Source organism: Haliotis cracherodii, unplaced genomic scaffold (genome assembly GCF_022045235.1).
Source record: "Haliotis cracherodii isolate W230 unplaced genomic scaffold, xgHalCrac1.p SCAF_18, whole genome shotgun sequence".
Taxonomy (NCBI): Eukaryota; Metazoa; Mollusca; class Gastropoda; order Lepetellida; family Haliotidae; genus Haliotis; species Haliotis cracherodii.
In genome coordinates this window covers 8,906,446-9,045,000 of record NW_027266273.1, presented here as the reverse complement: position 1 = coordinate 9,045,000, position 138,555 = coordinate 8,906,446, and the positions used below count along the sequence as shown (strand labels likewise).

The window sequence follows — 138,555 nt, the reverse complement described above, 5'->3', positions numbered from 1 at the left end:
TTGTGTCTGTGTCTGTGGTGGTTAGGGGAAATGTACGCTCACTATACCCAAATCACAAAGTTAAATAAATTGTTTAACACATGTACGACATATGAGAAAGGATAAAGGAGATCATCTTTTGGGAAATAACAAAAATAATATTCAAAGTTTGTTTCTACTCAATATATTATATCATAACTTCTATTATGCTTCTATCTCAATAGCACATCATATCTTTTGAACAACAGAGAACTATTTTGGTGCATGTGATCAAGGGTAACTAGGGTGTAAGGGAGATAACTCTCATCAAGGAACACAAGGATTTTATGTGTCTGTGATTGGTTAGCAACATGATGTTCAAGAGCTTAAATTCTTTCTGATATAAGTTGGTAGCTTGTGAACGTGATGGCCTGAAATGAATTACGCAGTCCTTTGATATCAGCTTGTGTAAAACTGTAGTGTGTGAAACTGTATGTAGTAAGCTCTCTGTTGTAGGTACTTCACAATACAATATTGCAATATAAGGGTACAACATTTGATTTTCTGTGGGGTGGGAGACATGGTCAGGGATTTACAAAAATAATAATAATAGGCGAGGTGAGATGAAATTATTACACTTAAATGGCGACGTGCATACACATGCGTGTGTGTAGCTGCCGATTTTATGGTGATTGAGATATCAATCCACAGTTCAACATGAATATTGTAATAATAATCAAACCTTTTAATGCTCGTAGAAATAATTATTTTTCATCATGGTTTACTCCCAAGCATATAGCGTTCACTAGACATACTGTATTTTCTGTAAAATGGACAAAAAGAGGATTTCCGGCTCCTCCTTTTTGTCAGAAGAAAATGTTTTGTTTGAAGCATTGACTATAAACATAATCAGTCTAAAAAAAATTCACCCCACCCACCCCCACCTTCCCGTCTAAGCGAAGATACCAAGAATCATAACTGTGAATTTATCAAATCGAGGCATTATATACCACTCAAAAGAAGTTAAAGAATATTCTTTCAATATTGGCATGAAATAGCTTCTGATGTCTTTATCTACCCCTTAACACTTCAAGCTGTGGGCATACTTTGGACTATTTTATGCACTATCACACTAAACCTGATATACTTTTTCATTATCTGTGCTCTCGATTGTTTAATTTCAGGAATAGTTTAGCGGGGTCGGCTGTGTGTGTGTATAACATGTCCGCGTTCCAGAAGACGTTCATTGGGCCGTTCAAGTACCAGGAGAACGCCAAGTCTGCCTGGATGAAGCATGAAAACCCCACTCCATTAGAGAGGGTAGGTGTGGAACGAGCAGACGTACTTCCAGACTTATGGATCAGTGTTTGCTCTTTTCATTGCACCAAATATCATTGCTCCATAGTTTTATCGTTCAGCGCCTAAAGAGGATATTTCTTACCTCAAGCATATACACCTGCTGCACCCAATTATGATTTGATTTATAAACTCCACAAAAAAAAAATCGCAGGCATTAAGACACCTTAGACCACGTTAGGGTTAGATAAGATGACACAAACGTTTCATGTTTTATCATAAACTATTTCCTGGCAGTTTGCGTCAGGAAACATATATCATACCTGAGTAGCACCATCTAGCTGCTGTGTGGTGGGCCCCGTTCCACAAAGCAATCAGGGCCCCGTTCTTCAATGCGATCTTAGCGCTACGATGATCGTAACCCTATGTTAAAGTATGGGACTTATGATCACCTTAGTGCTAAGATTGCTTTGAGGAACAGACCCTGAGTCCTAAGGTGATCGTAACTCCCAAACTTTAACATTGGTTTACAACAGTCGTAGCATTAATTCCCATTCATAATTCCCATACTTTAACATAGTCAAAGCACTTAGATTGGTTTGTAGAACAGGGCCCTGGTCCAGGGTTTGAATCCTTGGAATTTGCCTTCATTATGACCCATTGGTTTGTCAGCACCATACAAACACTCATAGGTGGTAGATGTCTACGACCTGCTCCACGCTAGGCTTTCAGGTCATGTGTATGTGGCATGACCTGATATAACAGAAATACGACCTAAGCGTAAAACTCACCACCCTTCATGGAGACAGTCATGTTTGTTCCCGCAATGCTTCTATATCACTTCCATCTTGAATTGCTTATGGCAGAACTTGTTGTGTCCCTTAGGCAAGCCAAAAACCTGTGTTCATATGTTCGAATTTCCATTTTTACGGAAGTGTCAAAGGTCTAAGAATGTATTACTTTGGGGTTTCCTTCCATGTCAAGCTGTGATTGTGTTTCAGTAATACTGTTTAAAGCACCATTAAACCCAACTCACTCACTCACTCACTCACTCTCACAATGTGCTCTGTCGTGCCCCAGCCAAGGCAGTGGAAGGAAGGGACTTTATGTCAGCTATTAAGATAGCACATTGTCATATTGCCAAAATACTTTTCAAAGCAGCATTAAACCCAACTCACTCACTCACTCACACAATGTGCTCTGTCGTGCCCCAGCCAAGGCAGTGGAAGTAAGGGGCTTTATATCAGCTATTAAGATAGCACACTGTCATATTACCATGTCATAAAGCAGCATTAAACCCAACTCACTCACTCTCTTATCGCCAATACAATATTTTGTCCATCTGTGTGCAGTGCCCCAGCCAAGGCAGTGGAAGTAAACGGTCAACAGATACCTCAGCCAGCAAACTAGAGGCAGCCAACATGTACCAGCTGATGGACGATGCCATACAACCCAATACCATTTCCCCACTGTTCCTCGGGGAGAACGAGAGGTAACTGCCAATGTTGGAGTTTTAATCAGGGATCATAATTGTCTACTTTAGGACTTAAAGGAAGTCATCAAGCAATACTCAAAGGCCGGAAGATCTAAAGTATCACATGATCTAAATGCATCACCATGGAATTTCCCTTCTGCTCATGTTGTCAGTGTAGTATGCCTTACAAACACCTTGATTAAGTACTTATAAAACAAGGGCTTATGGATAGGAAAAACCTGCGATGCTTAAAATATGTAAGCCTCGAATTGTTATCATTTAGCATTTGTAATGAGTGCTCGATGACTACCCTGGGGTACCTATAATTGAGGATAAAAGAGTTTGTTTGATGTTTAAATACATGAAGACATGGCTGACAAAGGAAGACCACACATTCTTTTTACTTTCTGATGTACTGATCAGCTGATCAGAGATAAGCATTTCCGACTTACTTTTAAATTAATTGAGATAATCCAATATTGTTCTTATTTTCCCCATATTTCTCTTTTAAAGCAATATAAAAAAATAAAACTATAAAAAATAGACAACTGATTCAGTGCATAATGATCATAGTCTCTAACTAAGATGGACAATAAACTCAGCTTTGATAGAAATGGATGCAGGTACTTGGTGCTTATTAATAGTAAATAATTTCATAGTCTATTTTTTGTTGCTATACACGGCAACAACTTTATACTTGTCAATTTGAGAAATAATAATTGCAAATGCTTCAATTATTTGACGTTTTCACCCAGACAAGCTGGTTTTTAGCAAATAAATGCCTTAACTAGAAATGCAGTTGAATTGTTTGAATTTGGTCATAACAGGTGGACTCATATTGCGGTGGACTTTGTGTACGGCAAGATGGACCTGTATGAGGTGGTGTTTCTGGCTACAGCCGATGGAAAGATCCGGAAGATGTTCAAGGTTCCTCGCTCCAACAAAACCTGTCTTATTGAGGAGATCAAGATTGTCCCCAATGGGGAACCTAAGCCAGTAAAAGCCATGAAAATCTCTCCAGAATCGGTAAATTGCATTTTAAAAAGTCCTTAGTTTTAGAATTCATTGAATTATAACTTGGTCATTGTGTATGGTTAACCATAGTTTTCTGTAAACTTTGTCTGATCCCATGATTCAGTCTTGAAATGTTCATTCGTTGTTGTCACACTCTTGCACAATGGTAACAAATGTTTCAGTCGTCTGAGATCAGACACATATTTACGAAAATAAAATTGAATTGCCTTGAGATTTAACATACCAGTAACATAAAAAAGTTCTCATGAAAATATTACTTTCCTTTCTGTTATGACAAATCCAGCACTATATTCACTCTAGACTAACGCTTAGTCTCCCAAAATACTACGAAATTTAAAATGAAAAGGAGCCCAGTTAGATGGGCGATTCAGAGCCTGTGTATAATCTAGACTTGCTTCATTAAGGGTTATAACATTACAGTCAGAGCTGGGTGGAAGGGTTAATAATATGGTTCATGGACTGTGAGACAGACTTGATTCAATCCAGTGTTTGACATTATTATTGAAAATATTTTCTTGTTTAATGTTATTATGAAAATATTTTCATGGTGAATGTTACAACTGAAAATATTTTCATTTTGAATGTCATTGAAAATATTTGCTTGTTGAATGTTATTATTGAAGATATTTTCATGTTGAATGTTATTATTGAAAACATACTATGTTAAATGTCATTTTTTAAAATCTTTTCATGGTGAATGTTATTATTGAAAATCTTTTCATTGTGAATGTTATTATTGAAAATATTTTCATGGTAAATGTTATTATTGAAAATGTTTTCACGGTGAATGTTATTATCGAAAATATTTTCGTGGTGACTGCTATTATTGAAAAAAAATTAATGGTGAATGTTATTATTAAAAATATTTTCATGGTGAATGTTATTGTATTGAAAATATTTTCATGGTGAATGTTATTATTGAAAGTATGTTCCTGTTGAATGTTATTATTGAAAATATTTTCATGTTGAATATTATAATTTAAAATATATTTATGGAAGCCATATTTGTTCCCAGGGTGCAATCTTCATCTCCACCCAAGGGAGGGTGATTAAGATCCCTGTTGAAAGATGCAGCCGCTTCACAGACAGCGAGTAAGTCAAAAGTCACGCCACACTACGTATTCTTCAACCAGAGGTCATATATTCAAGTGACTGCATGTTCAATTTCTGTTAGCGGGCAGTCGGGTAGCCTAGTGGTTAAAGCGTTCGCTCGTCACGCCGAAGACTCGGGTTCGATTCCCGACATGGGTACAATGTGTGAAGCCCATCTCTGGTGTCCCCGCCATGATATTGCTGGAATATTGCTAAAAACGGCGTAAAACCAAACTCACTCACTCACTCAATTTCTGTTATGGAGTGGTGTTGAGCTGGAGTTGATTTGTGCAATCAGGAATTATAGCACTCTCTTTCTTTAATATTTCCCTAGTCATCAGTAAATCTTTAATTGTTGCAATTTTTTTCGTCAAAATGTTTTAGATTTTGTATGCTTGTAAGTATAAATAACTTTTAAATTGAAGGAGTGAGTGAGTATGGTTTTATGCCACTTTTGCAATATTCCAGTTATGTCACGGTGGGGAACACCAGAAATGGGCTTCACACATTGTGCCCATGTAGGGATTCAAACCCAGGTTTTCAGCATGACAAGCAAATGCTTGCACCACTAGGCTACCCACAGCCCCTTAGATGAAGGAAGGTCAGTGGTAGCCTAGAGGTTAAATATCTGCTCAACATGCCAAAGGCCAGGTTTGAATGCCAAGATGGGTACAATGTGTACAAAAATATTTCTGGTAAGGAAGAGAATTTATGGAGAATTAAGTTTCTTTATTATGAAGAACACAACATTTCGGAGTATATACTTACTCCTTCATCAGGTGAATAAATGATATGAGACAGAGGACATATATATGTACTGGTAGGAACAACAAAAGGAATAAGATAACAAAGGTGGAAACTTAACAAGGGAAGCCAACAGTTTATTGGCCATTTGTCCATTTGTCCATTGCTAATCACATATCAGCACCTATTATCTGATGACTTCCCTTTTTCACCTTTTGTTAACTTATTACTTATGTTGTTCTTACATGAACATATATATGCTCGCTGTCTCATAGCATTCATTTACCTGATGAAGGAGTTAGTATATATACTCTGAAACGTTGTATTCCTCATAATAAAGAAGTTGACATCCATAAATTCTCTTCCTTATGTGTGTCACTTCTAATTGCCTTTCAAAGACTTAATATTTCTGGTCTTCTGTATTCAGATATTGCTGGAATATCGCTAAAAGTTTTGTAAAACCATACTCACTTAAGATTGAAGGTCTTTATAACCGATTTTGGGGCAATTTCAGTTTGTGTGTGAATTCCATGGATCCTTACTGCGGCTGGGACTCTGTGAACAACACCTGCTCCCGCGCCCCTCACGGAAACCCTCACGAGGTCACCTGGGACCAACACATCGTCTCCTGTCCTATTGTCCAGTATCCAGGTAGGAACACACAGTTGTACTGGAAGTGTCCACAAGGAAACATCAGCCATTAATTGTTGGAGGAGCAGGCCAGACACTGTCCCAATCTCATTAAAATCAGATCTTAGTTCCAGCTGCCGCTAAACAAATATCTGAGGACATCCCATTATGGGTCACGTCAGACCGACCTTGCGCAAACTTTGACTGACCAATGGAATGACCAATCAGAAGGCAGCTTTCTTGTGCATGGCACTAATTTCAAATTGGCGTCTAGGCTTCGCAACATATTTTGACAAATTCTCGATTACAAATTTGAAACCTAAACAAAAGAACATTCTGGAATGGCTAATAGATGGTCTAGATTGTATGGATTCAGTCGTTAAACCCGTAACTATCGGAATACACCGTGTTAAAGTTTTTGAGGTTGTATGATTAGAAATCACATTCAGACTGTCACTTTCATGATCTGGTAAGTGATGCTCTGATTGGTCGGATGAAATGTCATTCTGACGTGACCCCTAATGGGATGTCTTCAGATCTTTGTTTAGCGGTAGCAAGAACTAAGATCTGATTTTAATGAGATTGGACACTGTCCCATCACATGCCATGACTGAGCAGACGGTTGATATAGAGATTGTTACATAAGTATGTATGTCACTCTTATGACACCTGAATTCTGGCACAATTATTATTTATTTTTTTTAAAACATGAATACGTACATACACCTGAAATATAAGTGTCAAAATGTCTGGTGTCACCCTGGGCAAGTGACTTAGTTCAAATGTGCCTCTGTTCACCCAGTAGGGAATGGGTACCTGATTGTGACGTGGATGTAAAAACCCTCTAGCGCCCATAGGCAGGTTGGGTTGTATACTCCCCAAGGAGTTGAGAATGATAACTGGAATGCAAATGGATCCACTGGTTAGGGAACTAATCAACCGCATTTGAGCAGATACTGTACCAGGATACCTGCGGTATATAAATGTATAATAAAAATAAGATTGTTTGATACCCACAGCAAAATACTGATCTCACTTTCTTGGTAACAATATTGATAAACATCCTTTTTCCCTGTTAACAGCACCTGACCGATATCTAGATCTTAATGAAATATTTGTTAAACATTTATCCTTTCCTGTGTCCCCATTAAAGAGTAACTGACCAATCAGATATTGATATCTTGTAGGAGTATTGATAAACGTTTATTGCCGTGTCCTCAGTAAACACCATCTGGCCAATCACATATCTCTAATTCTTATGGACAGTATTGCTAATGTCACCATCTGTGTCCTCAGTGAATGGTAAATGGCCAATAAGAATTAGAAGCTATGGACAGCTTTGCTAATGTTGCCTCCTGTGTCCCCAGTAGACAGCACCTGGCCAATCAGAATTAGAAGCTGTGGACAGCTTTGCTAATGTTGCCTTCTGTGTCCCCAGTAAACAGCACCTGGCCAATCAGAATTAGAAGCTGTGGACAGTATTGCTTATGTTGCCTTCTGTGTCCGTAGTGAACAGTACCTGGCCAATCAGAATTAGAAGCTGTGGACAGTATTGCTTATGTTGCCTTCTGTGTCCCCAGTAAACAGCACCTGGCCAATCAGAATTAGAAGCTGTGGACAGTATTGCTTATGTTGCCTTCTGTGTCCCCAGTAAACAGCACCTGGCCAATCAGAATTAGAAGCTGTGGACAGTATTGCTTATGTTGCCTTCTGTGTCCGTAGTGAACGGCAACTGGTCAGACTGGTCAGACTGGAGTCCGTGTGAGCAGGTTGGGGCTGACCAGGCCGGGGAGGACTGTCTGTGTCGCCATAGGAACTGTGATAGCCCCAAACCCTACTATGGTGGGCGTCCATGCTCTGGAGCCTCCATTGAAGTCACCAACTGTTCAGGTGAGATGTTCGATCTTAGCTTTGTTTTACTGTTTGAATCCCAAAACTTTTCTATCCGAAAAGTGACATATTTCTGTCCTTTCAGTACCTTTCTGAATGAAATCATCTGGACTACCAAATTCACAGATTAATGCATTATTTATTGTATTGTAAATAATGTATTATATGTGGGTATTCTGGATAAGAATATAGGTTCATGTATATATTGTTGTAAGAGGCGACTAATGGGATCGGGTGACCAGGTTCTTTGATGCATGTTATCGTATTCAAATTGTGGGCTCAAAGCTCATGATGTCAATCACTTGATTGTCAGATCCACCTCGATTATTTACTGACTGCTGGAATACTGCTGAGTGCAGGATTAAACAACAACAATCAAACAAACAAACAAACAAACAAAACCTAATAATGTTCACATGTAGATACTCGAAACCGAATTATTCAGAAAGCTGTACTTCTGGACTAGTCATGTCGTGAGTGAGTAAGTTGGGTTTAACGCCGCTTTTAACAGTATTCCAGTTATATCTCGGCGTGTCAGCTTAATGTGGGAGAAAAGCCCAAAGTGGTGCAGGTCTCTTACCTCTTACCCACAAGCACGGGTATGGTGCTGAAAAACCTAGAAATATAATCGGGGCAAACGGGATTCGAACCCACAATCACAGGTTTCTGGTATGCCCGAAGGGACGCAACTCTGCACAGCGAATCGCAGCGCCTTAGACGACTGGGCCACTCGTGCCCCCCACTAGTCATGTCGAATCTGATTGGTCTCACTATATTTTGATTTCCCAATCAATGCTCTGGGGTTCAGTAAGGATAAGAATGCTGACAGTGTCCCCCTGTGTTTCCAGTTCATGGAGCCTGGACGCCATGGACCCCTTGGTCCAGCTGCTCCAAGACGTGCGGCTACTCCATCAAGAAACGCGAGAGATACTGCAGCAACCCCACCCCTCGACATGGTGGGTTCGGTTGTGAGGGCCGCCATGTTGACAGCCAGCTGTGTTCAGGTCTCCCAGCGTGTAAATGTACGTACTTCATGTGGTGTGGGTCACCCCAGCGGGGCCCCATTCCACAAAGCAACATCAATGTTATGTCAGTCCTAGGTCAATGTTAAGATGGGGTCTTGATGGGATATACTGTTTAGAAACAAACAACTGAAAAAAAAAGTAAGATGAGTCAAATTTTTCTATAAAAAAATAAAGGAAAATGTCCAAAAAGTCTGTTTCGAGTAAATTAAGACTTTACTCTTGTTGTAATAATGATAATATCTCATAAAAGTTGCATGTAACTAGATCTAATGGCATTAGAAATGTGGTCAGTGTGGGTATGTGCAAAACATGAATTACACTAATGAAGCGAAACCAGAACCAGCTGTTCCCATGTTTTCCTACAAAAGATCCGCTTTCGCATAGGAATGATTTCGCAATTTAGATTCAACTTGACAGCTTGTCAGGTGCTTTTTCATTGGACCAGCCACACGTCACTATGTTTTTACTGACTAAGCCGTAAAAATTTGACAACTGACTATAGTCCCCAAATTTGACTGACCACTGACTATAGTCCCCAAATTTGACTGACTACTGTCTATAGTCCCCAAATTTGACTGACCACTGACTTGTGACGTATATTAGATGTCGTAGAAGTGTTTGACAAGTGCTGATTTGTATCTGCTGTTGTCAGTGCCCCCTATTGATGGCAAGTGGTCCAAGTGGTCCGGGTGGAGTACATGCACGGCCAAGTGTCAGGGCGGCATCCAGACGCGGCGGCGGACATGTGACCAGCCCAAGCTGAGTCGCGGCGGCATCCCCTGCATCGGCAACAAGGAGGAGATGAGGATGTGCAACACCCAGAACTGTGATAGTAAGTGTGCCTGCTGATGCAGTAGTGGCCAGGGCCTCGTTCCACAAAGGGTTCGTAGCGCTACGACTGTCGTAAGCCTATGCTAAAGTATGTGATTTACGATCATCTCAGCGCTACGATTGCTTTGTGGAACGGGGCCCATGGCAGCAGCAGCAAATATTCTCATGGCAGACGGCGGAAGGATTACCAAAAATGGAAACAAAGACATAGTAAATGACGTCCCAATTTCTCGAAACAAACTTAAGTTTGTACTCAAATCTCAAACTTTACCAAAGCAAACTCAGCAGTTGAGATCGATCACAGTTCTTTTCTTTTTTTTTCATGATAATACAGTTTCGAGTCTTTAATAGGCATTTAGAAGTTGGGAGAACATGAAACTTTTTGTATGGACAGCAACTTCTTATATTCTTTATACAACTTATTGCTCCTTTATCAGGTGAATGAATATTCTACCATTTCTTATGAATAAGTTTGTTTCAAGAAATGCATTTTGCTGATTTTTCCAAATTCGGAGTAAAAACTCAGCCATAAATGAAAACTCAGTTAAGATTGTCTGGAGAAATCGGGGCCATATTCATTTAAAACTGAGGTGATATATTCATGCTATTAATGTTTGACAGTGTAACAAAAACATTTCTGTTGTCAGGTACTTGGACAATAGAATCTGCAGCTTACCATGTTCAGCATAGAAATGACTACCGGCAATATAACATTGCCATCATCAGTATTTGATTAAACTGTTGAAATTTTCCTTGCAGAAGTGGTCAAGCTGACGCCATGGAGCCCCTGGGTGAAGACAAATGAAACTAAGGGAGGATATTTCCAGCAGAGATTTAGGTTTACATGCCAGGCGGAGGTACCAGATCGCAAGATGATTAAATCCAAGTACTCTAAGAGCCAGGCCCGTTTTTGTTTCAACAACGACCGCGGCTGCTACACGCCAGGTGAGCTGAAGAATACGATTACATCCGTAGATACGTTTTCCTCCGTAGATAGAGTGCTCAAAAAGTTCTGTAGAATTAGGAGAAAACTGTTCAAAAAGTACTGCAATTGTCGGACATTGGGTGTGTTCCTGGTGTGTCAGAAGTGCGGCTACGGATGACTAGAGGGGTCCGCTGACGAGATCATGCTAATTCTGCTGTCACTGAGAAGATACCGGAGGAGACCGTCGTACTAACACCACCATTCAACTTTGATTGGCTACAAGATTCATCACAGAGATTCATGGCTTTATTTTGTTAGATTTTAATTTCCATTTTTTTTAATTTTGCTGGACGTTAACATCAGAATGGAAGGGGAGACCCTTTTTGGGATCATGACAGGAATCGCGGAACACCACCACCATCAAAGCAATGTGTCGCCAAATGCTCAAATCTGAAGAATTCCGAAAAACAGTCTAATCATGTCATGTGATCAACAGATACACCATTGTCCAAATGTTATCAGTGCTATATTCCTTCCAACTGATTACAACAAAGGGACATTTTGTTAAGCAAAGAAAATTATTTCAGTATTTCACTTGTTAATGCATGTTTTTCACAATGCACAATATCTCACAATCATATTGATATAGTGTCAGTGTACAAATATGTATAAATGTGAAAAAATCCCTTTTAATATATTCCATCTATATTAGCTACAGCATAATCTCTAGAAGTAAGAAATAAATACAAGAAATCCTCGCGAGAGTGAAATATTATCATGTAAACTGTCCAGCAGATGATTCAAAAATATATAAAGTTGTAAAAGTTGTACAAAATGTAGAAATAGTTGGAAAAATATAGACCAATCACATGTAGTCAAGAAAATAGTGTCAGAAAAACGACAACGGCGGATATGACAGCAATTTTAGTTAAAGTCTCGATCAGCGATATTATTCAGTCATAACTTAGGCATCATGGGATATCAACCCCGTTATCACAATATTACAACCAAATTCTCAGGTCAAGTTTATCAACGACTTTATTCAAAATTCAAACATTTTATTTTAATACACCTAGTACAACCTTTGTATGCATGAAGGGTAAAACACATAAAATAAACTGAACAAAAGAAGTTAGGGATCATAAATATTTGGGGGGATATTTATATGAAATTGTGTGCACAGTCTTCACAATGAATAAATATCCCCCAAATATATGTCCCCCAACTTTTTTGTTAAGTATATTTTTTTGAGTATACAGCAGGTTTGTGTCAATGGACAAGATTATAAACTTCAATTTGCAGATTAAAAAACAATTATGGAAAAGAAAGAAAATTTTGTAACCAGAATACAATTGTGGAAATAGGCCCTTTTTCGGTTGGTTTTATACAAAACTCATAGAAATGTAAATAGATTAGGGTTGATGAAATGTTGCCAAGCTGTGACTGCCTCGGAACTATGTGCAATATTCAAGTTGCATTTGTGTATGTCTCGATATTGCCATGCCGCATGCCGAACTAGCGACTTTTTGTGAGGGCATGTACATGTTTGAGTGCATGGTGACATATACCACGCTTTCCAGGACGTAAGCTCACAGATGATCACGGAATCACAGACTTGTGTGTTGCATGTGTAGAGCTGTATGTTTCATACTCAGTGACTATTGGTTGGAGTAGAAGTCACATGGTTCATTCATTGTGTTTGTGAAGTTGTGAGGACGTGTGTGACTTCTTCACAGTGCAATCCTAAAGCACCAGTTATGGCGTTAATTCGTGTGTCATTTCATTTTTACTTGTGCACCATCACGGACATGTTTGTTTGCGATTTTCACCTTTTCTTTCTTGATATTTTACAAAATAAGCTACGAAATCTACAACTGTAAAATGTGTTCAGAAATGTTGAAAGAACGAGATCTGAGTTGTGGGGAGACACTCCGAGTTGTAGATTTTACATGACAGTATTGAGGTGTGTGAGCTCCAGTTACTATCACACCTATATACAACATTGACAACCCAGTGATTTCGATGAAACTTGGTATGGAACCAAAATATTCCATTGGAGTTAAGTGTGGATACAATATTTTACCCATGCATGGAACGGAATACTTTTCAAGAGGAAGGTGTAGAAGACTATTCCTGTCACCGTGGCAACATTCTGCATACTGGGAATTTCATTGTAAATATCTTCTTACCTAATGGAAGAAATTCAGCGAGTATGTATTTATTATTGAAGTTTGAAACTTACGAACATGTAAATATCTCAAGGTTTCTATGACGGAGTGTAATGAATGCCACTTTTCTCATGATGTACATGGTTGATATTTATTGTAAACTTGATAATTGAAATGTTGCTATGGTAGTATGATGTGCTGTCGCCATGGTTACCTTGAATCGTGGTGCTCTGGTATCCGGATCAGCTGATGATCAGCTGTTACAACACAGTTGTACATAATGTAGCTGCTTTTTGTATAAATGACATCATTTGTGTACATTTACATAAATCTGACGTCACCATGTGGAGGGAGCGAGCAGACCAGGGACAAAGTTTCAGTATTTTGTAGACATGTATCCAACGGAGGTACGATATACTGATTTTGGAATTTTCCAAAACCTCTTCTCTTACATGAATATTTTTATGACTCTGAAGGCCGACGATGAGGCTTGTGTGCATGATATTATTGTAGATTATGTAGAAAATTCTTGCCGAGGACATAACAAATTGATTGCTTGTTCCTGTTAGTTATGGCGTTAATTCGTGTGTCATTTCATTATATTCTTGTGTACCATCATCGATATTTACTTTCTCAATACTTGACAAAATAAGCTATGAAATCTACAACTGTAAAATGTGTTCAGAAATGTTGAAAGAACGAGATCTGAGTTGTGGGGAGACACTCTGAGTTGTAGATTTTACATGACAGTATTGAGGTGTGTGAGCTCCAGTTACTATCACACCTATATACAACATTGACAACCCAGTGATTTCGATGAAACTTGGTATGGAGCCAAAATATTCCATTGGAGTTAAGACTCTTAAAATAGATTTACAAATTGACAGACTAATGTCGAAGGCCACGGAACACCATGGTACACACCCTCAATCAAGATCCTGAATAAGACAAGTTCTCTCTACGAATCCTTGCATGGTTTGTTTGAATAGAGCCTTAATTCTAAAACTAACCCTTTGGGTTTCATCAAAGTGTCACGTGTCAAATGATCAAATTAACGGTCATGTTGTGATGAACTGAATACTGGTCCAAGAATCTTTGGAACGTACTCACTCACCAAAGAGTCTATATTTCCATGTTTCATCTTTCGAGAGATCTTTAAAAGCTTTGAGAAAGTATTTATTGTTTTTTGTGGACACAAACATCAGAGGAACAAACGATTGATTTGGTGTGGCCTTGTCAATAAACAAATGTTGTCGTCTCCTTTATGCGGAATCTATTTTTCAAGGCACAGTTGGAGACTTGTTGAAGCATGTTTCTGGAACTATGAACTACAGGAATGGCAGGATGATTATGGTGATTTTTGTCCGGAACTATTTTCAGATCTTCTTTAGGCCAGTAACTGATGAAAAAATGCAATATTTTCATACTTTGTCTTTAGTCATGTATTGCAATTGCAATTATACACAGTTTCAGAATGCTCAAACTTTTGTGCACTTTTCAAAGATTTCCTCAAGTCTTCCATGTATTTCTATAAAACAAATCACTGTTTGAAGTCATGTGAATGTTTCATCCTATTTAGTTTCATGTATACTACCCAAAATAAGTTAAGAACACCCGATTTTTTTTCATGTGACTATAATTAATCTGTCATGGCTGGTGGGCATTGCAACACAGCCTTCCAATTGTGGATGATCCTTAACTTGTTTTGAGTAGTATACCTCCATGTTCATGTGAGCCAATCAAAAGCATTAACTGCCGTTTTTCAGGTAGCAGCATATTTGTCAAATATCATAATTTGTCTTTTGAATAATTTTGAAATGTTATGCTTACGTTCATGTGAAATCATGTGTCAAATTTTTACAAACACTAAAATCACTGCTTTTCATTCATTTTCAGTTACTTATGTTTTTCTTGATGAAAATTCTTTAAAAGGGCATGATCAATAATCTTTAAAACCCCAACATTTCAACGTAAGAAGATTTCAAAGTGTAGGGTTATCATTATATAATGAAACTGATTTGACTTGACCAATACATATCAAATCAATATTTTTTAAAATTAAAATAAAAAAAATATGTAAATATTGCTGTGTAAATTATATCATAAAGTGTCAGAACCCAGATTTTTTTGGTTTAAGATTAATTAAATATTTTTTTGTATTCTTATCTTTCCAGTGTTTTGTTGTTGTGTTTTCTTTTGTAAATTTGTGTTTTTGTTATGTTTTTATGTGTACAAATTGTTAAAAGGAAAAAGAAACATGGAAAATATGACTTGAAAAACTGGTTATAGTATCGATATTCAAAAGAAATAATTACTGTTATTTTCTCTATTTTGAATTAAGACATAAATTGTATATACTTTTGATTATTAATGGATTTTACAGTTATGCAAACTGTAAACATTTACAGATTTATATTACACTTAACTTTGAATACCTCAACTTGATAGTATTTCAATTTGACAAGGGTAAGAAAAATGTTGCTGTCATAATAATTGTATGCATAATAGATTCGTCATTTCAATTGTAATATTTGCAAACTTCGTCCTGTGTGTTATATGTGCAGAGGATAAGATTTGTATGATATAAAGAACCACACCTACTTCAGTGTGTGAAACATTGTCTTTATACTACATTCTATAGAGTATACATGTTGTTAAACAACAAATGAAAATATGCAAAAAAGCTCAAAATTTGTGAATGATAGGGCACAAAACAAAGTCTTATTTTCATATTTTGAATAAAATGCAACACTATTCATTAACAAAGTTTATCATATATACTCTATATCCCAATCTGAATTACCTCTCAGTGTATTTTCAATTCAATGCTATACAAATTATTCTATAAGAAAATATTTCATAATACGATTATATTTTTTTTATCATTTTTGACACATTTCCCCCCAATCTGCACTTTTCATCAATGAATATTCTATTTCTCAGTTATAGCAAACAGTCCTCATCTCTTATAGAAAACATTTATTTATTGTCCTTTATTTATTGTCAATTATGTTTTTTATGTCACACAATAGTCCCTGTTTGTAAATAACCATTATTGTTACGCCTACAATAAACATTTTCTGAAAATATTATGTGTTGTTTTTGTTTCTGCATGGAACGTGTGATGCACTGGCTTGTAGATAGTCAATGTGTCTTCAGGGAAATAGCACATCATGAACTATCAACACAAAACTGATAGGCCAACCAAACAAGGTAACAAAGTATTTCACAGTATTCATGTCACGTCTACTACCATGGATGTAGTATGGAATCACTAACAGCAGAAATATGAAGTCTGGACCAAGCAAACCATTACTGCTTGAGCATAACCAGAATAGAACCCAGTACCAACACACACAGTGATTTCATTTAAATGCTGCTCATGTATAAGACTTCGGAAATATTTAGGACCCATTACATCATTTCACAGTTAATGAGAACAGGACATAGTACTGACAGAAACACAACAAGTCACAGACAGGTGGGATATTTGAGAGAGAGAGAGAGAGAGAGAGAGAGAGAGAGAGAGAGACAGAGAGAGAGAGAGAGAGAGAGAGAGAGAGGTGAAATGGGATTTAACATCGCATCCAAGATTATTACACTTATATAGCGACGTGCATGTACGTGTGTCTGTGTTTGTGTGGCGACAGAGAGAGAGAGAGAGAGAGAGAGTCTACTTGACAATATACATGACAGTGGGGGAATGGGGGTTTGTAATGTTGGGGTGAGCTCAGAGCTCCAGGAACTTCATGTTACCATAGTTACCACATAGGGATAAGAAACACAAAACATTTCAGACACATCCGAACTGTTTAGAAAATGATAGTTTCTGTATATTTCTATCAAAGAAGCAATCATAATATCAGCAACATGAATACTGTATTTATGTCATTAACAGAGACTAACAGCCTTTGTCTTCTATCTCTATTGAATGTTCACTATTGACATATCGATGTATACTTAACCTACATATAGACTAGTTTGACTCTATGTATTCATAATGTGTGACACATCATTCACAAAACTTTGTTAGTTTGTTTGTATAGAAATACTCCTCAATGGATTATTCTAGTACACACAAAACATGAAAATGACTACGCCGAGTTCTAAAATCTCCATTTTCAAAGTTTCAAATAATTGAAAGACTTTGATTCATGAATTCAAGATGCTCTGAGAAGTTTTTCAGGAAGTTGTAAGGATATGCATGGACCTGTAAAGTCGTATGTAACACAGGTAAGACCAACAAATAGACCGTTTTGTTTCAATAACATATTAACTCTATTTACTAAACTAACTCAGGAAAACCCACCACATCATGACGAGAGACTATATCATATTAATAGCTAACTCCAGGACCAAAGACATTAATTCCTGGTCATGCAAAGACTGTTTAAATGAAAGGACATGACATGCTCTTCTATTGCTGAAGTATTCATAAATCCTGTTGATGATTAGTTTAAGGGAACGGTTAAAAAGTTTTATGTCGGATTATAATTTTTAGAGACATTCCCCTACTAACTCCCAAAGGGTTAAAGTTGAATCCTCAAAGATTTTAAGAAAGAAAAGTTTGACTTAAGAGTACAAGAAGACGTGAAACTGTTATGGATAATAGCTTGTTTATTGTTTGTGACAATGTTTTAGGCCTTCTTCTTGCCCCTTGTCAGGTAAATGTTTATTTGGTCAGATGGTAACCCTGCACACCTGTTTAACTGATGTCATTTGATTGTGTCATCATGTAGCCAATGACATCACAATGGCCTTCAAAGCATTGTGATGCAATTTCCTTATAGCAATAACTCATAGGATAATATCGATTGATCTCTCCCAAGCAATATCTCTTATGAAAGCCAATCTGGATGATAAAATCTTTTATCCGACATCAAACTGTTCAACAGCGCCTGACCATTATGTATGTGTCATTTTGCTTCATGTGTGTGGTGAGTTTTCCTGTAGTCCCTCATCTATCAGGGCCTGTGCATGCTCCCTTGGGTCAACCGTTGTTCCCATCAGTGAAAATGGCCCAGTTGTCTTAGGCACTAGAGTCTGGCCATCACAAGTTGTGTCCCTCAGGTATGCAAGGATCCAATCCTCATGACCTTGAATTCTAGGTTTGTGAGCACAGTGTTTCCGTGGGTTTCACCTGGGCAACATTGAGACCTTCAGGCTTTACTGCCACATCAAGCTAACATGCCCTGAGATTAAACCCACAATCAATCACTTCAATTTGATTACTGGGGGGTTTAGGGGTTATATGCTTTGAATTCTTTAGGAAATCTATTTCTTCTCTGAGGCATATCTAAAATGTTCTGGCAAATCTCTCCAAATTTTACTGAGCATGAGAACTAGATATCTCACGACCAGAGTCTTAGATGCAGGATGACTTTCAACTATGGATTATTCAATAAAAATGTCTCACATCATCGTTCCTTATAATCCTTTGTTTCTACTAACCATTGCATCGTTCTTGAATAATATGTAATGACATTGGAATGTTTGCGCATGATATTGCTAATTAACAACAAAAATTACAAAGTTACAAATTTTCTTGTTGCAGCTTACCACCATCCTTGATTATCTAGTGCAGTATATCTCCATTGTGTTACGATAAATGACCTAGACTCATTCACTACCATAGCTTCATTTTGAACCATGTTCATCTCTCATGTTGCCATTAAAAGCCATCCAATCAAATTACACTCAAGGGGATAGTCTGTCTTACAGACCCTGATACAAATATATCAAATACAGCCCATGCAAGACTATAATGTTTGGCAAGTCTAGTTCACTGCAGTATCTGAAAATGAAGAGAGTCACTGGGCTCCTTTTACTATATTTTTATTAAGATAACTGAACAACTGTTTTTTTCTGTACAATATGTTCATTTCAGAGACTAGATGTTAGTCTATCAAGGGGAGAGAACCCTTTGTTAAGATAGCGATATGAGAGATGGAACTGTGACATCATTTCCAAAATGAGGGCTGGTGGGGTAGCCTAGTGGTTCAAGTGTTTGCTCATCATGCCTTTGACCAGGGTTCAATTCCCACATGGGTGCAATGTGTAAATCCCATTTCTGGTGGCTGGAATATTGCGGAAAGCAGCGTAAAAACAAACTCCCTCACGCCCAAAACGAAGCTTTGGTGGCAATGAGTCCAGATTATTTGATGGAAATGGAATGGCGATAACTACCCTGAATAATTGAGGATGGTTCGCCACTTAGTGAAACACTTCAATAAGAAGTAACAGTTAAAAGTATACACAGCTCTCGTGTACAAGTTGTCCTCATCTTATACGCCTCATCCCATCTCCCCAGCCAACCTAATAGCTTCAACACCCCCAACCCCTCCCCCAGCTTATACTGTTTAATATTGACCACTAATTGTTGTTGTGACTAGTACTGAACTGTTTGTTTCTGGGGAAAGGATATGACATATATTTCATGACGGTTGAATGTTAACATTAACTTTTTCCAAATTATTTTAAAAATAGTAAGTCTTTGAAAGGCAGTTAGAAGTGATACACATAAGGAAGAGAATTTATGGATGTCAACTGTTATGTTAAATGTTATCTGGTTAAATCTAGTATTATTTATGTAAAAACAATCAATAAAACAATGATTGATTATTAATCATATTTTTAAAATGATCATGTTTATGACGATGCAATGTGATGGAATTGATGCCCCAAAATGATTTTGTTGGTATTGATATTAATATACTGAAAAAATAAGTTAGGTATCATTTATATTTTGAGGATATGTTTTTATGAAATTTTGTGTTTATTCAACACTACAAAAAATATCCCCTAAAATATTCATGTTTCCCAACTTTTTTTGTTTTTGAAAGTATATATTATTACTCGTGAATATATGAGAATATTTCATTGAAAACATCTGTATCAGTTCCGGTAAAAAATTACCAAGAATATTCATTTTAGTTTTTCTTTAAGATGTAAATTCAAATTTGTCTATCAAACATTAATCCTCAAATCAGATTTGATGAAGCAGTTGATAAAGTTCATTTGTTTTAGGTTTCCATGGTAACAGAATACTTTGAAATAAAACATTTGCTTAAAATGAAAAGCATAATAATAAACACCTCCTCAAAATCATTTTTTTAATATTATTGCGTCAGTCATCAATATTGCTATTATGATGAAATAACATTGTCATGTTTCAGATTCGCCCCACTTGGTACATCAGGACGGTGGGTGGTCCGAGTGGGCGGACTGGTCCCTGTGTGATCAGGACTGTGAGGGCGGAATGCAGTGGCGACGTAGGTCATGTGACAGCCCTCCACCAATCGGGCGAGGGAAGGACTGTGCTGGGCACGGGATGGAGGGGAGACAATGCAACACACATTCTTGTTACGGTGAGGATCTTGATGTAGCTGGAGTAGGGCATGGAGTCATCCCAGAGATGATGTCATTATCTTATGGGCCGTGCTATGTGAGATTGAACCCCCTGACTTCAGTGGGAAAACAGTGGGTTGATTTTGCTGTTTATACGTCGCACTCAGCAATATTCCAGCTATATGACGGCGGTCTGTAAATAATCAAGTCTGGACCAGACAATCCAGTGATTGATATCATGAGCATCAATCCACGCAATTGGGATCGATGACATGCATCAACCAAGTCAGCGAGCCTGCCCCCCCCCCCCCCCCCCCCCGATCCCGTTAGTCGCCTTTTATGGCAAGCATGGGTTGCTGAAGACCAATTCTTCCCCAGAATCTTCACGGGTCAGAAAACAGTGGGATGCAATACTGAACATGATATCTGAGGTTGTAAGTTTGATTGACGTCATGGAAGTTTCATGTGAAACCTGTCAAAAATCAACATTAGATGCATATTAGGATGTGTTTATACAGTTCAACTGTAAAACCTAGGTCTCTACGATTCAAATGTAAAACCTCCAAGCAGGTTTTACACTTCAAACGGACATCCTCCATGTAGAGCCTCCACACAGAAAGTGGAAGGTCGGGGGTTAGATCCCTGACCGTGTCATACCAAAAGTCATTAAAACGTGGTACTTGTTGTTACCCTGCCTGGCGCTCAGCATTAAAGGGCTTAAACAAGAATTGGTCGGCTCAGTATACTGTGTCTGAGTAGGGTATCCATGTTATACTGTGGCCTGGTATCTCAGTGAGCTAGTACTATAAAATCGGCATTAGTCTGGACTAGTACAAGCAGCCACACACACGTGCATGCACATTGCTATGTAAGTGATCTCACCTCACCACAATTCAAATGTAAAACCTCACAGCAGGTCTCCTCTCTCCGGGCAAACACTCTGTCCACTAGCCCTTCACCCAAGTGGTAAATGTATGTAAATTGCATCACTTCAAACTTTCCCCCATGTCTATATAGAATAACTGAAATACTGTGGTATTAAACCCAACTCACTCACTCATGCAACCTGTGATTGCTCCCCAGGTGAGTGGTCCTGCTGGTCTAGCTTCGGCCCGTGTTCGGTGACCTGTGGTACTGGCATTAAGGCCCGCACCAGGACCTGCTTGTCCCCAGGCCTGGACAGGAAGACTCCCCTCGGATGTGTTGGCAGTGCCAAGGACATGCAGATGTGTGAGATGGAGCCGTGTGAAGGTGAGGGACTGTGGGTAATTACTTGGATGTGTGTGAGATGGAGCCGTGTGAAGGTGAGGGACTGTGGGTAATTACTGGGATGTGTGTGAGATGGAGCCGTGTGAAGGTGAGGGACTGTGGGTAATTACTGGGATGTGTGTGAGATGGAGCCGTGTGAAGGTGAGAGACTGTGGGTAATTACTGGGATGTGTGTGAGATGGAGCCGTGTGAAGGTGAGGGACTGTGGGTAATTACTGGAGACGTGTGAAGGTGAGGGACTGTGGGTAATTACTGGAGACGTGTGAATGTGAGGGACTGTGGGTAATTACTGGGATGTGTGTGAGATGGAGCCGTGTGAAGGTGAGGGACTGTGGGTAATTACTGGGATGTGTGTGAGATGGAGCCGTGTGAAGGTGAGGGACTGTGGGTAATTACTGGAGACGTGTAAAGGCGAGGGACACTGGGTAATTACTGGGATGTGTGTGAGATGGAGCCGTGTGAAGATGAGGGACTGTGGGTAATTACTGGGATGTGTGTGAGATGGAGCCGTGTGAAGGTGAGGGACTGTGGGTAATTACTGGAGACGTGTAAAGGCGAGGGACACTGGGTAATTACTGGGACGTGTGTGAGATGGAGCCGTGTGAAGGTGAGGGACTGTGGGTAATTACTGGAGACGTGTAAAGGCGAGGGACTGTGGGTAATTACTGGAGACCTGTAAAGGTGAGGGACTGTGGGTAATTACGGGGATGTGTGAAGGTGAGGGACTGTGGGTAATTACTGGAGACGTGTGAAGGCGAGGGACTGTGGGTAATTACTGGAGACCTGTAAAGGTGAGGGACTGTGGGTAATTATGGGGATGTGTGAAGGTGAGGGACTGTGGGTAATTACTGGAGATGTGTGAAGGTGAGGGACTGTGGGTAATTACTGGGATGTGTGTGAGATGGAGCCGTGTGAAGGTGAGGGACTGTGGGTAATTACTGGAGACGTGTAAAGGCGAGGGACACTGGGTAATTACTGGGATGTGTGTGAGATGGAGCCGTGTGAAGATGAGGGACTGTGGGTAATTACTGGGATGTGTGTGAGATGGAGCCGTGTGAAGGTGAGGGACTGTGGGTAATTACTGGAGACGTGTAAAGGCGAGGGACACTGGGTAATTACTGGGACGTGTGTGAGATGGAGCCGTGTGAAGGTGAGGGACTGTGGGTAATTACTGGAGACGTGTAAAGGCGAGGGACTGTGGGTAATTACTGGAGACCTGTAAAGGTGAGGGACTGTGGGTAATTACGGGGATGTGTGAAGGTGAGGGACTGTGGGTAATTACTGGAGACGTGTGAAGGCGAGGGACTGTGGGTAATTACTGGAGACCTGTAAAGGTGAGGGACTGTGGGTAATTATGGGGATGTGTGAAGGTGAGGGACTGTGGGTAATTACTGGAGACGTGTGAAGGCGAGGGACTGTGGGTAATTACTGGAGACGTGTGAAGGTGAGGGACTGTGGGTAATTACTGGAGACGTGTGAAGGTGAGGGACTGTGGGTAATTACTGGAGTCGTGTGAAGGTGAGGGACTCTAGGTATTTATGGGGATGTGTAATGGCGAGGGACTGTGGGTAATTACTGGAGTCGTGTGAAGGTGAGGGACTCTGGGTATTTATGGGGATGTGTGAAGGTGAGGGACTCTGGGTAATTACTGGAGACTTGTGAAGGTGAGGGACTTTGGGTAATTACTGGAGACGTGTGAAGGTGAGGGACTTTGGGTAATTACTGGAGACGTGGAAAGGTGAGGGACTTTGGGTAATTACTGGAGACGTGGAAAGGTGAGGGACTTTGGGTAATTACTGGAGACGTGTGAAGGTGAGGGACTTTGGGTAATTACTGGAGACGTGTGAAGGCGAGGGACTTTGGGTAATTACTGGAGACGTGGAAAGGTGAGGAACTTTGGGTAATTACTGGAGATGTGTGAAGGTGAGGGACTGTGGGTAATTACTGGAGACGTGTAAAGGTGAGGGACTTTGGGTAATTACTGGAGACGTGTGAAGGCGAGGGACTGTGGGTAATTACTGGAGACGTGTGAAGGTGAGGGACTTTGGGTAATTACTGGAGATGTGTGAAGGTGAGGGACTGTTGGTAATTACTGGAGACGTGTAAAGGTGAGGGACTTTGGGTAATTACTGGAGACGTGTGAAGGTGAGGGACTGTGGGTAATTACTGGCGACGTGTGAAGGTGAGGGACTTTGGGTAATTACTGGAGACGTGTGAAGGTGAGGGACTGTGGGTAATTACTGGAGACGTGTGAAGGTGAGGGACTCTGGGTAATTACTGGGATGTGTGTGAGATGGAGCCGTGTGAAGGTGAGGGACTGTGGGTAATTACTGGAGACGTGTAAAGGTGAGGGACTCTGGGTAATTACTGGAGACGTGTGAAGGTGAGGGACTCTGGGTAATTACTGGAGACGTGTAAAGGTGAGGGACACTGGGTAATTACTGGGATGTGTGTGAGATGGAGCCGTGTGAAGGTGAGGGACTGTGGGTAATTACTGGAGACGTGTGAAGGTGAGGGACTGTGGGTAATTACTGGGATGTGTGTGAGATGGAGCCGTGTGAAGGTGAGGGACTGTGGGTAATTACTGGAGACGTGTAAAGGCGAGGGACTGTGGGTAATTACGGGGATTTGTGAAGGTGAGGGGACTGGGGTAATTACTGGAGATGTGTGAAGGTGAGGGACTGTGGGTAATTACTGGAGACGTGTAAAGGCGAGGGACTGGGTAATTACTGGAGACGTGTAAAGGTGAGGGACTCTGGGTAATTACTGGAGACGTGTGAAGGTGAGGGACTCTGGGTAATTACTGGAGACGTGTAAAGGTGAGGGACACTGGGTAATTACTGGGATGTGTGTGAGATGGAGCCGTGTGAAGGTGAGGGACTGTGGGTAATTACTGGAGACGTGTGAAGGTGAGGGACTGTGGGTAATTACTGGGATGTGTGTGAGATGGAGCCGTGTGAAGGTGAGGGACTGTGGGTAATTACTGGAGACGTGTAAAGGCGAGGGACTGTGGGTAATTACGGGGATTTGTGAAGGTGAGGGGACTGGGGTAATTACTGGAGATGTGTGAAGGTGAGGGACTGTGGGTAATTACTGGAGACGTGTAAAGGCGAGGGACTGGGTAATTACTGGAGACGTGTGAAGGTGAAGGACTGTGGGTAATTACTGGAGACCTGTGAAGGTGAGGGACTGTGGGTAATTACTGGAGACGTGTAAAGGTGAAGGACTGTGGGTAATTACTGGAGACCTGTGAAGGTGAGGGACTGTGGGTTATTACTGGAGACGTGTAAAGGTGAGGGACTTTGGGTAATTACTGGAGACGTGTAAAGGTGAGGGACTGTGGGTAATTACGGGGACGTGTGAAGGTGAGGGTCTCGGGGTAATTACTGGAGACGTGTGAAGGTGAGGGACTGTGGGTAATTACTGGAGACGTGTGAAGTTGAGGGACTGTGGGTAATTACTGGAGCCGTGTGAAGGTGAGGGACTGTGGGTAATTACTGGAGACGTGTAAAGGTGAGGGACTCTGGGTAATTACTGGAGCCGTGTGAAGGTGAGGGACTGTGGGTAATTACTGGAGACGTGTAAAGGCGAGGGACTGTGGGTAATTACGGGGATTTGTGAAGGTGAGGGGACTGGGGTAATTACTGGAGATGTGTGAAGGTGAGGGACTGTGGGTAATTACTGGAGACGTGTAAAGGCGAGGGACTGGGTAATTACTGGAGACGTGTAAAGGTGAGGGACTCTGGGTAATTACTGGAGACGTGTGAAGGTGAGGGACTCTGGGTAATTACTGGAGACGTGTAAAGGTGAGGGACACTGGGTAATTACTGGGATGTGTGTGAGATGGAGCCGTGTGAAGGTGAGGGACTGTGGGTAATTACTGGAGACGTGTGAAGGTGAGGGACTGTGGGTAATTACTGGGATGTGTGTGAGATGGAGCCGTGTGAAGGTGAGGGACTGTGGGTAATTACTGGAGACGTGTAAAGGCGAGGGACTGTGGGTAATTACGGGGATTTGTGAAGGTGAGGGGACTGGGGTAATTACTGGAGATGTGTGAAGGTGAGGGACTGTGGGTAATTACTGGAGACGTGTAAAGGCGAGGGACTGGGTAATTACTGGAGACGTGTGAAGGTGAAGGACTGTGGGTAATTACTGGAGACCTGTGAAGGTGAGGGACTGTGGGTAATTACTGGAGACGTGTAAAGGTGAAGGACTGTGGGTAATTACTGGAGACCTGTGAAGGTGAGGGACTGTGGGTTATTACTGGAGACGTGTAAAGGTGAGGGACTTTGGGTAATTACTGGAGACGTGTAAAGGTGAGGGACTGTGGGTAATTACGGGGACGTGTGAAGGTGAGGGTCTCGGGGTAATTACTGGAGACGTGTGAAGGTGAGGGACTGTGGGTAATTACTGGAGACGTGTGAAGTTGAGGGACTGTGGGTAATTACTGGAGCCGTGTGAAGGTGAGGGACTGTGGGTAATTACTGGAGACGTGTAAAGGTGAGGGACTCTGGGTAATTACTGGAGACGTGTGAAGGTGAGGGACTCTGGGTAATTACTGGAGACGTGTAAAGGTGAGGGACACTGGGTAATTACTGGGATGTGTGTGAGATGGAGCCGTGTGAAGGTGAGGGACTGTGGGTAATTACTGGAGACGTGTGAAGGTGAGGGACTGTGGGTAATTACTGGGATGTGTGTGAGATGGAGCCGTGTGAAGGTGAGGGACTGTGGGTAATTACTGGAGACGTGTAATGGCGAGGGACTGTGGGTAATTACGGGGATTTGTGAAGGTGAGGGGACTGTGGGTAATTACTGGAGATGTGTGAAGGTGAGGGACTGTGGGTAATTACTGGAGACGTGTAAAGGCGAGGGACTGGGTAATTACTGGAGACGTGTGAAGGTGAGGGACTGTGGGTAATTACTGGAGACGTGTAAAGGTGAGGGACTTTGGGTAATTACTGGAGACGTGTAAAGGTGAGGGACTTTGGGTAATTACTGGAGACGTGTAAAGGTGAGGGACTGTGGGTAATTACTGGAGACGTGTAATGGCGAGGGACTGTGGGTAATTACGGGGATTTGTGAAGGTGAGGGGACTGTGGGTAATTACTGGAGATGTGTGAAGGTGAGGGACTGTGGGTAATTACTGGAGACGTGTAAAGGCGAGGGACTGGGTAATTACTGGAGACGTGTGAAGGTGAGGGACTGTGGGTAATTACTGCGATGTGTGTGAGATGAAGCCGTGTGAAGGTGAGGGACTGTGGGTAATTACTGGAGACGTGTAAAGGCGAGGGACTCTGGGTAATTGAGATTGAGGGGTTTCTGGGTATGAGATGTAGAAGGAAGAATGTGTGAGATGGAGCCCTGTGAGGAGTTTGTGTTACAGCCATCAGTGATGTGAGCTACAACTTGATACAGTGTGTGATCCTTGGTACAATGTAGCCTTGCTTCATGGCCTGAATGTTTTGTCAGATACACACCCCATGAGAGGAGACTGGTCAGCTTGGACAGAGTGTTCCCCCAGCAATGTCCAGTACCGACATCACATCTGTGACCAGCACCAGCTGGGGCCAGACTGCAGCAAGGATATCATACAGCTCCAGCACTGTACACACAAGATACATGGTTAGTGGAGTTGGTGGGCAACATACACAGTTAGTAGTAACAAACGTTGTAATGATGCAGGGTTTTTACGTGGCGTGCAAATGTTGAGAAGGATGCAAAAAAAGAATACACTGTGTCCCGAGGGACACAATAATATTCCTTGTATCAAGAGCAGTTATGGGTGTCTGTCATTTCATCCATGAAAACAGACCTTGAATCACCCACTGGTCACTCTTAGGTCTTCTTGAATGATCTAGCCTCCATGGTCATGTATAAATCAAGGGCAGATAACTCTAATTATAGACCAATTTTTTTTACGTGTATGGTCACATTGATCAACAAAATGAAAAATACTTTTGGAAATAATAAGGAAATGTAGGTGTCTTTGAGGGTAGAATCGGTAATGGTAACAAAATTTTGATAAGTCACATGCTTGGTAATTGTGAGATTTTCGTTTACAACGCAAAGTAAATATTTCACCTGAGCATTGCTTATTTTATTGTCAAAACGCGCAAAATTCTTCATAGATCACGGGCAAACAAATCAATGTTAAAAAATGTGTAAAACAAATATTGCCTCCATGTTTATTTAGCTATTCTTGCAGACGGTAACCCAGTCTCTTGACACGCTCAGTTGCGTTAGCGAGTAAATCGACCCACGGCAGCTAGTGAGCCAGTGTCAGACAGGCGAGAAGCCAGAGATGAGTGCCCCTTTAAAACAAAAAAAGGGATGACCGTTCTTATACATGCTGGTATTCAATTTGATGTCAACATTTTCTTTGTGTTCCAGTGATGGAGGCGAGTGTCGGTGCTAGTGTTGCTGCCAACCATCAGTTCTCTCGGCGCGTGGGTGGGGTATACCTTGTGATCGTGGCTGTGATTGCGTTCATCATCGGTGGCCTGGCATCGGTCGGCCTCTTCATGTACATCCAGCGGTACCGAGACCAGAAACACCAGGATGAGGCCGAACTATGGGTCTCCAAGAATGAGATCAACATGAAACCAATCAACACTGCAGAATCCTCACAAATTAGCCTGGATTTCCAGAACTTGCCGCCATTGGTGTCACCTAATAATCGGTTAAGTCTGAATACTTTTGGGTCCTTGAAAAAGGAAAAGATGACTGTGAATGAGGCAAGTACCCTGAAACGGAATTCCATGTGGACCAACTTGTCTCTGAATGAATTATAGACACAACTGTATGTGATGTCAGCAAGTAAACCAGGCGTATTTTTTAAATGTCATCAATACTCATGTTTTTTGTACACTACGTTCTTCTATTGTACATTAGACCAATATGCATTTTAGGGTTGACATGTGTATAATTTAGGTCAGTGTTTTAATCACAGAAGTCAAAAGTCCATACTCTACATAGAAATTTAACCTTTTGGAAACCCTACAAATGCCTGACACTGGCTATGGCTGTACATCTGCCTGGAGTGGGGGCGCCAGGTAGCCGAAGACCCGGGTTCGATTCCCGAAATGGGTATGACGTGTGAAGCCCATTTCTGGTGTCCCCTGCTGTTATATTGCTGGAATATACTCACTCACTCTGCCTTTAGTGTGGAAGGTCGGGATTGATACCTGGCCGTGTGATACCAAAAGACATTAAAAGACGGTACTTTTATCCTGCCTGGCACTCGGCATTATGGGGATAAAACATGGACTGGTCGGCTCTGAATCAGTATACTGTGTCTGGAGTATCCATGATAAACTGCGGTGTCGTTTCAAAGTGGGCTAGCACAATAAAACCGGCATGAGTCCGGACTAGTACAAGAGCCACACACAAGTGTGCATGTCGCTATATAAGTGCAATAAGCCCCATTTCACCTCACCACAAATGCTGCACATGATTTAAAGCAAGAATCATTTGCCGTTTGTACAATGTAAAGTTTGTAATCTGATCTCTCATTGGTCTGAGCACTCACTATATTCCCTTTCACTTGAACAGGCTGTGACTTGATTGGTTAAAAAAATAGCAACTCCAACGCATATTGCCCTAATGTATTCACGAGTGTTGGAGGAATGTGGTGTATAGGAACCTGTGATGTATTGACAATGTTTGCTAATATTTTATGCAAGTCGCTACAACCATTTGTTTCTGTGAATGTGACGACGACATGTGTGATCAGTGTTTTGTATTAAGAAGTCTTTAAGTCCTTGTGCTTGTCAATAAATAAACTGTTTACTAATTTGAATGTGTTTACAGTGAAGCTGCATACCTCACACTGATGAGATGCTAGTTGCTTATATTTTCAAAACTAATATTAATACATTTTTGAATACCAATAACCAATCATGTTTAATTAACAGAAATAAATATATGCTGCTTTATGTGTGGGGGTGTTTTTCACACATTAACAATAAGATGCTGAAATGTTATGTATGGCTGGGAAATGTAAATGTTTAAAGTATTGATATAATTTTGTGTTGTTATCAGACTATCGTGTTTTTCTGATATGTTTTACAGGAGTGATGTCAACATGCGCCATAGCAACTGAAGCTAATTTATACTATATGATTCATACGTTTATAACTTGCGTAACACCCAATGACTGTTAGCTGATGAGCGATACTCTGGGTTCCTAGTGTATTTTAAGTGTGTATTTACTGTACGTTGTATTTATTGATTTCTATTTATATCCTTCATGTTCTGTACTATACATTAAGTGTCCATAGATATGATTGGTCGAATTGGTTGCTGCTCAGCTATGTATACCACTCAAAAGAAGTTAAAGAACACTTGATTTTTTTAAACATGACAAAAGTTGATAGTCATGGCTGGTGGGTATTGCAACACCGCCTTCCAATTGTGGGTGTTCCTTTACTTGTTTTGAGTAGTATATTTAGCTTCATTCACCATGTATCATGTGATCACCCCATTAATATCCCATATATGTATACATGTTTTGTAAGGTCCCACCATGTAATATTCTTGGGGGCCTGTAATTTGTTTTGGAATTATTTTTTGACTGCATCAAGACGTACAATTTATTTCTGTGATTATTTTTTAACAACTCATTTTTTCTCAGGACATGTCCAGCTATCAAATATATTTATAAAACCTGAAGCAAATTATATTTTTTTCAGTATTAACTGCAAAATATAACAAATTCAAAACTCTCCCAGAATATAAAGTGGTTCCCCTTAATGTGTAAGACATGAACTCATACACGTTCTTGTGCCGTTTCTTGACTTACTGATATTCAAAGCTACGGTTTAAGACACTGGAGCAAGTTCATTATAAGTGCATGTACCTGCATACAGATTAAGGAATACAGGCTCTACACCCAAGAATGTTAAATGGTCCCCCTTAATGTGTAAAACATGAACCACAGGACCATGTAGCAATAAAAATAAATAAAGTCGCAAAAAAATCAAAGGCCTCGTCTATGATTTTTTTGCGACTTTTTTTATTTTTATTGTTACATGGTCCTGTGCATGAACTCATACACATTCTTGTGCCATTTCTTGACTTAATGGTTTAAGATACTGGAGCAAGATCATCATAATTACATGTACCAGCAAACAGATTAAGGAATACTGTTACACTACTTGGTTGCAATTTGAAATACCTGTATGTACAAATCATGAATTGCAGATACATTGATATTTGAGATTCAATTTGATAACTGTTGGTTCCTCTGTTGTACATGAATGCATGTGCTCACTGGACTCTAAGACTTGAGATTCGCCCCCCCCCCCCCAACTAATCTGACTGTTGTGATATACTGAAATACTATTCAAGGCCACATAAAATTCAACTCACAGACTCCATTGATTTACAAATTATTCTCACAAGTCCTGAGATCAAAACACATCTATAATGTCAGTTTATCAACATGGGACAGCCCAGTAGTGTAAGCCAGTTGTGTCAGGATCTGTTTTAAGTGGGTTCGAATCCAAGGTTCCCCTGATTACAATCCTTAGTTTGCAGCACCGTACCTGTGCTAGTGGCTAGTAACAAATATGGACGACCTTCGAGCTTTCAGACTTCCCTAATTGTACATCTTACAAACCATATGACTGAAATACTGTTTAAATCAGTGTTAACACACCTCACCCAGTTGCTATCCCGATGTGACAAAAAGATAACACTCTTTGCTAAAAATGTTTGATGTGACGATTTCAAACGCTTGGTGCAAAATGTCATGTTCAATGTGTCGTCCTCTCAAGGACATTTTAAGGTGAGTTGAAAGCTTTTTGGATGCCAGTGGTTTGTGTGTTTTTAGTTAAAAGTAGAACGAAGTGCTCTGCCTTATTTAACAATGTGGCTTGTTGGGTAAGATAATGTGACTGGATTTGACATGAACTTCATCAGGGATGCCTCATTGAAGTATAGGTGAATCTGTGCAATGATACATCAGACATTGTCCAGGGTATTTTGTCGCCATTCTAATGTCCTGGTTGTCGTTGTACAAAACAACCTTAGCGCTACGACTATCGTAGGTCAATGTTAAAGTATGGGAGTTATGATCATCTTAGCGCTAAGATCGCTTTGTACAACGGCACCCAAGACCCTTTAATCACCATAGCTTCGTTTCAGAAGTGACACCACTACCTTCTCCATCTCTCGAATCCTAATCAGAATTTTTCTCACTCATGCACTGAAATCAACATCCAATGAGAAACCATGCTTCTGAACGCAAAGTGCCATCATAATTTTATGTAATAATGGCAGCATTTACATATAATGTCAGATTAATTGAACGTAGACATGTATGCTGAAAAATTTTGAAATAAAAATGTTATTACATTACGAACTAATGGGGGAAAAAATTAAGATATGTTTTACAGTATGCACACAGGGCGATTTTTTAACGGGAGTAAGTCGGCTTTCTTTATGACGTCACAGGACAAAAGTATCCTAGCACCAATAAGGTCCCTTTTCTCCTGGTGGGTCAAATGTATTATAACAAAATGGAGACATGATCCCCTGGACACAGACTCCAGGGCCCACATGCACAAAGCGATCTTAGCGCTAAGATGATCGTAACTCCAATGCTTTACCATAGGCTTACAATAGTTGTAGCGCTAAGATCGCTTTGTGCAAGAAGGCCCAGGACTGATACAATGTGGTTGTGTATCAATATTAAAAGGAATTTATGAAGCATGTTTAAATGAAGACTTGTTACACTATCATGAAAATGAAATATATAAAAGTTATTTTCTGATTGTAGGTACAAGAGATCCAAAGCCATAGTTTGGGCTCAAATATCTTTGGGGTTGCAAAAAATGTTGGGGTTCTTGTCAGCCTGTGTGGTAAAGGAAAGGGCTTCCTTAACATGTGTAACTTTCATATTGTAACTGGAGATGTATTCCTACAAAGTGTATTGTTATAGCTAGGGCTGGGACGGGCAACTCGAGTGCTCGGGTCGGGTGGGTGATGAGTTGGACTCAGGTACCCACAGGACTACCCAGACCCATAGTTAGTCACGTGATATATTGTTTAATGACAAAACTCTATGGTTACACTACAAGTCACTAATGTTCCCATTTCTTTCTGAAAATGCACCCATTCCTTCAGACTTTTATATGTTTGAATAAAGATAAAACTCCATGCAGGAAACTTCAGTGTTTACATGACCAGATTGTTTTACACATGTATCTAAATATATTTTACCAGGGCTATAGTCCAAATCGGACAGTCTGTACCTATCTCTAAATATCTACAACGGGTCCCTGGGTAGGGTCAGGTAATAGGGTGAATATTCCAAATCTGACAGTTTGTACCTATCTCTAAATATCTACAGCCGGTACCTGGGTAGGGTCAGGTAATAGGGTGAATATTCCAAATCTGACAGCCGGTACCTGGGTAGGGTCAGGTAATAGGGTGAATATTCCAAATCTGACAGCCGGTACCTGGGTAGGGTCAGGTAATAGGATGAAGGGTACCCAGGTAGCAAATTTGGATTCGTCCCAGCCCTAGTTTTAGCACTCAAACTCGTTGGAGTGATCAGACAGATGTGTGTGCTAATGTTGGATGTACATGACCGCTTTTATGTTGAGCAAATTATTGAAGATCTATTTTTCCACAGTTGACTCTCAGGACATTGTATCATACACACATTCATTGGTTAGTCTTCACAATGGTTTCTATACTGTTTATCAACACAAAGAAGAGCACGTAGTGAGATCATGGATATTGTTTAGTCAGCAATATCCCAACTGTATGATAGAGCCCTGTAACTAATCAAGTGTACTACAGCTAAACATTTTGAATAGTTTCATGAGTATGCATATTTTTTTAGGTCACTGGTGCCCTGATTTACAAAGCGATTGTGTCTGTTTGACTGTCGTAACTACAAGAATATAGACAATAGTAGCGCTACAATTGCTTTGTACTAAAGGCCCTGAATCAAAGATATATCAATCCATCATAATCTTTTACATTTTCAACTTTCTGAAACCAACGGCTAAAGCTGAAATTTGACTGAATAGTACACACACAATTTGTATGTTGAGTACTGCAGCCATATTGAAAACGTCATCTTTGTAAATATTTTGCTCTAAGATCAATTGTTTTGTCAATTAATGATAAATGGTAGTCTCTCTTTGAAGCAGTATATATCTTTGTCAGTGCATTATTGCCCAAGATGGGTGTTCGTGATGGTCATGTGCGTTTGTTCATGACACAGCTGCATCTCATCTTAACAAACATCCTGGGGTGGATCTCCGGAACAGGTTTTGTACAAATGGCAGCTAGAACAGGAAAATGTGTCCTGGTTTTTGCAAAAATTACTCATTTGTTGTGCACGCATAATTAAATCTTAGCTACTGTCTGCCATGATGTACATCTAATCTTTGTAATTATTGAATGTGATACAAGTCGTGTATTTTCTACAATAAATCTATGTGAACATGTTTGTTTTGTACCCTATTATAACATGTATGATGACAGACCCATGAAGATCGGGGATTGGATTGGTCTTCAACCCATGCTTATCATAAGAGGCGACTAGCAGGATAGGGTGGTCAGGCTCACTGACTTGGTTGATGGATGTCATCGTATCAGAGTTGCGTAGATTGACGCTTTAGATGACAATCACCGGATTGTCTGGTCCTTATTCAATTATTTACAGACTGCTGTCATATTGGGTAGACTGCAGTATTTGGCTCCCCACTTCGGACCAAACGTTTTTACGTGTTTACGGAAGTTGTCGAATGAAAAACGTTCCAAGCATGCGCGTTCACATTCGTTATTAATGGTCGAAGCGAGAGGATTTGTAGGCTCATATTTGGGGTCGTTTTTGCTAAAAAATGCCTCCTAACGGATTTCGGCACACTTGCGCGTGCGCGCTTATATGTAAGCAAAGCTGCCTTCGGCACCTTCCATACAGAAACCCCTGAAGTGGGGATCCAAATACTGCAGTTGACCCGTCATATTTGCCAAAATATGTCACTCACCTGTACTTGTTTACTGCCTTATCTCAACTCACCATGTAACATACTCTGTCTCAATCCATGAACCATATTAATGGACCGATGACCATCCAGGAATTTGTCTTCAGCAACCCAGCTTGCCATAAGAGGCGATTATGCTTGTCGTAAAAGGCGACAATGCTAGTCGTAAGAGGCGACTAACAGGATCTGATAGTCAGGCTCAGTAACTTGGTTGATGCATGTCATCATTTCCCAACTGTGTAGATTGATGCTCATGACGCTAATCACTGGATTGTCTGGTCCAGACTCTTATTTACAGACCGTCATATAGTTGGAATATTGCTGAGTGCAGCTTTAAACAACAACAAAAACATATTATTGTCCCTTCCACCCAGCCCTTACTGTAATGCTGTAGCCCTAAATGAAGCAAGTCTAGATTGTCCACAGGTTTTGACACTGTAACAAGCTTGGGAAACAGGGGACTTGTTTGGACCCGGCGAGTGAGTGAGTGGTTTTACGCCGCTTTTAGCAATATTCCAGCAATATCACGGCGGGGGCCACCTGAAATGGGCTTCACACATTGCACCCATGTCAAGAATCGAACCCGGGTCTTTGGCATGACGAGGGAACGCTTTAACCACTAGGCTACTGCCCAATAGTGAGCAAAGGACGAGGACCACTTTCAGCATAACAGCCTTCGAAATTCATGTTAGACTGCGAGCATGACATTACTAAACTGTGCTGGGGACAGGCAAACATGCAGTGATTGTAGTCCTCATTGACTGGAAGCATTCGAAGACCATAATTCTGAACTAGTTCTCAATGCTTCAATTTTGCTACAAAATGGAACCGAATAAAACTGAAAAAACATATCAACATAAACATTTTGGTCTTGTTCAGGACTACTGTAGTTACAAACTCTGAGCACTTGTGAAATATAAGGTTTACACTAAAGGTTAAAATTTCTGAGGCTGTATTGGCAAGATTCCAGCAATAGTACAGTAGCAGGACACCAAAAATGGTACAGAATCAAGCACAGGCCTTCGGGGCAATGATCCAACGCCTTCACCTCTGGGCTACCCAACCGCCCTGGGATAACCTCAGGCATCAACATAAAGTGTTGACACAGCACCTCCCTGTATATCTGAGGTGAGGTGAGGTGAGGTGAGGTGAGGTGAGGTGAGGTGAGGTGAGGTGAGGTGAGGTGAGGTGAGGTGAAAAGGGGTTTAACGTCACGTCCAAGATTATTGCACTCATATAGCGATGTGCATGCATGCGTGTGTGCGTGCGTGTGTCTGCTTGTACTAGTCGGGACAGATGCCGATTTATAGTGCTAGCACACTGAGATACCATGCCGCAGTTTAACATGAATACCCCACTCAGATACATATTGACTCTGAGCCAACCAGTGCTTGTTTTAGCCCCTAATGCCGAGCACCAGACAGGGTAACAACAAGTACCATCTTTAAACGACTTTTGGTAGGAAGACGGGGATCGAACCACGGACCTTCCGCTCTCACTAGACCACGGAGGCGGTTGGATATCTGAGAAAAAACAAAACACTCTCTGTTATCCACTTTGTTGTATTGTTTATTTGTACATCAGCCCCTGGTTGTATAAAATATCTACACAAGTTGACGTCCACAGTCCAACATGTAGAAAGCTTTCAGATGACGTCAACTGTTTTTCGGTCAAAGCATTGTGGGTACAGGCGACGGACTGTTGAAGATGTGACCCCGCCCCAGTAGCGAAATCTCACAGGAATACAAGTCTTTGTACATGCTTCTAAAATCAGCTGATAAAACATCAAAGAGCTTGGAGGATAGAGATAAAGAATTGTATGTATGTTAATAATGTCTTCAGAAGATGTACAATGTCAGGACCTTAAGTACAACACACATGGCAAATGTACAACTTTGTTCAATTCAGAAAGGATGCAGTCTAAAATAAGAACTTTACAAATAGAATATGAACTGTAAAATATTTAAATAATAAAAGACAAAAAAAAAAACCATGCCCTTTCCTCAATGTATGTAAGTTAGTTGATCAAAATAAACTTTAAACAATATCAAATATCAACCTAAGCAGTGCATGGTTAATTCTTGAAAATGGGATATCAAAATCGATTATTACATCGATCCTTTCATGCAGCCTGGGGGAAAAACAACTGTCGTGATAATAATCATAATCATAATAATAATAATAATAAAACAAGATAGGTAAAATATTGATAAACATTTAAAAAAGTACAGACTTTACTGAGAAAGTTTTAAAATCAAGTAAGTTTTGCAAAGGTATGCATAGAAATACAATGAACGACGACTGATATGATTTATTGTGAGCAAGGCTATAGGAGTTATTTCAAGCATCTAAAGATTGGGAACCTACTTCACAGGTCATAAATATCAACGAATACTGAAAGCTTCAAATTTTAACAATACACATTATTAGTAGTAGTTAGAAATTATAGCAATTTCATTTCTATTCGACGGTGAAAAAACTATCTTGTCAGCACAATCTTCCACATCAGAGCACAGACCACACTTTCTATTGTTTTCTATGTAGTGATTAAGCATGATTCCTTAATTTGAAACACATAAGGCCACAACATATCGAATATCTGTTTATAATAATCACCTCATTTTCCCCAAATACAGATTTGTATTCAGGCAAATAATTTGGCGTGGCCTGACCTATCAGTTCATTCTTATTTCCAGCTTTCATGGCACTTATCATGCTTAGTAGAAACTGCAGGTTTAATTTAATGTTTGGTACACATACTGCAGTGTAAGTAAAACACAATTCACAGTTCATTGTCACATGGAGATAAGTTTACAAAAAAACATTTGCTTCTAAATGCCATTTTTTCAAAATGGCACCAAATTGCGGCATAGTAATAGCTTTCAGTGGGAGCAACTGAGATCTAAGAAGTAGCCAGTTCCTAATTTCTTTAATATAAAAAAAGAAGAAAAAAATAGAAAGTAGTCTAAAATTATAGCCATACTAAGATCTATGTACATCTAGGATTGCTGTATAATCTAAGAACAGCTCATGTTATGTACATATGGACGAACAAAATATTTTAGCATTTTAACAACAATTGCACTGCGAATTTTGCCAGTCTCCATAAATGGCACACAAATAAATAGGACTTCTTATGGATCTACTATACACTAGCATGAATGAAATAAATGTTGTTGATAACCTGGATATAACTTAATTAGAATAAATGATAACAAATGTATGATGATGGTGAATAATAAAGTTATACATTAGGGTTTACACATTATCAAAGGGAAACAACTCTAGCTATATGCTTGCAAGGGAGATAATTTCGGTGGTTCACTTTTGTTACATAGCTGTGTTAAAACAATTTGCCCAGAATCTGGGCAATGATTTAAGGCATTAACCACATCTATTCAGTGATATCCTCCAAACCATTAAATAAGGAGAAAAGATTATTTCCAATTTGAATACACACTCCTTTCTCAGAATATTTCAGTGACGTAATAGTCTGTGAAATGTATGTTTTGAGATCAAGTTTATCATAGAGATACTGTGTTTCACTATTTGCATAAAGTCATAATGGCCATAAGAGGAGGTAGAACATACAGGAAATTGTGAAAGCAACTCCACACTTATACAAATACTTTGTAGGACTGGCGATATATCGAAGTCATGAAGTAGCATGCAAGATATTGAAACTTAACTTGAACAGTCATATTAAATCAGAATCATTTGTGAATATTTTGTGCTTCAAGACTCATTCGATGTGTTGAAGTGAAATGTATTTAATTATTGTGAGTGCCTTACAATAGCCTTAACTGCATCTGAAGATTACAAAAGATTAAAGCTACTTTTGCTTGAGTTATTTTTGTATAAGTAGGAAGCAGGGTGATGAAATGGTAACTTGGGGTCAGTTCGTGATTTTTAAACTATAGATGCATGTGTTGACATGGAGGACTGGAGTAGTGTGATTATCTACTACTATCGTGCTCTATAGACTGGCTGGTGTACATCTGGAATACTTCTCAGTGTTGTGTGAGCAACTAGACCCGATGTGACAGGTTAGTGAACTTTCCCCAGTAGACTATTGATGCTGAATGACAATGTGTGATTAAAGAAACACATGATGGGAGGGATTATACATTTAATCATGCAGTGGCTGGTTTGACAATGTGTGGTAGAAATGTGCACCTTACCCTTTTTTGTTCATTGTTGGTCTTACAAAATATAACTGTGCCATAAAACTATTGTGATTTTGTTTCAATCACATTTTTTTAGCAGTAATTTCCTTCTCACAAAACTTTCCAGATTTACAGTAATAAGAAATCATGAAAATGAAGACTGTCGGGAAGGAGAATATTTTCTAAGCAGGCCCACAATCTAAAAGTATCAATAATCACTAAGAAGTACACAATTAACTTAAGAAAAAGTTCTGATTCCTACCTAACGTGAATAGTTCCTCTTACCAAAGAAATTTCCTTTGAATCAGCTTCCTGAGAAATGGGATTTTGCATAGCCATATCTATCTAAGAAGAACCACAAAATAAGTGCTTAAGCCATATATACTACTCAACATTTGCTAAGGATCAACATAAGACATCTTTACATGGATGGGAATTAACCAAGACAGTGATAACATATAAGAACATCCCCAAAATATTCGAAATTCTACCAGCCCTGAGGATACCTTTAACATTAGCGAAAGTGGCTCAGGCTAGCAGGCTAGCGCTTATTTCTATCCCTGCTCTAATCAAAGGTGTGGTCCTCAGCAAATGTCGAGAAGTATATTACAGTGACTGAAACTTAACAACATAACCCGTTTCACTTGTATTTCCACAAAATTGTTGAAAATGAAAATGTTTGAGATTTCTTGACAATTTTGAAAGTAATCAAAATCTTTAGTTGAGATCATTCGTGTCAAAGAAAACATCTAACTTAACATTCAACTTGCAAACTACATGTGTAGATGCTGTGGGATGACCTAGTTGTGGGTGTAGGTTCTAGAAAGTGTCACAGTTGGATGCAAATTGTACCTTAATACCCTACCTTACCGTATCAGAGACTCCAGAATAAACCTGTTGGAATATCATGGTTTTCACTGATACTGCAAACAGTTAAACAGTCCTATATTCAATAAATCAGCAATTTCTTCTGCTTAATAATGACAATTCCTCGGCATTAACTGTAATATGAAAGAATCGGGTCCTTAACTTCTTTTGAGTAGCATATACTGTACCTGTAACAACCTATCTTTCTTCTATATAACACACTTCTCAAATTTGAATTGTGGTTTGAACGCACCATAAATAAACAATTAAGTTGTTGTTGGCTAAGGATTCTAGAACTCCTTAACACATACACATTTTTGTAACTTACTTCTCCAAAAGAAACATCTAGCTACTAAAACAACTCATTTTCAAAGTTCTAGTTCTCCTCGATGGAGCTACTTCAGAAAAACCTCAAACAGCAGAGAAGCAGACATTACCCTGCTACATGATTCCTTCATAAAGCATGTGAAAATATGCCTTTCTTGATCAACTTAGGTCGCCATACTGGACTGACTGTTAGGTCCTAAGCTGTTCTTAGCCATTTTCCAGCCATATCACAGCACATAACACCAAAAATATATTTCATTGTACCAATGTGCAGAATCAAACCTGTACTTTTTGTGTGGCTATGAATGCTTTAACCACTAGGCTACACAACACCCCTACAGCATCAGAATAGAATGGTCTATGCAAAAATCATGACCAAAATGAAGATTCTGGTTTTCTGAAGTTTAGAACCGCCAATAGCTGACGTCACTAGTAACCGAATGACACAAAAGACAGCTACTTCAGACACATGGAAGGATGACTGGAGGGGATGACAAACTATCCACTGAATTAATCAATCCAGGCAAAACGTGATGTTGCAGCTTAGCAGTGCAGGAAGATCAGGTCAAAAAGCAGACACTTGGCACATGGGAAATCAAGTCGTCAAAGATAAAGCCATTCAAAAATAATTTGATTTACAATTCACAAAGCTATTGTCTACCTATTAGAATTCATGCTTAGAGGACATCAGCTCTCAGGAATGGGGTTATTGTCCCATTTATAAACACAACCCTTCAGTTCTGATCTTGAAAGGTCCATTGGCCCAATAATTGTTATTCCCTAGTAAATCCTATCCTATTTTTCTATCAATATGTCACCATGCTCTTAAACAAGGAGACTTCTATTCAAGTTTTCTGAACTAATCAAAATTACTCAATCATTAATGCATGAACAAGGGAACGGTATGAAAATAAGTATCTAATGAATGCATACATTCAATTCCAACTTGCTTGATTTCTCACTATCTAGAGGAAATACTAAGCAACTCCCATGGCGTTTCCTGAGCAAGCACTGACAACTACTGCATGTGTTCTTTAAATCTATCAATATGCTGCAAACAAACAACTGCCTTACTTTCAACAACTTACAGTGAGTGAACAAATATCTAAAAATATGCTCTATTGGAAAAGTTCAGTGAAAAAAAATATTCCTAGAAATGTTTTTCTACTATGTTCAGCTTTTGTTTGCCATTGTGGTAATATGTGCGCTACGCCTGACCAAAGTACAACTGTTCATTCTATACATGTTCTATTTCAATTTCCGTATTCCCTACACCATAACTTACAGGTAGTCATTTAGGTGCTTTAAAGAGCTGGTCCAAAATACCTTACCATCACTAGGTCTATCTGTTTGGTTACAAGGTTATTTAATATTCCTCCTTGGTAACTGAAGCATTTTTCCTAAGACCGTTTAACCTTTCTATTTGACTACAATTGAAATATTCACCTACTCTGAAACTGTATAATGGAATATAAAAGATATATTGGATTACAAAGTAATATGAACACTGATACTGTTTCAAGAAAAAGGTCAACACATTATTCTGATGTACATTTGCGCTAACTTCACACATCGGACCCTGTGTAGTTTCTACACTAAATGCCCTGATCGCCCTGATCATGACTAAATCTAATGCTTCAACCATATTTAAATAACATTTTAACTGTAACAGTCACAAAATGAGACACTGCTACAAGCCTAACATACGACAACCTTGTGAAGAGGTGTGTTTAACACCTGAGCAAATAGTTAATTAGTCATGTTTATAAACCTGCTTAAAGTAACGGCTGTTAGTGGACATCGAGTGACTAGCTTCACAGATACATCCTGATTGGTTAAAGTCAACATGAAATGCAGCAGTGATCAACTATTTCAACAACAACTACAAAACAGGGTGTTTCATACTTTGCACAGATTAGCTCAAATAACAAACTTTTAACACAATGCTGAAACGGGAAGAGATCAATCTATCTATTGATTAACGTGATTGAATAGAGAATGAATTCGGACAGGTTCATATGACGATGGGATTTCATGATAGGACAACAAAATGTAAATGTCGAATGCCGACAAGGGGTATAGGATTCAAGATCAACAAAGTAACAAAAGCAAGAGCCTGCTGCCTAGACCAACAGGTCAATACTGTGACAACTAGTTGTAGGAAGATACTATCTATATCAGCCAGCACTTATATTGCAGAAACAGTTGTCAGACAATTAGTACCAAGGTGAAGATGACTCTCAACAGTTTGGGAAACACAGACACAGAGATCAACTCCTTCACAAGACAAAACAATATACTATTCAAAAGATATAAAGGACACCTGATTTTCACTTCAAGGCCATGAGAAATTAACTGTAGCCATATGAAAAACAATTGGGTGTTCTTTAACATCTTGTGAGTAGTATATATTGACACTGCATTTGCTAAAGAATTGCTTATGTTGATATGATATAATGATTTTACCACAAAGAATAATGAATTCCATTTAAGATTAAATTTGACAGAACGTATCATAATGTTATTCAAGGATATTAATAAAAATCGAGCTATTTTAAGGTAAGCTGGTTCTTCATAAGATGGCACTATTGAGAGTTCTCCACACCACAGTTGAGATAAAACCTCAGAAAATGAGCACACTTCAAGAATACCTAAATGAAACAAGAGTTGTCTACCCTGGTCTCCACTCAAAATCAATATTGCACTCTCAACTAACAGCATAGTTTCATAAACTATTTCAACATTTCACATGAAAATGCATTCATATGATTAGTGTCACATATTGACTTAAATGCTTGTGCCTTTACACAACTGTCCATTAGTAGGAAAAACTTTTCACCAAAAAAATGCCAACAATCAAAACATCATTTAAACCAGATTAACACAACTCATTGGTTCTGTAACCTAACACAACTGAAAACACTACTATTCATGCCACAGTGATAAGACGATTTCACAGCATATTAAATGGAAGAGATGAAAAATAAAAAAAATCCTTTTAAAAAATCCAGTTCTTGTGACATGAGCATGATAACCTAACTAAAACGATACACAGTGATGATGATAGCAAGATTCACACTGACTCCTACTGTTGATAAACCAGCATGCATTGCTATCTTCTGGTGACCAGGGCAGACACGTGAGGGAATCCCTACAGAAAGTCACAAGATATGATTGCATATCTCCATACAGAATAATTTACACGGTCTCTTTATCACAACATTATAACGCTTGTAGTCGGTAACTTCCCTCAGTTACCTTGGATTGTCCCATCCTAAGCCACCATTTTGCCTCAGGGGTTCTGGGAAGGCATAGGTGATCCCACTGAATGAGGATGTCACATGACCTCAAGCGTGACCTCGATCATGGAGATCACTGCTCAGTTGGCAGTAGTGTTCAATCCATCATCTTTCCTCTGTTGCACTTAACGCCGAGGTCAGCTAAAGGCAGTGAGACTGTTTAGCACTGGTCACACTCTACTAGTGTGCAACTGAAACAGGGCTAAGCAGCGAAACATTAACACACATGCGTTATGGGCTGGTACGTCAAACTAAGGCAATCTAGCTAATCACCTTCGACACTTAGGTACGTACATATGCCATCACCGCTGTCAAAGTCATATCGAAACCTGACATACCCTCTGGTGGCTGAACCCGATTGACAACACCAAGTCGCACTGGGACTGCAATGGGACTGATATTTGTGTGTGGTTTCCAGGAATAATCAATGCTTGTGCCCTTCACACTGGTGTCTTTTCTGTCTGTGGTAACTGCTCAAATAACACTTGCAGGCAATTTGTCAAATACATCATTTTTGCCCGAGGGCTGAGCACTGCCTCTCCTCCGTGGCAATGTTGGATGCTCAGGACAGCCATTGTTAATTAGGAGCTCTACACATTCTGTGGATCCGGAACTCTTGGCATACCACAGAGCATTCCGGCCTTCATGGTCCACCACCTTCACGCTGGCATTATTCTGGAAATGAAACAAAATTGCTTTTCATTTTTAATGAGTGAGTGAGTGAGTAAGTATGGTTTAACGCCGCTTTTAGCAATATTCCAGCAAAATCACAGTGGGGACACCAGAAATGGGCTTCACACATTGTACCCATGTCGGGAATCGAACCCGGGTCTTCGGCATGACGAGCGAACGCTTTAACCACTTGGCTACCCGACCGCCCCTTTTTCATTTCTAAACTAGCTCAAATGTATTTATCTTTGTAAACAGCTTCCACAGAAGATATCGCTAAAGAAATTGCATCACAATGCTTTGCTTCAGTTACCATGACATCACAACCAAATGACATACTAATCTCTTTGCCACTGAAGCTGGTTAGCTGTACTGCTTGCACTCAACACACTGGTTACTTCCATTTACAAAAAGTTGAAAGTATGATTCTGGATGATAATCGAGTCTCACCCTCATGTCTTTTGATATCAAATATATCAACTTGTGTTATCATTGCAATATATTGATATATCGTGTTGCTTTTGAGTTGCTATATCAATATGGAAATCTCCAATCAATGACCCCTGTACATAATTCCCTATTTAATCCATCATGTCCTCCGACTCACCCATAGCAACAACTGCACAAAGACTACATTTCCCAGTGCTGCAGCTATATGAAGTGCTGTTCGGCCATCATCTTTACTGTACGGGGCATTGATGTCCTCAGGCTGACCATGACCCAGGATTATGACAATATTTCGGATATCCTCACGGACCAGAGCATCAATCAGTTGCTGTGAAAAACAGAAGCCGCAGAGTGAGGTGAGGTGAGGTGAGGTGAGGTGAGGTGAGGTGAGGTGAGGTGAAAATGGGGTTTAACGTAGCGTCCAAGATTATTGCACTTATATAGCGAAATGCATTCACACATACGTGTGTACCACTTGACAACAGACGTGGTCTGCAGAGTAAGGTTTCCGCAGTGGTAAAAAGGTGTATTTGCTGTTTAAAGCAGATAGACTGCATCGAATAACATTTCTTTCTTAGTTGTTTTATGCCGAAGTTAGCAATATGCTAGCTTTATCATGGCTGCCCATACGTAATCAAGTCACCAAGCTTGACCACCTGATCCAACTGAGTTGCCTCTTCTGACCAGCAACTGCAGGCCAGGGAACAGTTTCCAGAGGTAGTTATTGGCACAATATAGTAAAATCACCACAATTATATTATGTAGAAAACTGTGTTCGCATGAAAAATGTTTTATGAAATTTTGTTTTATTCGTTTGTTCTTTAACGACGCCCTCAGCAATATTCCAGCTATAATACTTCGGCCTGTAAATAATTGGTCTGGATCACACAATCCAGTGATTCATATATCCACTCTACGATAACATGCCAAAAAAACCAAGTCACCAAGCCTGACCACCCAATCAATTACATCGCCTATTATGAGTGAGTGAGTGAGTATGGTTATACGCCGCTTTTAGCAATATTCCAGCAATATCACGGCGCAGAACACCCGAATGAGCTTCGCACATTGTACCCATGTTGGGAATCGAACCCAGGTCTTCCGCGTGACGAGCGAACGCTTTAACCACTAGGCTACCCAACCGCCCCTCATCTATTATGGCCAGCATAGGTTGCTGGGGACCTATCGTAACTGTATGAAACTTTCAGTTCCAATGACAAACTATAATGACAAAGTAATACTTGGCTACGTTGTGCACAAATGAACACGTTCAGTCCTGGTTTGAGGTGTGCATATTCCTGTTCTGTTGCTGCTGCGGTATCCCTAGATGCAGCTGGCCTACTTACCTGGTTAACTGGGATATCCACATAGGGAAGTGGTGGTAATAGTTCCTTAAGTTCATACTTGGACTTAACCCATCTCTCCTTCTCATCTCTGAAACAGTCATCAGTAATTGTGCTTTACATCAATGTGAATGTATTTTCACTTTTGTATATAATTTATAAACTGTTTGTTGATTTACGCTACAGTAAGACAAACGTATTGTCAAAAATCCTGTATCAAAGTACAAGCATGACAATGATTTTGTTTTTTGTTTGTTTGTTGTATAATGCTGCACATAGCAATATTTCAGCTAAATAATGGTAGTCTGTAAATAATCAAGTCTGGACCAGACAATCCAGTGATTGACATCATGAGCATCAATCTACACAATTGGGATATGATGACATTAACAAACCAAATCAGCTAGCCTGACCACGCAATACCGTTAGTCACCTCTTACAACAAGCATAGTTGCCACTTATGGCAAGAATATGTTTGCCAAAGACCCTGTCTCTACCCCGAATCTTCATGGGTCAATTTTGATACCGAGAATGTTTTGATTGTTTACATCTGGACACACAGGAAAGAAGTGACGTTTCCTGCCTCGTGCATGCTTAGTTGTATTAGTGCGGAGGATAGGGTTTGCCTCACAACTTTTAGATATTTGGGCAGTCATCTGTTGAAAAATGTAAACATTTTATTGTGCGAGTAAGGCCCATAACAGGAAATTATGGCTATGATGTCACAGAGGTAAGGTTTTCAAAGAAATTATATATTTTCACATATCTTTCAGCATATGTTGTTAAAGAGCAGTAAGCCAAACATATTGTCAAAAATCCTGTATCAAAGTACAAGTATGACTATAATTTTTGTTTTGTTTGTTTGTTGTTTAACGCTTCACTCAGCAATATTCCAGCTATATGACGGCATCTGTAAATAATCAAGTGATTGATATCATGAGCATCGATCCACGCAATTGGAATCAATGACATGCATCAAACAAGTCAGCGAGCCTGACCACCCAATCTCATTAGTCACCTTTTATGACAAGCATAGTCGCCTTTTACAGCAAGCATGGGTTGCTGAAAACCTATTCTACCCCGGATCTTCACACGTCAGCATGAATATAAACAAAACTTACATTGAAAGCAAGTATGTATTATAGTATGATAAATGGGTAAATAATTCTGAGTCAGGCATCAAGTGGTTGATAGCAAGAGCAGGAATCTATGCCAAGAACACCCTATCAACAAGGTCTCACAGTGAAACCACCTGAAGCCCATTTGTCCGCCCTTACACTTGTTTGTTTCTTGTTAAACGCCACACTCAGCAATATTTCAGCTATATGAATGTGGCTGCAAATAATAGCACCTGGACTAGACAATCCAGTGATTGATATTGTGAGCAACGATTCACACCATTGATGTCAATGTCACGCAATTAACCAAGCCACTGATCACCCGATCCATTTGATCACCTCATAAGACCAGCATAGGATGCTGGGGACCAGTTCTAGCCTGGAATCCCCACAGGGTCGTTCTTATGACATGCAATGAGAACAATGGACCTGCCCAGGGATCCCCAGGGGTGTTAACAATGCTAGAAGCCCCTGGGCGTTACCCGGGATCCCCAGGGGTGTTAACAATGCTAGAAGCCCCTGGGTGTTACCCGGGATCCCCAGGGGTGTTAACAATGCTAGAAGCCCCTGGGCGTTCCCTGGGATCCCCAGGGGTGTTAACAATGCTAGAAGCCCCTGGGTGTTACCCAGGATCCCCAGGGGCGTTAACGATGCTAGAAGCCCCTGGGCGTTACCCGGGACCCCCAGGGGTGTTAACGATGCTAGAAGCCCCTGGGCGTCCCCGGGACCCCCAGGGGCGTTAACGATGCTAGAAGCCCCTGGGCGTTACCCGGGATCCCCAGGGTAGTTAACAATGCTAGAAGCCCTTGGGCGTTCCCCGGGATCCCCAGGTGTGTTAACAATGCTAGAAGCCCCTGGGTGTTACCCGGGATCCCCAGGGGTGTTAACAATGCTAGAAGCCCCTGGGTGTTACCCGGGATCCCCAGGGGTGTTAACGATGCTAGAAGCCCCTCAGCATTACCCGGGATCCCCAGGGACGTTAACAATGCTAGAAGCCCCTGGGCGTTACCCGGGATCCCCAGGGTAGTTAACGATGCTAGAAGCCCCTCGGCGTTCCCCGGGATCCCCAGGGGTGTTAACGATGCTAAAAGCCTGTGGGTGTTACCTGGGGGAGGACTGGGTAGGCTTGGTCCTCTCCTTAGCACCAGCACTAGCTTCCCACACAGAGTTGACCGTACTATTGCCAATAGCTGTCATCACCTTCGTCACCTCCGGACTAATCAACAAATGAAACGTACTTGAGAGGATAAAATAATAAAGATATGGACATAATATATTCTAAATAATGTCCAGGGATGCCAAACTGATTCCTGAAGGCTGCAATAACACTTCACATCTTTACGAATTTGCAGTTAAAAGTACATGTACATTTAATTTCCAAACTTCAGTATTTTTCATGCAAAATATTAAAATGTTATCTTTTTACGCTGTCAACTGTATTACAATACATTTATTACACAATTACAAATATGAATTATTCAGTGAATCATCAGTATGCTGGATTTCAAATTTTAGTATTTTTCATTCAAAATTGAAAATGTTTTATTCTATTAACCTTATTATAATATTACATTTGTTGCCCAGTTACAAATTATCTGTACTTACGGCCATTCATCCAAGTCCAGTGACCTAACTTTGGAGATGTGAGTTCCTAGGTTGCGGTGGATGCCTGAACACTCTATACAGATCAGAGCTCCCATGTTAATACTAGCCCAGTCAGGGTCTGAAACAGAGCCAGTCACGTACAAACATCAGTGCCACACCATCAGTGACACCACCATCAGTGACACCACTAGTCCATCAGTTTAGCCATAGATGCACTCACAGATCCAGCAGGAATTACTAACACTGAACAGGCATGGTTTGACAATAGGATCAATCATCAGTTCGTCTCAAATATTGATAAGTCAATCTGGACTTCTCAAGACCCATCTAATTTGACTACCTGCATTGTCCGTCACAATATCATACCAATCAAGGTTATAACATAACAAGACTAAACGCATGCAGGAATATCGTCAACCAATCATTTGCCTTAACCATAATGGTCATGATTTCAAAACAGAAAATATCAGTAGTTTGAATTATTTTATCAGGTCACAAGATTCATTCATTTCTAATAGTTATAATAGTAGTTCATATTCTGGTTTGAGAGAGCACTCAGGATTCTAACTCATGAGAATCTCTTGACACAGGACATGTTACCCTTACTAAATATCCTCTATCTGTTGCAGACGCGAGAAGACCCGGCCAAGGGCATCGTAACCAATCGGCACACGACTTAACTCCATTCTGTTCATAACAAGCTGGCAATCTAGCGATGTAGACTTTGCATACTTTTCGAGATGTTATCAAGATATAAATGACAGTTGCCATTTTGTTCTTAGAGTGTCCTTTGTCACATGATCCCCGAAAGAAGTGGAAAACCCAGTATCAACAGATTGGTGACATGTGTCCGCGACTCTAGCGTTGTGTCTTACTTGGAGAGCCACAGTCTGCACAGGCATTGTTTCCCCTCACACTTCGGATCGCTTGCATCCCTGCTACGTCTGTCAAGGCCTGGAAAACAAACTTCTATACTGCATTTCTAATCACCATTTAGTCTCAGTCCAATAAACTGTCAACATCATCCCACGGGTTGAGGGAGTGAGTTTGGGTTAACGCTGCCTTGCCCAGTATTTAAGATTTCAGAAATATCATGGCGTGTCAGCTTGATGTTGAGGAATTCCCCAAGTGATGCATGTCTGAGATGTTGACCACCTTGGTTAAACCCACAAGTACTGTCGTGGAGTTGATACACATAGAAAGATAGAACTAGGGCAAAACCGGGATTTGAACCCATGATCATAGGTTTCTGGCAAGCCTACGGGATGCAACTCTGCACAGCAAATTGCAGTGCCATAGACCACTAGGTGCCACTGTACAAGTTGTTGATGTTGATTGTTGTTTAACGACACACTCAACAATATTCCAGATACATGACAGCAGTCTGTAAATAATTAAGTTGGGACCAGACAATCCAGAGATTGACATCATGAGCATCGATCCACGCAACTGGGATACGATGACATGCATCAACCAAGTCAGCGAGCCTGACAACCAGATCCCATTAGTTGCCTTTTACGGCAAGCATGGGTTGCCATTGTACAAAATAACCTCAGTGCCACGACTGTCGCAAGTCAATGTTAAGGTATGGGAGTTACGAACACCTTGGCACTAAGATCACATTGTACAATGGCTCCCTGGGCCACTTGGTACCCTCCCAGACAAGGAGTGAAAGCTATTGATCATTACAGCCTATTCAATTCTACTTGAATGTATTTGATATCCGGCAACTACATGAAATCCAAGATGTCACTCATTGTGTTATAGTAAATAGGGGGCAAGGGAGGCAACTTAGTTGTTTATTATTCTGTACTACTGAGAACACTGTAAGACCTGTTGTCTGGAAGAGTGAGTGAGTATGGTTTTACGCCGCTTTTAGCAATATTCCAGCAATATCATGACAGGGGACACCAGAAATGGGCTTCACACATTGTACCCATGTCGGAATCGAACCCGGGTCTTCGGCGTGAAGAGTAAACGCTTTAACCATTAGGCTACCCGACCGTCCCTGTTGTCTGGAAGAAACCTACATAAACTTAAAGTTATATTCCACTTTCCTAAAGAGGAATTCATCTTACGACAAGAACAATTATGGTTTAATAATAAGCTAATCCTCAATCTCTTGTACTCATCTAATATATGGTCACAGTACTGTAAAATAAGGCTTTTCTTCTTACAACAGCAACATGAGTTGGTACAACTATAAAATTAATCCACTTACCTTTGACTTTGAGCTATCATTGCCTTGAAGACTAGTAAGAATTTGTTGCTCGATGGCACACACCCACTCATCCCTCTCCTGAAAAAGGTTGGAAGAAACTTTAACAATAGCCTTGATTCTTACAAAGAAATCAACTTGTCATTACATTGAAATAAAGAATTTAAAACAGATTTTCTTTGAAACAGACATGTCAAACTAAAAAATGTCAGGGATTTTAGGCGCATGACTATTTGTTTGGCTGTTGTTGAACGTCACACTCAACAATATTCCGGGTATTCCTTATAATAATGTTAACATTATTAGGCTAGTAAATGTTTCAGGTAAAGTTATGCCCCTTGATAATGTTAGGTGTCCCTGCTAACCACTGGATAAAGATTAACCAAATGCCCCCCACATAACTTAAGTTCAGAAACTTGATACTTAGATCTTTCACATACTGAGAAAACCTGTACATGCATACATACCTCCCCATTTCCAGCTTCAAAGTGCCATTGTTTATTTTCTAAAGAAACTATAACAAACTCGTAACCATCAGAATCTGGAAAAAAAACATGTAATGTGAAGTCAGTCTATAATCATAGCCAATCATTAAAGTGACATGTCACATTTTGTCTTTGAAAAACATTTAGAAGTGATACACAAAAGGAAGAGAATTTACGTATGTCAACTTCTGTATTATGAGGAAGGATCATAATACAGAAGTTGACATCCATGAATTCTCTTCCTTATTTCGTATTTTGTGTTTCCATTTTATTTGCCATTCCATCTTGGCATGTAGGCCTAGGAAATCTGTAAACAAGAAATATACTACTCAATTGATGGAGGTACTGGAATTTGTTATCCTGTTATAAAACTAGTAGACAACATATTACCAAGACAACATATTACTAGTCCTCTTGTTCAATGAACTTGAAGCCATACATTCCACTGCGATATCAGATACTGTATGTATGACATCACTTCTAAACTTCTAGTTTCATTATGGACACTCAGAATATCCTTATCAAACATTGAGCAGCATATAAATATTCAGCCCTGATGTAGGAGCATCTACGTAGGTATGGACTGATAACCATTCTACAATCCCATAGCTAGAATAAATTCATTTAGTTCAATACACAGAAAATGGAGAGCAACAAACACAGCTGTCATCTGCTGAAACGTTCTCAGGATGTTCTTGTGCATATGTAGACATAAATTGATCATCTATACCCCCCAGACACTTCCTATTTCCTTTGTATTTCCACAATTAAATCCTAGAAGAGATCTTATTTTGTAGTGTCTGGAAAAGACAAACCAGTGACCGATAGTATGAGCAACGATCCACATCATCGGGGTATGTTGTTGACATGCTATCAACCAAGTCACCAAGCCTGCCCATTCAACCCATTATGTCACATTTGCGTCAAGGAAAGGTTGTTGGGGACCAGTTCTAATCCAGATCCCTAAACTGTGCCCAAACTGCAAGATTTCACCAACTGAATTCAACTACATTAAGGCCATAAATTCAATAAATCTCCATCAGCAAACTCACCATCTCCTTGACTAGGATCAATATTTTTAATCCCTCCACTTTTCGCTCTCCGATGCCTCTTTTTGACATTGGGAGTCTCTGCTTTGGAGCTCAGTGCTGAGTTGTTGATACCCAACCGTGGTACTCCTGAAGTTTTCGGTCGAGGAGGTGGGCGTGGCGAGGGGCGTGGCGAATCAGAACCATCAAAACCAGCTGTAACCAAAAAACACAATCACCATAAACTCTTTATCTTTGATGAGAAGTAAGGGATTTATCTAGGATTCCAAACTAAGTGAACTTATCAGGCAAACTGGGAGAAAAATCTAAATATTATTCAAAATTGGACATTTTTAATCTTCTCACTTACAAATTCTGAGGAATTAGGAAATCTTACGGTCAACACTGCATCACCAATTAACAGGATAAATTAAGACTCCATCATCTACTTGGTCAATAGATCATCGATTATGTATGAAAAAATATAACTAGCACGTATTTAATGCAAAATTATTCACCTTGTTGGGGAGTTAATTATTGAACTCATTAATTAAAAAATTATGACTGTTATTATTCTAAATGAGATCAGATGAAAACTAAACACAAGGAAATAATAAAATTATCAAAAATGCAGTGACTTATAAGAAACCCAGAAAAGGGAATAATGCAAAATGGGAATAACAAACACACCATCACTAAGACTGAATGTAAGTTGAATGTCAGTTGAATATTGTTAACAAATGCATGTTCCCATCACCAGCAGCACTGTACACGTATCAATGATACCTTTGTACAAGGTAGTCTCACCGAGTGTATATCTATTTCTGTACATGTACTATGGTAATTAGTACTTTACAAGAATTATTTCAACATCTTTTTTCCATATATTTTTTAAACGACTTATACTCAGATCATTTATCCAGAATGTTTGATTGTTTGTTTGTTTGTTGTTTAACGCCTCACTCAGCAATATTCCAGCTATATGACAGGGGTCTGTAACTAATCGGTCTGGACCAGACAATCCAGTGATCATCGACCTACGCAATTGGGATACCAAGTCAGCGAGTCTGACCACCCGATCCTGTTAGTCGCCTCTTACGGCAAGCATAGTTGCCTTTCATGGCAAGCATCGGTTATTGAATCCCAATTCTACCCTGGATCTTCGTGGGTCTATGAGTAGATATCTCACACATTGTTATCGGTCTTGACTGCCATAGATATACCCTCGAATTGGAGGTGAAACGTGAGCATGTTTTAAAGAAGTAAGTCACTACTACAGCTGAAAAGTCTTATACCCAATTCATTTATCCAGAATGTATAGAAATCTCAAACATTCTTATAGGTCCTGGCTACCATCCATAAACCCTCGATTATGAGGTGAAGTCAAATATGAGCTCTAACTGTCAGTCTAATGCATATGTAGAAATGGTTATTAAATAAAATACAAAGCTGTATGAGCAGAGATCCCGTCACCTTGCCTGCATAAAGTGATGTAAGAAGCGAAACTTGGCCGCAGCTGGACACATTCATTCACACTTCCCTTCACTCAACATTCAAACAAAACACACCTTGAAAACATGTTACGATTTATCATTAGTCACCAACATTAATAAGAGTTCAGTTCATGTGAAAATCTCACCTGTGTCTTTTGATATTAAGTATATCAACATGAGTAGATAAAGTCTAAAACTCGAGGTTTGCCAATGAGTGTTGATATATATTTTTCCAAAATCCATGAGAGAGATTCTATTTATCATTTTTCCAACTTTTTCAGTTTGTAAACAGTAATAGACAGTTAACAAGTATAGCAAACGACCTAGAGATTCCTGATGTCATACAGCTGTGACGTCATGGTAACTGATGATGTCACAATGGTCTGCAAGGCATTGTGATGCAAGTTATTGCAGCGATATCTCCAAGAGTGAAAGCCTGTATTGGATGATAACTGTTATTCTCCTACAGTCAACTTAAATTGTTGAAGGTAGTTGAGAGTCATGCCTCCCTTTAATGTCCTGTTGTCAGACAGATCTACAGTTCTCAGTAATGATAAATCTATTACAAGTATTGGTCACTTGTGAGGAACTTCTCCACAAAATTTCTGAAAAATCCTAAATCCATGTTGCCAGCATACATTAAATATAACTCAAATATCCAATCAGTTTACCATGTTAGAAAGGAGAACATTTTGTCTTGACTGTCTTGCCCTTTCAAATGTAGAGCCTGTGCATCACCTTATCGTTTAGTTAATTTGCAAAGCAGTGTTCAAATTAAAGGTCCTGGCACATTTTTCTAAATATTTTGTTCCAGGGCTTCGTAGGAGGAGGTCGGGTAGCCGGTATAAAATTTGGCCTCGTCCCATGTCTATGAAATTAAACTTTTAGATTACGGTTATGACAAAGATCCCTTGAGTTACATGCTTAATTTCAAACACTGGAATAGAGAGAGACAAGCGAAATGCCATTGCAAGTAGCACAAATGCCTGAGGAAGCTGTCAGTGTTACTACATGACAATACAACCTTGGACTGTGCGATAACCGTGTTCATAGTGACCAATACCTGCAACTCTCATCACAAGGCACAGGGAAAGCAAAGATGAAGAAGAAGGAGTATTATAGCAAAAGCAGTTATGGTGAGGGGTGAGTGTGTGGTGGGCGGCTTACCGCAACATCGACGTATGTGCGCCAAATACGTAGAGACGATAGAGACACGATGTAGTAAACAAGGAAGGAAAAAAACAAAACATTAGCTTGGGATTCACACTTTCTGGATTCGTAATTCAAGGTCACATATACTGAACCAAAAAAGTTAAGGACCATGAATATTTTGGGGGATACTGTTATAAAATTGTGTTCAGTTTTCACAACAAAATATCCCAAAAAAATATTCATGATCCGTAACTTCTTTAGCTTCAGTATATAAACCAAATACTGTGGTAATGGGAAAGTGGTTCAATTCTTTTACCTTTTTCTAATTTCCTTTTATTATATTTTGTTAAAGATATAACTAAGACTCCATACTTAAGGCAAAAATTTAAAATCAGTCACATAGGATCCAGAATTTCACCCCTTTGCGTAATATACAGTCGTGCCCCGCTTATACGGACTTCAGATATCCGGAAACCTCGGTTCCCGGACGATTTTCATTCAAAACGAAATAATTACTATATAAATTTACCCGTATATACGGAAATTCAGTTTCCGGAACCGGACGGTCATTTTCATACACAAAACACTGAAATGCACACAAAATTGTCTCACTTATCCAGACAATACACTTCCACTGGTGGTAATCCTTCCGCTGGTGGTAATCCTTTGATTCATGAGAAGTCAATTAACCAAGTGACACATTATTGTTTAAAATTCAAACCTCAAAATGTGGTAAAGTTCAAACTTCCATGACAGACTTTTTGAAACGTGTATTAATAAAGATTGAGTGGATGTATCTGTTTGTTCTATCATCTGTCATGAGTTGCATAATTGAAGGGAAGTAACTCTTCCAGTAAGAAGCTGGTTTCAGTTATACGGAAATTCGTTTATACGGACGAATTGTGAAATGACGCAAGTGTGCGTATAAACGAGGCACGACTGTATATACAAAATATGCTACACTTGAATTTTTCTGGTCTCACTGTCATTAACTCTTATCTGAAATTAGCTTCTGAAAACCTGGGACATAGGCAGGGTACTTACGTGGGGTTATTGATGAGTTAGGTATAACCAGAGAGTTATCTATCGTAGGAACACCATCTTGCGTAGCTTCTGAAACTGAAAAACAAGACGTTCATGAGTTTTTATTTTACGTAAGAACTATTTGGTACAATGTATGTTCTTGTTGTTTTGATGAAATATTCATTTAATGGAAACTATATCCTCCCCATGGCAGATGCTTAACACATACAGATCAAATAAATATATTAATAAAAAGGGAATTGATAAAGGGCAAAGGGGAGTGTTGTTAGAGTTACCTGCCCTTGCAACTGACCACTTTCTATGAGAAAAGAAACGTGGCATATTCATGATTGAAAGGATGTGTGAAACAGTCTTGGGTTTCCACATCAATTCATTACTTTATATCAAGTGATTTCAAAGTGATGATGAGGCATTTAACAGTTTCCACATTTTTTTAATAGGATCAGATAATATATATAAAAAAAATTTAAAAAGTGTAAAGAGATTTCTGTACCTGAGAGACTGCTGATATCTCCATTGACTGGTGGTGGTGGTGGGTGATGGGTGGTGGTCGTAGTGGTGGTTGTTCGAGAGCCGCGAGGTCGCAATCCTGGTATCTTCACCGTCGTGTGTACTAGCGGGATCTCCTTCCCGTGTACATCATCCATGTAGTCCTGGCAACACAGGTGTCAGATACTCAGCTGGACCAATTACTGAAGGATTATCGTCACGCTTACAGCTCTTTATTTGACGCTCTTTATGGTGTGACCTAATGATGTCATACCATTCGATAGCAGACGTATTCATAATAATGACCTTCTCTTTATGGGTGTCTATGAGAGTTTAGTCCTTGTGAATGTTGACAGCTATGCTTTTACCATTACATAGATGGCAACTATAAGATTGGTTGGTTGGTTGGTTGTTTAACGCCGCACTCAGCAATATTCCAGCTATATGACGGCGGTCTGTAAATAATCGAGTCTGGACCAGACAATCCAGTGATTAATATCATGAGCATCGATCCACGCAATAGGGATCAATGATTTGCATCCACCAAGTCAGTGAGCCTGACCACCCGATCCCGTTAGTCGCCTTTTACAACAAGCATAGTCACCTTTTATGGCAAGCATGGGTTGCTGAAGACTTATTCTACCCCGGTATAGTAGGGTTATGACAAGGACCTCATGACTTTCATGTGTAATTTTTATTGCTGCTCCCCTACACAACTCATGAAGGATGGTATACTTACATGCAAACTTGGATGGTACGTGAGCTTGCCTTGGTCTTGCAGACACACATATTTCTTCTTCCATTCCTTGTTTAGCCCATGACTCTTCTTGTACAAGTAACCCTGAAATTTCATGGATCAATTCGTCTCAAAACAATTCTATTGTCAAATTATCTATACCAATACATTTGATATTTATATACTTATCCTGCATTACATATAATGCAAGAGATTACATTACCTATGTAATGCAGGATAAGTTAAACATTATACAATAATCTTTGTACATATATTGGTGAGTTTGAAATGTATTTCAGACATATTACGTCAAGCCAACTGGATATGAAAGGTGAGGTGAAATTGGGTTTAGCGTCGCGTCATTATGATATTTTAATTATGATATGTCAGAATAAGTCAGAGGTGAGCATTTCTTTGCTTTTTTGTTGTTTTTAACTCCATACTTGGATGGTGGCCTGTAAATAATCAAGTCTAAAATAAAACAATCCAGTGATTGATATTGTGAACAACAATTCACACCGTCCGGGCACAATGATATGCAATGAACACAGTCTCCTAGCCTGATCACCCAATCCATTTGGTTACCTCTCATCTATTCTAACCCAGAATCTCCACGAGGTGGTAGGCGAGTGAGTTGGCAATTATTGCTTAATCAGCAATCTTGCACTTATTTGCAGTGAATAAGTGGGTGGAAGCCTAAAGTGAAACAATTGGGTTCAATATCAGCATGGTTATGATGCACGAGCACAACCCACGACCACAGCTAAATGATCCGAAAAATGAAAGTTTGCCAGACTGAACACTGACCTGTTTTAGCGGTATTGCCCGTCCGCTGCCCAGCTTCTCCCCCTCCGACTTCTTCTCATCCTCCTTCTTAGGCTGCAACACCACAAGTTCATCTCTACACCTCTCTTTCTCTCCCCACGCAAGAAAATCATACACGATATTGATATTCTACTAGATCTAAGTTTCCAAGAATTTTGTCTTTTCACAATTTAGTACCTTTAGTATATCATCAAATCAACATCCCAAAGTGCCAAAATAAATAATGAAAATATTGCATAAAATTATTCAATCATTTCTGTCTTCAAGTAAGGTGAAACATGTTGAGAACATGCTATAATTTTTAAGCCAGTTATCAAGTGAGATCAAACTTACTGATTCTTTTTCATTGTATGATAATTAGGAACAAGAACGTACAGACACACAGACAGACAGAAGAGAGTAGAACACAGACTTACGTATAATAAAACATATTTCATACGCCATGAAATGATTTTCATTCTGGGATGACAAATTAGGCCATTACCATCAACATATATATTGTCTGCCCTAATCTACAGTTCTATATACATTTAATGATAGTATACCACACCGTTTCTCATGCGTGTTAATTTCATGACAGCAACAAAATATGTTCGTTTAAATGGCAGAAAAGTTAAACCTGCTATATCTTTATTGTTTGTTATTAATTAATCTTACTATACAAATGCATTCATGCACTAACTGAAATAAGGCGGTCACGTATCAAAATCAGCTTACACTGTAAGCACTGAAAGCATATTCATTCAACTTAACAAACACTGCTTGGCTGTACGGAACTTTGAAAGCTAACACTGTTAAAACTGCAGCATTCATTTTTCGCATAATCAGCTTCATGCCAATGTTAATAAATTGTATTATCTGTGTACAATACAACCGTCTAATGGCTAATCATTTGACCATATTAACCTACCACTGCTTATAAATATTGAAAACACTTTAATGGCCTTTTGTTTACTCAAATTATCAACTCAAAAAAGCACACTTAACCTTTATTTAACCTAAATGTTTATATTACCATAGTTTATTGCAGATACTACTGAGTCCCGTAGTTCAAAGTGAGTGAGTGAGTGAGTGAGTATGGTTTTACGCCACTTTTAGCAATATTCCAGCAATATCATCGCGGGGGGACACCAGAAATGGGCTTCACACATTGTACCCATGTCGGGAATAGAACCAGGGTCTTCAGTGTGACTAGCGAACGCTCTAACCACTAGGCTACCCGACCGCCCCTTGTAAGTTCTGATCCCTTAACTGGAGTAATTCTAGGAGGGGCAATGGATTTGATTGGATGCTTAGTTCAGGCCACCAGACGGGCAATTTAAATATGACATTATAGTCCTTAATTGGGTCAACAAAGATACATTATCTATAAATTTCTATTGATTTAGGTAATAGCCTACCAAAGTCCTAGGCACCATTCCACAAAGCGATCATACTGCTATGTTGACTGTTACTCCCACACCTTAACAGAGCCTAATATTAATAATATTGTAGAGCTAAGATCATTTGGGAACAAGGCCCTGTTCCACAAAACAATCATAGCACAAGCTGATCAAAATTCCCTTAATTTAGTATTGACTCATAACGGTTGTGGCGCCAAGATCACCCTGTGGAATGGGGACCTGCAGGATAAGACATATCCTTGGATTCATCCAAGAATTGCATTCACATAAAACCTACGTAAATATAACAGTTGGTGTGCCATTCTCTTTCTGCAAATCTCATTAAAATCAGATCTTACAAACTATTTCAGGTGAGAGCAGAACGACCTTCTATCCATACTGATCAGAGAATCACCTACAAGATCGTGAAGGTGAAAGTCTGAATGTGTTTACTAATCATGCAACCCTGAAAAGGTCTACATGGAGCATTTTGAACAAAGCATCGTCCATCTCTTGCTTCAAATGGGATAAACGGAAGAGACTTTCTATAGCCCATGGGGAGTACTGCCAAACAATCTCGGCCATCTATAAGACATTCCAGAAATATCTTTCACAGGTTTTCAAATTTAGAATGGAGAATATATTTTCAAAGGGCAGCCTAGAATGGAAGTCACCATTTTGAAAAAAGTGCCAAAAAGCTCAAGAAATTTGCTTTTGGATTGGCTAATGTCAATTTCCAATTAGTCATTTCATTGTTCAGTCACAGTTCGCAAAATGTTGTTTTGACATGACCTGTAATGGGATGTCCTCAGATCAAAGAAGTAGCGAGCACCAAGATCTGATTTTAGTGAGATTGTCTTTCAGCAAATGAACAATGTCCAACATATTTTCATGTAGATTTTCCTTCAGGCGTTAGAATTCCTTCAGAATTTTTAATGTTACTTCTGACAGAACTGGAGCAAACAGGTGAGTACAAACATGTCATTCCTGAACAAGGGTAGAGTAGACTGGTAGTGTGTCTACCAAGGAACTCCATGCCAACATAGTGCAGGAGACTCCCAACTAGTCAACAATGGTGTGTGGAGTGGTGCGGCGGTGACATCAACATCTAGGTCTACAACAACACAGACTCCCTCTTTACCTTCTAGAACAACTCCACTACTCTACAGAACACATTTGGCGTAGATCCACCCCTATGTTTAGTGGTCAGTGTAGACAAACAGTCTGGTGATCCCACTTCCACAATAATCTTCCCCTCTCTAATGAAAACAACTCTCTCTTATACCAAAAACAACACTTACCACCTCTATCGGAAATAAACACATATTTACCCACCCCTCAAGTTAACATGTGATTTTCCCACCCTTGTATTTTACATCAATACACACTTCTACATCTTTTTCACTCTCAAATCAACACAGCGTTTACCCATCCCTCTCAGGTGAACATGACTTTCCCGAACCCTTTTTTATAAATCAATACAACACAATCCAACACCTCTTTCACTCTCAACACAATAACCATCTTCTCAAGGCAAGAGTTAACTCACTATAACAGTCCAGTTTCCACCCATTATAGAGTTACATTTTGGCTGGACTAATAAGTCTATGCATAGTCCAATCAAAATCGCGCAACGAAATTGAAATCCGGTCCGTAAACTGTCATGCAGATTTTGATCGATTGCAGGATTTGCAAAGCATGTGCACCGCAAACTCATTGTAAACAGATATGATCCAAGTCTTTTCATGTTCTTAATCACAGTGCTCACGTGATTTGATGTACTTCGCGATGCAAGACCCGTTTTATCACAATATAGATCTTGATTATCGATTAGATCGTCTTGAGTGGGGCCGCCATTTTGTTTGAAACAAATGCAAGTGATACGAGAGATGGAATCTGATTGGTCCATATAGGCGAGGCTTAAGGGACAAAGCTTGTTATAACCACTGGTGGCACTGCAATCGAGCACAGGAATTCCAGCCTTGTTCCGCAAGGGTCGAAACTGGAGTTTTAAAGTCAGTTCACTCCCTTGCCTCGGGAAGATGCACAATAACTTACCCACCCTCACTCCAATATCAACACAACACTTTCCCAACCTTCACATATACACTATACAAACATGACATACTGGCTTCATTCATTATTTATCCAATTTATTATCCTAATTCCAACTATGAACATCTGAAATGAATCTCACACTGCCTATTAAATATTCACATATGGAATAAATGCATAACGACCGGCCCCTTCGGTGGATCTACAGCTACTAAAGATATGAACACCATTCAAACACACTGAGAGTTGTCACCGCTACACATGTCGGCTTACATTGAAGAGATTCGACCTCCGTCTGTTTTTTCTAGACTGCGTTGGAGTGCTTGTTGGAGTAGGCAAGTCTTTCCCTTCAGGTTTATCCTGTAAGAAGGTATATATTGCAGACATCGTTAGTCCTTTATCTATATGCTATAGCCAATCCCATGCTCTAATTCATCACCTACCGTAATCATTGCAAACTGGGAATTGTGAGATAAATACCAAACGATTTATATCAATAAGCAAAAGAAATTTAATTGAATTTCAATTTTGACTTTTTAAACTCCCAGTTTACAGCATCCATGAGCTTCATGCCGTTTCCTGATTGGCCACCTGTTATATTACCCATCATCCTGTAGTGCTATCCAATAATAGGCAGACAAAAAAGCCACCAATTATATGAAAGCCATGCACACAGTAGCCCATGCATTCAAATCATAATACCCAAAGAACAAAATATACGAGTTACAAAAATCAACACAAGAAACATTATTTAAGAAATCAAATCAAAAGAGGCAGTGACAACCTGAAATGGCAGAATCAGTTTTACGTAGCAATGAATTGATGATGAGAAAGAAATTATTCAAGATATGAGATATGAATTCACAGCAAAATTCTAGGTTCGAAACCTACTCCACACCCTAAATCATAATTCACACTACAAGTGCAAAAGTCAGTGTGTGAGCAATCAGCCAAATTCAAGCTGCAAAAAGGTGATAGGTTAATCCTTCCATGCTGTGTAAAAGTTAATGGCTAGTTGCTATGGCGTTGTGAGGGAGAAAAGTTCCGTCCAATCAGCTGTAGGCACTTACTAGTATGAGGCTGGACCTGACACGGGTCATTCTAGTCAGGAGAGGGGTGAAAGGACTATTGTCGTGAATTTGTAATTCCATCATGTAAGAATCCATTTTTTCCTACAAAAGGAGTTAGAGAATCGCATAATAAAAATAAATGTTATTTAAGTCTCAGAATTAACTAGACACAGTCCATATAGCAACGTCTATCCATTGAAAAATGTGAACATCAATGCACCATCATCTGATGAAGGTTAATCCTTAGCTGACAGCGGATGTGTTTTATGGAACATTATATTTGCACTTACACAGAATTTGTCTCATTAACAAATATTTTCCTCTCATAAGGGAATTCACAGTACATATTTCAAGGGCTTATCAATAAGAGATGTAAGTTTCAATTTGAAAATGACTGAACGATTTTAGTAAGTCTTAATCTGTATTAGTGGACAAAACATACAAGGGGCTATGCTAGACCATTATGACAAGTACACACAGAGGAGAGAGCTGAATAACTGAACTAGACGATCACATATATAGGATCAGAGCTTAAATCAATACAAGGACCTGCAAAGGCATAGGGCTAGGAATACATTGCGGGGTCAGTATTGATATGGTAGGCACTAGAAGATTTATCAAGAAAATTCATAAATTTGTAACAAGCTTAAACAAAAGTGATTTAAGATCTCTCTTGACAGGAAAGTCCAAATTCCTTTCCAACCATCATTTGGACTGATAGACTGTTTGAGATCTCCATGTTCACTATGAAACCATAACCGTCGGCTACAAAGAATTTTCAGAAGTAATTCTTTTGCGATTGAATTCATAACTTGGTCTCATGGAAGGAAACATCATGAATCTATCTGCAGGATTGTAAAGTATGTCACAAAGTACTATCTGAGCTTGATAAATTTAAGCCATCAAGTTAAGCTAAAAATGAAGGAATAACCTATTTCGTTTTATAGGCTGTGCGATTTCATAAATCAATCATCAAATTAACCCCAAATGGCACCCATTAAAAGCTGATGGCGTGTTACTTCTAAGATCAAATAGTCTATCATTAGGTTAAAATCTTGCTAAAAGACTACCTATATATATTGCCTAAAAAGCTAAGCAAAACTTACGTTATTAAACTAGTATTACTCTACAACTGATATACCAATGAGATATTATTATCTCAAACATAAATATATACAGCAGAGTATATGAAAGTTAGTTTACTTGGCATGTGTTTAGTTTTACAGTTAATTAGTTTTTACAGATACCAGCTAATACATGTTGATTTTCATCACAAGGTTCTTGGCCCTCAACCACACATCTCTCTAGGACCCAATATGTTCTTTCATGTTTAATGCACTCAGCAATATTTCAGCCAAAGGATGACAGACTGAAAATAATGAAAACTGGACAGACAATCCAGTGATTGATATTATGAGCAACCATCCATGCCGTACTGTCACAATATCACCAAGTCTGACCAGGCAATGAATTAAGATGCTCTTATTACCAGGATAGGTTGCTGAGACCTATTCTAACCAGGAATCTCCACAGGTTGCAAGAACTCTATAGTAGTCTGGTCCTTGAGGTAGGTAAGCCAGATTGTCATCAGAGACGCAGACTTTGACCATGTATGTAGGGACAAGATATACATCATTCGCCACCAGCAGAATACTACTTATCACGGTTGTACCAGATTGTGACCTGCATCTTTAAAGACCAACCGGATATCCAAGGAAAAAATTTGAAAAAAGGTATAGTCTCCAATTCATCTGAATCTTGTAAGTATCCAGACAATGACATGGAATCTTAACTTAGCATGGTTCGATCCATTTTGTTATACACAGATGATCCAATACATTAATTGAAAGTAGAGAAATCAGACTACATCAGAATCCATCTGTTCTGGGGTACCAATACAAGAAGTGTTTGAATGCTTGTTCAACTGCGGTCTTCCATGAGTATTGAATACAGTGTAGGCTTTGTTGATGTCACAACATTCCACCATCATCAGATAAGAAATAACAAATTTTGCATCTTGCTGTATAACTTTGTTTCCTGTTGTTTGTTTTATTTTCAGGTTAAACAGACGAAATCACTGGTATGTGACACTTTGTTCCTGGATACACAGGGTGAATAAATACCATATCATCACACGATGGAATCCATCTTCATATACACCAGTGCCCGAATTCTCAAAGCGACTGCAGCTACGGCCAGGGTAAAACTATGTTAAGCTATAGGAGTTACGGAAGTCGTAGCGCTACAATCGCTTTGTGAATATGAGCACAGATGCCAGTGGTTCATGACTTGATGAGACTGATTTCTAAGATATGTATATACTAAAAGAAACACTGACAGAGACACAGACAAGACAAATACACTACAGAACATACAAGAGAAGCAGATATGATGTTAGTAGATACACGCAGTTATGATGGAAGGCATGCGCACGTCTCTGACCAGACGAGCTTCCACAGACTTACACTCATGAAAGTAGGCTTCAGAGATTGTTTGTTTTTCCGAGCCAAAAAATTGGCCGTGGAATGGTGGGCATGTTGGCGAAGATCAGTAGCTCCCTGTCAAAACAAAGGTCCACTCACATGCATTTTGCAAAGCTAAGCCATGGCTGGGAGGTAGGGGACAACGTTTTCCAAAAATCAACAAATATGGTCCCAAATAATGTTCCATTATGGGAAGGTCCTTTCCATACTGACCCAAACAATGATTTGAAACATTAAATTTGTCTTCCAAAAATATTCCAATTTTGAACAGTTCAAGTTTAAATTAAACTAGATGGTCAAATTACTAATGGCGAGAAGACTTTCCGAAGACTTAAACCCTTAAGTTTGGAATTTCTGCATTTCAAACGACACATTCTATGTATAAACAGATGATAAATTTAGTAATGAGGGAGACAAAGTAGTCTTAAAAAACTTAAATTTTTAATTTGGAGAAGTCTTCTTAATCACTCTATGTTTGAAATTCAGCTTTTTGTTTAAACTATAGTTAACCCTCTTTTCTGATTGAGACTGAACAACAATCAGGCCAAATAGTAACCCTGATTTGTGAGCATCATTGCAACGTGACAGAAAGTTAATTTGCCAGTAGTCCCCTCCTCCCTCACCTCGGAGGGCACATCCTGCTCTTGGTTGACACAAAGCTCCATGTACTAATGCAACAGAAGTCCTGAGCAATTTGCCCACATAGCCCTAGCAAGAAGCTCGGTTCACCTAAAGCACCAATTGCACAAACATACATCTACATACCGCCTGCATGTTCAAGAACTGCAGATCAATAATCTAATATTATTGCCAAGTCAAAATTTTACAAACAATGTTTGGTTTTTCGGAGCAAGAATTGAGTAGATCTACCTTATCCTCGTATCAAATCACAATTTTACAAATTATGTTCGTTATCTGGTTTTGACAAATCTTTTGACAATCTTAACAATGAAATAAGTAGCTTAACCTCGCATAAACAAAAAGGTCAAATTTTGAAACCATTTATGAATGCAATGATTGGACAGTCATTGATGACTGCTTATGAGATATGATTCCTTCACCTTCAGTACTTGTTGTGCAACAATGCTAAAGGCAGAATGTAACAAAGAAAGAGATGCACTGCTCTCAGGAGTACAATGACGTTGGTTTGTCAGCTTATTTAATCAAATCCCCATTTTTCCAGGGCTCTTATCATGATTCCTGTAAATGATGCTATTGTCCTAAAGAGCAATACAAGAACAAGATGCCAACACAAATGAATACAACATTGAAATTAACCAGCATGAAGGATGACAAAACAGAGTAAATGAAACTTAAAATCAATTAAAACTGAAACAAAATTACAAGATGCAAATAGGCTTGCCCTGTTTACTACTTGGATCACTGAACTGCCTACACACTATTTTTGTATGTGCCTCCCTTTTCTTCAGACACCTCCCATCTCTCTAACATGTTTGAAATTTTGTTTTTTTGTTTGTTGTTGAACACTGCTCTCAGCAATATTCCAGCTATATGATAGCAGCCTTTAAATAATCAAGTCTGGACCAGACAATAATGACATTGGTAGTTGCGCCCCTCTTTTAAAAATATGGATCCAACTCCATGTAGGTCTTTTCAAAATGTTACATAGAGTCCAAAGACTAAACAGAGAAGGGGGTCTGAATGGGTGGGTGGGTGAATGTTGTTTAACGCTGCAGGATATTTTCAAGTTACACTTCAAAGCAATAATCAAAGAACTTTAACACGCAATCAGCCATGTTTCACAGTGTAACCACACAATGCCCATGAGAGTCAGATCTCAAAATAAGCATCGAGCCAGTTGACCCCAGAAGGCGTACAAGGCTCTGTGTTAAGGTGAGAGAATGAATGAGTATGGTTTTATGCTGCTTTTAGCAATATTCCAGCAATATCACGGCAGGGGACACCAGAAACGGGCTTCACATATTGTACCCATGTAAGAAATCAAACCCAGGCCTTCGGCATGACAAGCGAATGCTTTAACCACTAGGCTACCCGACCGCCCCTCTATGTTAAGGAGTGCCGTTAATGTTTGTTCATAATATCCTTTTCTATTTCCACCTCCTGCAGACATGCATCTATGATCCAAGTAATAAATTATAGTGGGCTGAGCACGAGACATGCATGATATAGAATGATGCTCTCTTCACTAGCAGGATTCATTCATGAAATATGACAGTGATGGTTACGTTCATAAACTGGATAGCATGAAATGAACATAGGTGATTAATGAGGAGGATACAGCAAACTCATAAAGAAGCAAAAGCTAAGGTAACGGAAGATAAATGAGGAGCTATGATAAATGAACTACCACGCTGACAGTCAAAAAACATGAGTGAGTGAGTGAGTGAATGTTGTTCAACTCCAGTCAGAAATATACCAAAAAATTAAGGACCACCCGATTCATATTACTATACTAATCTGTCATGCCATGACAGATAAACTATAGTAATGTTAAAGAATTGGGTGATTCTTAACTTTTTTTTAGTAGTATATTTCAGCAATATTATGGCTGCATTAAATAACCAAGTCTGGCACAGACCAACCAGTGACTGAAAACATGAACAATGAGGTCATATTGACTTGCAAATCACCATGCCTGATCGCCTGAATGATTTGAGTTGTATCTTAAAATCAGGGAGTGATTGAATGTTTTTTTGTGCCACAGGCTCAGTGGTAGTCTGGTTCAGACAAACCGGCTGTGTCAACAGTTGAGGCAACTGACCACACCCCCATGTTACATGGACACAGTGAGCAGGTCACAGCTGGATGTTAGTTTACCAAGGTGGACACACACAAGGAAAATATAGCTTTTTCTTTCAAATATATTTTTAATGTTTTCTGACTGTCAGGTGCTAAAAATATGAACGACATGCATGATATACTTCTCAACCATTGCCAAAATGGTCATTAGTGAAAGGTGTAGACCTTAGCAAATGTTGAGTAGTATATTGGAACACTTCACTAACCAATGTCATGGAGGCGAAGGGGTCTTTTTTTAAAGTGTTTTACTTGTTGACAGATACTCCTGTGTTTTCAAGTGTTTAATTAACACGTTATTACACCATTCTGTCTTGAGTTCACGTCCATGATTTGTACGTACATTTGTCTAGTGAGAGATTGAAATGCACATGCTGTATATTAGTTTCTACGGAAAATACACAAGTAGAACATTCACATGGGTTCTGTCTTCACCAACAATGTGGGCAGTTTCACATCAGTGAACTGAGCATTATTTTCATAATCACCGTGTTAAGACATCGAACATTTCTCTCTCTTTATAAATATATTTTATTTGACCGAACACATCTTCAAGGATAAGTAATCTCTGAAGAAAGTTACAAAAAATCCTTATGTGCAGAGTACTAAGATGCAAAAAACCAAAAAAGTTCTTCATGTATAGAACTGTGCTTGTTTAGGTGCATGTTATTGTGCAAGTGAACAATCTGCCTCCCCAGTGAGGCTAGTGAGTTATCTGCCCTTGCTAGAGAGGGATCTATTGGGTGATGAGCTACCTTACACCAAAGCCCTTCACCAAACTGAATAGAACAGAAGATGTGACAGGTAGAGGCCTGCTCTCTTGATCAAAAACACTGCTATTCCCCAAAGAAATATTATAGAATTACTTTTATCTGAAATTTATTTAAAAAAAAATACATTTCTAAACCAATTTCCACAATTTTGAATATTCCTTTTAACCATAGTTTTCTAAATTTTCACCTTATCAACATACTCATATACACTTTTCAGAATCTTCAACCTTTTCTTTCAAACCTTGTTTTATGAATTTTCATTTCGCTAAATTTCTTAACATTGGGCATACCCGTATCCACTGTTTATTACTACAAGGTCCAGAAAGAGCTATTATATTGATATCGAAATATCAGTTTCCCTGAAGCAAATTCCCGATGATGACAAGCAGTCAGTGTTTAAGATGTTGAGACAATGAGTCAAGTGAGAAAGGGCAGAGTGCAGAATAAACAGAAACTTACACTAAAGGAGTTGGATTTCTGAACAGAAGCGGTGGGTTTTTTATTTTTCCGAACAGCCAGAGGTGTCGATGCTGTTACTTCTCTAAAATCAACTCTATCATCCTACAACAAATATGACCCTTCTGCATGAAAACACTTCATAATTGTGGCGATACAATAAACAACATCAGCTATCAACCACATGGTAATACTCCCGATGTTGGCCCGAGGACGAACATCGACCATCTGCCTAAAACAGATACAAACAAGCTGGGGCTTGCATCACAAACTAAAACAGTAGCAGCCCATTCCAGGGGCACTGCAGTATCTGCAATCATACAAAGAAATTAGTGAAAAGTTGGGTTTTTAGAACAGTTTTCCTGTTATATCACAGCTTGTCAGCTTAATGCTGGGGGTAATCCCTTAGCGATGTAGGTCTGTATCTACACCCCTTTGTTTAATTTAAACCCATGAGAAATGTTATAAGGCTGACAGACCAAGGATCAAAATAAAGATGAATCTGGGATTTAACCCACAATCAGCAGATCCTGGCATCAGAAAGGGACACAACTCTGCACAATGAATTGCGGCTCTTGGATGATTCGTAAGTCTTGTCATACAAGAGATAACAGAAAATGAAGACTACAGACTACCAAATAACGCCTGGTACAACACAGGCTTTCAAGGGTGAAGATCAGTAGCCTTCTTGAATGCTTTGGTTCATGTTGAATTTTGATTCAAGTATGATGAGGTGCAACATGGGATCATTCATCAGTGATCTTTTCATCAATAGGCTGAACCATACGATTTCTATGTTTGTTTTCTGTTTAACGCATCACTCAGTAATATTCCAGCTATTTGAAAGCAGCCTGCAAATAATAGAGTCTGGGCTAGACCACCCAGTGATTGACATCATGAGCATCGATCTTAGAAACAGGTACGATGACATGCATCAACCAAGTCAGTGAGCCTGACCACCCAATCCTGTCAGTCCCCTCTTATGACAAGCACGGGTTGCTGAAGACCAATTCTGACGCAGATCTTCACAGGTGTATGATGTCTTTGAATTCAGAATTTTCTCCATGTTATAATGTATACACCATTGAAGATACACAAGAATATAAACAAGGACTAACTGACTATCAGACAACACAGTATAAGATGGGTCAGGTCAACGAGACAACATGTAGTCATGCAGACTTAGTTGGTCATAGGTTAGTGCTTAAGTGGATCAAATTTGTAGTTAAGTTAAAAGTGAATATATTGAGTACAGGTGTTGTTTTCAAATTCATAAAAGGGAAGAAAAAGTTTGGATAAAATAAGAAAAAGAAAAGATACTTGAATACCAAGCAACTTAAACCACCAAGAAATTCATTGGATGATGGGTACAAATTTTCATATATATTTATATATTTCCTGTAAGAAAAGGCTTAATGATTAGACATCTGAAAAGCATTTCAAAAATCATTTAAAAAGAAATAGCATATAGACATCTAAGCACTGAGTTCAAAGAGAAATGAAACTTTTTTTCCTAACATATGAAACATCATAAGCATAAACAGTTTCTATCATAATCACTTCAAATTAACTTCGTAGAAACATGTGAAGCAGGCCATTGCAGGGGCGCTGCAGTATCTGCTATCAACGCACTTGAACTTTAAAGTAAATCACAGAATTAAGAAAGTACTTAAATCATTCAAAGTAAAGACTTGTGATATTCTGTTCCCCCAGGGTCTACAACCTTCTGTACTTATACTGGCCTAGAACAGTGCACCTACCAACACGGGAGACCTGTGATATTCTGACGGTCACCCCCAGGGTCTACAACCTTCTGTACTTATACTGGCCTAGAACAGTGCACCTACCAACATAGGAGACCTGTGATATTCTGACGGTCACCCCCAGGGTCTACAACCTTCTGTACTTATACTGGCCTAGAACAGTGCACCTACCAACATAGGAGACCTGTGATATTCTGACGGTCACCCCCAGGTTCTACAATCCTGTTGTACCTATACTGGCCTAGAACAGTGCACCTACCAACATAGGAGACCTGTGATATTCTGACGGTCACCCCCAGGGTCTACAACCTTCTGTACTTATACTGGCCTAGAACAGTGCACCTACCAACATAGGAGACCTGTAATATTCTGACGGTCACCCCCAGGGTCTACAATCCTGTTGTACCTATACTGGCCTAGAACAGTGCACCTACCAACATAGGAGACCTGTGATATTCTGACAGTCACCCCCAGGGTCTACAATCCTGTTGTACCTATACTGGCCTAGAACAGTGCACGTACCAACATGGGAGACCTGTGATATTCTGACAGTCACCCCCAGGATCTACAATCCTGTGGTACCTATACTGGCCTAGAACAGTGCACGTACCAACATGGGAGACCTGTGATATTCTGACAGTCACCCCCAGGATCTACAATCCTGTGGTACCTATACTGGCCTAGAACAGTGCACGTACCAACATGGGAGACCTGTGATATTCTGACAGTCACCCCCAGGATCTACAATCCTGTGGTACCTATACTGGCCTAGAACAGTGCACGTACCAACATGGGAGACCTGTGATATTCTGATGGGTCACCCCCAGGGACAATCCTGTGCTACCTATCCTGGCCTAGAACTGCACCTACCAACACGGGAGACCTGTGATATTCTGAAAGTCACCCCCAGGGACATGTGTGCTACCTATACTGGCCTGCCATGGGGCACCTACTAACCTGTGAGTCGGGCTCAGGGAGAGGAGGGGGGAGCTGCTGGGGTGGAGGGAGATGCTGATGCTCCTTCTTCTTTCTATCTGACTTCTCCTTTGTGGATTCTCGCATCTCTTTCTCTTTGGTAGTACTCCCTGACTGCTGGCCCTGTGAAGAGTGAGTGAGTGAGTGAGTGAGTGAGTGAGTGAGTGAGTGAGTGAGTGAGTGAGTGAGTGAGTAAATGAATGAGAATCTGGACCAGACAAAGTAAGAAAAGCCCTTATGAAATCACATGTTAAAGTTTGTTAATGCTGGATTCAGCAATGTTCCAGTAGAATGACAGCGGCCTGTATATCAAATCTGGACCAGACAAACCAGTGAGTAACTGTCCACGTCTTCGGATTATCTGCCAAGTCACTGATCCTGACCACCTGATACTAGCCTAAACAACTCACCTGGCTCCCCCATTGACTAGCGCTGTTTTGTGTCCACTACTAGCCCCAACAACTCAGCTGGCTCCCCCTTGACTAGCGCTGTTCTCTGTCCACTACTAGCCCCAACAACTGATCTGGCTCCCCCCTTGACTAGCGCTGTTTTGTGTCCACAACTAGCCCCAACAACTGATCTGGCTCCCCCTTGACTAGCGCTGTTCTCTGTCCACTACTAGCCCCAACAACTCGCTGGCTCCCCCCTTGACTAGCGCTGTTTTGTGTCCACAACTAGCCTAAACAACTCACCTGGCTCCCCCCTTGACTAGCGCTGTTCTGTGTCCAATACTAGCCTCAACAACTCACCTGGCTCCCCCCTTGACTAACGCTGTTCTGTGTCCATTACAAGCCCAAACAACTCACCTGGTTCCCCCCTTGACTAGTGTTGTTCTGGATACTCGTCCCGGTTACCAGTGTTCCGGAGCTAGATGTTGACTGACTGCTGGTGCTATGACTATCATAGGGCTTGCTGGACTGTGTGCCATAGTAGGATCGTTGTGAGTGGTTTGGGGTACTTGGGACAGGGGTCACAGTAGATGGCAAAGATGGGTACCGGGTCTGCACTATCCTTTGGCATGCTGTAAAAGAGACAAGTACAGAATGAAAGTGACAAAAAACATTTCCATAATCATAAAACATTTCTGCAAAAATCAGAGTCCAATGTATAATTCCAACTATACCATAATCATGTGTTTATGAATCACTATCAAATAGTGATAGTACCAGATGTTCCCAAACATCTCAACAAATCCAGCACCACTGGTAGCACCTGTCACAAACACATGCAAAGACAAGTCAACTGTTCACCTGAAACAACACAGCATATGGTTCAAGTCAAAATAGGGAATTGTAACGGACATCATATTTATCACTGATGCTTTAAATTATGAAATATCCTCCACATGGCTACCATAAAACTTTTTAAAAGTTTCACTGAGACCTTGAATGTTGTAACGCTGATCAAACAACAGGAGTAAAATTCAGTAACTGAGTCGAACAATAACTTACACTTGACATAGAGGAAATCTACATACATGTGACCTTTACAGGACAAAATCTGAGTTCTACATATATCAATATATATTAATTTACTATTACAGTAAGTACAGTAAGGCAAATAGCTCAGCGACACAGTCACCATTATTCAGGCTGTGCAAATTGGTCTCTAAATAATCACATCTGGACAAGGCAAACCAGTGACTGAATATATTACTAATGATCATGGTGACACATATTCAGCCATGCCAGAGCTCAAGACCACTGACATGAATTTAGTCACTCTTACAGTGAGTGAGTGAGATGGGTTTAACGCCACTTTCAACAGTATTCCAGTTACATCGCGGCGTTAGTCACTCTTACAACCAACAATGGAGCGTTGATGTGATGCACAGCATGGTGACACATTCAGCCATGCCAGAGCTCAAGACCACTCAGATGAATTAAGTCACTCTTACAACCAACAATGGAGTGTTGATAACCACTTCTCATCTATATCCACATGGAGTGGATTATTTCAGTACATGGCTGAGTGACTGAACAGATCAAAACATCGTTAAACCCATGGGTATTATTCCATGCTTTATATTGCACTGTCAAACAATCATAGATTAGAATTGACTAGCCTGTCTCAAAGTCCCTGAACTACATAATTTTCCCTTCTGCCCACCCCTTACGGTAATGCAATGGCTCTGAATGAAGCAAGTCTAGATTTCCACACCTCATAAGGCTCCTGTTCAATCTAAATAGAGTTGCTTGTTTCTATCAAAACTAAATATTTTCAGTGACTAAGCGTTAGTGTAAGAATTTACCAATGTCAGTGTTCAAGATTATGGGGTCCTTGTCATATCCCTAATGTTGAAGCTGAAGATTTAGAGGTCCCCAGATTCAAATGCTATTGCAGCAAACTGTGGAATTTGCTTTAAGTTGTTGCTAATTGTTTATCAAAATGTATGAGACAGCCAGACAGGGGATCTGTCATCTAGCGATAAGGGCGGGAGGACTAGGAAGGCTGGACTGACCTATTTGTTTTTGTGCACAGTGCAGGGTTAGAAATTGGCACTAGTCCTCTAGTCTTTGCCAAACTGCCCAATAGTAAAGGTATCCTAAGGACTAGTAGAATTTCGACATTTTAAAGGTTTTGCTATATGCTATCATTACAAGGACTAGTCGACTGAAACTGTTAGTTTCCACCGCTGCAGTGGGATCTTGGATTCTTTAATTTCAAACACTGAAGACAATTCAGTGTTACATTTCAATAGAAACAATCCATGCAATTGGGAAACAAGATGGCCTTCAATCCACCATGGTCACCGAGCCTCACCACCCAATCCATTTAGTCACCTCTTGCAACAAGTAGAAATTGTCATACCTATATTCATACCCAAAATACACAGGTATGCCATCTCTTCAAAGCTACAAATTTAGTCATAATACAGACTAACCTGGAAAATTCTTAATTCCAATTAGGGATTTTTTTTCTGACATTTCCTGCAGACATGGGCCGAATATCAGACTCTGAGCAGGTCTAAACAACCCCCTGAACTTTCCATGTGTCATAATATCAAGCATAAACAAAACCACCCTCCATGTTGGACAACAACAGTATCTTTTTCGATTCCTGACACGGCAAAAAGCATCACAATCTGCACTGGAAAAACATCAAAACATGAACTGTCGTGCAAAATAAATAAAACTGTGGAATCAAGATGTTTCAGAATTCAAATAAGATAACCTACCGAATCAAATTTCATATTACAAACATCATAATATAGAAAATAATTAAATAAAACAATAATACTTGCCTAGAAGAAGAGACAAAACAGACATCACTGTGTATCCTTTGTGAACAGGCCTAAATATTTTCTTTGTCAACATGCGAAAGCATCCCTAGGACTTAACACACTGCTGCATTTCTAGCTAATGTTAAAAAAATCTTCCCTCTGTACTGTCTTACCATCCTGAAAGACTCTCTCGACATTTAAACCATATGTGGCACACGTTTCATAGTAGGAGCATCTCTTCAAATCCGAGGCTAGTTTTCTCGCCCTCATGTCGTCAATTAGGCGAGGATTACTTTCGCTTATGGCATCTGAAAAGAGAAATGTAAACTTAAACGGAATTTCCGCACATGAAGCTGGAGATAGTTTATCAAGAATTTTAAGCCTCAGAATAAATAAACAAGGCTTTGATTCACACTAATAGAAGATGCTTTCTTTATGATATTTTTATGTGATTTATGAGAAGATAATAATCAAAGTTTACACATCTCAACATCATGTAGATATGGAATTTCTAAGTTTGCTGACATTCTCTCAAATGTCAGCACAAAGAGGTGTGTGTATTATTCCAAAATATTTCACAGAGATTTGATCTTCTTAAACTTTCTTAATTTCAACAAAAAATGGCATTTGTTTGGTGATTTTGAGAAAGTGTAAACTACAAAAAGAGTATTTTTTTATATAGTTTATCTTTTTCCTACACATATTAATACCAGGGATACAACATTGGTCTTAATTTGGTATTAAATCTTATGCAGACTTTGAGAAAGTTTGAAATACATAGGTGTTTTTCAATGTAGGTATTTATTTTTTCTACAGTGACTCAATAATACCCGGGATGCAATATGGTCTTTTGTTTGGGTTCAGCTTTTTTGCAGATCTCGAGAAGTGTAAAATACAAAAGGTTTTTTTTAATGTAGTTTATAATTTTCCTACAGTCATAAACAAGATGCTTCTGGAAGGTTTGGAAGCCTAGGAATAATATCGGCACGGTATCCCACTGATTGTTTAGAATTGCAACAAAACGTTCAGACTTTAGGCATATCATGCTGCACAGCTGATCTAAGTTTAATGCAGGAGCTTCCGGTATTCAGGGGGACGATTTTGTGGTAATTAAGCATGTGATAGATGTACACAGATGTCACATCTCTGCCGCATGTGGTCTCGGAAATCCAACTCAGTTCAATAAAGGAAAAAGAGCCTTGTGTGTATATTTCACATCTGGTGCTCATTCATAAAAAGTATTCATTCGTTGTTTTTTCCTCAAAATATTTTCCAATTCTCTCCTCACATGGAATGCGGAAATACGTGGTAGAGAATCAGTGCAACAATCACTGTATATTGTGTAAACCTGGAAACTACATCTGAGTGGAACCACATTGTCAAACACAGCTCTGTCTTTCTAAAGGGCAACACATTTTCCAAATTCTCTGATTTCAAGTGTAATCTGTTAATGAATGAAATCTGGTTTTTTTCTGGTTCCGAAGTAGGAAAGAACATTCATTTTTCTCAGTTAATAATTCAAGTGATATTTAGTACATGCAATTATGCACTAATTTCAAGTAATTTGAACCTCCGTTCCTGTTCTTGGAGGAAACGAGAGCCTGGTAGACTGATTTATTGATGAAGCAGCATGGTAAGAAGTAATTACTGCTGAACATACATGTAATAAGGCTGCAAGTGTAACTTCCTCATCAGCTTACATAATTACATTATCTCCTCACTGTATTGCTTTAGATATTACAGCCAAAGACCTTTCTTCAGCAAAGCTGCATAAAACCGTCCACTTTCTATTCAAATTCACATTTTCAGACTGTTCTTCAAAGTGGACTGGAATTTAAATTTTGTTAATGGATCTATATTGCATCTTAAGAAGTCAACAAATCTCCTCTAGGCCTTCTTACAAATTCCTCACTTGATGAGGGTTAAACTGTGTCATAATTAATGTCTTATCAATGAATCTCAACTTGGATTAAGCTCTACACTTCCCATCTGCTTTTCGGTGGTTACATTTTCTGATGTTTGAGGTATGTTCTGGATCTGTTGCTATTCGGGATGGTGTTCACATAGAATGACTTCAAGCATAACAGTTGCCATGGTTTCAAAGACAGTTTTGGTGCTTAGTAGCACCTTGGAACACTCATCAAGGTTTGAATATCATAAAATTACCTTTCATATGTAATGAAAGATTCTCGAAAACATTCATAATAATTCAGTAACAGAAAATGTATTCCATCAAATATGAGTTACTGTACACACATTTCAAGATGAAATTCAGAAAAGACATCCATAAAATGTATTTTGAGTTGCGTGTGGCAATGGTTATCAAACAATCTCTGAGTTAAGACATAAACTAAAAATATTCTCAGGAATGAACTTTGGAAAGTTAGCAGCAGGTGGACAATCTTTTTCATCTTGTCCAAGAAAAAAGAGGTGCCATTCAGCTGCCAGAATTTTCAAGTTCTGTTTTATTTGCAGAACAAAAAGCTGTCATCATGGTCATGCAGGCTTATTTTATTAATGCAGACAGTGCCTTAAAATCAAAGTCACTCGGGAAGAACTACCCACATCACAAACCCATCTGGCCCATCCATCCATCCATCCAGCGAGCGAGCAAGCAAGCAACCACTCACCCCACCCCAACCCACCCTACCTTCACACACACAAACAGTTCCATATTTTCAAGTTTTTCTACATTTTATTATTCAGGTGAGTTCAAAGGAAATCAAAACTTTTTTGCTGTGCTGCAAAATAATGTATGTCGTAAAGATAGGCATTTTCTTACTGTGGAGAGAAATGCCACACATGTCAGGTCCTGAAATAATTAGTACTTCCTGTGTTTTGTTTATTGTTTAATGCTGCAATATTTCACCTACATGACAGCCACCATGTTAATCGAGTCAGGACCAGGCAAACATTGATTGATATAAGCAAAGATCCACATTAGGATGGCATGCTTTCAACCAAGTCACTGATTCTCTGACACCCAATTAAGTTCAACAAGCATAGGTTGCTGAGGATGGGGGGGGGGGGGTGCAATTCTAATCTTGAATACCCATGGAGGTCCTTCCTATGTGGTCTACCCTCAGCAGTAGGAGGAATTAAGGGGGGCATTTAGGTGAGTATGTAGTGAGTATGGTTTTTATGCTTTTAGCAATAATCCAGCATATCAGGATGGGGAACACCAGAAATAGTAGGAATAGGGGAATAGTACCCGGGACTTTGACATGATGAGTGAAGGCCCTAGGCCCTTTCTTCATACCCCACCTCCTCTTTCATCTATGGAACATAAACCTGTAGACATAAACTAACGTTTCAACTTAACATAAGTGTTGCAACAAGGACAACTGGATGTTCACACCTATTTTGAAAAACTGAATCAGTGCACAATAAATCCAGGCTCCAGATAATGTTTTGAGCCATTGAATATAAACTTACATGATATGATTCACATTGGGTATTGAATACATTGTACTTCCTTGGATTGAGTCTGCCAGGAACTTTTAAACCAATAAGTAAACATTGTTTTCAATAATTCTACTTAAAGTGCTGTTTTGGTAATTTTTAATTTTCTCCTGTTCATGTGCCGCCCCAAATGTGCCAGATGTAGCAAGGGCTCACGAAAGCAATAAGTCTATACAAGAGTAGTTATTGTGCTATCAAAACAACACCATGGAATTGGGATTCGGAACTTTGTATTTCTATGTTAGGTACACACCAATATGAACAGTCAAAATCAAAGTTGTTGCCATGGAAACAGTTTTGTTTTTTTCTAAACACCCCTAAGTAGCAAAAGGCAAACAGGTTTTTGTGTGTGCCAAGTGTCATGAAAGAATACCTATCAGTTTTAGAGATATGGTCTGGACAAACACACCACAATGAACAGAATCCAAGTTAAACTTGTTGCCATGGAAACAGGAATTTATTGTTTTTTCTAAAATTCCTAAATAACAAAAAACACCACTTCAGCCCTTCATTAATACATGTAATAGGTTAGGATGAAAAGTATTTCACAGTTTTCAAGTTGTGCTCCAGAAATGACACCTACCCCTACCTTTTGAGACTGAGTCCAAATTGTTTCCATGGAAATCAATAAAAATTAAAATGCCCAAAATCCGCAAATAACAAAAGGCACCACATCAGGATCTGTTTAATATATCTGCCAAGTTTTGTTGAAAAATATAGAACCGTTGTCGAGTTACGCTCCAGAAACGAAAAACAAGTCGCTCAAAATTATCCGTGAAACTAGCAACATGTCCTTGTCCAAGTTTGATAAAATATATTGAATGGTTTTTGAATTCTGCCCCGGAAACGAACCCCATCCCCAATGGAGTCTATGTCCAACTTCTTTCCATAAAATTTTAAAAAAATAAAAGTTCGAAAAATCCCAAAATTACAAAAGGCACCACTTCAGTGTGTGACTGATAGATTTTCAATCAAATACACTGAATGGTTTTTGAGTTCTGCCCCAGATAAGGAAATGATTACGGACAGACGGACGGACAGACTGGCTGATCGCTATATATCCCCCCACATTATATTCCGGGGGGATAAAAAGCAAGCAACGATATATACTTGCACATGTCTCTAAGGCAATAATGTTTAGTTTAAATCATAAGGTCTCGATTATGTAAATAATAAGAACAAGTTGTCCCTGTAAGAGACTGGAGTCCTCAGACTGTCCACATACTTATACTTGCCTATTAGGAGGATAGAATTACTACACATCCATGGATGTTTCTTTCAGTACAGACTTGGGGCAAAGCTAACAACTATATTGACATGTACGCAAGCACCTAACAACAAATGGGGTTATGGTGATTTGACTCGAGTATAATACGCACATACAGCTTATCTGAAGCTCTGATACATGCTTAATGACCTTGTTTGTCAAGTGATACTGATAAGGTCTATATCCCCTTGATGAATAGTCACAGAAATAAAGCTGAAAAAATACTATCATACAATCCAACCGTTGGAATCAATTCATAGTAAATCACTAAGCCCTACAATTATGTACATGGGGAAAACTTTCAAAAGTTTGTAATAGGGCTGGGACAGGTAACTCGGGTACTCGGGAAGGGTGGTTCCTGAGTAGGCCCCAGATACCCACAGGACTACCCGGACTTGTGGTGATTGTTTAATGGCAAAAATTATCTAGACCTTCCACGGTTACACAATAGTGACTCTGACTTTATAAGTTTGAATAGAGATAAAACTTAAGTCAACTTCAGTGTATGCATGACCAGATCGTTTTATATGAGTATCTAAATACATTTTGCCAGGGCGACGGTCAAACTATTCCCTAAATTTGGAGACCTACAGCAGGTACCCGGGAAGGGTCCCGTAATAGGGGAATGGGTATCCTGATAGTACATTTGGACTCGCCCAAGCTCTAGTTTGTAATTCATACAAGTCTTTTAGGTGTCTTAATTATACAGCATTTTGAGTCCCAGGCTAGGAGCGATTTCTAGGCCTGCAATCTCTTCAGCTCACTGTCAGCATTCACAGACAGCGCTCCTACAAGTCTGCATCAGAGATCAAACATGTGCATGTTGTCTTTGTAAGTCTTATCTAGATCTGAGAAGGGAGAAGTGATATAGGCATCCAGGGAAAACATGCAAGATGGATTGAAAAAGATAACATCTGTTGCATGCAAGAAGGATATTGAATTTCATGATAGTAATTGAAACCGTATTTTCAGCAACATGAGGCCAACCTTCCCTTATCAGTTGGTTGACAAAAAAACATATTTCTAATGTCTGTCTACATTCCCAGCAAATGGATAAAAATACATGCTTTCAAGTATTTTATCTTATCAAATTGCAGTGATAAAAATATCATAATTTAATGAGGTTATAGTAGTTATATATTATAGGTGATAGTAGAGCAACACCATGGTTCAAGAAGGTCGTAATGCAAGTCTTATTCCCCAATGCTGCAAGTAATAACAATCCGTCCTGAAATGGGATGTAATTTGTCAATATGAGTGAGTGAGTGAATATGGTTTTACACCGCTTTTAGCAATATTCCAGCAATATCTAGGCGGGGGACACCAGAAATGGGCTTCACACATTGTACCCATGTCGGGAATCGAACCCGGGTCTTCGGCGTGACGAGCGAACGCGTTAACCACTAGGCTACCCGACCGCCCCTTGTCAATATGACTTGAAGTCTGTTTCTGAGATGTAACATTTTATACCGGTGATGGACTCACTGATATTATGTAGGGCTGAGAAAAACCATTTTAAAAAAAACATATTGAAAGTTAGATGGTGGTCTGGGGGACTATATGATTTATGTGTATGCGGTAATCGCATGTATCACAAAAGTCACAGTTGATGTCACGAAAATCAAGGGCAATTTTCAACCCTATAATATGTAAGAAGGGCACATAAAACCTTTGAGAACTCTAAGCGAAATCAGCAGACCTACACTGAAGTAACATGTCATGCAGGGGTATATTATTGATGTGGGCAGCATTGAGAGGGATATATCATTGATCAATATATTAGCTTTCAACTCGGCCATATCTAAACATTTAAATATCTTAGAAAATCAATATACAAACATAAACCATGCTAGAACACATGCTTCCGAAGAAATCTATCGTAATAATTGACTTATCTGGTGAAAAAAGTTTTGAAAGTTTGCATCTCATAGTGTGTGTGTGTGTGTGTATGTGGGCTTGTTGTTTAAAACTGCACTGAGCAATATTGCAGCTGTATGACGGCAGCTTGTAAATAATCCAAGTCTGGGCCAGACAATCTAGTGATTGATATTGTGAGCTGAGTGAGCTGAGCTGAGCTGAGCGAGTGAGTTTTAACACCACTCAACAGTATTCCAGTTATATCACGGCATGTCAGATTAATGTTGGAGGTAAGCCTGAAGTTGCGCAGGTTTTAGACATTTACCATTTTGGTCAAACCCATGAGTACACCTAGCAACCTATGTCCAACCTTATGTTAAAGTGGAGGATTTGGAGTTCCCTAGATTCAAATACTTCAGCAGGAAATCTTGAGGATCCCAGGGCCTGTTCCACAAAGCAATCTAAGGTGATCTAACTCCCATACTTTAGGCATAAGACAGTCGGAACGCTAATATCGCTTTGTGGAACTGGACCCAAGATCCTCTGCTTGAAATCATGTACTATCACAAGGTTCATACAGAAATGAACCACTAAACTTCAAGGCCTTTTCCAAGCCTGTATGAACCTTGTAATAGTAGTCTTATGACTAACTAATACAAAAGTATTGCCAACCATAATAATTTGCATAATCGCTCACTGTTTTACTTACCCTGCGTTCCTACCAATATGAGTGGTATTTCAGCAGCGTTGCGGTAGTGCGCCATCTTGGCATAGTAGCTGTACACAGCTTGGAAGCTGAGCTCGTTCTCTAGACTGAAGACGAAGATGATGGCATCAACCCAGTGTGTGAACTGAAACACAAGGCCAAACACAAGGGTCAAAATCCACTCCTGTTCAACACTGCCATTTCCTCGTCTTGTCACTGCTCTATCTCAGTGCACAGGAAACTACTGAAGTAGATCACAAAGCTATTGTTTTTATGTTCACTCTGATTACTTGGTATTGTTCCATTTCAGTTATGGTGCAGTTGAGTAAAAAAGGTAGAGGTGAGATAAAAAAGGATTTAACATCTATGCTGGCGATTCCTTGTTTAACCCCTTAAAGCTGAGCGCCAGGCAGGGTAACAGCAAGTACCATCTTTTAACGTCTTTTGGTATGACAAAGCCAGGATCAAACCACCGGGTAGGCGCATTATCCACTAGACCACCGAGGCAGAGTAAAAAGCCGACTTCAGCTTGCTTTATATGAATAATCAATAGCTGGAAATGTCGACAAAGACGACACTTAAAAAAGACTGCTTATAGTTTCAAAGGTCAATCTTTCTGTACAATATATTGTGGTTGTGGATGTTTGTTGATTAACACTGCGCTCAGTAATATTCCTGCTACATGACGGCAGTCTGTAAATAATTGAGACTGGACCTAACAATCCTGTGACTGACATCATGAGCATCAATCTATGCAATTCGGATACAATGCATCAATCAAGTCAGTGAGCCTGGCCACCTGATCCTGTTGGTCACCTCTTATGAAATCTAATCTAAATCTAATATCTTCTAATATATTATGGACAAATAGAAAACTTGCAGTTTTAAGTCAGCTGAACAAAACAATGGAATCCAGTAATAAATTTGTTGAAAACATGATTTTTGAGATTAGAAATGGCTCTTCTGGAAATAGTATTGCACTCATTTGATAAGTGGAAGATGAAGTTTGTTGCTAAACTAAACAATATTTCAGTTACATAATGCTGGCCAGTAAATAATGAAGTCAGGACCAGACAATCCAGTGATTGACATCATGAGCAATGACCCATGCTGTTGGGGAAATGACATTCTTTGAATCAAGTCACCGAGTGTGACCATCCATTGAATGAAGTCGCCCTCCTGGGGAATTATATCAACATGGAATCCCCACAGTGAGGAAGAGAAATGAGAGATAAAAAGTAAAATATGAGATTTGCAACTACATTAAGTACACACCTGCATTTCAGGAGCACCTCCTTCATCTCGTATAAGGAGAAGATAACTCTGCCCATCCAAGATCACTTCTTTCTTAAATCGCCCACCTGAAAGATTCAGAAAAACAAAATACAAACCTTATAGAGTGTTGGAAGGGAACTAACTCTTACTTTGTTTTGTTGAAGACCATTCAGAAAGATTACTGAAGCTACCATAAAATCTCCATACATTCTCACTTTGTCATGCATAAATGGCTAAACCTAAAGCACCTACTAGGATTGTTGCACAGTGAATTAACTTCTTTTGGAATAAGATTAAGCCTGGCTTTTTATTGGGTAAGCTGATATATGAGCCTTGGTATTTACATGGTGATAGTTACACATCAACAGGCTGACCTATTTAGATAATGATCCTGATCACATCCTACATCTCTACTCCACAGATGTTCCTTCATACTGAAATCACCTTTGAAAAACTCACCCTAGCCTGGCCCATATTAAAACCCCATATAATATACATAGTCCACACATTCTCAGACATCTCTCAACACTACTGTCATCCACCTCATGCCTTATTGTTGGTAACGAATTTAACAAGAGATATACATGTATGTATGTATATGTACGTATATGTGTATATGTATGCATGTGTATGTGGCAAAATGTCTGAGACCTGCATCATTCCAGGCTTTCCTCCCACATGAAGCTAACATGTCACCCATCACAATCCATGTCTCGCATTCACAAACAGACCCCCACAGTACACAAGACACCCCAAACTGCTACACATACTAAACACCACTGTCACCCCCATGATACACAAAACAGACACACAAGCACCTGACAATACACAGTCCACACCCTACTCCACTCTCACCCCTTCAAATACAGTCCACACCCTACTCCACTCTCACCCCCAACAACACAGTCCACACCCTACTCTACTGTCACCCCTACAACACAGTCCATACCCTACTCCACTCTCACCCCCAACAACACAGACCACACCCTACTCCACTCTCACCCCTACAACACAGTCCACACCCTACTCAACTGTCACCCCAAAACAAAGCCCACACCCCCACAACACAGTCCATACCCTACTCCACTCTCATCCCTACAACACAGTCCATACCCTACTCACCTTTCACCCCGACAACACAGTCCATACCCTACTCCACTCTCACCCCTACAACACAGTCCACACCCTACTCAACTGTCACCCCACAACAAAGCCCACACCCCCACAACACAGTCCATACCCTACTCCACTCTCACCCTCACAACAAAGCCCACACCCCCACAACACAGTCCATACCCTACTCCACTCTCACCCCTACAATACAGTCCACACCCTGCTCCACTGTCACCCCCACAACACAGGCCACACCCTTACCTTCTGGTGATTCCTCCTGCATGTAGGAGCCTGTAAGGTAGCGGTGTACCAGAGCCGACTTTCCGCTTTGTACGCTTCCAAGAATACCCTGCAATAAACATGCATACCTTCTATGTATGAGGAAAATTCAGGTAACATGAGTCACTAATAAAATGTATAAAAATACAACAAATATTGCACTATAAAAACTTTTCAAAGTCAACAATGAATGAAATAGTTGTGTACTAGTTCATTGTGGTACTGATTCCCCACACAATGTTTCATACAACATAGTAAATAAATCTTAAAGTACATCAACATATACAATAATGACAACTATTGTATCGATGCTGCCACAGATATGTTGGTCCATGCATTTCCTAATCTGAATAATGATAACAAATCATGACACACCCTTTGAGAAGCCTGAAGTTCTACTAGACTCCTTTAACATGACACAAACTGACTCAGACTACCAAGCTCAAGCCAAATTGCATCCATGTTCTTTTACATTGTTTATATACAGCTAGGAAAGTAACTTGAGAGCATAATCGATGAATCAGCAGTTTTGCAGTCATAGTGAGTGTAGAGAAAGACTGTGATAGTATCATGATGCAAGCTTACATCATCAGCAATGTCTTCATCTGCACTGATTTCAAAATTCACACACACTAGAAAAAATATCACATAATCTACATGGGCTACTGCCATTGGTATTCTGGGATAGATGTCCCAGGGTCCCATGCATGTCGCAAAGGCCACCAATAACAAGACTTTACAATCATAATATGCGATCTAGCTGATTGTGTGTCACGCTGTCATCACTAATTGTCCTATAGCCTTCTTTTTATCAGAACTGCTGACTGCAGCGTAAAACAATATTCAGTCTATAGCAATCCTAGGCATAACCTTCAGCTAAACATCTGAAGATTTAAAGAGTCTTTAGATACAAATACCACAGCAAATTCTCCCAATTTCAAAACTGAACCAATTTATTTTCCCTTCCTTCACCCAGTCCTTACTATAATGCTATATCCCTAAATGAAGCAAGTCTAGATTTTCAACAGGTTCAACTAAATGAAACAAGTCTATATTTTGAACAGGTTCAACTGAATTTCCCATCACACTGGGGTTCCTTTTCATTAAACAGAGTCGCCTGTCCAGATTATATATTGTCAGAGACTAAGTGTAAGTCTATCTGCGTGTAGTTGGGCCGGAAACAACCTCCATCCGTCTTTCACATTCTTTTAACTTCATCCAATTATAATGAAGTCAGACAACTAAACTCCCATCAGTGTCCACTCCAGTAAGCAACCACTCTTACGTAATCAGGTAAGTGTCTGTGCACCCTGATGTATAATACATGAGCATCAATAAGCACCAGTCCCAACAGCTGATATCAGTCTCTTCCCAGATGGCAGCACAAGTCACTAACCCCCTACTAGTCTCTCACGCAATCTGTCCACTTCAATACTCTCTTAGTGGGTTTACAACAGGGCAATTACTATCAAGTCTTGTGTGAACCAGTAAGTGGACACTAATTACTGCCCACTATTACTGGAAGTAGCTTCCCGAAGACCAATATGCTTTCAACAATGCTTTCATATCTTTCCAGCTTTACAAATTTAGTTTCTTAAGGCTAGTCCAGAGGACAATGGAAACCTTTTTTCACTAGTCCTTACAGTTTATAGCTAGTCCTCTTGGAAAGAGACAAAAGCGTTTACTGTGTTTTCTATGAGTTTTATTCTGTTCCAATTTGTAGCAAACTTGAAGCATTGAAAACTGGTATAAATTAATAGCCCTCAAATCCTACTAGTCAATCAGGACTATCAGAACTGGATTTTTACTTGTCCTCCGCACAATTTAATAGGCTCAGGCTAGTAGACTAGCGTGAATATTTAAGGATGTCTTCCAGAGTTTTTCGAAGAGTCTTAATAAAAGCAATGTACAAAATATTTATACGAACATTTAAACAAATAAGTTTATGTAACTAAAACCAGCATTATATAACTCAAGGCAGAAACTAAACAAGGCAAGTGAGTGAGTGAGTTTGGTTTAACGCCGCTTTTAACAGTATTCCAGTTATATCACGGCGTGTAAGCTTAATGTGGGAGGAAAGCCCGAAGTGATGCAGGTTTAAGATGTTTACCACTTCGGTGACTGGGCCACCCGTGCCCCCCGGCAAGTGAGTGAATGTTGATGCCTTTGACTGGCACTTGGCAGTATATGAAGACATTAAACTTCTTCAGTTTTCGACAAAAACAATGCTTCCAGCTTTACTTTTGAGTGGAAGCCCTAAAAGGACATTACAAACAATAAAGATTGATGTTATCTACAAAAGTTTCATGTCTTCATAAGCAAAAGTTGATAAATGCTGTGAGGGGCTGTGGGATAGGCTAGTGATTAAAGCGGTCGCTCGTCACACCGAAGACCAGGGTTCGATTCCTGACATGAGTACAAATGTGTGAAGCCTCATTTCTGGTGTCCCACACCATGATACTCCTGGAATATTGCTAAAAGTGGTGTAAAACCACTCCCTTACTGATTAATGCTGCAGCAACCAATATTCCAGCTATAAGGCCAGTAGTGAGTGAGTATGGTTTTACGCAGCTTTTAGCAATATTCCAGCAATATCACGGCGGGGTACACCAGAAATGGGCTTCACACATTGTACCCATGTCGGGAATCGAACCCGGGTCTTCGGCGTGACGAGCGAACGCTTTAACCACCAGGCTACCCGACCGCCCCTATAAGCAGAGGTCGATATTATTCACAATGACACGCAATCAACCAAGTCCTTAAGCCTGACCATCAGTTGGATTTTAGCCACCTAAAAAAAACAAGCATAGATTATTTGGGACCTATTCTATCCTTGAATGCCATTGGGATTCTAAACAGCTATAACTTACACCTCTATTTTGATCTTCTACATATCTGCAAGGGATGATCATTTTAGCCACATACACAGATTATACAACCATGTGAGAGAACATTGTTTTATGTCACAGTTCACGAATTACAGCCCTGCTACAACTAGCATGAGGTATTGGGGATCTGGGGCTGTCCAATATCCTAATAGCTATCACATAATTGGATTGGCATCAAATACAACTTGCTCGACTTACCAGTTTGAGATCTGGGACTGAGCGACTTAGTGTCCATTCTTGACTGTTTACAAATGAATCTGCAACAGAAGAGAAGATTGTTGTCAAAACTGCAATATTGCACATATTTCTCTGAAACAAAATTATCTCAAACTCCATAAATTACAAACACAGTTAGTTTGAGAAACATTGCTCTTCCTGCAATGTGATGACAAACTCTAATGTAAATCACAGAAAGTACCGGTATGTGAAAATCAAGTAACCCCTAGTCTGTCTCCCAGACCCTAGAGAATAATTAAAAAATAAATCAAACTCAAGTCAAGAATGATTTGGCAAGTCTAGATTGTTCTGGGCATCATTTGGATTTTATTTTGGATTTTGTAGATAAATATTCTTGATTAAGATGCTTTTATTTCTGGAACTAAACGTTAATCTTAGTTATCCTGCCTTAGCTCTTCCACCGATCAGCTGTTAGTGTACAGTCCATGAAGCAGGTCAATTTTGACCAGATTGTAGATTTTCAAAGATTTACAATATGTTTGTGATGCAAACTTAGTTCCTCCAATACTGGCCAGGCACTGGATCTTTTTTTTCACAGTTATACGCTACTGCCTTGCGTCAAGGTCGGCAGTGGATGAGGAACTCTAGAATGTCTCCTGACCCCACGTTACTGACCTGCAGACAGTTTTATTACAAAACAAGATACTTCTAGATTGGGACATTTTCTGCAAATTGCACTCGAGTAGATATAAAGTATTCACAAGTGTTTTCTTGGCTGGGAGATATTTGAGCTTTTCAGTAAACGAGCTTGTAAGTATTTCAATGTATAGAAACCACTCCTTCTGTAACCTTGATGCCCCAGTTTCCTGACAAACTGCCAGACATCACTAGCACTTGACCCACTACAAACTTCAGCGTTTACACTTGATACAACTAAAAAACAAATCTCCATTCTAATATAATCACATTCATGGACTCAAATTCTTTACAAACTAGAATACCAATCTCATTATTCATGTATTACAATGAAATGAAATGTGTGTTGGTGAAGGAATAGTAAGTGTGTCACGTGTGCCTAATCCATTAATATTTTTTAAAAAACAAAATGTTTACATAAACAGAACCTCAAACAACCTTGTACGTCTGTTAAGCTCTAAGACAGCCAATTGTGCACACTACATATACCACTTCTGTAATTACAGTTAAGACAAGTGGATAATCTCATCTGGCCTAGTTGATGGCTGTTTCATGGCATCGTTACAACAGCAATCAAATATCACCATTAAGCCTGCCCAAATAAACAAGACACAAGACATGTCAGAGGATAGTTGAAAGGGAGACAACTCCTACGGCATCTAAAACCAGAAATGTTTATGCGACTCAAGCCACAACCCAATATTTCACCACATCCGATAAACATACACACATGCCTATTGGTACAAAGAAAAGGTCAAAATCATTAACTTACAGTTTTGCTTTAAGTCCTTCATTTCTGCTCACTAATATCTTTCAAAAGAGTAATCGATGTAATGAAATCTAGGTCTTCAAAAAAGTCCACTTTAAGTCAGAAGTAAGCAGATTATAACAAACGCACACAATAGTCTTTTGTGAAGAGGGAAATCCACCAGACGAGGCCAGTGAGACAGAGATATTGACTTTTTAGCAATGATCCCTCTTTCAGGAACTACAGTATTGATTTCCACAATTCCCTCACATTCTACCATTCTGTTCACACATCTGCATCAATTAAGTATTTTTACGTACTAATAACAGAGACAGTCTGGCTTGTTTTCGGATGTTTTCTGTATCTCAAGTGAAGAAGCTGAAATTTATATATACGTGTAACGGCTGTTGTATTGATCCAATAGGCTGGCTATAGATCACTGCCACCAATCCTGTGTGAGGATGCTGTATCACACACTCACCACAACGTATATACCATCCGTCAGCTTGTTTTAACCATGTCGTACAGTGAGTGAGTGAGTGAGTTGGGTTTAACGCCGCTTTTAACACTATTCCAGTTATATCGCGGCGTGTCAGCTTAATGTGGGAGGAAAGCCCGAAGTGATGCAGGCCTCAGACGTTTACCACTTCGGTGAAACCCATGAGCACGGGTATGGTGCTGACAAACCTAGAAACATAATCGGGGCGAACCGGGATTCGAACCCTCAATCATAGGCTTCTGGCGTGCCGAAGGGACGCAACTCTGCACAGCGAATCGCGGCGCCTAGACGACTGGGCCACCCGTGCCACCTCCCTGCTATGCTCCTAGATTCCTCAACCACGATCAGTAAACATGCAGGGGGACCCTATATGGCAACAATCACACTGGGACGATGGGATGATCCACGTGGAAAATTAAGAATGAGTGAACTCTAAATGTATTTAAGTGTGGAAGCAATATATATCATGATATGTATCACAATATGGCTTAAGTATTGCAATATACTGTGATAAGTATCACAATGCAACCTTTTGTACTGCAATATGTCATGATACGTATCAAAATATGACCTTGTGTATTGTATCATATTATGATACTTGTCCTATTAGTACCTTATGTTTTGCAACATATCCTGATACAGCCTTGTGTATTGGTATACATGTGATACGCATCGCAATAGGGCCTTGTGTATTGCAATATATCCTGATCCGCAATACAGCCTTGTGTATTGGTATATATGTGATACATATCGCAATAGGGCCTTGTGTTTTGCAATATATCCTGTTACGTAATACGGCTTTGTGTATTGATATATATGTGATACACATCACAATAGGGTCTTGTGTATTGCAATATATCCTGATATGTAAAGAGGCCTTGCCTATTGCTATATATGTGACACACATCACAATAGGGCCTTGTGTATTGCAATATATCCTGATACGTAACACAGCCTTGTGTATTGTTATATAAGTGATACACATCGCAATAGGGCCTTGTGTATTGCAATATATCCTGATACGAAATACCGCCTTGTGTAGTGCTATATATGTCATACGCATTGCTATAGGGCCTTGTGTATTGCAATATATCCTGATACGTAACATGGCCTTGGGTATTGCTATATATGTGATACATATCGCAATAGGGCCTTGTGTATTGCAATATATCCTGATACGTAACATGGCCTTGTGTATTGCTACATATGTGATACATATCACAATAGGGACTTGTGTATTGCTATATATTCTGATACACATCTCAATACAGACTTGTGTATTGCAATATATCCTGATACGTAACATGGCCTTGTGTATTGCTACATATGTGATACATATCGCAATAGGGCCTTGTGTATTGCTATATATTCTGATACATATCGCAATACAGCCTTGTGTACTGCAAAATACCGTGATACAGTTCAGACTTCCAATACCAAGCAAATGCTTCAACAGTTAACCTCTAGGCTACCCCAGGACCCTACACTGCACAGAACTCCAATGTCAGGTCTGTTTTTTCAGGGGTGAATGACCAGAAGTCACAAACACCTGAAGGACTACAAGTGTATTAACTGCTCAATCAATTATGTTAACTTCTTGGTGGGAACTAAAATTTTCTAACTAATTTTCTTAATGAAACATTGCATTTACTGATTCTGAGCAGCTGTGACTATGACATGTTCCACTGAGATAGTCAGTTCAGATAGTCACTGTCTCTCTGTGCAACTCTCCCGTCACAAAGAAAGATACTAAAGAAAGATCAATCTGTTATTGACATTTGCAGAGACTAAGAACAGTATCATATACTGTCTGGTTTAAAAGGCATTATCTATTCTCATAACAGTTCCTTCCAACTTCCTACACAGAAATCACAAGCAGTAAAACCATCTCTTGTACTACTGTTCATTGTATTTAACACCAATCCATAAACCCAAGGTGAGGTGAACTGGGGTTTAACGTTGCGGCCGAGATTATTGCACTTATATAGTTACATGCATGCATGTGTGTGCGACTGCTTGTACTATTCCAGCCTAATGTCAGTTTTATAGTGCTAACCGAGATACCATACCGCGGTTTAACATGGATATCATACTCCACTCAGACACAGTATACTGACTCCGAGCCAACCAGTGCTTGTTGTATACCTTTAAATGATAAGCACCAGGCACAGTAACAATAAGTACCATCTTTTAACATGTTTTGGTATGATGCAGCCAGGGATTGAACCACAGACCTTCTACTCAGCAGGCCGATGCTCTATCCTTCAGACCAAAGACAAGGTCCCATAAATCTGAACCGCATGCCAAATCACATTTATTATCTTAAAGTACAATTCAAAGCTGTTTAAAGAAACTGAAACTAATAGATCATATGTCATGATATATTGTCCATATGCATGTGCAGCTTCAATAAAACAAAACTCAAACAGAAAAGGGATCCTTTCAAGCCTGAAAATGATTTTTCAATTTGATGAAGTCAATATCAAAATTTCATTACAACATTCATCAATAAGAACATCCTTTCCATTATCATTATAATTAATTTCCAGCAGTGCACCTCTCAACCAAATACATTGGTGAGAACACGTACCTACTGCTTCTTTGAAGATAATAATACAGACAAATGTAATCACTCTGCATTTCTTATAGCTTTTCATACAGTACATTTTGATCTTACAGCAAGAGCTCCAGATTCCAGGATTCAGGTTATTCCTCAATAGTTATCTGCCCCTGATTTTAAAATCTTTTTTTATCTGCCTTCAAACAGCAGTAACATCGCAACACTCAGAATAAGATTACTGTTGAAGTTACTGGCTTGTGTTTGTCCTTGCAAGAAACAGGTTAAGTCTGACATGTATTTTTGTTTATTTGTTCTTCCTGCTCAGGTAAACAAACACTTCCAAATCATTTTAGAAATGGACAAAATGAACTTAACCTGTTCACCATGTGTTGATGTGAATATCCTGTTCCACCTCCATTTTGGAGAGAATTGTATGGTAGGGGTTTGAAATAATATCAAAACCCAACAAGGTCATAGGGCATATGACCAATACATGTTGCCTGCCCATCTTCAAAGTTACCTACCTGCCGGCATTCAGACATTATAAATATTGAAAAGTCGCGAAACATAAGAGACAAATGTCTTAATTCAGTAGAAATATTGCAAACAATTACTTGAGAAAATACAAATACTGAAAATACTGATATGTAAATAAGTAAGTATTTTAAATTATCTGCAAGTCTGGAAAGTTTGCAACCAGGGGCAGATGGGTAGGCAGTTATTTCAGACACTGGGGTGACTATCGAAGTACAACCATTGCATTAGTATTGTAATAGTCTCTTAAATGACTGTCCAGTCAGTGGGGCAAAAGTGACCCAGTTGTCTAAGGTGCCACTATTTGCTGTGCAGTTGCGTCTCTTGGGCACACCGGAAACCTATGATGTTGGGTTTGAATCCTGGTTCGCCCAAATTATGTGTCTAGGTTTGTCAACACCATACCTGTGCTTGTGGGTTTTACAAAAGTAGTAAAAAGTTAGACCTGCATCACTTCAGGCATTCCCCCCACACTTTTAGCAATATTCCAGCAATATCACGATGGGGGACACCAGAAATGGGCTTCACTCATTGCACCCAACCCATGAGGGGAATCAAACCCGGATCTTCGGTGTGATGAGTAAACATGTTAACCACTAAGCGACCCCACCGCCCATCAGGCCATGGACAATAGCGATGCATCGACATTTCAATCAATGGTTACACCCCTATATACATGTATCTAATACATCATACATAACCCTTCCACTCCTTCAATGATCATGGCTTCCAAATCACACATGAAGCATGGGAGAGGGCCTGGTTTAAATTTAGGATGAGCATCTGGGTTGTTTTGAAAATTAAAATTAAAGATTTAGAACCTAAAATTGAAACACTTTACACCAAAACTTCAATGACTTCAGGGTTCCATCTTATTTCAAACACTACTATTCATTAAACATTTAAGAAACCAATTTCAGCTAATGGAAAAAAAAGGATATGCTATTTCGTATGGTCTATTAACATGCTTAAGGCTGCCAATTTAATGGTGCCTCAGCATGCTCAGTGAGCCGGAAAATAAAACCCTGCTATGCAGTGAGTGAGTGAGTGAGTTGGGTTTTAACGCCGCTTTTAACAGTATTCCAGTTATATCGTGGCGTGTCAGCTTAATGTCGGAGGAAAGCCAGAAGTGATGCAGGTTTAAGACGTTTACCACTTCGGTGAAACCCACGAGCACGGGTATGGTGCTGACAAACCTAGAAACATAATCGGGGCGAACTGGGATTCGAACCCACAATCATAGGTTTCTGGCGTGCCCAAGGGACGCAACTTTGCACAGCATATCGCGGCGCCTTAGATGACTGGGCCACCCGGGCCACCCGTGCCACCTCCCTGCTATGCAACAAACAAAGGGCTTCATATCTGTCTTATACACAAACAGCAAAAGTGATTACACAGCTTAAATGTGTCCTATAACAACTATAACCTAAAGCGCCTAAACTTGTCACAAGTCTTGTTCTAATCAGATAAAAGGTATTGCAACATATGTTCAACAAAATCTTTTTTCTCAACAATCTAAGGTACTACAAACTTATAAAACCAAATTTTTAAAAATTGCTCTCTGAAGAGACACATATTTGCACTGTAAAAATCTTTGGATTAGTGTTCTTAAAATACACAGCCATAATTTGAAAGTATTTATTGTTACTTGTCTTTCAACCAACCAGTCTTTTTCTTTCTCCATGAATATTAGCAAAACACAATGAAGCCCTTTTCAAGCCCTCCCCCCTTTCCATCTAATGACATCTCCTTCCCCTCCTCCCATACATAAACATATAAATATACCCCCTTTCTCCTCTTATAGCTCCACCACACATGTTCAATGTGCCCTAAGGTGCAGCCAAGCAAACCACACAAATAAACTTGGCCCGAGTCACTGCTTATACTTGTGTGGTGTAGATGTCGGACTGCAGTATAAACTCCACTGTTTATTTCTCAGTATTCCTGGTATGCTGTGGTCGGGTTATACAACCTCCAAGCCTAGCCATCAGTCTATGCAGGCCCCTGTTCCAAGGCACAGATTGATTCATGGGCGACCCCACCCAGCTGTTTCTCCACTTGAACAGTTACACAGGAATTGTACCATCCCACTGAAATGATATTATCTGGACAATCCCACATATTCTGCACCAGCAACTGCAGAGCATTAAGTTTTCAAATCAGTAAATGTATATCATTTAATCTCTGCGGCGTACTTCAGGCAAAGCATTCAAACAGCACTCCCTGATAGATACACAATCCCTTCCTTGCAGTAGTTGGGCCACAAATCAGTCATTCACTGTCGATTGTTATATACATTGCAGCGTTAGATATTGGCACTACTCCTGTAGTCCTTACCAAACTGTTCAAAAGTTAAGGTATCATAAGGACTAGTAGAGAGTGAGTATGGTTTTACGCCGCTATTAGCAATATTCCAGCAGTATCACCGCAGGGACACCAGAAATGGGCTTCACACATTGTACCTATGTCAGGAATCGAACCTGGGTCTTTGGCGTGATGAGCGAACACTTTAACCACTAGGCTACCCGACCGCCCCATAAAGACTAGTAGAAATTTGCCCTTTTTAAGCGCTATATGCCCTTCTTGCTATATGTTATCATTATGAGGACTAGTGGACGAAAACTTTTAGTTTCTATCGCTGGATGGTTCTAGTAAACAGGGAGTGAGTGTTGTTTTACGCCACAGTCATCATTATTCCAGCTACATTACAGCAGCCTGTAAAAACTGAGGCTAGGCAAAGTCTAGTCTGTCTTTCAGACCCTAGAGACTCTAATATATCAAACGAGTCATCAGAAGATGTCAAATCACCTCCACTAGCTAAAGGCACTACTTCAGCCCCTGGTTGTTAATACATGTACAAAGCAGCAAGGGGCACCAGAAATGAGCCTCACACATGAATTGAAGATGGTACCTTCGGCATGAAAAGCTTGACATTTCATCAAAATCTCATAACTCTGACAAGTACAAGACAATGCATAAAATAAATTCAAAACATAAATAAAAGCTATACAGTAAACTACGTTTTTAACAAACACACTTATAACCTGATAACGAACTGAGCAATACAATGAACTTATTTTTTAGTCCAAGCCATTTGATGTATATATGCTGTATATATGCTTATAATGAACTACGGTTATTTCGAATTAAAATTAGTGGTACCTTTGAGTTTGTAATAAACAAGTTTACGGTACTTTGTCTTTGACAAAAGTCCCAATTTTGATAATTGTGTGATCGTCATCTTTCCTTATCACATATTTTTACATTTCACAAAAATGAAATCTTTGCATTTCTTACAAGACTACATCAAGATCGTCTTATTATACCAACAGCCAAGGAAGGCAGTAAGATCAGATTTAAAGTTTACACTATAGGCTCCTGCTGTGAGAGTAAGCCCCCACCTCTACTGTCTGGCAAAGGTCATAGATTACACATGTTAGAGAGGGAAATATTATGTACATATCAACTAGAAAGTCTGTTCTGACCTTTCCCTGATCACAGGGGATACAAATGTAACATAGCTGGCAAATGTCTCCCACTCACAGGACAAACCAGGCACTAAACTAACTATATCAAAGGATAACACTATCAGTAATCTAGCAGCCAAATTGGGCTGCATCTGTGTGTTCCTACATTTATGTGACACAGAGATAGCTGAATTAAAGCTATAATATGATTCAGCTCTGACCATACAGCATGTGATATTTATGAGGGTTTAAATGTCAATCTGAAAATTGTATCACAAGCTTAATATCTTTAATACCAAAGCACAATATTTGTCCTCGGTGCACAAGCATGGCGTACGCCTATGTTTTAATGTCATCCACATCATAAACACCTGTTAAAGGAGGTCTGTTTCAAAGCTGGGCCTTCAAATTGAACCTAGTGTGAACATGTTGCAATACCCACTGAGTTTGCAATACGCCCGAGTCATGCTATGCCTTACTTTTTTTATGCTATACAGTGAACCCATGTTAATCAGGGCAGTGGTGTTCTCAAAATCGTCCAGAAAATATCAAATTTTCAGGTTAGATAATCACGGGAAGGGAGTAATGCCATTTTGTATGTTTAATAGTGAGCCAGGCAGTAATCGTGCTGTCACGGGAAGGGAGTAATGCCCCTTTGTATGTACATATTCCAGGCAGTAATCATGCTGTCACGGGAACAGAGTAATGCCCCTTTGTATGTACATGTTTCTGACAGTAATCGTGCTGTCACGGGAAGGGAGTAATGCCCCTTTGTATGTACATGTTTCTGACAGTAATCATGCTGTCACGGGAACAGAGTAATGCCCCTTTGTATGTACATATTCCAGGCAGTAATTATGCTGTCACGGGAACAGAGTAATGCCCATTTGTATGTACATGTTTCTGACAGTAATCGTGCTGTCACGGGAAGGGAGTAATGCCCCTTTGTATGTACATATTCCAGGCAGTAATCATGCTGTCACGGGAACAGAGTAATGCCCCTTTGTATGTACATATTCCAGGCAGTAATTATGCTGTCACGGGAACAGAGTAATGCCCCTTTGTATGTACATGTTTCTGACAGTAATCGTGCTGTCACGGGAACAGAGTAATGCCCCTTTGTATGTACATGTTTCTGACAGTAATCGTGCTGTCACGGGAACGGAGTAATGCCCCTTTGTATGTACATATTCCTGGCAGTAATCATGCTGTCAAGGGAACAGAGTAATGCCCCTTTGTATGTACATGTTCCTGACAGTAATCGTGCTGTCACGGGAACGGAGTAATGCCCCTTTGTATGTACATGTTTCTGACAGTAATCGTCCAGTCAGGGGAACAGAGTAATGCCCCTTTGTATGGAAGTGTTTCTGGCAGTAATCGTCCAGTCAGTAGGGTTTCTTGATTAATGAGTGGGGTCCTGACTGACAATGTTTCACTGTGATACATTTATCTGCCTCATTACAATGGAATACATATGAAGTTGGATGATCATGTGTCCTTATCACAAACCCAACTTAAAAATTAAGACTTATGGAATCGCTCAATTCGAGTACAATAGTAGCATACCTCAAGAGCCCCAGGACACCCTTCCCTCCCCAATTTTGATCACTTCACTGCAAAACATATATCACATATATCTGCATCAACTGTGAATATTTTCAGACTTGTGGACCATTTTTCCTCATGCCCTTGACCTCATTAAAACTGGGTCTGGCCAGGTCAATATTGTATTAAACTCACATAAACACCTTTCATCTATGAATACATCAAAAACAATGTATTACTATCAATAACAGTCTACAATTCTAGACACAAGTTTGAAGTCTGAGTCAAGCAGAAAAACATTCTGTCTCGTAAGCTAAGCCTTAAAAAGCCAGACACAACAACACTAAAACTATAAAAAACATGTTGTCATTTGACAAGATGGAGAAGACTCAAATGCATTTGGCACAGACTGTATTACTAAACAGCTCTAGAAAATCACAAATTTTAAATAATCATTAACATGATTAAGATATCAATGACGTAAATGTATGACAATGAAAACTCATAACCAAGTGTGAACAATATGGCATCCAAATCAGCTTAGTTTACACTCGTCAGCTCTACATTTGCTTGTTTGTTTGTCGTTTCACACTGCACTCAGCAATATTCCAGCTATATGGCTGGAGTCTGTAAATGATCAAGTCTGGATCAGATAAACCAGTGATTGACATCATGAGCATCGATCTATGCAACAGGAATACGGTGACATGCACCAACCAAGGCAGCGAACCATATCCCCCAATCCCATTAGCCGCCTCATATGACAAGCATGGGCTGCTGAAGACCAAGTCTAACCCACAACTTCACGGGGTATCAGCCTTTCCTACTACGAGAGGGTTACATCTTCACGGGGTATCAGCCTTACCTACTATGAGGGTTACATCTTCACGGGGTATCAGCCTTACCTACAACGCGAGGGTTACCATGGTTACATCTTCACGGGGTATCAGCTTTACCTACTACGAGGGTTACATCTTCACGGGGTATCAGCCTCACCTACTATGAGAGTTACATCTTCACGGGGTATCAGCCTCACCTACTATGGGAGTTACATCTTCACGGGGTATCAGCCTTTCCTACTACGAGAGGGCTACATCTTCACGGGGTATCAACCTCACCTACTACAAGGGTTACATCTTCACGGGGTATCAGCCTTACCTACAACGAGAGGGTTACATCTTCACGGGGTATCAACCTCACCTACTACAAGGGTTACATCTTCACGGGGTATCAGCCTTATCTACTACAAGAGGGTTACATCTTAGCTCACCACCATTTTTTCTGCCACAGTTGCCAACAAGTCAGTTAACTGCTGCCCTTGTACATCGTCAATAAAACATGGGGCATGTTTTTCCCATGTAGTGTGTTTGATACAACTGCAGAGGTATTTATAGACTTAATGCCAACATCAAAAAGGATGCGTGTCAGAATGTCTTTTCCAGGCGATGCAAGTGCATACAACAGACTTCAGTATTAGTTAGAACAGGTTTAGCCGGGGACTGTTCGTTTGAAGAGTTCAGATTGTTTGACACTTCTAAACCCTTGATCCTGACAGATTTCAAACATGACAGTAAAATATGAACAGCAAATGCACAGTACACAGTGTTGCAAATTAATTTGATTACAAAACGTAAGAAGAGAATATTTCAACATTTTCTATTAAAATTATGACTTAGCACTGGACACATTCTGAAGACAGTTGGGTTTTTCAGAGCATCATAACATTTCATAGAGGGCCTCTTATTTCTACAGAAATAATCCAAACCATGCATCATATTCCTTTCACAGCATTTACTTTATTTAAGCAAAAATGTAGATTTACATAAACAAATTAATCAATGTTTGCAAGATAAAGCTTCAAAAGTTACACAAATTTATAAACTTCACAGAAATAGCCCCACAAAAACAGTCACAGTGAAAATCAAAACTGCTGATCCCACAAGATAGTTCCAACAGGCTGATTAGAGGCTGAAAATTGAAGACAGACGCCAGTTCCAGCCTAAGCAATAAGTGTACTCGAGTACCGGTACATTGCAAATAAACTATGGCCAAGTACAGCTCTCTCCCTCGTTAGACAGTAATTCATTAGGAATGACGTATTTGTGTATCCCAGAGATTTATGACTCAAAATTCAATAATTATTTCTTTGAAGTAATAAACTGAAAAAAATATGTCTTACTCTTTGCTCCTCAAAGGATATCTTATTAGAGAGCAACAACAGAAAGATTTCTGAATCTTTGATACAACACACTGTCTTTGATTGTCCGAGCAAAGAAACACATTTGCTGATTATTTGTGTTGGTTCTTTCAAACAAATGAAAACTATGCAAATAGCCTTTGTTTGTAATCCTAAATCCATCTTCCCAAATTTATAGGCGACTGTTTTCAAATTCAGGGCTGTGAAACGTTTTATAGTTGTGTTCAAGTTCATTATGAAAGCAAAATGTTTATATGAAACCGAGATTTGACCAAGATAATTCATGTTAATAATTATTCCCCATAATTTTTTTTCACCATAATCAGAAAATGTACCAATAGAAAGGGTATGTAAAAGATGTGCCTGTATGTCCTTGGTGCAGTGACAAGGGTGTACTGGAAGAGCAGGTTATATGTTATATGTGTCCGAATTTCACATTCCTCATGGGAAGTGCAAGGTGCCTAAAAGAAGAAAAAAAGAAAAAAAAGGTCGTCAATAAAATATAATTCTAAAGTTGTGAAATTCTACTATGAATACAATGACATAAAGGGGATCCTGGAGTGATTGATTTAGTGCCAATGTCCAAAATAACTGCCTGCCTGCCTGCCCGTGGCTGGCAACTTCTCTGTCAGGCTCCATGAAATTTTCCTCCACCTGTCCCACTGTCTGGCAGATAATATTAAGACTACTTACATATTCAATTTTAATAAAACTCCTTGTTCATTCTCAAGTAATTGTTTGCATTATGTCAACTGAATGAAGACGCGATTTGTCTCTTAGTTTTTGCGATTATTCAATATTTATAATGCCTGAGTGCAAGCAGGTGACCTTGAAGATGGGCAGGCAACACTTATGGGTCACTTGCCTGACTCACTTGTTGGGTTGTAAAATTATTTCAAACATTGTTTTTGTGCTGTACTGTTTTTCACCTTTTTACGACCCCTAAATGTTTCAGTTTCAACATCAGATTTCATAAACACCCCACAACTTGTATTCTTTATTTTGAACAGTGTATGACTCTTGACACACACCAAGCTGGAAAGCATTGCCAACATTGTTTGCCAAAAATCAGAAGGTAATGCACCTCCATTTCAGGACCTAGCTGGGTCACCCCTCACACCACCAAAGCTGGTACTCGAACATATGTTACTGGTAAACATGCAATTGTCACACCCTGTATATCTGCAGACATGTAATGTCATAAACCTGTCGTTCCAGAAGCTAGTCCATGTATAGCATTCATATATATATGTTGTTGCAGGTCTCATGCTTATACTATATTATACAGCTCAAAAAAAGTTAAGGGCCATCAGATTCTTTCATATTACTATAGTTAATCCTACAAGCCATGGACAGGACCACCCAGTTCTTTCGTATTACTGTAGTTAATCCTTCATGCCATGGACAGGACCACCCAGTTCTTTCGTATTACTATAGTTAATCCTACAAGCCATGGACAGGATCACTCAGTTCTTTCGTATTACTGTAGTTAATCCTTCATGCCATGGACAGGATCACTCAGTTCTTTCGTATTACTGTAGTTAATCCTTCATGCCATGGACAGGATCACTCAGTTCTTTCGTATTACTGTAGTTAATCCTTCATGCCATGGACAGGATCACTCAGTTCTTTCGTATTACTGTAGTTAATCCTACAAGCCATGGACAGGATCACTCAGTTCTTTCGTATTACTGTAGTTAATCCTTCATGCCATGGACAGGATCACTCAGTTCTTTCGTATTACTGTAGTTAATCCTTCATGCCATGGACAGGACCACCCAGTTCTTTCATATTACTGAAGTTAATCCTTCATGCCATGGACAGGATCACTCAGTTCTTTCATATTACTGTAGTTAATCCTACAAGCCATAGACAGGACCACCCAGTTCTTTCGTATTACTGAAGTTAATCCTTCATGCCATGGACAGGACCACTCAGTTCTTTCATATTACTGTAGTTAATCCTTCAAGCCATGGACAGGACCACCCAGTTGTTTCGTATTACCAGTCAGGGTGGCCTCTTTGGGATGTGGATTTTCAATTTCTACTGCAGGACCCGGTTTTTCGCGTGCGTGGGCAAAGTCAATGAAGCGCGTGTAAAAGGACTTTGAATATCCTGTGTATTGGTGTCACTTCACCGTTAGTGCTTGGTTGATTCCCGGCCTTCATTACCACCAGGAGGCTCGTTTAGCTGTCCGCGGCCTGTGCTGTTAGCGGGTGAATGTCAATACATGGAAAGACGTGTGTGTACTTGGATGTGTGTGATTTAAAATTGACGTGTTGCACTATCAGGATTGTTTGAAAATTATTACGTGAACTTCACGAGTTTAGTGGTTTATCTATTCATCATATCACACAATGAATGGTCTACGATTTAATATGACATTCAGTTGATGTTGAGAGTTCACACAATGTGTGTGGGTATTTCCTATATCAATTACCCGTATTTTCTTGAGTATGGTGCGCACCCCCCTCTAGGGCATTCAGTATTTTTGGGGGAAAAATCGAATGCTAAGTGCAGAAAAAAATTACACCGTAGATCTACCCCTTCAGCGAATTCCGGTAAACGTACGGGTGATGAAAAACTTGGTCAGTACAAATTCGAAATTTGAGATAAAAAATCACCAGACATGTTTATTTACCGTTTAAATTGGATTTTGTGTTCTGCCAGGCGTTGTTTTACATCCAGGGATTAAGATTACCTTGTGACTTTTCTCGTAAACTAAGCCGGACACAGCAATCAGCTGTACACACGTATTCTTGGAATCTACCGGTGATTCGGTCAAGACACACCCAATGATATAAAACTTTACAGTATTTTAATGCAAGGATCGGCAAAAATTGTATCTGAAACTATTTTTTATCAGGAATAATATATCCCAATATCTTGTTAATTTAGTTGCGGCTTTTACTAAACATATTTTAAATAATAATATCCCTTAGCGAAGCAGCTGATCGCTATTGCCGGGTAATTCTTTTTCACATGGAACCAGTCTGACCAGTCACCGTCAAGGCTCTCGCGCACGTGATCGCGAGAACTACGTGTTGACATAGAATCGTCAAACTGTAACAAATATGACTTTTAACGAGTCAAAGTATGGCATTTATGATATATGTATCCATTCTCTGTGAATTAATGTTCGTTTCAAGGCGTCAATAGCGGTAATCTGACCGTGGTTGCTGTTAATAAAGGTGAGTTGCGCGATCTTCCGCTCGCTTCACACGCGATTTCGCCGAAATTAATTAAAACAATATTATAAGGAATTTTGAATCAAATTAATGAAATAAGTTACATGCATAAGTCCAGATATACAAAAAAACAACACTTTTTATAGCCAGACAGTGTTATTACATGATTAATTTTCGTACTTCAGTATGGATGTGTTGACATGGTATATCCGGTGTTACGTGCTCACGGCAATATCTTTCCATGGGGAAAAAATTTATAAAAACTCATTATTTCGTGTACAGTGCGCACCCTCTTCTACACAGCTGTGTTTTTTGGACAAATATTTCTCACTATACTCAAGAAAATACGGTAGCAGCTGATTAGTTATTTCATCCACGTCATGGAACAGTTAAGGCATATCTTTTTGATCGTTTATATGAGGATGTTAGAAATAAAAGTCAACGGAAGAAATCCGTACGCCTGTTGTCTTGTTTCTTTGCTTTATGAAATATTTAGTCCCACCAAATATACATGTTCATTCTGAAATCATGTTCAGATGTCATCAACAGCTCCATTTATTGGTGAGCACTTACAATAATAATTATGGGATACATCAGCATCACAAAGAGCACCACGTGTTTCAGGCGGGTGTTTGTAGCAAGTTCAATTGCGCGTGTTATGGCAACAATATGTTGCATTAGCTATAATTTACACTATAGCAAATGCAAGAATAATAACATCAAACATAAATATAAATGGGGAAGAAAACATGATCTTTTTCAATGACTAGACAGATGGTTTACGTACTTGTCCGTTGTCGACAGGTCGGAATTCGCTTTATGCAAATATTTTTACCCGGGCATAAATTCCATTGGCCAACTTGGTTTTTCAAATTCTGAAAACAAGTGGACAGTATGTTTTCTACACACGTTGCCTGTGATATTCACTGTGCGCGCGTGTTTACGTGTATGTTTCATCGTTTCTACCGTTATTTATTGGAATTAAAAAATGCACTGCGGTTAACCGACAATAATTGACTCCCGTACTTCATTACGGCGAGGTGACTTGTTTCTTTGTGGGGTTGTTTAACACCGCACAGCTGGGTGACTGCGGACTGTAAATAATCAAGTCTGAACCAGACAATCCAGTGAATTCACGAGCATACGATGACATGCATCAATCTATGCAGCGAGCTTGACCATCCGATCCCCTTAGTATTGGTTGCTGAAGACCAATTCTAACCATGCTAACCCGGATCTTCACGAAGATATTGATATTAATAATACTGTGTACTTATTTTGTTGTCATTTAAATGTTACGATAACGATGCTACACAGGTTTTGAAGGTCCAATGAATTAACATTACGTCGGCCAGAACGGAAAAATAGACACGTTTTGTAATTTTGAACCGTTGTATGTACACTTAAGGACATGGGTATTTTCTACAGCAGCTGCCAATAATATGTTAAAACATGACAATCACAAGTTAGTTGTAGTAGTGTAACAAACAACCGCGATGTGGTTCGCTATGTTAACAATGAGAAGAAGAATCGACAATTTGACAAACACTAAGCACACTATGTTGATATTTTTTTTTCTTGCTGTGGGAATGTGACCGGGGCATATTTCACTGTGAAACGTCCTCCTAAGGTCGGATGTGTTCATCGTACAGTCAAGTCCTGTTAATCCGTCATTATTGGTTGCATATAATTATGTCGGATAAACGAAATTAGGTAGTATTAACGTTCGTGATCGAAAATCGGACAACTACACGTTCGATAACAATTCAAACACGTTGTACTAAAAAAGGAAATAATCATATTGTTATGTTACTATGTTAGCGGAATACTTTTTCAAAAACTACTGATACGGACTGTTTGTCTGACTTAAAATTCTTTATAAGGCATAGTTGGGAATGCAAGTCGCCAATTTGAAACTAGTGCCGCAAATGCTTAGAAAGCTGCTTTCTTATTGGCTTATGTCGACTTCCTGTTAGTAATTTCATTGGTCGGTGAAACTTCGCGGAAGGTCGTTCTGACGTGACCTGTAATGTCCACAGCGGTTGCGAGAATTTGCATATGAGTTTAATGAGATTGAGGTAATCGAGGCATGTGATTAATCCTGTTTTGTTTATTTAAAGCCGTAATTGTTTATTGTTAAGCAAGTTTATCTCTGCAGACGTTGAAATATGCAGCTACTCGCCGACTCGACTCGCATCAAAACACTTGTCTGTGTACTCGCGGGTAGATGACCACGGAGTACGTTGATCACTGTGTCGGATTAACGAGGCTAATTAAAAAGTGATTTCAGCAGTTCGTTGCAAATATGGTGTGTCGATGTCGGGAGTGCGAGGCTGTCGAATTAACGGGTCTAAACAGCGATGAAGTATATTGTAGATGTATATTGCTGCACGGTCGATTGTCAAACAATTAAAATCATTCCCGGGTTCACGTTGCCATACAGCCAATTCAAGGAATTCGAGACGTGCACGTCTGTAAAAAGTTGATATAAGTGCCTTAATGCATATCCCAGAAACTAACCCTTACTTGTTGAGAAAGAAACCCGTAAGGTTGTGTCATTGTAAAGTACAGCCTGACGCGTTATTGTTGTGACTGTTAATTTGACGCATTCATTACTGGATGAACGTTTAGGAGTAAATCAGACCTCTTATTGATATGTCCATGTATTTGTACATGTTTATGTACATAAAACATATTAAATTAACTGAAACATGAGGCACTCAAGATGGGTGACAGCAGCATAAAAATGTATTATATTAAAATAGCATAATATTTTTAGATAATAATTTGTTTTAAAATATTTTACCCCGTTATCAATTCCATATGTTATTGGGCAATTCTTGGTATATTATTAATGTTAAATGTGTTCATATACAATCATATAGAAAATATTTCGATATTGACATCAATACGTTAATTTTCGCTTCGCTTCGATTCTCTTACACTTTCACAATTCTTCGCCAGTGACTGGACGGATGAACGATCGAGCGAATTCCGATTCAAGTAATCGTTGCATTCTCGCAAAACGCCGCGCCTGTGATGTCGATACATAGTACTTTGGCTAATTCGTGGTGTCATCAACTATCATACCACGGAAAGAAATCGTGATTCTCTCATATATGAAGTTTATATATATATATATATATATATACCTTCTGAAATGAAGAATATTTTGGCATTAATTACGGGATATTGTGCCAACGCGTGCACGGTCTAATTGGCTTTGTATATATATTAGTTGCTGATGGAATGTGCAGTTATCCCCCTGTTTGTCAATGTAAACAAAACAAGAGGCGACATATGTTAACGTGGAGGGGTAAGTTCATTTATGGAGAAGTCACGTGCTGTATTGCGTCATCCCAGTTGACCGCAGGGTGATCACTGGCTCCCATAAAATTCATGCTGTTTCCCATTTGATTACGCGTATTTGGTGATAGCACAGGGATTACCTAATACAATAATACCCAAAAAACAATGAACACCTGTTATTTTTATTTGTTTAAAACACACGACGTAGGTTTTCCGTATCTGGACCTAATTATGATCCGACTTCCATCTTCATCAATTTAACAAATCAATCTTTGCTGTGACTAGTTTTGAACATCAAGCTGTCGCGTATGTAAGAGTTAAAACTAATCTAAAACTACATTAAAAGTGAGAAGAAGTGAGTGCTGAAATCATACTGGGTATATAAAAGTCCAGTTCCCAGTTTTTTCTGTACCAATTCATCATGGCATCATTGAAAAGCAGACGACAAGCATTGCGGAGAAGTCAGCGTTGATCAAGAGAGAAAGAGATTCACAGGCTAAAGACAGAATCGGAGGCCTTGGCATGAAGCAGGAAAAGACGGGGTACGACCAGACACTGGACAATGCACTGTTTGCGTGAGTTACGCTATCCCGACATGACGGGACACCCATCTGTGGCGAAGTTATGAAATTTCAAGCCCAAAAGATTATTTCATTCATGTATATCTTACCATATTTGCATTCAAATGGGCCCAACAGTCAAAGTAGTTAACAATAACGGAACATCAAAACTTCTACAAAAGATCGATCTTACTCATTTATGCACATACGTCCTCAAGTGTGCATATACAGTACATGTATTTGACTCCTCTTTAGTTCAACTATCACCCGACCTACATTCCATAAATTGGAATAACACGGGGGTCGTCCATGGGCCCCGAGACCCGCGTTATCGCGGGGGATGACTGTATAACTGCCAATCACAGTGGATAATTAAATATACAGAGTTTCCTGTGTATGGCAGATGTGTATGCCGATTGAGGAATTTGCATTATTTCTAGAAGTACTGTATGCATATGAAATATATAATAGAAAATCACCGTGGGCATGTGGACTGTAAATATCAAATGCCCCACAGCATATTAACAATATCAAATAACAATCTTATGTTATCCCATACGCATGCAAGCATTATGAAATCGACGCTAAAAACAAGGAAATAAATCTGTTTCACCCAAGGTGATGTGTTTAAGAACATTGGTTTTGTATGAAATAAGACACCCCGCAACATGTAATAAGGGTTAATCATATTTTATTCATCTGAGATTTGATAACAGGCCAAACTGGCTCATGTAAATAACGCTCCCTCCAACACAACATATATTAAATACCGCATTCAGCAATATTCCAGCTATATGACGGCGGTCTGTAAATAATCGAGTCTGGACCAGACAGTCCTGTGATTGACATATTGAGCATCGATCAACGCAATTGGGATTGATAACATACATCAACCAAGTCCGGGTCGCTGACTTTGTTGATGCATGTCATCGTTTGTTTGTTTGTTGTTTCACGCCGCACCCAGCAATATTCTAGCTATATGACGGCGGTCTGTAACATAGTCGAGTCTGGACCAGACAACCCAGTGATTAATATCATGAGCATCGATCCAAATCCCAACACATTTTCCCTGCTTTTGATCTTTTTTCACCACCGCGTTACGCATGGAGGTTGACGAAAATAGTCGAAAACAACCGTGTGTTCATTTGTGTAAGCATTTGCATAATGCAGTGTCGATACGGAACATTGAGGTAAACATCGCCATCACACACACATATGTGCTGTCACAATCAAAATCGCTAATATTATACCACATGTCCCCCAATTTCCAACATATTTCTCCTGCTTTTGATCTTTTCTGAAAATGTATGCCATTTTTTCTTGTAATCTCCGTTTTTGACGACTGTTGTTTTCGATTTATATGTATGATAAAACAACACATACATATTCGTCAGGCGGTATCCTTGGAAACCATCATGATTATCATGTTTAAAAATATTGAAATCTGCTGTCACAATTCCAACACATTTCTCCTGCTTTTTAAATGTTTTTCGCCACCGCGTTACACATGGAAGTTGGCGAAAATAGTTAAAAAACTGTTCCGTAAGCATTTGCGATTCTAATGTTATCAAATTCGTGGATTCAAGGAAATGCCATAAATCCCTGTATAACAACTTCTGATAAGTTTATTACATAAACAGAACCACCTGCCCGACATGCTCATTACAGAACATTTCAATACATACACGGCACAGATCACTTTTGCGTCGTGCCATGACCTCATTGTAGACATAATAGAGCTACTGGTCACCGACCAGTTATCGCCATTTGTTGTTTCATTTCTGTCACTCCGTGATTTCAATTCGTGAAATAAGATTCAGTTGATCTCTGTTAGAACTTTCGCGTGCCACGTGCCACGTGATCACGCACGCGCTTCAGTTATACAAGTGACATTACCAGTTTGTCGTCTGCAATCTGACAAACCAATGTTCCCCAAATTCGATCTCTACATGCTTATCTTATGTACTATGGATTTCGATATATACCCATGCTATGTACAGCTCAAATAGGTTCCAGAATTGTATTTTGAGAAAGAAATGACTGACCGATAGAAAGCAATGCCAGAACGGAAGTGCGTCATTGTGGGTTTTTTTAATGTTTGAGTGAATTAGTCGCGTTAGCCCGCATGTCTTTGATAAAACTGTATTCGAGCTTGGCGATTATTGTGGGTTTTTAAAAAAAATATTTCCTCACTAGTGTTTTGTTTATCATTTTCGGATAAATATTTCTCTCTTCTAATGAAAACGAGCAAAATTAAAATGATATCCCGTGCGACAACGGGGAGTTGGCGATAATTTATAGCCAGTAGCAATACAGTCTAAATAATTATGCCAAATAATATGTAAAGCGCACAGAAAGGCTTGCATTTCTAATTTCAGAATAAGCGCGTTTGTTTACGAAATGTTGTGTCACATGATATGCAAATTAGGTGTAATGCCAGGTCACCCATGCGCCGGAATAAAGCTTTTTGCCGGATCATGGTTGGTCTGATTACAACAATGCTTATCGTTTTTACTGAATTGTTATATTCTGACCGTACTTCAGATGGAAATCGCGCGGATGTTTAAAATATGGAACTTCGTGGACATATCGTGGTTGGTTACCACATGTGACAAAGATTTCTCATGTATATATTCTGGCATTAAACATCGTGTCCGTGCCGATAACTCGAGGTGACAAATGCCGACTGACATGACATGACTAACATCACACGAACGTCTTTCGCATGCTCGAATTATTCCGTACCGTATCGCCACATAATAAAGTGGCGGAAGGGAACATTGAGGTGAGTATCGCCATCACACACACATATATATGCTGTCACAATTAAAATCGCTAATAAAATCCCACATACATATTTGTCAGGCGATATCCACGGAAACCAACCGCGTTATCATGGTTATAATATATTGAAATTTGCTGTCTCAATTCCAACACATTTCTCCTTTTTTTTCGCCACCGCGTTACAGTGTTCCGTAAGCATTTGCGATTCTCATGTTATCAAAATTGTCATACAAAATTAATGAAATCAAGAAAATGCCATAAACAATATAAACATAAACAACTAAACAACTAAAAATTCTCTTGCAAAATTCGTGGGTTCGAGGAAATGCTGGCTTTGATTTTATTAACGAGGTGCCATAAATCACTGTAAAAACAACTAGGTGACACTGACAAGTTTATTACATAAACAGAACACCTGCCCGACATGGTCATTACGTAACATTTCCTGTGTGTTACAGCAAAGATCACGATTGTGTTTGTAGGAATTACCATAATTAATTCACATGGTGTAACTTGCGTTGACCATACGATGAGACCTGACATTAGGCACAAGTAGTCAGCTGATCCGGTCGAAGAACTCTCAAGTTGTCTGCACATCCGGTAAAAGAACCCTCAAAATGTAACGAAATGTCATTTCTTGGGTACCTGAGACAGTCAAAGCTTTTGAGAATTTCCTCTTTCTCTCTCCAATGTCTTTTTGTTTGAAGGCAACATTGTATTACGCTTAATAATGACGATGTACTTAGAGTTGTATATTTTATTGCCGCTTCTTCTTCTTGGCAGCTGATGGTAAATAAGCCGCACTCGGTTATCTCCCTTGAACGCGCGCGAATGGCTTGCCCACCAATTCCAACACATTTCTCCTGCTTTTGATATTTTTTCGCCACCGCGTTACGCATGGAAGTTGGCGAAAATCATCGCGTTACGGTGCGTTATAGTATTCCTTAAGCATTTGCGATTCTAATGATATAAGTTTTATTACAAAATTCATCAAATGAAGTTTGCAGTTGCCAATTGAAATGACCCTACTGTTTTGCATCATTTTTTTTAACATTTTCCCTTTCTAAGTCAAGATTACTGTTATTTTTTTTTCAAAAGTACATTAATACAAACATAATGAATGTATGTTACTATTTGTGTCTTTCTTCATGCAAGTTAATACTTTTTTTATAACAAAAAGGGGGAAAATATGTAAAATCAGGCAAAACTGAATTTCTACACAGAGTTATGGGAATTGAATTGCCGTGCCGGCAAGAGGCCACCCTAACTGATTACTGTAGTTAATCCTTCATGCCATGGACAGGATCACTCAGTTGTTTCGTATTACTGTAGTTAATCCTTCATGCCATGGACAGGATCACTCAGTTCTTTCATATTACTGTAGTTAATCTGTCATGCCATGAAAGAATACATTACTTGCCCTACATATACTACTTTCACAACTCCTACTCTTATCAAAGCAATATACTGAAAATAGTTTTTCTTTATAGTCATTTACTAATTGGTTAAAAATTCCCCGAGCAGAAAAAAGATAGAAATGAAACTGAAACAATGGTAACATTGGCCTTTAGCACTTTTTGTGTTTACAGTGGGTAATAGCAAAATTGTTGCACTGACACTAAAATCCGGGAACAAAGTCACAAAAATATAATAAAAACCTATTAAATATGTTTGATATCAGTTCAATCAATGACATAAAAGCTAAGTGAGTGTGTGATTATGGTTTTACGCCGCTTTCAGCAATATTCCAGAAATATCATGGTGGGGGACACCAGAAATAGGCTTCCACACACTATACCCATGTGGGTAATAAAACCAGCTTCTTCAGCAAGATGAACGAACACTTTAACCACTAGGCTACCCTACTGACCCTCATGACAGATAAACTATAGTAATATATATCGCACGATCTATAACTTTGTTTCAGTAGCATATTTTCAGTCAAATTTTTACATCATGGACATTGCATTGTAGCAACACAACTGGGAATGAGTGCTCCAATAACTAAACACACACAATGAAATGCCCCATGACACCTTCATGTCTATTTTCATACTTACTAATTACAACATTCTCCAGCGGATTTTCAAGATAACAGGGATAAATTCTTCAAAGACAAAATTGTGTCCGGCAGTGTCTGTTAAGGTTCGTCAGTAGGTTTGGAGTTCATTAACCAAAATGGATCTCAGGGCAGATCTTATCAGGAGAATGTTTTCAGATGAGCTATATATATATACCAAAGGAGCCTTTATTGGTAGCCTGGTATCATTGGCCACATCAGTTGGTACAGAGTGACTGTGATGTTAAAGGAACATGTATAAATTACAGATAGAGGATACACCAGAGCTCTAGATAAGCTGCGTATCTGCGTGAAATACGCATCAGAAATACGCAGTAAAATATAATCCAAGCGTATCAAATACGCAATGAACAACACAGATACACTACAAAAATAAAACTTGTGCGTATCATCAACATATTGTGAAGTAACCCTGCGTATTCGATTAGCAAATCAGCAACTTATTTTGAAATTATAAACGGGCATTCCGTCAACCTTGCCAAACTCCACGATGACAGTCACATCATGATCATTTGCCATCACACTTTCTTGTGGAAGTATCGTGGTATTTTTGAGTCCTATAAAGCTCTCGAACCCACACGACACCAGTTTGCAGGGTGAATAGTGTTTTTTTAAATATTTAACTTAAATACCCACATTTGTAAAAACTAGTGAGTAACAGAAATTTGAATACGCAGATAGAATCACTGATACCCAATTATTTTAAAATGCATGGGTAAAATACCCACAACACCAAAAGCTTATCTGGAGCTCTGTACACCATTATCACAGGTTGTTCTTGTAAGCTTTCAGGTGCTCACCACAAAGAGGACTGAACCCGTATGGAGTACACCATTGATGCTACTTGTCTGATACTGACCGATATACTGGTCTCTCACAGTAAATAACCATGCCTGTTTAGTAATGATATCAGAGTTAGATATTGGCACTAGTCCTGTAGTCCTTGCCAAACTGCCCATTAAGGTATGATAAGGACCAGTAGAAATTTGCCATTTTAAATGTTTCGCTATATTTTCATCATTAGAACTAGTGGACAAAAAATGTTAGTTTCTACCGCTGGATATGAAGTACTATTTAGTTCTTAATAATTTGAAAACAACAGATTCAGGTTATTTAATCTTACATACGTATAAGTGTTCGAAACCAAACATGAAACTTCAGGAGACCTTATCATAGTTTAGAAGTTACAAACTTAGGGGTCCCTGGATGCAAATAAACTACTCAAAAGTAGTTAAAGAATACCAGATTTTATCAAATGTTTGTTTGTTGTTTAACGCCGCACACAGCAATATTCAAGCTTTATGACAGCGGTCTGTAAATAATGGTGTCTGGACCAGACAATCCAGTGGTTGGTATCATGAGCATCGATCTTCTATGCAATTCGGATATGATAGCATTCATCAATTAAGTCCGCGAGTCTGACCACCCAATCTCATTAGTCACCTCTAAGGACAAGCATAGTCACTGCAAGCACTGGTTGCAAAAGACCTCTTCTCTACCTGGATCTTCACTGGTCTTTTTTTATATGACCGTATTTAACATGTTATAGCCATCAGGTGTCCTATAACCCTTTTTTGGTAGTACACACCAGGAGCCAACCTCAATGACCCCCCTTAATTCCGAACAATGTATCATTAACATGTAAACAATGTTTTTTCATCAAAACATTTTTTTTCACAAAAAGTTAATTATTTCAATATAGGCTCAATGTCACTCCCCCAGCCTTACAATCAAACATCCCCAAAGCCATTTAACGCTGAATAGCATTCTGTTATAGAGACTCCCTCAAGCAGAACTGGCTTGAATTGGCAGGCGGTAGAGCAGAAAATGTATTCAGATATACTTACAAGCAACACCCCTCCAATAAGAATCTCAAGGCCCTAACTTGAAGCATTCCTCCATTTGTCAACTTCTCCCACTGATGATGTAGCTAAATTCTTGCCAAGCAATCACTTGCATTGAAATAAACCTGTGAAGCATTCAGCAAAAACTTATTCCTTACCCAGGGGGGGAAATAATTGTCGTAAATAACGTCTATCTGGTCATTATCTGCCTTGCCGCATCTTCACTGTCCTTGCTGGTGAACCAGAACTCTGTCAGAACAAGGTCAACTGAGGCTGGGAATCTAGCCCTGCCAACTCAAGATGGTATCTTCTTGTGACTTTTCCCATTGAGTTTAGTGGGGTTCTCATAGGTATCATTATATAGGCTTCATTACCCTTTGGAGATAAATGCTAGCTTATCTGAAACAAACACTTTAAACCAAATCGGAAAAAGCTTTATGACACTATCATGATATATTACTGACAACTGACCCACCAAAATAACCCTGAGGGAAATAGAATACTGAATGTTAGGAGTGACTGGCGAGTGAGTTGGGTTTGATGCCACGGTATTCCAGTAATATCACGGCATGTTAGCTTGATGTGGTAGGAGACCCCACAGGGAAACAGGTCTCAAACGTTGACCATTTTGAGGAAATCCATGAGCACGGGTTTGGTGCTGACAAACCTGGAAACATGATTGAGGTGAACAGGGATTCAAACCCACAGTCATATGTTCCAGGGACACTGAATGTAAAGAAGAAAATATATATTCTTACCATCGCTGTCATGGTTGTTTCTCATTTCAACAACACTGTAAAGTCCGGGACCTATTACATGTATAGGTGTTTACAGTGAGGGAGTCTACATAGGATAGTATCCAAGATACCTGATTGAGTCATACCTGTCTAACACCATGATGTATTAAGGGTTTCACCAAAACACAATGAAGTAACTCAGGATTTCTGTGATCAGAAACTCTTTACACGCTTACAGCACTGTTAGTGTTAGAACACGGCTTTTAACAGTTTTCCAGTTAGATCACGGCATGTCAACTGAATGTGGGTGGAAAGTAGTGAAGTGATGAAGGTCTCAGACGTTTACCACTTCCGTGAAACCCACGAGCACGGGTATGGTGCTGAAAAACCTAGAAACATAATCAAGGCGAACCGGGATTCTAACCCACAATCATAGGTTCCTGGCATGCCCAAGGGAGGCAGTTCTGCACAGGGAATCAGGGCGCCTTAGACTGGGCCACCCTTCCTCCCCTCATCCCTTATGGATATACTCAAAATCAGTTTGCTCCAAAGGGTTTTCTATTAACCTGCTAAGAGGCCGATATTAGTCCCTAAGTCTGCATTGCCTCTGAGTATAAGAAAAAATGAAATTTGAAAAAAAAATATCACAAATTTGAACACAATAATCATGTTTTCCAAATTTACCTATCAACATCAACATCAACTCAGATCTGCTTATGTATTTTTGTTTTATATTATTCAAAATATGATCATAACAGACCTTCTTCATACAGGCAGATCATTCGATTCTCATGGCAATGACAGGTAGTATGTGACTGCTTTTACCACCTTATTTCTTGTCCGATGAGAAACAAAGCGATAGTTTAGTTTTGAAAACTTACTTATGTGTCACTCAAATTACAAACTTTAGCTGACCCGTCCATTTTAGCGACCTAGCTCATCTTTCAAATCTTTACCTTTATCTTTTGAAATGCACAGGAAGACATGAATAAGAATACCAATATGCAAAACAGAACTTAGACACTAACTGTAGCAGTAGGTAATTCTGTTTGGAAACCCGAAAAATGTCTCCTTGCAGTACACCCTTAACCAATTCTAACAGACAAGGGGTCATGATGACCCAAAGATTTGAGATTTAGCCATGAGCTAGATTTAATATTGAATAATGATGAAGCTCTTTGCATTGCACCATGACTTATAATATTTGCTACCAAAAATACAAAATCAATATACACATGATCTGTATTTGATCGCATATCATTTCTATTTTCATTTTCATACAACAATTTTAGTTAACCATCTCCGATTCTGTTCACGGAACCTGATCTTGCAAAAGACATATATCCACAAATCAATCACAAAAGACTCATTATTTACTAGAATCCATTACAATGACTGAGGCTGAAATCACTGATGAATAGTAACATAAGATCAATTCTCACAAATGGAAGTACATCATATCTCTGCACCTTAACTTTGGAATATATTCATTTTATGAAAAAATAATAATCTAAAAACATATACAAAAGAAAGTCAAGCCAGGCCAGCTCCAGCTAGCTTTATTCCACAGCATCAGGGCATTTGTTTTATATTTTTAGAGTCAAGAAGGGTATTGTGTAATACAAGATTTCATAGACTTAATGTTAGTCAACAGATCTCAGTTCATAGTAATTTATTTTTTTGTTGGACCACTGATTTCTTTGGTCAAAGGGGGAAGTCAGAGGAGGGAATACAATAATTGCTAGGAGGAGGGAGAGAAGAAAATGAATGAATACACCATCCTTGATGCCATTGTCTGCTGTTTTTTTGTCATTCTGTCATGGAAGACAAAGGGAGTTAATTTGACAAAAGGGACATAACTCTAAATTTAATATGCAAGAATCTTTTGCGACAACTTGTCGATGATGACTTTATGATGATGCGGGAGGCGCCTGAGAACCAAGACAATAATTCTTTTAGCGTTATTGAAAAATTTTTAAAAAATTTAAGAAAACGGGCTGAGCGGATCCATTACCCAACAAATAAAGATGACCTTATCCAACTTAACAGTAACCTCATCCATCTGATTAATGGCGTTATTTTTATAATATAGGGAGCCCCTGATACACCTGTTGATGGAATTATGGTCAAAACCATAAAAAGTAGCACATGGCACTCTGCTTTAGAAATGAATCTACAGTAAAGTATAAGTAACCCGAATAGTGCTAACACAAGGGCACCCCCTGATAGTCTAGTAGTCCTCCAGGTACTGTTAACATTGGATAAACTGAACAGGGCTAATGGCCTCATGCCAAATTGTATCCCTCCGCCAGAGTTTGTTTGTTTTTCACTGAGAATGACGTAAAATATTGTGACAAACAACAATGTTACATGGCTTCTCTTAACAGCTGTGAAGTCAAACAAGATCACTCCAAGAAAGCCTGGTTGATTATAGGGATCTTGAAGGTCTGTCACCTTGACGTTGATGAAATTGCCTAATCCTAAAACCAAAAGGACTAAAAGTGGACTTTCATTTCCTGGGCCCTGTTTCACCAGGTTCACAAAGCAATCTTAGCACTAAGACCATTATAACTCCTATAATTTAACATAAGATCAAAGACAATTGTTGTGCTAAGATCACTTTGTGGAATGGCGCCTTTAGCCAAGTTTCACAAGCCTTGATGTGTAACATCGCAACATTCAACACCATCTGGGTACAATGCCACGCAATCGAACAATCACTGAGCTTGACCACTAGACTAATGTGGTTGCCTCTAACAAACATAGGATGCTGGGGACCCATTCTAACCCGGAAGCAATCTTGGCACTACAACTGTCTATGTCATTATTAGTGGCATAGATATTGAGAATATATCTTCATTAATTCTTACTGAGCATCATTATTTATGACTGATTGGCAAGATCACACAATTTGTCAACTGTCTTCTTTGTCAAGTGGGCCTCGGCAGCGCGATGTTATCACATCACTGTCACAATCACTTGGCAATTATCTCATCCACTGCTCATTAGGTTGTCAGATGATTTCATGCGAGGTTGTTACAACAATAGATTGATCAAGTTAATGCCTCCACTTGTGATCAGGAAATCCACATTTTTTTACACCCATGAAGATCTGGTGTAGAATAAGTCTTCAGCAACCCATGCTTGCCATAAAAGGCGACTATGCTTGTCATTAGAGGCGACTAACGGGATCGGGTGGTCAAGCTCTCTGCCTTTGTTGATGCATGTCATCGTATCCCAATTGCGTAGATCGATGCTCATGATGTCAATCTCTGGATTGTCTGGTCCAGACTCGATTATTTACATACCGCCGTCATATAGCTGGCATATTGCTGAGTGCGGTGTATACCAACAAACAAATAAACAGACGTTTTTCTACATTCTACATAAAGACTTTGGGTAATGTATAGAATACGTGGAAACTTGGAAGAACCAATTACATGTCAGACTAACTCCCTCATGACCCGTGATTCCTCATAACACTTAGCTTATGAACTAAAAGATCCTTTCGAGGCCCTGGAATACATTCAGCAGGGATCGATTTAATGAACTTGATTTAACATGCACCTGGTGCATGTTAACATGAAAATCTATTTGCACCAGACAAAACCAGGTTCCACCCCATACATTTATCACAGTTAAAACATAGGCTGGTCTGCTGACAGTGTCACACAAATTAATTGCTGTAAAATGTAATAGGAACATTTGCACATAATCTTGAAGCTCCAACACATCAAGCCTAAGAAAGCATGACAAATTACACGTAACACAGGGATTAGTAATGTAGTGTGGTCAATAACCTTTAGAAGTATTGAGTGTGTTCAAAGATAGATCTTGTGTGGACAATTAAGGGTCAGTCAGGGACAAATTTAAAATGTTTTGACATGCACTTGGTGCATGTCGACATAAATATTAGGTTGCATTTTTCAATTAAATGTTGCATCTGTGCATGTTTTACATAGCTAAATCGAGCCATGTTAAGGAGAACCAAGGGATCTTCAAGTGTGCTAAAAGATGTACCAACACCCTCTGTCAAACACACAAGCTTAACTTCAGATTCTTGCAGGTGTAAACTCATGTTACCCCATGATGGGTTCAGGGTGCCGTTGTACCAAACAACCTTAGCGCTATGACTGTCGTAAGTCTTTGTTAAGGTAAAAGTTACGATCACCTAAACTCTAAGATCGCTAAGTAGAACAGCAACCAGGTCTACGATTTCATCACCACTTTACCCTCATACAGGCGAGTGAGTGAGTGAGTGAGTGAGTGAGTGAGTGAGCCCGAAGTGATGCAGGTCTCAGACATTTACCACATTGGTGAAACCCATGGGCATTGGCATGGTGAAGAACCGGGATTCTAACCCACAATCACAGCGTTAGAAATTGGCACTAGTCCTGTAGTCCTTGCCAAACTGCCCAATAGTTAAGGTATCGTAAGGACTAGTAGAAATTTGCTATTTTTAAGGGTTTTTCTGTATGTTATCTATTATAAGGACTAGTGAACTGAAACTGTCAGTTTCTACCGATGAGTCATACTTTTCTGGTGTGCCCAAGGGATGCAGCTCTGCACACAGTGAATCGTGGCACCATAGATGACTGGGCCACCCTTGCCCCCGGAGAATATGGTTGATCTGTTTGTTTGAACCAGTACCTTAAGAAATCTTTAGAAAGGTAACACAAGACTGCCATGTACCAGGTTAAACCCCTGTTAACCCCATTGGATTAAAACTGCACCTACAATCAATAGGGTTAACCTGTTTGCTTACATGACAATTGAAGTCTCCTACAACAGTGTAGGGGCTTATTTTTGCTAAAACCATTGCCTTAAGAAAACTTTGGAAAGGTACCACAAGACTGATTATAGTAATAACCCCTGCCATCCCCATGTTAACACATCTTTGCTTGACATTGCACTTTCATCACCTAAGTTAACCCCAAACTCCACAGCGTTAACCTGTTTGTTTACACCACCGCCTTGAGCAAACATTGGATAGTTATCACAAGACTGTGACTAAATGAACTAAACCCCTGTTAACCCTTTAACCCCCATCAAATGAATGGAGTAAACCTAACGAGGCCAGGTATGGAAACTCGGTCTCCACTATCTCCAATGGCTAACAAGTAAACATAACCGTGGTATCTCAGAAATGCACTTGACCTAGTCAACACAATACACATTCAACTGGACACAAACCTGTCAAATATGACATTGCATTGTCATGAATACTACCCTTCGACTAAGTTGTGCTGGTACTCCGTTTTCCCTCTATATGTATCGGTTTGTCACACAATCTACACTATGTCTGTACACTGAGACAACGTCATACCAGGCTTGTCACAATCTTGAATGTTAACTGCATAAAACAAAGTCAAACTACACAGCAATGTCAGCTTGCTCTGCAACAACGATGATTGATGCAACAACACAAACAATGCAGATCCTGTGTTTCATGAAGGAGCACCTTGCCAAGACAACACCATGTTACAGTTACCATGGTCCCACTGAACACAAAACACCCTGTTTATACCAACACTGCACATGAAACAACACCCTGTTTATACCAACACTGCACATGAAACAACACCCTGTTTATACCAACACTGCACATGAAACAACACCCTGTTTATAGCAACACTGTACATGAAACAACACCCTGTTTAGACCAACACTGCACATGAAACAACACCCTGTTTATACCAACCCTGCTAATGAAACATCCTGTTTATACCAACACTGTACATGAAACAACACCCTGTTTAGACCAACACTGTACATGAAACAACACCCTGTTTATAGCAACACTGTACATGAAACAACACCCTGTTTAGACCAACACTGCACATGAAACAACACCCTGTTTAGACCAACACTGCACATGAAACAACACCCTGTTTATACCAACCCTGCTAATGAAACATCCTGTTTATACCAACACTGTACATGAAACAACACCCTGTTTAGACCAACACTGCACATGAAACAACACCCTGTTTAGACCAACACTGTACATGAAACAACACCCTGTTTAGACCAACACTGCACATGAAACAACACCCTGTTTAGACCAACACTGCACATGAAACAACACCCTGTTTAGACCAACACTGTACATGAAACAACACCCTGTTTAGACCAACACTGCACATGAAACAACACCCTGTTTATACCAACCCTGCTAATGAAACATCCTGTTTATACCAACACTGTACATGAAACAACACCCTGTTTAGACCAACACTGTACATGAAACAACACCCTGTTTAGACCAACACTGTACATGAAACAACACCCTGTTTAGACCAACACTGCACATGAAACAACACCCTGTTTATACCAACCCTGCTAATGAAACATCCTGTTTATACCAACACTGTACATGAAACAACACCCTGTTTAGACCAACACTGTACATGAAACAACACCCTGTTTAGACCAACACTGTACATGAAACAACACCCTGTTTAGACCAACACTGCACATGAAACAACACCCTGTTTATACCAACCCTGCTAATGAAACACCCTGTTTATACCAACACTGTACATGAAACAACACCCTGTTTAGACCAACACTGTACATGAAACAACACCCTGTTTATACCAACACTGTACATGAAACAACACCCCGTTTATACCAACACTGTACATGAAAACACCCTGTTTAGACCAACACTGCACATGAAACAACACCCTGTTTATACCAACCCTGCTAATGAAACATCCTGTTTATACCAACACTGTACATGAAACAACACCCCGTTTATACCAACACTGCACATGAAAACACCCTGTTTAGACCAACAGTGCACATGAAACAACACCCTGTTTATACCAACACTGCACATGAAAACAACACCATGTTTATACCAACCCATGAAACACCCTGTTTATACTAACCCTGCTAATGAAACAACACCAGGTACATACCAACATTGCACATGAAACACCTTGTTTATACCAACACTGCACATGAAACAACCTGTTTATAGTAAACACTGCACAAGAAACACCCTGTTTATACCAACACTGTACATGAAACACCCTGTTTATACCAACATTGCAAATGTAACACCCTGTTTATACCAACATTGCATATGTAACACCTTGTTACAGTAAACACTGCACAAGAAACACCCTGTTTATACCAACACTGTACATGAAACACCCTGTTTATACCAACATTGCAAATGTAACACCCTGTTTATACCAACATTGCACATGTAACACCCTGTTTATAGTAAACACTGCACAAGAAATGCACTGTTTACAAGTGTAACTGGGAAGTCATTGACTGGAAAGTTTAGTATGAATATATCGAAGTATCAATTAACAACAAAATTAGTAATTCTGCATGTGTATAGACACTAATTAAAAAATGCAATTAACCAATATCATGCTATATATGAACTAGGCTGATCCAGTAAATGTCTAAAATTGACTCTTAATAAATGTACTGCACTGGGGTCATACGTGTGGGAGCCGTGTGGGAGCAGTGTGGGAGCCGCAGAGTCATTACAATGTCACAGCAGTAAGACACTAACCATGCTAACAGCATGTTGGTACTAGCACTGCAGTTGACCCAAGGTCGTACATATGTATAGTAGCACATTATATCAGTGACGAAGTGGGGCCATCACTTGTCCTCAACTGTTGATTGCATGCAGTGAGAGAGAAACGGAAAGGCTCACTTCAAAATCAAGTGCAACCGGAAACATACCGCACCGTCCATATTGTTCAAACCAGCAGGACTTTAATTATAACAAATAAAAGTTGTAGGTTGTATTGTGTCAGTAGCTTTCGAAATTCTAACTCAAATTAACGATTTATCATTTGTCATATTCTGCAGATACAAAATTGAAATGTTCATATGTTTTACTGTTTTTATCGATGACCTAGAACATGTAGAACCGTGTTTCTATTTCTATCCTTTCAAGTTCTCATTTTTCAGCTTACAAAATCACTTTGATGATCCATTACCCAGTCAATATACTGTCTACATACCCTGTATATGAGGACAACACCATTTCATATGTACCGTATTCGACGTAATAAGCGCCCAGGGCGCTCTCAAAATTAGAAATAATGGTTCTTATTAGAATATTATTTTGGTGAAGAAAAAAAACAGAGTTGAAAGATAAATTTGGTGGTTTTTGCTGACAGCCTGAAATGTTTATATACGAGAGATACATTTTTCAGGAATATAATTGCCCATAATTAAGGGTGCATATAACACACGAGTAGGTATTATACGCGAATAAATAGGTGTGGTGTACATTGATCTATCGGAAGGGTGCTAATAGGTATTCTTCACTAGCCAATATATTAGCATATATCGCAGTGGGCGCTTATTAGAGCGGGGCGCTTATTACGTCGAATACGGTAATTATTAAACAGTTGTTTTAGCAATCATGAGTAATCATCAAAATTAAATCGTTTCCCCTCTCAAGATGACTAAATGCATCGGGTGGTCAGACAAGGTGATATGGTTGATTGCATGTCATTCTGCTCCGAATGATGGACGCTGCTCATAACATCAATCACTGGTTTTTCTGGTCTAAGCTCTTTTACTTAGAGGCCACAGTTTGAATATTGACGAGTATGGCAGTAAACAAACCAAAGCACACATCCAACCTCAGGCAGACAACCAGCAAGGAAAGAGTGTGGAGCAATTCCTTCGACTTCAAAGAACCCCCAACCAATCTCTACATCAGTATGGAGTATATCTGGTGTTACAGAAATTACATGCCCAGGAATAATAGAGAGAGATCTTATGACAAGCTGACACTCAACTGCATCATCTACATGTGTGCTTGCACAAGCAAATATAACCACATGCCTTCCACACAAGATTTAGTGTATAACCATGATAACAAAACCAACAGTTGCAGCCTAGGGATAATGTAGGTGGTAGGGTTTGGTTTGTTGTTTAACGCTGCACTCAGCAATATTCCAGCTATATGACGACGATCTGCTAACAATCGAGTCTGGACCAGACGATTCAGTGATTAATATCATGAGCATTAATACACGCAATTGAGATCGATGATATGCATCAACCAAGTCTGCGAGCCGACCACCCGATCACGTCAGTTGCCTCTTACGACAAGCATAGTTGCCTTTGACAGCAAGAATGGGTTGCTGAAGACCTATTCTACCCCGGATCTTCACGGACTAGGTGGTAGGGATTTACTATGAAGCCCAAAGTTAGGCGACAACATTCTACAACAATGAGTAAGCTGTGTATCAACAAGACTAACATCAGGAAGTTGCCTATCATCTATCATTAAATATAGGCTACTGTTGTCATTTTTAGCACAAATATCATCTAAAACCAAAATGATGTCAAGGATCAAAATCATTTTCAAAATCAAATTTATCCAATCTAATTTGCCTCATCACTTTGGTTGTGTCAGCTTCCTGTGGCGCCACTCTCTTACAAGTGGACAGCTCGGTATTTATTTATAGCTGCCAAACTTGCATAAATGTCTTTCCCAGGTGGCAAAACATCTGTTACTTGAAGCTTGTGCTATCACTGATACTATTCTCCATGGCAAATGGGCTCACACCATATTGATTAACAGCTAAGAAAACATGAACTTCTCTCCAAGGTACCGCCTTTGCTATAATAAAACCCGACAGCACCCTAGCAAGACATCATCTGGGCTATCTAACCCTAAAATCATTCCATGCTACCACCTAATTATCATTTCTTCTTCTCTATATCCCTTCTTTATAAGTGGTATCTCTTTTAAATTCTATAAAAACTCATGCTAAAAAACAAAATTATCATATCTTAACACTATTCACAAAAGAATGTATGAGATAACTATTTTTTTATAACATTAAGCCACGACAGATTACCGTAAATAACAGAACAAAGTAAAACTTTCATAAGTAAATAACAAGTAAGATGACCTAATAATGCCATACCTCTTAATTCATATTTCTGTTTGAAACTACTTTTAGCTTTCAGGATATGTAAAACACAGATGAAATCGGCTTGTTTTTCTCATCATCTATACTCCAGTAATCCCTATTTTCAGGAAGTATGGTACTTAAGCTGGCTACAGCTTCCTCCCTATGTCAAGTCTTTATCAGATGGGGGCTAACTGCCGTGGACATTTCTCTGTCTAAACAAAGCTACCCCCAACTGTTCACAGGCAGTGGTTAACTGCTGACAATAATGAAAGTGTAATACGGCCAGTTATCTCCTATCAGCACATCTGACCTGAGAAATCACATACTGGGGGCATAGTGGTCAGCAATACAGCCATAGCAGCTGGCAAGGATAATATTGACATATCAATTTAATACTGACACAGACCCACCGACACAAAAGGCCAGCGGAGGAAAAACATGATGCATGGCAAATATTCCACATATTTGATGGATATTTTAATCAAATTTGAAGATTCAAATATTTAAATGTTAGCTGCTTGCTTTTAAAGAACATGGCAAGCGATAGTTTTATTGAGTGCATGTCCACCTCTAGTAAGTAAATGCATAAACCTTGCATCAATCAATGTATTCCCCCTTATGAAGACACAAACACATTTTCAGGGTCAGACATGGTCAATAGTCTGTTAGTCCCCGACTAGTGAAAATCTATAGGGTCTAAGTGTTTTTTTCCTAAATCAAGTTATTTTACATAAAACACTGAAATGAGCTGTGGACTACTTGGACATGAGTGAATCTATTCCCGATTTCAAATCCAACAGCAACATTATTCATAACAGAGGCACTCCCAGATTTCTGAATCACACAATAGTAATCACAGTCCATTCAAAAGCTACATCACAGTTTGTCTTCATAATTCCACCAAATTAGAGCATCAATCACCACCAATAACCCCTCTGACCCAAAAGATTCCAGGGCCAACAAGCAAATACTACCAATAAACAGCAAGAGTGTTGATAGACAGAAGTGAGGAATGAATTCCCAGCCTCAACACCAGACTAGTGTGACCCAGGGCATTCCACACAGCACCTACAAACTGTAAGAGGATGGCGACCAGGGGGGCTTTTAGGAATTACCTACATGTGAGGAAAGCCTGACAGAACCACAGGTAGGCTATTGAGAGCTCAGCAAGGGAGAGGCCATCATATCGAATATCTAAATAAGCAGCGAGCTCTCAGATAGCTGCACTCAGGGACTTGGTAGAGGAAACTAAACAGTGGCAGGACCTCAACATCAATACACAGGGTAATTGTAGATGTGGGATTCACTTGCAACTGTCAATCTCTCTTATTGAAATGTTGCATTTGGCGTTACATTCTCATCCCTACATCCTTCTCCAGATGCCACACCATGGCTCTATTTATACACATCTCCTCAATGTTCGTAGCAAAAAAATTCAACCTAATGCATTTAATTCACTTCATACCTTCACAGCATACAGCCAACCTGCCATCATGGAGAATTAACAACTATAAAACCTACACAGCATTACCAATGAAATATCACTTCTCATCTCCACAGCAAAAAGTCGAGTGAGCATTCCTGAAATAACTGGTAAGTTTGTGTAGACTTGCTAGCCTGACAGCGTCTAGATGAGGGCAGGTTTTCATACCGAGATGATTACAGAGATACTGACTGCCATAATGCCTGACCCAGGACAACAGGGCGAGTTTTTGTCAGTTCCTGCTGATGCCTGTTTCCCTCATCAAGCTGCCTCCATCAGTGTTCTGGTTCTTACTCTGAGACCTGCAGTCGTGTACTCTCACGTGTACAACATACTCGGGGCTACAAACATCGGAGTAACAACTGCCGAGGCAGCAACACGGGGCACAAGGCTGCAGCCGCTGTCAAAACATGCCTAACTCACACCTAGGTGCACGTCTTGGATTGCAATTGTTCAGTACTTTTAAGGAAAGGAACATGCTTCTTAGGTCACTGTGACTATACTGTGATAACATAAGCAGGATTTCAGTAATACAGGCTGAAATATAGCAGTCTACATGTGTGTGTGTGTGTGTGTGTGTGTGTGTGTGTGTGTGTGTGTGTGTGTGTGTGTGTGTGTGTGTGTGAGAGTGTGAGTGTTGTTAACGCCGCACTCAACAATATTTCAGCTATAAGACAGTGGTCTATAAATAATCGAGTCAATCCAGTGATTGACATCATGAGCATCTATGCACACAATTGGAATACGATGACACAATCAACCAACTCAGCGTCAACTACCTGACCCCGTTAGTCGCCTCTTACGACAAACATAATCACCTTTTATGGCAAGCATGGGTTGGTTACAGAAGACCTATTCTAACCTGGTTCATTTTCACATGAGGGTAGGTTGATGTATGCATGAAGAATCAAACTGCCTCCATGACTAAACATTACACAGAGCTTAACCAGTGTTAGAAACTAACAGTTTTAGACCACTAGTCCTTATAATGATAACATGTAGCAAAACACTTAAAAATGGCAATTTTCTACTAGTCCGTATAAAACCTGAACTATTGGGCAGTTTGAAAAGGACTATAGGACTAGTGCCAATTTCTAACCCTGGGATGCCTTAACAGTCATCCGAACCGACCTTCCAATATGTCCAAAGCAACCAGGGTCAATAATGTCCACATGCTACAGATACTGATGATGGGTATAAGAGGATGATATTTAATGATACACTAATATGATTCTGCATTGGAATGGACTGATTACAGGGCAGACACCATGGTAAGCTAATGCTAAGTGTCTGAAATATATAACTTTGACCAAAACAAGCAACATTCTACATTTAAAGTGAAAAGGAGCCCCAGAGAGTTCAGAGAGATGAGAGAGCAAGACCTGTGGAAAATCTAGACCTGCTTCATTTAGGGTTAAGCATCACATTACTGCTGGGCTAGACTAACATCTAGTCTCTGAAATGAACATATCGTACATAAAAAAACAGTTGTTCAGTTATCTTAATAAAAATATAATAAAAAGGAACCCAGTGACTCTCTTCATTTTCAGATACTGCAGTGATCTAGACTTGCCAAACATTATAGACTTGCATGGGCTGTATTTGATATATATTTGTATCAGGGTCTGTAAGATAGACTACTGCTGGGCAGGATGGAAAATATGGTACAGGGACTGTGAGACAGACTAACCCCATGGGCAAAATCCAACTAACCAACAGCTCTAGTCATGGGTGGTTTATACAGCATGACAAGAACTTGGGAGAAAACTTTTTATTTTGTTTAAGACAAATGACATAAGGTCATTTTCAGGTTCAAATTTTATAAGACATATCTCCATACCATTACTGCATTTAAAAGATATCTTGGATAACCATCAGCCAATGTCCAAGAAAATGAACCAATCTGAATTCCTGGAAAAATACTAGTCCTTTTTCACTAGTCTTCACACAAGAGGACTAGTAATCATGACTAACTATGGTTTATATACTACTCAAAAGAAGTTATGGATCACCCGATTCTTTCATATTGGTAATGTTAATCTGTCATGGCATGAGAGATTAACTATTGTAATATGAAAGAATCAGGTGATCCTTAACTTCTCTTGAGTAGTATATATAATGTGATAGAACTAAACAAGGATTAAGTAGAGCCAATGACGTTTTCATGTTCCAGAAATTCTGGGTCTGACTTCGTCTTGAAGGAAGCTGAGTCAGAACTTAACGACTGATTTGATTCCTGAAATGATTCTAAACACATAAACAAGATACACCTTGAGCAACAGCAAAACTTTCAAAAAGGAAACATTTCCAAAAACCAGATGCCTAATTGACATTTCATACATTGTAAAGAGCATCTCACATTCACCAACAGCATTTTTTCATTTCCGTTTTCCTTCATATCTACGTCAATGATAATTTCAAATCTGAGCCCCTTTTTATCATTTCTGGTGCCGTGGATTTCTCCTTAAACCCAAGCCTTACCAATACATGTGGTAAGATACAGACCTGGCATGGCTCCGAATAAATACATCATTTTTGCAAGATTGTGTGCCTTATCACCAAGAAGGCAATTTGGACTTGAAAGCATTCATAGACTTGCCATCATCACTTGTAAGATCTCGAATGACAAGCTGAACAGTAGTGTTATTTAGTAGTGGATAGACACTGATGCTGGGATACATCAAACACAATTCCTGTCTTTATCTGCCTGCCACGCCCAAAAGATGCTATAGATATTTATAGACCATGTGGACAGTGATTATGCATTAATACACTTCATACACAATACATTTGATCTCATAGTAGTTCTATCAGAACTGTCTACCACACCTCCACCACATTTTATAACCAGAACATCCTCTTCTGATCGGTTTATTTTCTAGGACACTGACTGATTGTCATCCGAAAAGTCCTGAGTGAGCAAGTATGGTTTAACACTGTTTTAGCAATATTCAAGCAATATCCTGGCAGGGGGACACCAAAAATGGGCTTAACACATTGCATCCATGCCGGGCACTTACCCAGGCCTTTGGCTCCACAAGTGAACAGCTCAACCACTGTGCTACCCCACTGCCCCACAAATGTTATGAAGATTTGTTAACACATGCTAATGATACAGTTAGGGAGTTTGGTTTAATGCCACTTTTAACAGTATTCCAGTTATATCACGGCATGTCAGTTTAATTTGGGAGGAAACCCCGAAGTGATGCAGGTCTCAGACGTTTACCACTTCGATGAAACCAACAAGCAAGGGTGTAGTGCTGACACTCGAAAACTAATCGGGGCAAACCAGGATTCAAACCCACAATCATAGGTTTCTGGCGCGCCCAAGGGACGCAACACAGCGAATCGCAGCGCCTTAGACGACTGTGCCCCCCATGCCCCCCTAATGATACAGGAATCTATGGAAAGTTGATGAAAACAATGAAATGTCCTAATGCCATTTGTCCCTAGGAAAATCACTGATAGACATAAGACATTGCCACCTAAAAGATTAAAAAAGGAAAGCTTAATCAAACACCAAGGCATTAACAAGCTCCTTTCTTCCTTGAATTAATGTTATGGTTAGTATTTTCTACTGCCTGTTTGTCATGCTCCATGTCATGGAAAGTCCAATAAATAGTGAACAAGTTGTGACGTCGTCCTTATTTCAACCATTTTGTTACTTAAGAAATTATGTCATACCACATTCAGTCAAAAAGAATGAGTTAGCAAATAGGGCTTATGCTGTTTCTTGTGTTAATATTATTCCAGAATAGCAAGGGCCAATGATTTGTTTGTTGTTTAACGCCACACTCAGCGAACTTCCAGCTATATGATGGTGGTCTGTCAATAATCAAGTCTTGACCAGACAACCCAGTGACTGACATCATGAGAATTGATCCATGGTAATGGGATACGATGTTTTGCGTCAACCAAGTCAGCAAGCTTGACCACCCCATCCTCTTAGTCATCTCTTATGACGAGGAGTACGGGTGCTGAAGACCTATTCTAACCTGGATCTTCATGGGTCCTGGGAACAATGAGTAAAAACTTCACACATGGTACCTTTGTGGGTAATCAAACCTGGGTCGTTAGTGTGATTAAAGAACACTTGAACCTGTAAGCTATCCCACCACACCCACTGCCCTGCCAAGCAGATAGAACAGAAAGATGCTTGCATGTAACATCTGTGATGCCATTCTCACAAATGACACAAAGGGGATCAAACTCATACCAAATCATATTTGTAACTACCCAAAAATGCATGACATATGTCCAGAGCTCCAGATAAGCTGCGTATCTGTGTGAAATACGCATCAGAAATGCAGAAATACACAGTAAAATATAATCCAAGCGTATCAAATACGCAACGAACATTACAGATACGCTACAAAAATAAAACTTGTGCGTATCATCAAAATATTGTGAAGTAACCCTGCGTATTCGATTAGCAAATCAGCAACTTAATTTGAAATTATAAAGGGGCATTCCGTCAACCTTGCCAAACTCGATGACAGTTACATCATGATCATTTGCCATCACACTTTCTTGTGGAAGTATCGTGGTATTTTTGAGTCCTATAAAGCTCTCGAACCCACACGACACCAGTTTGCAGGGACTAGATGAATAGTGTTTTTAAATATTTAACTTAAATACCCACATGTGTAAAAACTAGTGGGTAACAGAAATTTGAATACGCAGGTAGAATTACTGATACCCAATGATTTTAAAATGAATGGTAAAATACCCACAACACCAAAAGCTTATCTGGAGCTCTGTATGTCACAACAATTGTCATCAATACTGAAACCCTTAAAGGTATCATTAACAATTGGTCATTATTTGTAAGATTTATTATGAGGATCATCATTATACTACAGCCATACAATACTAACAGACCATTGTCCTGGTATAATGTTAATTTCCATTCACCTTGTTCACATTGTCTCATAAATTGTATAATAGAATGACATGTATTTCGACTTTTTCATTCTTAATCTTTCAGTGCTATGTTTTTGAACAGGTACTAGTAACTTTATGAAAAAAGTGCTTCATGCAAATACTGTTCTTACCACCTGTACTGAAATTTTGCATTCAACAATATTTGAACTTTTGAACCCTATTGAATACAGGGTTAGAAACTAACAGTTTTCGTCCACTAGTCCTTATAACGATAACTTATAGCCAAACCCTAAAAAAGAGCAAATTTCTACTAGTCCTTATGATACCTTTACCATTGGGCAGTTTGGCAAGGACTATAGGACTAGTGCCCATTTCTAACGCTGCTATTGATATTAGTTTACTTCAGTTTCTAAAATGCCACTTAAAGATACTGTATCATTGAAGCTCATGAAATAATGACAAGTGTCAACTGATGTAAGATCAAAGATGCTGTAAATTCTATTCAACAAATGCAGACAGTGAAGCATGATTCTTAACATAAACATACCTGATCAAGGGAAGCCAATCTTTCAGCCATGTACAAGGGCTTGCAGATCCCATTATACGCCAACTGTGCTGCCCTTCTCATACTTAAACTAACTTGTATATCATCATGTTCATACTATACAACACCAGTTGTTCACTGAGATTGGCAGCTGTGCATGGGAGATCACATCACAAACATGTATGCTACTTTGTCATTAATTATATGTCGCAAGTGCAACATACACACCTTCAGCCTTACACTTAGAGAACATGTTTTTATCTGTAACCTTTATCACTACTTTAAATATTGATGAACAGGTATGATACATTGCCATACATTTTAGTTTTGTTATGGTGGTATCTTGATAACTTTGTGATTGATTCAATATGTTGTTGCTCAGAGTACATCTCCTGGAAACATATCGGCATCAATTGGCAGTGTCTCATTTGTCTAAGAGCTGACATCTGCAGCTCAACATGAAGACAGACATTTTGTTTCCAAATCCGTGCCCCATGTTGCTTAAACTCATCAATCACGTACTTCGGCATCACGCATGAAGATTTCATGAGGTTGAGTAACCTTATTGGCAGAGATAGGTCAGATTGTTAATTGGACAACCAAAGGTTTAATCAATGCTATAGCAAAGCACATGTTTATCGGTATACACTTTTTCTGGCAGTAAAACTAAACAAGTAGCATAAAAAGTTGTGTTTTTCAAAGCAATCTTCTGCTTTCTTTCATTCAGTGACAATAATACTTAGCTCACTCACAATTCAGAAACATTATCCATCAACATGTGCCACAAATTACCTGTAGATGTCACTTGTCATACTACAGCCTACATATTTCTGTCCAGTATATGCAGCGGCTTGAACTGGCATTTGATGCTGAATTACTTCCTTCAACATGTTCAACAGGAGTGAGTAAGTATTGTTTTATGCCGATATTACCAACATTATCACGGAGGGGGGCACCAGAAATGGGCATCAAACATTGTACCAATTGGGGAATCGAAACCCAGGCCTTCGGCATGACAAGCAAATTCTTTAACCCCTAGGCTACACCACTGGCCCTTCATCTAACTGTAATCATGTTAGATGTCATTATTTCAAATTTAACTGTTGAGGTTATGAATTTGTATATTGGCTTAAAAATGTTTAACAATTTTTGAAAATGGTGTTATTCATGTCACAAAACTACATTTCATGCATCACTTGACTTCCTGCAGATATCAACTGTACTTGTACTCTCTTGAACAACAATACTGATCTTGACAAATATATCAACAGTTACACTATTGAAAGGATAAAGCATCATCTACTATGTTTTGCTTCCTATCATTTGAATGACAGGGAAGTCCTTTTTCCTACCACTGTTAGATATCATTATCCCAAAATAAAGTAATTCAGGAAAGGGTGTGACATACATCAACATTAAAATATACATGATATATATACACTTGTACAGGCAAGTCATTTCTTTGCACCACTAAAAATAATGAAACCTTAACAATCACAATCACATAGCATCACTGTTCATCATCACTCCAGACAATGGAAAATGTAGTACTAGATACATAACCTCCACAATTACAACAGATGTATCATGTTACTAATGTCTATCATACATGATACTTCCGTCAACTCTTTCATTCACCATACAAATGACTGTATGCGAGTATATTTACCTATTTCACACAAATAAGACGAATATCTGAAAACTAAATATCCAAGTCTTTAAATTACCCATTATAATAACACTGAAAGTGTCTTCAATAAGTAAACATGAAAATTCATGTAAGTGTTATAAAACAAATGTGAATTTCACATCATGTATACATATTATGTATTGTTTATTTACAGCATGAAAACTGTTTGAGAGTACAAATTACCACTACTTGTGACATGTTCTTAAGCAAAACTTTGTTTTTAATGCCAACACCATTATGTTATTATTAGTCATGATGAAGAAAATTAACAGATCCATACCCCACTAAAATGTCTCTAGCATTATTCATGTCTTAGACATCAGAAATGTGAATCATATTATGATACACAATTGGGTTTATTGTGAGTAAACACTTGTCATCAGACAATAATTTGAAGCACCAAATATTGGCATGTCACGTATTCAAAAACAAGACTATTCGGACGATCAAAACAAAAAAGACAACTGTCAAAATGATTTCTCATACAAGATGAACAGAGGTGTGTTCAAGGGATGCTAATTTAGGAGTATCTGGCGTAATATTGAGAGCAGCTTTTCCCAATCAAGTAGATGCAGTTTACCATAGGGTTACATTTTCATTATCTACATGACTCACCTTCAATGCAAACCACATGTTCACGTATTTGTTGTTGAATCAATGGATCGGGAATCGCTTCGATCAAGTCATAAATAGCATAGATACTTGGGTGCACGCTTTCGAAGCGCTGAATTTCCTGACGAATTGCCAGCGAGTTGCTCCAATAGGACTGCATTGGGCTCCGGGCATTCATGGTTGATAACTAGGAGAGTCATTTTCTCCTATGAAAATTCATCTTAGGCCAAATGTGCATGTCAAAATCGTACAATAATAACGTTATTCCAAAGACCTTTCCACAAGATGGCTTGCTAAGATATTGACATTGCGCATGTCAGGCCGATGAAAATCTTGTACTATTTTCGCATCGCCATATTATAGTGTTGTGGAGGGAATGGGTGAAGACGTCTGGGGGATACTTTCGTAGTTCTCGGATACCATCATCAATCTTAGATTACTTACACATATAATTTTATCATTATTACGATTTCTTAAGTACAAACTTAAAGTTAAAATAGCATTTCGGTAGAATGCCCCATTACTTTGCATAATCACAACCCGGTGATAATTTTTCAAGCTGCTTTTCCTTCAAAACAACAAATTATAACCGATCTTTGAACAGTTTTATAAACTTGACGTATTAGGAATATGAAAATTAAAAAAAAAATAATAATTAAATAAACAACCTGGTAATTTTAAATATTTTCATAGTACGCGTGATGCCGTCATTTTATAATTATCGTTCTTTTGCTTTTTCTCCGCACAATAATTTTTCAGAAAGAAAATGTAATCACACCAAAGACATACTGTCAAATAAACAGTTGTATACAAAAGTAAGCTGGTCTATAAATGATGATCTTCGTGCAATCAGCACCTTATTAGGAGTTGAATTATATATATTTGGCTTGTTGCCAGTGGTAAGGCTTAACTGAATAATATTATTTATAAGAATGTTATCCGAAGAGTATCCTTGGTTATGCAGTGTTTATGTTGCCATTCTATTGAACTACCCTGAATGGAGTGTTTCTCTCTTTCTTTCTTTGTTGTTTAACGCCTCACTCAGCACTAATCCAGCTATATGACGGCGGCCAGTAAATAATCAAGTTTGGACCAGACAATCCAGTGATTGACATCATGAGCATAGACCTACGCAAATGGGATACGATGACATGCATCAATCAAGTCAGCGAACCTGACCACCCGATCCCGTTAGTCGCCTCTTACGACAAGCATGGGTTGATGAAGACAACCCTAACCCGGAATCTTCACAAGACCTGAATGGAGTAAGTATGGTTTGACGTCATATTATACTGTGAGATGAAGGCACATTGGGATGTCCAAGATGGTTTCTCCTTTAGTGAAACCTACGAGCATGAGTATGGTACAGACAATCAAGAATAATAATCAAGGCGAATCTGCATGGGATTCGAACCCACACATATTGGATCCTGGCACAACTAAGGGACACGATTGGTAACTAAAATATTTCGGAAAGAATTTGTTTCGTGATTTGTTTTGTAGTTTAAAAAATCAATGCATGTAATTTTTATCGTACATACATGTACTATTATATATAACATAATTTTTGTACGTATTATGCTTTGATGGCTTGTATCCACTTGCGAACTTGTAGGTAATGAAAGGATCAATTTACTCAGTAATTAACATTATGCCTTGTTTGTAGTCAAACGATAGTATTAAACCAAACCTAATCCCCGTTACTTGAACTGAATTAACCTTATGCCATCCATCATTATCTTGTCCACATTCTATCATGATAAACACCGAATACTAGCGGATGATGCAGTTTGATACATATTTTTCAGTCTGTGCATTATACATACGAAATAGACAAATAGTGAGTGAATGAGTTGGGTTTAACGCAGCTTTTAACAGTATTCCAGTTATATCACGGCGTGTCAGCTTAATGTGGGAGGAAAGCTCGAAGTGATGCAGGTCTCAGACGTTTACCATTTCAGTGAAACCCACGAGCACGGGTATGGTGCTGACAAACATAGTAACATAATCGGGGCGAAACGGGATTCGAACCCACAATCATAGGTTTCTGGCGTGCCCAAGGGACGCAACTCTGCACAGCGAATCGCAGGGCTTTAGACGACTGGGACACCCGTGCCCCCAAATAGACAAAGAAAACACCGTGAATAAAAAACAGATCCGGTGGTGTGTTTCCTTTCCTTCAGACTGACTCTTGTACAATTGGTAAAAAGAGCGTTAGTACAATCTGATTCTGTATAATTACATATATATACATCATCTTTGCAAAAGTGATGGTCGTATGATGAAATGGATCACAATGGATCGGGTGGTCAGGCTTGGTGACTTGGTTGATAGCATGTCATGTTACCCCAAGACATGAATCTTTGCTCTCGAAATCCTCACTGGATTGTGTGGCCAAGACTCGATTATTTACAAGCCGCGGTCATATAGCTGGAATACTGCTGAGTGTGGCGTTTAATAAACAAACACTAACTTATGCTATTCTGTTCGTACACGTATATATGCACTCCCACCCATCCATCCATCCATCCATCCATCCTATTGCGACGTCGGTGAGATAGTCTAGTGGTTAAAGTGTTCGCTCGTCATGCCAGAGACCCGGGTTCGAACCTCCACACAGCGTTCCCCCGCCGTGATATTGCTGTCACATTGCTTAAAACGGCGTAAAACAATACTTACTAACTCACTCATTCACACTATAATAATCTCAGGGGTCTCTGGAAGATATATGTCATACAATGAGGTTATTTGTTGCACTTTGTTAACCGCTGAGAATATTTAATCGATCAAAATCAGAATACCATAATTATTTTCACCAGTTAGGAATATGTCACGTATAATGAACCGACGTCACTTCCTCAAATGTTGCTAAGTGATGTATAGGACTATATAATTATGTCGACTGGGGCTTCAGAAAAGGAACAATATTGATAAATTGATAATTATGATTATTAACTGAAATTACACAGTTAATATTAATACATTCTACAAAATATGTGTGTACAAAACTACATACATACGCACCACATAGGTATATACATGCGTGCGTGTGTGCGTACGTGCTTGCGTACGTACATTCTTACACCGTTATCCAGCTTGATAACGGTGTAAAAATCAACACCGTAACGTCGCAACATGCAATCAACCAGATGTTGTTACCCATAATGTTGTTTGTTTTCTTATATGTTGTTTAGTTCTTAGAAGTTTGGGCGGGTACCAATGAAGAGTTAGGACTTACTTCAACTTCAGACCCGTGAAGATTCCGGGGTAGAATAGGTCTTCAGCAACCCATGCTTGCTGTAAAAGGCGACTATGCTTGTCGTAAAAGGCGACTAACGGGATCGGGTGGTCAGGCTCGCTGACTTGGTTGCTTCATGTCATCGATCCCAATTGCGTGGATCGATGCTCATGATATTAATCACTGGATTGTCTGGTCCAGACTCGATTATTTACAGACCGCCGTCATATAGCTGGAATATTGCTGAGTGCGGCGTTAAACAACAAACCAAAACCAAAATACTTCAACTTCATGTAAGGTCAATAAAGCTATATGAAATCAACTATGGATGCCTTTTGTAATTGGTAGTTATGTCCCTAATAACTGTCCATACACATTGATGCGGAAATAGATGGTATGGCTTCCTCGTTGTCGTGTTTTGTGTCAAAACACTAAATAACAGTAGCCTGGAATATTAAGTCACTGAATAAATATCGTTCAACGAAACAGAGTTAGCTGCTGGTTAATTAATTCATTGTACGGAAGCGCATTATGGCTACATTTATTTTTATCTTGAAAATTCAAATTCTTGTCTCAAGATGCTATCTTGAAGATTCAAGTTCACATCTGGCAACAGTAGCAGAACAAAGAAGAAAATGAAACCTTGGGAATATCACTGTGTTTTTCAGATCTGAGCCAAAGTCGAGCTGTATCCCCTGACGTCATCATACAGGTGATCAGTCAGGTCCAAGACGGAAAACGGTCTCTTTGTTTTCCACGGATGTTTGTTTGTTTGTTCGTTTTTTAACACCGCAATCAGCAATATTCCAGCTATATGACGGCGGTCTGTAAATAATCGAATCTGGACCAGACAACCCAGTGATTGATATCATGAACATCGATCCACGAAATTGGGATCGATGACATACATCAACTAAGTCGGCGAGCCTGACAACCCGATCCCGTTAGTCGCCTCTTACGACAAGCACAATGGCATTTTAAGGCAAGCATTGGTTGGTCAGGTTCGCTGACTTGGTTGATAAAAGTCATCGTATCTCAATTGCGTGGATCGATGCTCATGATATCAATCAGTGGATTCTCTGGTCCAGACTTGGTTATTTACAGACCGACGTCATATAGCTGGAATATTGCTGAGTGCAGTGTTAAACAACAAACAAACAAACCTTTGTAACTGATTTTCTCAATTAACATGTCACACACTTGGTGTTTGTAATCAGGTGTTGGGAAGTTCTACAGGCTATTTGATAGCAGATATGATTATGATTATAATGTAGTCTGTTTAAAAAATATGTATATATGTAACGTATATTATTTTAATCAAGAATGTACCATTAGCAGAAAAATTAGATCAATGTATCTAATATAGTGTCATGAAATAACTTCAATGAAATATCATGTATTGGATAATACTGATTTTAAAGTTTAGAGAGTCATAATTCTCACAGGACAGATTTCATT

General features: G+C 39.3%; 2 protein-coding genes across 13 annotated transcripts in view; one reads left to right on the top strand and one right to left on the bottom strand.

The window, feature by feature from the left end:
* The window catches only part of LOC139465750 (semaphorin-5A-like), a 144,974-nt gene extending 116,374 nt beyond the window's left edge, over positions 1 to 28,600 (top strand). For all 4 annotated transcript variants that reach the window (XM_071247603.1, XM_071247605.1, XM_071247606.1 and 1 more), the window contains exons 9-21: positions 1,143 to 1,278; positions 2,607 to 2,746; positions 3,556 to 3,754; positions 4,779 to 4,855; positions 6,114 to 6,250; positions 7,952 to 8,119; positions 8,968 to 9,141; positions 9,797 to 9,976; positions 10,735 to 10,920; positions 20,244 to 20,435; positions 21,499 to 21,666; positions 27,154 to 27,306; positions 28,075 to 28,600. In XM_071247603.1, coding sequence (XP_071103704.1) covers positions 1,143 to 1,278; positions 2,607 to 2,746; positions 3,556 to 3,754; positions 4,779 to 4,855; positions 6,114 to 6,250; positions 7,952 to 8,119; positions 8,968 to 9,141; positions 9,797 to 9,976; positions 10,735 to 10,920; positions 20,244 to 20,435; positions 21,499 to 21,666; positions 27,154 to 27,306; positions 28,075 to 28,475 — 2,311 coding nt within the window. In that variant the 3' untranslated portion in view covers positions 28,476 to 28,600. The remainder of the gene's footprint in view (positions 1 to 1,142; positions 1,279 to 2,606; positions 2,747 to 3,555; positions 3,755 to 4,778; positions 4,856 to 6,113; positions 6,251 to 7,951; positions 8,120 to 8,967; positions 9,142 to 9,796; positions 9,977 to 10,734; positions 10,921 to 20,243; positions 20,436 to 21,498; positions 21,667 to 27,153; positions 27,307 to 28,074) is intronic.
* A 7,636-nt stretch (positions 28,601 to 36,236) lies between these two features.
* LOC139465749 (centaurin-gamma-1A-like) lies at positions 36,237 to 134,159 on the bottom strand. 9 transcript variants are annotated; one of them, XM_071247593.1, is made up of 25 exons: positions 133,863 to 134,159; positions 88,003 to 88,061; positions 84,899 to 84,986; positions 83,525 to 83,610; positions 82,253 to 82,394; positions 75,131 to 75,265; positions 72,541 to 72,755; positions 71,717 to 71,857; positions 69,000 to 69,101; positions 64,972 to 65,064; positions 62,507 to 62,608; positions 61,710 to 61,796; positions 57,982 to 58,053; positions 57,178 to 57,279; positions 56,443 to 56,602; positions 55,950 to 56,024; positions 52,285 to 52,476; positions 51,215 to 51,288; positions 50,751 to 50,828; positions 49,405 to 49,483; positions 48,530 to 48,647; positions 48,030 to 48,140; positions 45,810 to 45,897; positions 44,624 to 44,791; positions 36,237 to 44,022 (listed from the first exon to the last, which is right to left on the bottom strand). In XM_071247593.1, exons 1-25 carry the CDS (start codon positions 134,035 to 134,037, stop codon positions 43,822 to 43,824), a joined length of 2,943 nt encoding a protein of 980 aa, XP_071103694.1. In that variant the 5' UTR covers positions 134,038 to 134,159; the 3' UTR covers positions 36,237 to 43,821. The 9 variants fall into 9 exon arrangements, with proteins under 9 accessions (XP_071103694.1, XP_071103695.1, XP_071103696.1 ...); XM_071247594.1 differs by having other exon boundaries at positions 52,285 to 52,410; XM_071247595.1 differs by lacking the exon at positions 61,710 to 61,796.
* Between the last annotated feature and the right edge of the window lie 4,396 nt (positions 134,160 to 138,555).

Bases quoted from the DNA above. Each gene is read 5' to 3' on its own strand.
- LOC139465749 (XM_071247593.1), bottom strand. From the start codon at position 134,037: ATGAATGCCCGGAGCCCAATGCAGTCCTATTGGAGCAACTCGCTGGCA. The intron at 65,065-68,999 runs GTAAGTTTCTGT...TTGTTTTGACAG, and splicing joins AGAAATCCAACTCCTTTAGT to GGAGCTACTGATCTTCGCCA. The intron at 45,898-48,029 runs GTAACACCCACA...TGACTGTTTCAG, and splicing joins CCTACCCAGTCCTCCCCCAG to AGATGAGAAGGAGAGATGGG.